A 144,179-nucleotide genomic window follows, 5' to 3' on the forward strand; every position below is an offset into this window, starting at 1 on the left:
CAAAAAGATAAGTTCAAGTCCTAACCCAAGTATCTGTAAATGTGACCTTATTTGGAAATAGAGTCATTGCACATAGAATTCGTTAACAGGACATCATACTGATGTAGTTGGGCACCACTCCAGTAGTACTGGTGTCTTCATAAACAGAGAAGAGACACAGAGAGACACAGGGAAGGTGGCCATGTGAAGACAGGGTAGAGATTGAATTATTCTGCCATGTTCCAAGAAACACTGAGAATTGTCAGCTGTCCTCAAAAGCTAGATGAGAGACATGGAACAGATTCTCCCTCAGAGCCCTTGGAAGGAATCAATACTGCCTACACTCTGATTTCAGACCTCTCATCTCCATAACTGCCAAAGAATAAATTACTGTTGTTTTAAGATGCCCATTTTTGGTACTTTTTATAGCAACCTTAGGAAACTAATGCAAATAGTTTCCCCAAATAGTTAGGAAGTCAGTAGCAGTAAAATCAGAAACCCCAACTCAAACTGGCTTACAGGAAATTTATTATCTTGCATAAAATGAAGGCCAGCAATAGGGCAAGTTTGGAAGCTGACTGACTCTGGTTTATTATTGTCACCAGGGACCTGCGCCATTCTTGTAATAGTTGTTATGCTTCAGCTCATTGTTGCTGCCACTGCGTCAATCCATCTCGTTGAGGGTCTTCCTATTTTCTGCTGACCCCTGACTTTACCAAGCATGATGTCCTTCTCCAGGGACTAATCCCTCCTGACAACATGTCCAAAGTATGTAAGATGCAGTCTCGCCATCCTTGCTTCTAAGGAGCATTCTGGTTGTACTTCTTTCAAGACAGGTTTGTTCGTTCTTTTGGCAGTCCATGGTATATTCAATATTCTTTGCCAACATCACAATTCAAAGGCGTCAATTCTTCTTCCGTCTTCCTATACATTTGCTAAATTCTAGATATTGCATGTAAGAGGGATCGTACAATATTTGTCCTTCTGTATTTGGATTATTTCACTTAGCATAATGTTTTTAAAGTTCATCCATGTTGTTGCATGTATCGCTTTTATTTATGGCTGAATAATATTCCATTATATGTGTATACCATATTCGGTTTATCCATTCAGCTGTTGATGGACATTTAGGTTGTTTCTACCTTTTTGCTACTGTGAATAGTACTGCAATGAACATAACATTGGTGTTCAAGAATCTGTTCATGTTCCTGCTTTCTACTCTTTTGGGCGTATAGTTAGAAGCATAATTGCTAGGTTGTGGAGCCCTGGTGGTGTAGTGGTTAAGAGTTCAGCTGCTAACCAGAAGGCTGACAGCTCATGTCCACCAGCTACTCCTTGGAAAACCTATGGGGCAGTTCTACTCTGTCCTGTAGTGTCACTGTAAGTCTGAACTGACTCAATGGCACCCAACAACAACATGGTAATTCCATGTTTAACTTTTTGAGAAACCACCAAAATGTTTTCCACAGTATCTGTACCGTTCTACAATCCCACCAGCAATGGAGGAGGGTTCCAATTTCTCCACATCCTTGCCAACCCACTTTTTTTCTGGCTGGCTTTTTCATCACTAACCTTCCTGTCTGATAGAGTTTTTTGTGCCTGGCCACTTCATAGATCAGCCTGTGGACCGGCAGCTTTTAGGACCAATGACCTGTGAGGCAGAGGTCAGGAGGTGGTCAGGTGACGTGGGATGGAGCATGATTTCCTAGGAGAGGCTGTGGGTGAGGCTTTTGTTTTCTTTTCAGGAGACAGAGTGAAGCAGATACCATTGCTAACCAGTCTCATACAGCAGAATAAGGGAACCACAGTCTTCGTATAATAGTTTGAGTATTATCTCATGGCAAGACATAGAAGCATTTTCAAGAGTCTCATGTTCCCTGATTTCTGGCATATGGTGTCTCTAGATTTTCCTTTTCCGGTTAAAGGGTAGGAGGTAAAACATGCTAGAGGAAAGTGTGAAGAAGAAAATGGGAAGAAGCAAAATAACCCTGAGATTATAACATTATTTGATTTAGACAATAACAAGTGATTTCAAATAAAACTAGTCCTCAAAGTGATTTCTATGAAAACAGACAACTAAGTTTTATTTGGGTTTCTTTCTTTTTTTTTTTAGAGATTTTAATCTAATCTGGTAGAGTAGGAGAAAATAACTCAATGTTCTGAAAATAAATTTCCCAGAGGAGGCCATCAAGGCAGCCCTTTTGTTTCCTGTCATACCCTGAATCAGTTACAAGGACAAACTCTATTTGTTTGGGTACATTAATTTTGCTCAATGGCCTTTCTATAAAATGAGCATCAAATTGATGGGACTGGACCTCAGCAAAGAAGAAGCTCCAATTTTCTCTGGATGGTTTGTTCTGGACGTGTGGGGGAAAATTATTATTAATAGCACCTCCATGTTTACTATCCAGTGAGCACGAGAGAAAGATGGCGTTTAGAAATTCAGCTGAATCCAACGAAGCCTGAATACCACCGAACAGATTACTAAGGAGTGATGCCCCCACTCCTTGGCTCCTCTGTGGGTAGTTTATTTGGGCCACATTTGGTGTGTTGGACCATAGATTTTTCTCTGGCTGTGCCTGGGTTCAGGAACTCCAGAAAAGCAAGATAAGATTTGTTTGTTTTTAATAATTTTTGTTGTTGTTGAAAATATGCACAGCAGAACATACACCAATTCAACCATTTCTACATGTACAATTCAATGATGTTGATTACATTCTTCAAGTTGTGCAACCATTCTCACCCTCCTTTTCCAAATCGCTCCTCCCTCATTGACATAAACTCACTCCCCACTAAGCTTCCTGTCTAACCTTTTAAGTTGCTCTTTTCAATTTGATCTTATAAAGCTAGGTCTGTAAAAAAGCACAATGCTGAGAAGAAAGCTAAGTTTCTGATAGGTAACACATGGTGCTGATGTCCTAGATGCACACATGTTTATTTCAATCAGCCGACTCCATGGAGAGGAACTGAATAGACATACTCTCTTTTCTCTTGGACCTTATGTTCTAGTAATTAAATCTGATTCCTAGGTTTTCCCGATTCTGGCCTTCAAAGGTCAAAGCAAAATAGAGGCATATGTCCCCTCTCATCTTCCAGGGGCTCAATCAGAACACAGCTAGTCTGCAGTCAGTGGGGTATGGAGAGTTGTCCCAATAGTCATCTCTCCTAAATGTATATGACTTCACCCTTTGCATTCTGTGTGCTAAGCTCATTCCTGAGTCCATTTATCTTTCTATTCTTATCATCTTTCCTAGGTTGCTTCATCTATTTTAACTTTGAAACATTTTGTCTTATGCATATCTATAAATAGCCATCAACTCTGCAAAGTTCATGGCACATTTTCAAAAAATATTTAATCACACAAGTAATACATGTTCAGAGTCCCTGGATGGTGAAAATGGTTAATACCCTCATCTGCTAACGGAAAGATTAGCAATTTGAGTCTATCCAGAGGCACCTTGGGAGAAAGGCCTGGCAATCTACTGGCTGAAAAAAACTCTACAGTGCACAGTTCTACTCTGACACAATGGGGTCGCCATGAATTGCAATTTACTAGATGGCAACTGTTTTTTTTTAATGCAAGCTCATTGAATAAAAAGTTTAAAATAGAGAGATAAAAGTAAAAATTATTTGATGAAGTCTCACCAACCACATCTTTACTGACAATTTGCTATTTTTTTCTATGCACACATACTAACATAATCCAATTGTGTTTTGTACATTCGTAACTCTCTCATAAATAGTTGTTGGTGCGTGTTTCTACCATTGGGAGTTTGCAGAGATAAGGACTATTTCTTATTCAACTCTTTACTCCCCAAACCTTGCACAGTGCATTCAAATGACATTGTATTCAGTAAATATGAATTGAGTACAGGTTGTCCCTGACTTACAACAGCGTTCTGTCCCAACAACTTCCTTGTAAGTCAGCTCTGACTTAAGTTGAATACTCTCCTTTTTTTTTTTTAGTTTTTATTATTATTACCTTTTATTATCAGTATCATTATAAATCCTGCAGTGTTTTGAACAGTAAATCATAAAACTGAACATCTGCATGTGAACTTCTGAGAATGATAAAACCCGTTGCCATCAAGTCGATTCCAACTCATAGTGACCGTATAGAACAGATTAGAACTGCCCCATAGGGTTTCCAGGGAAGGACTGGTGTATTGGAACTGCCTACCTTCTGGTTAGTAGCTGAATTCTTAATCACTAGGCCACCAGGGCTCCGCTGCAACATATCACTAGCAATAAAATACACACACAAAAAAAAAAGGCAGTCATAAGAGCAGCTCATTGCAATTCAAATACCTTATAAGTCAGGGACTACCTGTTTTTTATTGAACCACATGAAGTTGCTTTTTTTTTTTCAAGTTGAAAACGATCAAATAAGAGCGATTTCATGTGGTTAAACCTAATGGATGGATGGATGGACAGACAGACTAACGGATAGATGGTAATGCCTGTGATAGTTAATGTTATGTCTACTTGGCTAGGCTATGATTCTCAGAGGTTTGGCAAACACTGTGTAATCACCTTCCATTTTGTGATCTCATGTAAGCAGCCAATCAGTTGAAAGGGGAGTATCCTTGGGGGCATGGCCTGCCTCCAGTATACAAATGGATATTCTGACAAAGCTGGCTCTCTTTTTCTCTACTCTGCACACTTCTCTTCTCGTTGCCTAACCTCCAGTTCTTGGGACACAGGCTGAAGAAAACTCTGGCCTGCTGTCTGACCTGCATATTTTGGATTCACCAAGCCCAGCAACCCCACGCCCAGCTGAGGCCTCCAGCCTGCCACCTGACCTGCAGATTTTGGATTCTTCAGCCCCTGCAACCCCATGCCATGAGCCAGCAGAGTCTTCAGCCTGCCACCTGACTCATGGATTTGGGGCTTGCCATCCTCTCCAATTGTGTGAGCCATTTCCTTTCTCTATATGTATTTGTATACCATCGACTGGTTTTGTGCCTCTAGAGAACCCAGACTAAGACAATGCCCTTAACGCTTATCAGTTCTGCTACGTATAGCTAATGAGTTAAGCATCAGAATTCTGAATGAATGTACTGTGGGTTTTTGACAATGATGAGGAAAATTCTGACTTCTGCTCTCAGAGTTGTTAAGTCTTCCATTTGTCTATGACTGTCACTTAGCCAATTATAAAATGGCAGTGCCAATCCTTTTCATCCATATGTGCTTTCAGTTTTTTTAGTAAGGCTGCAATCTCCTTGTCATGAATAGATGGATCATTTTCATTTTTCAATTAGTTGAGCTTCAGTTTAGGACTTTGGTTAATGGTTTTGCAAGACATTGATTAGAGAGGATTTTTCTTTCCTGATTAGAAGCATGCAAGTGATCTTCTCTCCAGCCATCTTTTATTTGTATCTAGTAATTGTGGATCTACATATACGACTATGGTGATCTGTCGCATACAATATTATGTGAATTTTTCAGGAAGCAAGATGGTTTGCTTTTCTTTTTAAAAAAAAATTCAGAAGGTTGTCATTAGTCAGACTAAGGATTTTGGAAGTAAATCTTGAACAAAAACAATTTTTTTTCAATAAAACACTGCAATAGCAAATCATTGTTGACAACTTGTATTCAATATTCCCCCTATTGTAATATCTGTATATAATATCTAGAGAGGAGTTGCCATGCAAGTTATCTCTAAGGCTGTTGTCCTTAGGGCTTGATCTTTAAAAGACAGTTGGCAACTCCACAAACAGTGGCAGTTGGTATAGTGAGTAGAAGGGTAAGGCCTGCAGTCCTGCGTTTTCTGTCTTTTCAGCTCTGTCTCTTACAACGTATTTGCCCTTTTGGGGTCTCAGTTACCTCCTCTGTAAAACAGAGATAATGATATTTGGTAGGAGATAAGTCATCTGTTCTTTTATTCAATATGCACTTACGTGTCATGTCTTAATCTAGGCACTATTAGGTGCACAACTCCATGTACAATATATTCACATTGCTTTCTATGTCCTGGGGATGCAGCAAGAAATGAGGCAGACAAAGCTTTTTTGGAGCTTCTGTTCTAGTGACTATTTTTTTTTTTTGTTGTTGTTCTAGTGAAATATTATTGGCAACCCAAAGATGCATCCAATACCAGAATGCTGTAGTTGGAGGAAAGTGTACTTGGGTTCAAGTTTATTATTTAAACTTCAGAAACTTCTGAACTCTTCCTCTCTCAATTCCTTCTTTGGTAAAATGTAAATAATGGTTTCTGCCTCCTTACCCAATGGAATTGTCTAGGCAGTTACTACTATTAGCAGTTCACATACCAGTACCGTTTACAGTTGAGTCAACCCCAACTCATAGTGACCCCATATAGCTGTGCTCCATAGGGTTTCCAATGGCTGATTTTCCAGAAGTAAATCACAAGGCCTTTCTTCCGAGGCACCTCTGGGTGGACTCAAACCACCAACCTTTTGGTTAGCAACTGAGATAACCATTTGCACTACCCAGTGACTCTAGCATTTTACCTATATTATCTTAATTAGATGAGATCATTAAATGAGATATCTCCACCAGTGCCCTTTGTAAACTGTAAATATATACGTGATGATTAAAATTATTACTTTTAAAAATATTTATTTAAACTCAGGTCGGTAGAAATTTACTTAGTTGAAGAGTTAAGCTTTCCTGAGAGCTCTGGAATTCTTTCCTTCCCTTGGCCTAGAGAATGTATGCACAGCATAGCCCTAAGGTATCACTTTCTATCATGCTCGTTAGCATTAACTGGGTAGCATTTAAAGAAATATTCCTGCTTTGGCCTCACTCCAAACACCTGCATTCAAATCTCTATGGGTGGGGCCCTGGCATTGAAATTTCTGCAAACTTTCTGGATGATTCTAAGTGTAGCCAAGGCTAAGAAGCACAACCCCAAGGACAGCTCTTCTAAGCTAACATCTACGGTTGGCCTTAAAAAGCATTCCAAGTGTTCTGGGTGGGTGGACAGTGGTTTGTCCAGCTTCCATTGCCTACCGGAAGTTGCAGCTTCTATAAAACCTGAGCCCTTGGTCAGTTGGATAGACGATTTTCTGCCCTCTGCTATTACAAAGTGGCACTGATAGCATTTAATATGTGCCATCGAGTCGAGTCCGACTCATAGCGACCCTATAGAACAGAGTAGAACTGCCCCATAGTGTTCCAAGGAGCGCCTGGCAGATTTGAACTGCTGACCTCTTGGTTAGCAGCCATAGCACTTAACCGCTACACCACCAGGGTTTCCATGTGTCTTATAGTAGTACTAAAATCACTTTTTTTAAGGTGCTCATATATTACGGTACTTTCAAAAGCATCATCTCAAGGAAGTAAGTTTTTTTTTTCTCAGATAAAAAGAAAAAAGAAACATGCTGATTGTGAAGTCCCTGAGCGATGCAAACAGTTAAGCGCTCAACTACTAGCCAAAGGGTTGACAGTTTGAAGCCACCCGGAGGTACCTGGAAGACAGACCTGGGAATCTGCTTCTGAAAGGTCACAGCCTTGAAAACCCCATGGAGCAGTTCTGCTCTGATCACTTGGGGTGGCTATGAGTTGGAGTCAACTTGATGGCAACTAACGACAACAACATGCTCATCACAGGAGCCTTAGAAAATACAGAAAAGCTGAAAGAAGACAATAACAGAACTCCCAAATCCTGCTACCCAAAGACAACCACTGTTAATATTTTATAAATTTCCTGTCAGTTATTTTCAACAAATTAGTTAAAAATGTTTCATCATAAAATTTTATCTGTTCATTGGAAAAAAAAAATTAAATACAGTTTATAAAGCAAAAAATGAAAGTGCCTGTCCTCCCCCTAACTCCCCACCCCACCCCAGCCCCCACGGCTGCTTCACTAAATCACATTTTTCAAGGATAGACTTTGTTAACCGTGTTTACGTATAAACACTCTCATCTTTTTTCCTTCTAACTGCATCAGTTTTTAAATTTTGTTTTACATGGTTGTGTTCTTAAAGGCTGTGCAATTTCTATTCGGTTTTACCACCGGACATTGTATCATAAGCTTTCTTGAACATAATTTTTAACAGCTGCAAAATATTCTATTGAGTATATGTATTACAATTTGCTTAATTATATGCTGTTGAATAATTAAGTTGTTTCCAGTTTTTCGCTATGATAAATTCTGCAACGACTATCTTTGTACAGTACAGAGCCTTTTCTTTTCTAGTTAGGGAATTCCTGCAGAAAATCCACACTGCAGGAAAGCATTCCTGGGTCACAGTGACGATTCTTCCCACAGCCCTGGAAAGTTGTCTGTGTAGGTACCTGCCCACTTTATAGACACATGGAGACACATTATAGACACGTGGGCTTTGGTGTCAGACAAACTTGTGTTCAAATCCAAGCTTTGCCACTGATTAGCTGTGTGACATCGGGCAAGTAACCTATCTCGGACTCACACTTTGCATCCGTGATGTACAGATAATAATGCCTAGCTAATGATGCTTTTTTTTTTTTTTAATGATGCTTGTTGTGGATTCAACTGTGTCCACCAGTATGGAAGTCTTAACTGCCAGTGCGTGCGAATGTGACTTTATTTGGAAATAGCATCCTCGCAGATGGAATCAGTTTAAGATGTGGTCGTTAGGGTTGACTTTAAGAGCTCTGGTGGTGCAACGGCTAAGTGCTTGGCTGCTAACTGAGAGGTCAGTGGTTTGAACCCAGCACCAGTGTGGTTCAGACCTAGCAATCTGCTCCTGTAAAAACTGCAGTCTAGGAAACCCTATGGGCCAGTTCTACTCTGTCCAACAGGGTCGCAGTGAGTCAGAAGCAACTTGACTGCACACGACAACTAATTAAGTATGACCGTGGCCTTATAAGAGGAAAAGAGACACAGAGACACACAGGGAGAGTGCCATGGGACGACGGGGACAGAGATTGGTGTGATGTGTTTACAAGTCAAGAAACTCTAAGGATTGCTGGCAACACTAGAAGCTAGGAGAGAAGCTAGAGCAGATTCTTCCTAGAGCCTTCAGAGAGAGCATGGCCCTATTGACACCTTGATTTATGGCCTTCAGAGTTATGAAAGCATAAATTCTTACTGTTTTCAGCCACACAGTTTGTGGTAATTTGTTACAGCAGAGACAGGAAATGAATACAGTGTTGTTATAAAGATTATTTTGTAGATCAGTTAGAATTATATCTTCCCTGAATAGGCATCAAATAAAAGATGTCTCTAGTACTTCCATTAAAAAACAAAACAAAAAAAAACAAAAACTTTTTTTGCCTTTGAAAAATTGAGGTATAACGTGTACAGCAAAGTGCACATATTTTAGGTATATCACTCGATGATTTTTTACATACATATTAATCCAAGTAACCACAACTAAGATCAAGATAGACAGCATTTCCATCATCTAGAAGATTCCCTGATGCACCTTCCTCATCAGTAACCACTCGCCTTTCCAGAGGTAACCACTGACTTCTATCAACACGAATTCGTTTTTCCTGCTCTTGAACTTCATTTAACAGGATCAAACAGTATGTCCTCTTGTGTCTATGGCTTCTTTGCTCAATACTGTCTGTGAGATTCACCTATGCTGTTGAGGATATTAATAGCTTGTTCTTTTACATCGCTGTGAATGTTCCAGAGGAGCCCTGATGGTGCAGTGGTTAAGAGCTCTACTGCTAACCAAAAGGTCGACAGTTCAAATCCACCAGGCACTCCTTGGAAACCCTATGGGGCAGTTCTACTCTGACCTCTAGGGTCACTATGAGTCTGAATCGGCTCGACGGCAACAGGTTTGGTTTTTGTTATTTAATTTTTTAAGTGTCTACTATGCACCAAGCACCGTTCTAGGTTCTGCGGTGGCAGGATTCCAGGGTTGATTAACTGAGAGGCTCAAAGATGTCATCAAGGACCGTTTTCCCTTTTCACCACCTTTGGAACGTTTACAGTATTGAACTTCACCCTCAGGTTTGTACCCTCATGACCTCAAGATGGCTACCACAGCTCCTGGTATCCTATCCTTGTAAGACTGCATCCAAAAACAAACGAACAAACAAAAAATGAGGGTAAGGGGATTTTTCTTGTGTTTGTGTGTTTTATATTTTCTTTTTAATCAGGAAGGGAAACTTTTCCCGAAACTCCCAGCAGGCTTTCCCTTGAACCCCACCGGCTACATTGCATCATATGTTCATGCTCTAGTGTTAGACACTGAAGTGTGTTCCCAAAAGCTGTGTTGGAATCCTAACCCCTATAAGCGTGGATGTAATCTTATTTGGAAACAGAGTTTTCTTTGTTATGTTAACGAGGCCATATCTGTGTTGGGGGTGCCCTAAACCCAATCATTTCTGAGTTATTAAAAAAAACCGAAAAACCAAACCCATTGCCATCCAGCCCATTCCAACTCACAAGGACCCTATAAGGACAGAGTTAAACTGACCCATAGGGTTTTCAAGGCTGTAAATCTTTACGGAAGCAGACTGCCACATCTTTTCCCCTTGATAGGCACATTTAACTTGTTGCCATCTAGTTGATGCTGACTCACAGAGACCCTATAGGACACAGTAGAACTGCCCCACATGACTTCCAAAGAGTGGCTGGTGGATTCGAACTGCTGACCTTCTGGTTAACAGCCGAGCTCTTAACTACTGTGCCACCAGGACTCTGATAGGCACATAGTAGGTGCCAAATAAATGGTAATACCCTCCCTTTATACTATTTTTTACTCCCATGACATACAATGTTTATGCAGATTCCATCAAGAATTGTTAAAATGAAAGCTCAGTTGAGAAAATCGAGAAGAAACAGAGAAAAGTATTTCATGTTATGATATGTCTATATAATTCATAAATTATATGGCTAGAGAAATTGTAGTTTATTATTTTAGGATGCAAAAGAGAATATGGAAATTTGAATTAGTAACAGGGAGATGTATTACAGATAACTAAATTTTGTTGCTTCACAAATACATGAAAAAATATGATCATGTGAAGGATATTGGATACCAAATGGGCTTTATTTTTAACTGTTTGTTTTAATAGCTCCTGAAAATATGGTGGTGCTTTTTATGGCTGTAATGAATTTTATATATATGAGACTTCACTGCAACTTTGTGGTACTAAATCTTTTTAGTGGAGACAGAAGTGACTTCGTAGGCTGATATCTCACCTCACGTGCCAAAATTGCTGCTATTTACATTTTCTAAAAAAATTGCATGCTGTGAGTTTGGGCAGAAGGGGTGATAATTTCAGGAGTGCCTAGGAAATTGGTAGTATCCCCCATGAGCTTCATGCTACCTTCCTTAGGTTGATTCTCAATTATTAAACACAAACCTTTCTCCCTTTCTTTTTAGGATATATAATGGCTTCTTTGATATTGCAACGTTAAAAGGCGGAAGAACATGGGAATGTATTAAAGCTCTTTGATTTAAGAAACTCAGTTTAAATGTTTAACCTTTATAAAAAGGGAACTGATTGGCTCACATAACTGAAAATTTTGGACAATACTGAGTTCAGGCATGGCTGAATCCAGGAACTCAAACATCGTCAAAGGGGTTGTTTTGCGTTTCTCATATCTTGTCTCCTTTCCTGTATGGTGACTCTATTCTCAGACTGACTCCTAGTGGTGACAGGATAACTCCCAACATCCTATCTTCTCAGCAAACCCAACAGAAAAAGTACATTCTTTCCCCAATAGTCGTAGGAAAAGGTGTTTACTCTGGAGGGTAAGTACAGGGCTGGTGCTGAGCCAGATAGCACCAGTACAAGTGGAATGACAGTTTATACTTGGCATCTGTACAGATTGGGCAGTACCTATACTGTACCACTTATCAATTATTTTGAAGTAAGGAGAAGTGGCAAGAGAGTTACTCTATCGGTTCTTTTTACAAATTTGATTTCATCTTATTCATTTTCATCTTTATTTTTTCCTTACCTCTTTTTTTGCCTCCTCCAGGGTTTTAAGGAGCCCTAATGCCGCAGTGGTTAAGGGTTTGGCTGCTAACCAGAAGGTTGGCAGTTCAAATCCACCAGCCACTCCTTGGAAAATCTTTTGGGGCAGTTCTACTCTGTCCTATTGAGTCAAAATCGACTCAATGGCAACGGGTTTTTTAGGGTTTTAAGAGGCACGAGGGTGAGATTTGATCCCAGTGAGGGGTGTGTGTGTGTTTGAGCATGCGCTTCCAATCATGTGTTAGGTGCCATCTAGTTGGGTCCAACTCATACCGACCCTATGTACAAAAGAACAAAACACTACCTGGCCCTGCACCATCCTCACAATCATTGCTATGTTTGAGCCCATTGTTGCAGCCACTCTGTCAATCCATCTTGTTGAGGGTCTTCCTCTTTTTCACTGACGCCCCACTTTACCAAGCATGATATCCTTCTCCAGGGACTGGTCCCTCTTGATAACATGTCCAAAGTATGTGAGACAAAGTCTCACCATCCTTGCTTCTGAGGAGCATTCTGGCTGTACTTCTTCTAAGACAGATGTGTTCATTCTTCTGGCAGTCCATGGTATATTTAATATTCTTTGCCAACACCATAATTCAAAGACATCAATTCTCCTTTGTTCTTCCTTATTTATTGTCTGGTTTTCACATGCACATGAGGTGATTAAAAATACCCTGGCTTGGGTCATGCACACCTTAGTCCTCAAAGTGACATTTTTGGTTTTTAACACTTTCAAGAGGTCTTTCACAGCAAATTTGTCCAATGCAATATGTCATCTGATTTCTTGACTGCTGCTTCCATGGACATTGATTGTGGATCCAAGTGAAATGAAATCCTTGACAACTTCAGTCTTTTCTCCATTTATCATGATATTGCTTATTGGTCCAGTTGTGAGGGTTTTTGTTTTATTTATATTGAGGCGTAATCTATACTGAAGGCTATGGTCTTTGATCTTCATCAGTAAGGGCTTCAAATCCTCTTCACTTTCAGAAAGTAAGATTGTGTCATCTGCATAACCCAGGTTGTTAATGAGTCTTCCTCCAATCTTGATGCCATATTCTTCTTCATATAGTCCAGCTTCTCAGATTATTTGATCAGCATACAGATTGAATAAGTATGGTGAAAGAATACAACCCTGATGCACACCTTTCCTGACTTTAAACCATGAGGATCCCCTTGTTCTGTTTGAATGACTGCCTCTTGATCTATGTACAGGTTCCACATGAACAAAGTTAAGTGCTCTGGAATTTTCATTCTTCCCGATTATAATTTTTTATGATCCACACAGTTGAATGCCTTTGCTTAGTCATTAAAGCATAGGTTAACATCTTTCTGGTATTCTCTGCTTTCAGCCAGGATCCATCTGACATCAGCAACGATACCCCTTGTTCCATGTCCTCTTCTGAATCTGGCTTGAATTTCTGGCAGTTCCTTGTTGATATACTGCTACAACCACTTTTGAGTGATCTTCAGCAGAATTTTATTTGCATGTGAAATTAATGATATTATTAGATAATTTCCATGTTAGGTTGGATTACCTTTCTTTGTAGGGGGCCTAAATATGGTAGCACTTTTTATAGCTGTAATGAATTTTTAAAAATTTTTTATTGTGCTTTCCGTGAAAGTTTACAAATTGTCAGTTTCTCATACAAAAACTGAGATACACCTTGCTATATACCCCTAGTTGCTCTCCCTCGAATGAGACAGCACACTCCTTCCCTCCACTGCCTATTTTCGTGTGCATTTAGCCAGCTTCTGACCACCCCCGACCCCCCGTCCTCTCATCTCCTCTCCAGACAGGAGCTGCCCACATAGTCTCATGTGTCCACTTGATCCAAGAAGCTCACTCTTCACCAGTATCATTTTCTATCCCACAGTCCAGTCCAATCCCTGTCTGAAGAGTTGGCTTTGGGAATGGTTCCTGTCTTGGGCTAATGGAAGGTCTGGGGATTATGACCTCTGCGGTCCTCCTAGTCTCAGTCAGACCATTAAGTCTGGTCTTTTTTATTGCTGTAATGAATTTTATAAATACGAGACTTCACTGCAACTTTCTAGTACTAAATCTCTTCAGTGGAGAGATAAGAGACTTGGTATACTGGAGTCTCTCCTCACATAGTGGTAGCCAATTCCTTCTTCTGCTACTATTCACACTTATATTTCTTTTCCAGTCAGTTGGCCAGGTAGCTATCTTCCGAATCTCTTGGCATGGATGAATGAGCACTTACAGAGTTATGTCTGTTTGCTGAAACATCTCAGTTGACATTCCATTAGGGCCTAAAGTCTTATTTTTCACCAATACCTTCAGTTCAGCTTGGACTTCATCCTTCAGTACTATCAGTTCTTGATGAGAAAGATGAAGAATTGATGTCTTTGAATTATGGTGATGGCGAAGAATATTGAATATACCATGGGCTGCCAGAGGAACAAACATATCTGTCTTCGAAGTACAGCCAGAGTGCTGTTAGACGTGAGGATGATGAGACTTTGACTCACACACCTTGGACACATTATCAGGAGGGATTAGTCCCTGGAGAAGGATATCATGCTTGGTAAGGTAGAGGGTTAGGGAAAAAAAAGAAGACCCTCAACGAGATGGATTGACACATTGGCTGCAACAATGGGCTAAAGCATAATAATGGCTGTTGAGGATGATGCAGGATGGAGCAGTGTTTCCTTCTGTTCTGCATAATGTTGCTATGAGTCCAAACTGACTCAAGGTCACCTAACAACAACAATAACAGGCAGAGACTTAGAAACAGTTTGTGCTAATGCCTGAACTTTGCTTAGCATTAAGTGGTCTTTGCCTTTTTTGCTAATGAAACTTTACCTTACTGCACTGAGTCTAAATAAAACATAGCCGTGAGGTGGGGGCGGGGTCGGCTTTTGTGGATTTTGAAACTCATAGCCTTTGAGTGGATTCTGCCTCATAGTGACCCTATAGGGCAGAGTAGAACTGCCTCATAGTGTTTCCAAGGAGTGGCTGGTGGATCTGAACTGCTGTATTTTTGGTTAACATCCGAGCTCTTAACCACCAGGCTACCAGAGGTCTGTCTGGATTTTAGTAGATCCTAATGCATCTATTTGTTGAAAGGGAAAGAAGCCCATGATATATTGGAAAACATTTTTTAAAAGATAAAAAAGTATATTTTTAAATTTTTATTTTGTGTATTAAAAAGCATGCATTCATTTGTATACAGAAAACATTTAGATAGACACACAACCAATGAGTTAAATGTGGTTATCTCTTGGTGGTATGATTGGAGATGGCCCTTATATTTTTTCTATATACTATATCATTGTGCCAGATTTTTGTTTTTTGGGTTTTTTTTTTGCAATGAACACATATTACTTTTATAAACAGAACAAAACAAAACTACTTTTTAAGATATGCCAGCGTGAGAGGACCGGGTAGATACTATCAGTCTAAGTAGCGGACTTTGGAGCCTAGCAGGCCAACGATGACATGCAGAAAAGCATACAACACCAGGGTGATTGCAGGTTACAGTGCTGAGGGTGTGTACTTTCTGCCCTACTTTATGACTCTCGCCAGACCACTGGCAGTCGGGTCTCCTCCTGTGTTTCAGGAAAGTTAAAGGGACGTCAGAAACCACACTGCTTAATGGGAGGATATTCAGAATCTTAAAGTTTGGCATGTTGAAACGTATAAATGTTCCAACCCAAATATTTGCACAGATGACTTTTTTTTTGCCTTCATTCAGAGTACTATTCTTAACAAATCTTCTGTAAGAAAAACCTCATTAAATAAGTGTCTCTATTTATGATTCTGTGTAATTATAGGCCTCCAACATTTCGTTGTATTCCAATACAGAACATAAATTTATTCAATTAAAAATAGGTGCTTCTTGGCTTTGAAAAAAATCATGGAAGATCAACAAGAATCCCTAAACAAATGGAAGTCAAAAGGTCGCAAATTTAAAGGAAAAGGAAAGGGAAATGAAGTAGCCCAGGCTGGGTATGCTAAAGGAAAAGTACAGTTTCAGGACAAAAAACCCAGATTCAATAGTGATGATGAACGTGATGAAAATGGTGCAGCTGGATCAGGGAAAAGAGCAAGAGAAGAAGCAGGCAGAAGAACCTGCATCAAGAAAAACAGAAAGTGTTCAGGAAACCAGTAATTTAGTAAACAATTTTAAAATTCATTTTAAATACGTTTTAGTTCACTTTTGTCTTCGGAGAGCTTTAAGAAGAAAACCAAACTAGGTCCACTTCAATGTCCGCTTGTAAGAAAAGAAATTTTTGTTGCTGTTTAACTTATCCTTTTTTTTTTTTTTTTGGTGGTTATGCTACCCAAAGAGTATTTTTAAAAAAAGTGTTGCAATCCGTTTTAGCAGATTGTAACCAAACACCTTTGGGGTTCTTGTTCTGTCCTATTAGCCAATGGAAATGAGACCAGCACCAACTGCAAGCTTGGAAACAGAAAGCAGCAAATTTATTTTCTGAGCAGGCTAGGAGCAACGTCAGGCCTGGTGGCTGAAAGACTATGCGCTCCCCTCCCCGACCCCAAGGAGATCGGAGACATTATATGTCCTCGAGTGGGAGCTGGGTGGGGATGGGCACCTGAAACCCTACACCCTGAGCCCTCCCTTACCCAAATTTGCAGATCCGGATGATAAATCATGCTGAGTCATTCTTTGTAGGAAGTTCCAGTTGTGGGACTTCTTGCGTTCCAAAGGGGCTCTGGTGGAACTGTGGGCTGGAAAACAGCTTCCCTTCCGTGATGCTCGGTCCTGGGTCAGGTGAGGACACGATTCCCTTGGTATGTGCACGCGCCAAGATCTTGGTTCTTGCATGCACAAAGCTCTACAGAGCGAACAAACCATGGTTAGCAGGAATGGCAGAGCGGGGTTTCAAAATGATTCAAATATCAAAAGGAAGGTACTTCCATTAAATTACCTTCTTAATATGAACTGTTTTAGTATAAACTGAAAAAATATATATTATATAAAAAGAGCAAAAACTTAGTTTATTTTTTTTCTTTTTTGTGCCCAAAACATTCAAGAAAGTATTTGTTATCTTAATTAAGCCAAATTTTTGGCTGTTTGAGTATGAGTCCATTTTACAGTTAATTATCATATTTCCTAGTCTGGCGTTCTTTATTTACCCAGAAAACCTGAAACTGAAGAAATAGCTACTTATTGAAAAGCTTTTCATGCTGAATGTAGTTAAGTCAGAATCAAGAGACTTACTGATTTCTTTTTATGAACTTTGTATAATGCTGGCAGGTCATAGTTCTGCAAAACGAAAGAGGGTTTACAGAGCAAATTACTTTCTCTTTAAGCAATTAATACACATACTGGTTTGTAACACTGATTGCCACCTCTGCAACATGACAACACACTCCCCTTCTCGACCTTGGGTTCCCCATTACCGGCTTTCCTGCCCCCTCCTGCCTTCTTGTCCTTGCCCCATTTAGCCTCGTTTTGTTTTATGGGCCTGTCTAATCTTTGGCTGAAGGGTGAACCCCAGGACTGACTTCAGTACTGAGTTAAAAGGAAGTCTGGGAGCCATACTCTCAGGGCCTCAAAGGGTTTTAACAAACATATATGCCCATTTGAAGTCCCTGGGTGTATAAACAATTGATGTGCTTGGCTGCTGATGGAAAGATTGGAAGTTCAAGTCTGCCCAGAGGTACCTCAGAAGAAAGGCCTGGTGATTTACTTTCCAAAAATCAGCTGCTGAAAACCCTATGAAGCACAGTTTTACTCTGACACACATGGGGTCACCATGAGTCAGAACTGACTAGACAGCAAGTGGGTACTGGTATACTACCATTTAACCTATATACTAAAGAATTGAAGGCTTTGAATTATGGCGTTGGCAGAGAATATTGAATATACCATGGACTACCAGAAGAACGAACAAATCTGTCTTAGAAGATGTACAGCCAGAATGCTCCTTAGAAGCAAGGATGGAAAGTCTTCGTCTCACATACTTTAGACATGTTATCAGGTAGACATCATGCTGGAGAAGGATATCATACTTGGTAAAGCGGAGGGCCAGCGAAAAGGAAGAAGACCCTCAATGAGCTGGACTGACACAGTGGCTGCAACAATGGGCTTAAGCTTAACAAAGATTGTGAGGATGATGCAGGACCGGGCAGTATTTTGTTCTTTGTTCATAGGGTTATAATGAGTCAGAACCGACTTGAGGGCATCTAACAACACCAACAACCTATCTCCAGATAATGTATGGAATATTTCCACTATTCATTCATGCATTCTCTCATTTCTCCTTCCAGTTAATTCTACTCCCATAGGCAACCTATGTTCTTATTTCTATTGCTGTGGCTTTGTGTTGCCTGTTTTTAAACTTTATGTAAATGGATTTGTGTCGTATGAACTCTTGAATTTTTCTCAACATTATGAGATTCGTCATGTTGTTGCATATATCAGTTCTTTTTTTTTTTTTTAATTTTCGAGTGGTATAACATTCTATGGTTTGGGTACCATTCTATGAATCTATCACAATTTATTTATGTATTTTTCTATTGATGGATATTTTATTGTTTTCAGTTTTTTGCTATTATGAAAAAATATGCTATAAATATTCTTATACAAGTCTCTTTTTGTGGACATTTGCTTTCAATTTTTCTTGGATAAATATCTAGGAGTAGAACAACTGGATGGAAATTTAAATGTAACTTTATAAGAAACTACCAACGAGTTTTCCAGAGTTGGCCTACCATTTTACACTCCCATCAAAAATGTATGAAAGTTACCCACTTCACATTCCACTAACATCTGTGTTGTCAGTCTTTTTACTTTTAGATGTTTTAGTGGGTGTGAAGTGGTATTTCATTATGATTTTAATTTGTATTTCTCTGATGACTTCTACGGTTGAGCACCCTGTCCTGAGCTTTTGGCCATTTGCATATCTTCTTTTATAAAGTATTCAAGTCTTTTGTTCATATTTTTTATTGAGTTGTTAGTAATTTTTTTTATTGATTATAGTTTTTTTTTTTTTTTAGTATTCTGAATGCCAGCCTTTGGTCAGAGATATGTATGGCAAATACATTTTTCCAATCTGTAGCTTCTCTTTTCATTTTCTTAATGGTGCCTTTCAAAGAGAAGAGTATAATACTGATGAAGTTAAAGGCATCAGAAATTTTCTTTTATGGTTAGTGCTTTCTGTGTCTTATCTTAAAAAAAAATCATTTTCTTTGAAGTATTATTTGATGAACAGAAGCTTTTAATTTCGATAAGATCTCAAAGGATTCATTTTCTTTTTGTTTAAAGTTGGTGCTTTTTGTGTTCTTCTAAGAAATCTTTGCCTACCTCGAGGTTACAAAGATATTGTCCCCTGTTATTTTCTACAAGCTTTATAGTTTTAACTTTTATGGTTATGTCTATAATCCATCAGAAATTACTGTTTATGTGTAATGTAAAGTATGAATTGGAGCGGTTTATTATTTCTTTTTCTACATTAGGAGACTTATTTAACCTCTCTGCGTCTCATTTTCCTCATCTGCAAAATGAATATAATACCAGCTACCTCAGAAAGTTGGTGTTGAATTAAATAAGTTATTAACATTTAGCACTTAGTTAAATGGTTAAATGCTCCACTACTGGCAAGGTTGGCAGTTTGAACCCATCCAGGGGTACCTCAGTAGACAGGCTTGTTGATCTGCTTCTGAAAAGTCACAGCATTGAGAACTCTAGGGAGCAGTTCTAGTCTGCACACATGGGCTCCCCTTGAGTGCAAGGTGACTCAGTGGCAACTAACAGCAACAACAACAACCGGTGTTGAACAAACATAGTTTAATAAAACTCATCTTAGATTTTTGTTGGGCCCCTGAGTGCTCCACAAATAGTCTCCCTTCCCATTTTTTCACATTCCTTTTAATTTGTATGACCCTGAATTTATGTTAACACAAGTGATCATAACAATCTTTGAATACCACTGTGAGTCTGGCACTTTATATACATTTCTCCAACTCTTTGAGGAATTCTGCTCTTCATTTTGAAGGTAATAGAGCAGGCTAAGAGAACAGGAGTAGCTTACCAAAGAATAGCTAGCAAGTGGTGGAGCCAGGGTTCAAATTAAGCCTGAGTTGGAAGCTCACGTCCCACTGCATGACTTTGTCTTCTCAACTGGACCTGACTTTAGTGTTTAGCATGGTCTTTCTGGGTCATTTGAACACATTGTGAATAGCATTTAACACTAAAGCTCATTTGTAGCCTGATTTCAATGTTGCTTTCCTATGGTATTCTCTGCCACCACCTGATGGTCTCTCAGCGGTCCAGGAATGAGCCTCATATCCTTCTTCACACCTTCATCTCCTCCATTTGGTTCACCCACCAAGATTCCTCTTCGCCATTCACCAGTGGCTCACTACCCAGGAAAGTACAACCGTCTAAGTAGTACATTTGGAAATGTGTGTGTGGGGGAGGGGGGTGGTTTGGACCTACTGACACTTAGTGGGCAGAGATTAGGGATGCTAAACAGCATGTAGAGCATGGGATACAACCCATGCAATGAATCCTCCTGCCCAAAATGTCAATGGTACTGCCCTGTCTTAGTTTTCTGGTCTCCGGGTGGTGTAAACAGTTTGTGCTTGACTACTAGCCTAAAGATTGGCCATTTGAACCCACCCAGTGGTGCCACGGAAGAAAGGCCTGCCAATCTGCTTATGTAAAGATCACAGCCAAGAAAATTCTATGGAGCTGTCCTACTCTGTACGACATGGGGCTACCGTAAGTCAGAATCCACCCAATGGCAGGAGGTTATGGGTCTTCATTTCCTTGTGCTGTTGTAACAGAAATATCACAAGTGAGTGGCTTTGAAGAACAGAAATTTATTTTCTCACAGTTCTGGGGACTAGAAATCCAAATCAGGGTCTCAGCCTTGTTGGCAAATCCAGGTGTTTCTTGGCTTTTAGAGGGCCCTCACATGCCCTGCCCCTCCTCTGTAGTTGGTGCTTGTTTGGGTCTATACTGCTCTTATTGTTGTTGTTGTTGTTAGGTGCCATTGAGTTGGTTCCAATTCATAGCGACCCTATGCACAACAGAAGGAAACACTGCCCGGTCCTGAGCCATCCTTACAATCGTTGTTATGCTTGAGTTCGTTGTTGCAGCCCCTGTGTCAATCCACTTCATTGAGGTTCTTCCTCTTTTCCGCTGACCCTGTACTCTGCCAAGCATGATGTCCTTCTCCAGGGATTCATCCCTCCTGACAACACGTCCAAAGTATGTAAGACACAGTCTCGCCATCCTTGCTTCTAAGGAGCATTCTGGTTGTACTTCTTCCAAGACAGATTTGTTCGTTCTTTTGGCAGTCTGTGGTATATTCAATATTCTTCTCCAACACCACAATTCAAAGGCATCAATTCTTTGGTCTTCCTTATCCAGCTTTCACATGCATATGATGTGATTGAAAATACCATGGCTTGGGTCAGGCGCACCTTAGTCTTCAAGGTGGCATCTTTGCTCTTCAACACTTTGAAGAGGTCTTTGCAGTAGATTTACCCAATGCAGCATGTCTTTTGATTTCTTGACTGCTGCTTCCATGGCTGTTGATTGTGGATCCAGGTAAAATGAAATCCTTGACAACTTTAATCTTTTCTCCATTTATCATGACGTTGCTCATTGGTCCAGTTGTGAGGATTTTTGTTTTCTTTATGCTGAGGTGCAATCCATACTGAAGGCTGTGGCCTTTGATCTTCATTAGTAAGTGCTTCAAGTCCTCTTCACTTTCAGCAAGCAAGGCTGTGTCATCTGCATAGCACAGGTTGTTAATGAGTCTTTCTCCAATCCTGATGCCCCATTCTTCTTCATATAGTCCAGTTTCTCGGATTATTTGCTCAGCATACAGATTAAATAGGTATGGTGAAAAGATACAACCCTGACTCACACCTTTCCTGCCTTGAAACCAATCAGTATCCCCTTGTTCTGTCTGAACAGCCACCTCTTGATCTATGTAAAGGTTCCTCATGAGCACAATTAAGTGTCCTGGCATTCCCATTCTTTGCAACATTATCGGTAGTTTGTTATGATCCACGCAGTTGAATGCTTTTGCATAGTCAATAAAACACAGGTAAACATCCTTCTGGTATTCCCTGCTTTCAGCCAAGATCCATCTGACATCAGCAATGATATCTCTGCTGCTCTTATTACAACCCCAAAATTAGTACATTCAGGATCCACCCTGTAGTGGTATTACCCCGACTGGTTAATTGATTCTACTACATTAGATAGCATTCTGGAAGGTAATCTGCTCTACCCAAGGCCAACTGATTTAATCTCATGATTAAATCACAGACAAACTATGGCCAGGATTTCAATACATATTTGAGGAAACCCTGGTGGCGTAGTGGTTAAGTGTTACGGCTACCTACCAAAAGGTCAGCAGTTCCTTGGAAACTCTATGGGGCAGTTCTACTCTGTCCTAAAAAAAAAAAAGACAGTTCTACTCTGTCCTACAGGGTCACTATGAGTTGGAATTGACTCGACAGCAGTGGGTTTTGGTTTTTCACTTGAGGGGGGAGGGGCACGATTAACCCATAACATCCTCCCATAACTTTGACTAAATCCTATCTTTTGAGGCCAAGTTCTGTGAGGCTTTCTCTGACCAACGCTACCCCAAGTCATCTCCCTCTGTTGAATGACTGCCTACTGCTCACACTACCTCTGCTGACCCTCCAGCTTCCAGTCCTAGGTGCTCTTGTTTTCTTATCTTCTTTCTGGAAAACCTGCCTGTCCAAGCACGTTGGAGATCCCTCAGTCTCAAGAAGTAAGTTCACTATTCACGCGTACCCAGCACTGCATGAACACAGTGCTTTGCTTGCTCATCAGTCAGTAAAATGATTTAAAAAGGCTTCAATCAGGAGTGCTATAGGAATTTCTGGAAACCTTGGTGGTGTAGTGGTTAAGTGCTATGGCTGCTAAAGAAAAGGTCGGCAGTTCAAATCCCTGGTCGCTCCTTGGAAACAGTGTAGGGCAGTTCTACTCTGTCCTATAGGGCCGCAACCATTACTTAATGGGTTTTACAGGAGTCTCTTTACGGATTGTACCTAGACAGACACAAACAGGATGGCTTTGCACAGAATGAGTAGAAATAAGTATTAAAAAAAAAAAAAGTATAGTCTATACATATCCATGGAAACCCTGGTGGCTTAGTGGTTTAGAGCTAAGTCCACTATAAGTCAGACTCAACTCCACGGCAACAGGTTTGATTTTTTTTTTTTTTTTTAAATAGATATCCATGAGAAACCCCGGGGGGCGGGTATCAGAGGGAGGGTAAGAGGGATTTCAATCGCGATTGACCTTTGCCTGGAGCTCAAGGCGGCCTCAGACACAACTCTTCCATAAACCTTCTGTCAGCACTTAACTCTGCACTGATAGCAGGGGCTTAGTGAGGGTAACAAGCTTAGGGACAGTCTCTAAATCGTGCCTCCCCTCCCCAATTTCAAGATGAATAGTTGTTAATAGCTGGGACAAGTCAGCAGAAACACCTTCTTTCTCCTTCCGCCTCTTGTCCTGCTGCCTCAGTCAGGAACCTTTCATATTTGTGGTGCCTAAAATTATAATTCTGCACCTCCTCTGGCGCCCCCTTGGACTTGGCAAGTGCCTCCCTCTGTCCCCTCCCGCGCTATGCCTCTGAGTCGGATAGTCACTGTGATTCATGCCCCAGGTCATTAATCCAGTAAGAAGCTGCTAAATGGGCAGACGAACAAAAACAGAAGGCCCTTCTGAGAGCCGTAAATTCTCTCCCCGAACAGCTTTATATACTTGAAAGTGAAGGGTATTCCAGGAGCCCCGTGGAAAGTGCTTGGAACCTCGGCTTCTAATAGAAAACTGGGAAATTTGGTTCAGCTACTAACAAATGGAGGACTTATTTTGTATAAGTGGCTGGGTCGGCACTGAGATGAATATAAAGACAGTACTTATTCTTTCAGAAGCTCAAAACCTAGTGAGAGTCATCCTCAAATCCTACTTTTCCCTTCCTGGCCCCATATCTAGTCCTAAGAACTACCTTCTTAATCCCTTCTCCAGACATTCTCCTCCTGCTCTTCACCCCTATTGCCACTGCCAGGCTTTCATAACATCTGCAGGGCGGCAACGACCTCTTACCTGGTTTCTCTAACTACTTCTGTCCTATTCTGAGCCAACATTTATATATACACCAGCTCGTGAATATTTCCATGTATCAATCGATCATATCACTGATTTAGAAAATAATATTGGAATCATTATTCCCTGTCCTTGAGCATAGGGAATGTGACCCAGCTAGAGCTGGGCTCACAAGGACATGTCAACCGGGCCCTGAGGTAGAAAGACTATAGCTAGGATAATCTTGGAAAATATCTTTTAGGGAACCTTTTACATAAACCAGTCTAACAGAACACAAAAGACTTTCTACGCTTATATTTTGTATTAGCATTTAGTGAACAGAAAATTTGTTGGACCAATGAAGACCCGCCTGACTGAAACCTGTACCAACGATTGTTAAGAAAGACAATTCAAAATATCGGATCACAATTTCTAGCCAATCTGTGAAAAAGTGAAGCTTTCTGTGGTTTGTCCATTTGTAACGTTAGTATATACTGATGATTCTGTAATGTTCCTTGAACTTGGGCAGACATGGCTCTGGCAACATGCTTGTCCGATTTCCTACTTTTGCCTCTTTGGATATATGCCGAATGAAATTTTCTTTTTGCTTTACCAAACTTTATGATGTTTTTTCTCTACCACATCACTTGATAACTGATGAAATACCCTGTAATGGCTCTCCATTGTCTTATGGGTAAATTTGGACCCTTTATCAAGGCCCCTCTTGATCATGATCCTGTTTGCCTCTCCATCCTTTTTTGTAACATAATTCTTCAAACCAGACATGCTGACCCTCTGGTGATTTCCCAGATTCTATCCTCTCATCTTCTGTTCCCTCCCAGAACGTGTCCCAGCCCCCAGCCCAGCTAACCAAGCCTCCAAGAGTCAGCCCAGGTGCCATCTCTTCCTTCTCCTGCCGCCTTGGTTAGGGGTGCCTCCTATTTGTGCTCCCACCACCCCTGGTGCTTTCCCACCCATCACAGTTTCTGTTATGGATTTAGTTGTATCCCCCCAAAATATGCATTGAATTCCTGGCCCTCGTACCTGTGGAAGGGTCCCTGGGTGGTGAGAATAGTTTGCGTTCAAGTACTAACCTAAAGGTTGGCTGTTAGAACTCACTCAGCAGTACCATGCAAGAAAGGCCTGGCAATCTGCTTCCATAAGATTACATCCAAGAAGACTCTATGGAGCAGTTCTACCCTGAAACACATGGGGGTTGTCATGACTCAGACATGACAATAGCAATGGGTTGGTTGGTTTTGGTTTTGGTACCTCTGATGTGATCTTGTTTAGAAATAGAATTTTCTTTTGTTACGTTAATTAGGCCATACCAGTATAGGGTGAGTTCTGAACCTAATCACTTCTGAATTATAAAAAGACCAGAATAGACACAGGGATGCACAAGAGGGAAGACAGACGCCATGTCAGGGTCATCTATAAGTCAAGGAATGCCAAGGAACCAAGAAAGTCCCGGGCTACTGACAGGGAAGGAATCAACATGACTAAGACCCTGTTTGGGCTTTTAGTCTCTTGAACTGTAAGAAAATAAATTTCTGTTCTTTGAAGCCATCTACTTGTGTTTATATTACAGCAGCATTAGAAAACTAAGCTAGATACCATATCTGACTCCTTGTTTGTCTACCTCAGTAAACATTAATCTTCTTGACCAAACCACAGGAGCTATATCTGATTTGTCTTTGACTCCTCAGCACAAGAAGCACAACCTGTGCTAGGTGCACAATAAGCATTTGCTGAGTGCATTTGCATGGGTGCTCATGCAAAGTCATAGCAAATTAGACAAGAATGGCTTATTCAGAGATGACTGTAACAGGCATTTATCTCTATGTGGTTTCCGCTTTGTTTCTAATACTGCACCAGCAATTCTTTCACTCAGAAAAGTTGTCGTGGACAAATGAATGCTTCATTGTTCCAGCATGATGTATGGGAGTCGTATGATCTTAGAAAAGAGACAAGGTTTGTTATCTTTGGGGGAATCAAAATAGAAGACTTCAATAGTACTCCTTCTCAGAGATGATATGAACATTCCTGGTTTAAATGACATAAGCATAGATCTATAGTTTAGTAGGTTGGACATTTTAGTTAAGAAAGTACTTGATTTTGAAACTTCCTCATTTTATTAAACAATCTGCCTTGCTTTTGACTCAGCTGTATTTATTTGAACTGTGCGTTAGTTTCATAGGGCTGCCATGACAAATTACCACAAACCTGGAGGCTTCAAACAACACAGATGTATTCTCTCATAGTCCTGGAGGCCAGAACTCCAAAATTAAGGCACTAATAGCCTTTTACCCATCAGCATTAATCTTGTTGCCAGGCTGCGGTCCCTCTGGTGGTACTAGGGGATGATCCTTCTTGCCTCTTACAGCTACTGATGGCCCCAGGTGTTCCTTGGCTTGTGGCTGCATAACTCCAGTCTCTGCTTCTGTCTTCACATGGCCTTCTCTTCTCCGTGTCTTCTCTTCTGTTACTTATGAAGACAATTATCACTGGAGTTAGGTCCGTCTGGAAAATCCGGGATGATGTTATGTCACAATTCATAATTTTATTATATCTACAAAGACTCTTATTCTAAATAAGGTCACATTCATAAGTTCCAGGAATTTGAGTGTGCAGATATCCTTATGGGGGCCCTCCATTCAATCCGCTACCCATTGCTGTTGAGTGGATTCCAACTCACAGTGACCCTATAGGACAGGGTAGAACTGCCCCATAGGGTTTCCCAGGCTGTAATCTTTATGGAAGGTGACTGCCACATCTTTTTCTTGTGGAGTAGCTGATGGGTTTGAGCCACCGACCTTTTGGTCAGCAGCTGAGTACTTAACCACTGTGGCACTATAGGCTGTAAACTCTAATTTTGAATACATTTATAAAAGCCATTGTGATGAAATTCCAGGAGGTTGCATGATTAAAACAAAACAAAAGAGAACATTGCCATCCAGTTGATTCCAGCTCATAGTGATCCTATAGAACAGAGTAGAACTGCCCCATAGGATTTCCAAGGCTGTAAATCTTTTCGGAAGAAGACTGCCATACCCTTCTCCTGCAGAGTGGCTCATGGGTTCTAATGGCTGACTTTCTGTTAGCAGCCAAGCGCTTAAACCAGTGAGCCACCAGGGCTCCTGCATAATGATTTTACCTTAATTATGAACAACTGTTTTGAAATGCTAGAAAAGGGTCTTATTTCCTCAAGTCGGAAGGGGCTGCTCACCGGGTGAGCATTCAGAATTAATATTAAATGGTGATGCCATCTACTGGTTGCTAAGATTCACAACTGGCAGAGCTCAGGTAATAATACTGAATGCAGAGAAACAAGTGGCAGCACAGGCAAGGAACCTCATTATATGGTACCTGTCAGCACATTTGAAAATGTAAAATGGCTATTCAAATGCATTGGGCATGTTGAGTCTAGTAAGAATACTTGGCAAATTAATTTTTCTCTTGGAGTTTGAATACATGAGCTCCATGAGGTAGGCATAAATCAAAAAACCAAACCCATTGCCATTCAGTCGATTCTGACTCATAGTGTACAGGACAGAGTAGAACTGCCCCATAGGGTTTCTAAGGAGCAACTGGTAGATTCGAACTTCTGACCTTTAGGTTAGCAGCAGAATGTTTAACCACTGTGCCAAGGGATAAGTATAGGAGTCATTTTCCTCTTAGACCTGGTGATATTCCATATTCTTTAAGGAAGAAGGAAGGAGAGACAGATGACCTCTCTTGGAGTTGTTGATGGAAACCCTGGTGGTGTAGTTGTTAAGTGCAACAGCTGCTAACAAAGAGGTCAGCAGTTCAAATCCACCAGGTGCTCCTTGGAGACTGTATGAGGCAGTTCTACTTTGTCCTATAGGATCACCATGAGTCGCAATTGACTCGACGGCAATGGGTTTGGCTTTTGGAGGTTTGGAATTGTTGATCCTACAATCAAAAAGGATGGGAGACACTTACATGAAATATCTAGAACAGGCAAGTGTAGAGAGACCACATTTTATTCCAGGAATTACCAGGGACGGGGGAGAGTGAGGTAAAAGAGGAGTCATTGCTTAGGGGACACTGATCTTTATGGAAGCAAACTGTCACATCTTTCTCCTACAGAATAGTTGGTGGGTTCAAACCACTGACCTTTGGGTTAGCAGCTGAGCACTTTAACCACTGCAACACCAGGGCTTCTTAGTTAACAACTAGTAGGGTTTTATTGGTTAAATGAGTTTTTCATTTCTGCTCTCATATTTTTAATTCTTAAAGGCTCTTGTTTTCTGATTGTTCTCTTAAAAATAGTATTCAAATCTTATCTGTGTGTGTGTGTGTCCAGAATGAATAAAGAAGACTGAAGAATTGATGCCTTTGAATTATGGTATTGGTAAAGAATTTTGAATATACCATGGACTGTCAAAAGAACAAACAAATCTGTCTTGGAAAAGGTACAGCCAGCATGCTCCTTAGAAGAGAGAATGGTGAGACTCCCTCTCACATACTTTGGACATGTTATCAGGAGGGATCAGTCCCTGGAGAAAGACATCATGATTTGTAAAGTAGAGGGTTATCGAAAAAGAGGAAGACCCTCAATGAGATAGATTGACACAGTGGCTAAAACAATGAGAGTTTTAGTTGCTTCACAGTGTTACGGATTGAATTGTGTCTCCCAAAAATGTGTGTCAACCTGGCTAAGACATGGTTCCCAGTTTTATGTGGTTGTCCACCATTTTGTGACCTGCTGTGATTTTCCTATGTGTTGTAAATCCTACCTCTCTGATGTTAATGAGGCAGGATTAGAGGCAGTTATGTTAGTAAGTCTTGGAAGAAGTACAGCCAGAATGCCCCTTAGAAGCAAGGATGGCCAGACTCCGTCTTACATATTTTGGACACGTTGTCAGGAAGGATCAGTCCCTGGAGAAGGACATCATGCTTGGCAAAGTACAGGGTCAGCAGAAAAGAGGAAGACCCTCAACGAGGTGGATTGACACAGTGGCTGCAAAAATGGGCTCAGGCATAATAACAATTGTAAGGATGGCGCAGGACCGGGCAGTGTTTCGTTCTGTTGTGCATAGGGTTGCTATAAGTAGGAACTGACTCAATGGCACTTAACAACAACAATGTTAATAAGGCAGGACTCAATCTGTAAGATTTGGTTGTATTTTAAATCAATCTCTTTGGAGGTATAAAAGAGAGAAGCAAGCGGGGGGCGGGGGGACCTCACACCACCTAGAAAGTAGTGCCAGGAACAGAGCATGTCCTTTGACCCTGGGTCCCTGCACTGAGAAAGTCCTAGACTAGAGAAGATTGATGACAAGGACCTTCCTCCAGAGCTAACACAGAGAGAAAGACTTCCCCTGGAGCTGTGCCCTGAATTTGGACTTCTAGCCTATTAGACTGTGAGAGAATAAACTTCTGTTTGTTGAAGTCATCCACTTGTGGTATTTCTATTAAAGCAGCACTAGATAACTAAGACAACAACTAATATTCAAATTTACGTACTAACCACTAATGCCAAAAATAAAGAAGTTGAAAATTTTTACCAACTTCTGCAGTCTGAAATCAATCATACATGCAATCAAGATGCATTGATAATTGCTGGTAATTGAAAAGCAAAAGTTGGAAACAAAGAAGGGTAAATAGTTGAAAATGTGACCTTAGTGATAGAAATGATGTCAGAGATTGAATGATAGAATTTTGCAAAACCAATAATCTATTCATCGGAAATACCTTTTTTCAATAATACAAACAGAGACTATACGCATGGACCTTGTCATACACAGGAATAAAATCGACTACGTCTGTGGAAAGAGGAGATGCAGAAGCTTGATATCTTCAGTCAGAATGAGGCCAGGGACCAGCTATAGAAAGAACATCAGTTGCTCATATACAAGTTCAAGTTGAAGCTGCAGAAAATTAAAACAAATTGACAAGAGCCAAAGTATAAACTTGAGTATATTCCACCTGGATTTAGAGACCATTTCAAGAATAGACTTGAAGCATTGAACACTAACAACTGAAGACCAAACAACTGGTGGAATCAAGGACATTGTACATGAAGAAAATAAAATGTTATTAAAAATACAGGGAAGAAAGAAAAGACCAAAATGGATGTCAGAAAAGTCTCTGAAACTTGCTCTTGAACACAGAGTAGCTAAAGTGACTGGAAGAAATGATGAAGTAAAAAGCAGAACAGAAGATTTGAAGTGTGGCTCCAGAAGACGAAGTAAAGTATTATAAAGAAATGTGCGAAGACTCAGTGACATCATTAGAGCTGGTGTCACCCAGTGTGGTAACTCATGGTGCCACCCTCCCCATGCAAATTACCACAACAGTGTATTTAAATACCAGAAAATTTGACAAAATTAGCGACTATAAAAACACAGGCAGCAAAAAAAACAACAGCATGTGATTGTAATACATGCAGAGGAAACCAGGTGATTGGAAGTGTCATTGCAATTGGGTAATAATGACAGCTGTGACCAGAGTGCATGAGAAGGTTCAAAAAGTAAACTAGCAAAGAGTTTTAGCCTTGTTGGTCTATTGATACCTGTAAGGTGAACTTATAAAAAATGTTTTGTTGTAATGTTTTGTGTTTTGAACACCGGTTCTCTTCCTGTCCTATTAGCCGATCGAAATAAGATATATACCACACCACCAGGTGCAAGGGAAACAGACAGTGGCAATTTATTGTTTGTGCAAACAAGGAGCTACATGGGACCTAGCAGCCGAAAGACCACATGCTCCCCTCCTGAGTTGGTTAGGGAGCTTTTTATTTCCTGTGCCATCTGGGGGTTGGGATTGGTACCTGGAACACTCTGCCCTTAGCCATCCCATGTCCACGTTTGGAGTTTCGGATGCTGAATCATGTCAGTGACACTTAGGTCCAAGGACAGAGTGAGGACACAACTCTTCAGGTCGTGCACATGCACCAAACTCCTGGTTCACGCATGCATGGGCTGCTGGCGCCAAATTCAAACTGTGGTTAGGGCTGTGGCATGGTTGGGCCAAAGTGCAGTTAGAAGCCATGGTTTGTTGAGCTGCAAGGGATGGGGGGAGGGGAAGGAGGAACTGCGGTGGAGCAGGGAAAGCCTCAGTGGAGGCTTCAGTTATAACTAACTACAGGAATGTTTCTATAAAAAAATGATAAATTTCTGCTAAATACTGCACAAAAATTTTATAGACAATCATTTTGGTGTCACTCCCTCTGACAGTGTCACCCAGTGCTAGCTGTACCCCCACACCCCTTATTGATGCCACTGTGAAGGCCTGGAGTTAGAAAACCAAATGGTGAGAACATGCTTAGCATTTCTCAGACTGAAAGAAATAAAGAAAAAATTCAATCCTCGAATTGCAGTATTGAAGGATTCTATGGGCAAAGTATAGAATGACACAGGAAGCATCAAAAGAAGATGGAAGGAATACACAGAGTCACTATACAAAAAAGAATTGTTCTGCATTCATTCATTTCAGGAGATAGTTTATGATCAAGAACCAATGGTATTGAGGGAAGAAGTCCAAGCTGCACTGAAGGCATTGCTGAAAAATAAGGCTCTAGGAATTGATGGGATACAAATTGAGATGTTTCAACAAACAGATGCAGGCCGGAAGTACCCGTTTATGCCAAGAAATTTGGAAGACAGCTACTGGCCAGCTGACTGGAAGAGATCCATATTTGTGCCCATCCCAAAGAAAGGTGATGCAAAAGAATGTGGAAATCATGTAACAATATCATTAATATCACACTCAAGTAAAATTTTGCTGAAGATAATTCAAAAACGGTTGCAGCTGTATGTTGACAGGGAACTTCCAGAAATTCAAGCGGGATTCAGAAGTGGACGTGGAACAAGGGATATCATTGCTGATGTCAGATGGATCTTGGATGAAAGCAGAGAATACCAGAAAGATGTTTACTTGTGTTTTATTAACTATACAAAGGCATTCAATTGTGTGGATCATAGCAAATTATGGATAACATTGCCAAGAATGGGAATTCCAGAACACTTAATTGTATTCATGAGGAAACTGTACATAGACCAAGAGGCAGTTGTTTGAGCAGAACTAGGGAATACTGCCTGGTGTAAAATCGGGTAAGGTGTGTAACATGATTGTATCCTTTCATCATACTTATTTAACCTGTATAAAACAGACAAACAAAAAAACCCAAACCCATTGCTGTCGAGTCAATTCCAACTCATGGCAACCCTGTAGTATAGAGTAGAACTGCTTCAGTCAATTCAAACTTGTAATTTAATCTGTATGCTGAACAAATAATCCGAGAAACTGGACTATGTGAAGAAGAACACAGCAATAGGATTGGAAGATATGCAGATGACACAACCTTGCTTGCTGAAAGTGAAGAGGCCTTGAAGCACTTACTGATGAAGATCAAAGACTATAGCCTTCAGTATGGACTGCACCTCAACATAAAGAAAACAAAAATTCTCACAACTGAACCCATAAGCAATTTCATGATGAACAGAAAAAAAATATTGAAGTCAAGAATTTCATTTTACTTAGATCCACAATCAACGCTCATGGAAGTGGCAGTCAAGAAATCAAATGATGTGTTGCTTTGGGCAAATCTGCTGCAAACAGACCTCTTTAAAGTGTTAAAAAGCAAAGATGTCACTTTAAGGACTAAGGTATGCCAGGCCCAACCCATGGTGTTTTCAATCTCCTCATATGCATGCAAAAGCTGGACAATTACAGATAATAATTCCTGTTTTATAGGATTGTTGTTAGGATCACATGGGAAGAATCAAATAAAGGGCCTGATGCAGTAGTTAATTGCTATTATTATTATTATTAACCTTAAACTATATTTGATCCAAATGCCTAATTTGAATGGCCTGCCTTGGGACTTGTCCTTATTTGTTGAAGAGCTCCAGCTTTTTTTGAATACTCGTTGGTTGTTACTCTCTGTTGTTCCTCCTGGCCTACAGAAGTCCCACCACCATCTCCCCTACTAATTGGGTTAACTCTTTAGATCTGAATGAATTATTGTTGTTGTTAGCTGACGTTGAGTTGGCCCCTGAATCATGGCGACCTCATACGTTACAAAGTAGAACTGCTCCATAGGGTTTTCTTAGCTGTAATCTTTATGGAAGCAGATCACCAGGCCTTTTCTTCCATGGAGCCACTGGGTCAGTTTGAACTGCCAACCTTTAGGTTAGCAGCTTATCTCAAACCTCTTGTGCCACCTGGGATCCTTGAAGGAATTATTAGGTACTATGAATTTCAAGGAAACTTCAAGGAAACCCTGGTGGCATAGTGGTTAAAAGTTTGGCTGCTAACCCAAAGGTCAGCAGTTCTAATCCACCAGGTGCTCCTTGGAAACACTATGGAGCAGTTCTACTCTGTCCTACAGGGTCACTACGAGTTGGAATTGACTTGACCGCAATGGGTTTTCGTTTATGAATTTCAAAGCATAAAGAAGGAAGGTCCTAGAGTTAGCCTTTTCTTCCCCCTTCTATGCCGTTCTGGATTCCTCTTGGTTAGTACATTCTAGTGAGATCTATCTTCTTTCAACATAAACTATTGAATATCTTTTGTATATTAAATAATGCACTGCGTGTTGGGTATATATAAACAATGAGCTATGGTCCTTGTCCTTGAAAAGCCAAGAATATTCCAAACTCGAATTCTAAAAATGGATCAGGCCAGCCTGGTCTCCAGGAATGTAAGAAGAAAGGTGCTCTTTAACTAATAAATGTTTGAGCCAGTGTTTGGCAAAATATAGGTCTCATAATTTTTATAAATTTAAATGCAACACACCGTTTTACACAAGCATCGAATTTTCCTTGATGACTTAACCGTCTGCTAACCAGCTTCCTGCCTCCATTTGTGTTCACATTTACTTTATCTGGACATCTCCTAACATCCTGAAGAGGAAATGTTTCAAAGCTCTAAAGAACTTGGAATGTATTTTTCAGAAGGATGTTTTTTCAACATTCAAGGAATTTCAAGAAATGTACCACTTGCCTCAGGGCAGATGATTTGAAATATTTCTCTCTTGACAGCTTCAAATAAGTTAGTGATTGGAAACTGATGCATGAATACAAGGCATTATTATTCCACAGTGATGTTTCAGAGGAGGAAGCTAGTTAGGGGAATATTTTCCTCCCTAACATTTTATCCCCGCTGAAATAAGTCAAAACACCCAACGTTCTTTGTATTCAAAGGTGACACTGATGCCAGCACGACTGTCAACTGCTGTCAATCCCCAGCTTTTGGAAGCAATGTCGTGGTGCTTTAGCTTGCTTTTCAGTTTGCTCAGCATGTCTTTGGAGCCTTGCCTCTAGTCATCTCCTCCACAGCTCACCGTTCAGCCAAATTGCACGATTGCAGCAGGAAATCAGTTCGGTACCTTTAAAAAAGCCAGTGGGCCAGCCTCCTGCCTTGGTGAGAATTTAAGCCTGTTTTTCTAAGTGTGACCCTGAGACAGGTGGTATCAACATCCCCTGGAATGCTTGTTGCATTATAGATTCCCGGTCCTCATCCTCTGACCAATGGATTCAGATACTGTGGGAATGGGAGATCAGGTAATCTGCGTATAAACAACTGCCTTTGGTGATTCCTGTGCACTGTTGGATAAGCCCTCTGAGTTGAGGGCCTTTGTAGTCCCCAGCTAGCTTTTGGTTGAGCCACATAGCTTCCTTTACACACAGGGACATCAGCAATCTGAATCTGTAGAAATCCATTCCAGATACACACCTGAACATCTTCACAAAGTGCAGGTCTACTCCTGCCCTGGTGGAGCAATGGTTAAGCACTCAGCTTAACACAAAGGTTGGTGGTTCCAGCCCAGTGGCTCCACGGGGAAAAGACCCTGCGATCTGCCTCTGTAAATATTACAGCCCAGAAAACCCCATGGGGCAGTTGTACTCCGTCAAAAAGGGTCACTATGAGTTGAAAATTGACTGGACAGCACCTAACAACAAAAACAGCAACAACACTCCTAGTTTTCAAATACTTCCACAAATCTCTCTGGTCCTTAAATGTATTATAGCTTATATTTGGAAAATGTCCCACCTACAATCAAGTATATCTTTTTAATGGCAGAGTGGTTAAGCACTCGGCTGCTAACCAAAAGCTCAGCAGTTCAAATCCACCAGCCAGTCCTTGGAAACCCTTTGGGGGCAGTGCCACTCTGTCCTGTAGGCTCGCTATAAGTTGAAATTGACCCCACAGCAGCAGGTGTTTTGATTTCGAGGTAGCTCCTGAACAAACAGAAAACAAATCAAATTCTCAATATTAGCATACTTTGAAAGAAAAGGAGCTTGAACAGTGGGAGTAGAATTATAGCCTTGCACCATTGCCATTGAGTTGATTCCGACTCATAGTGACAGGGTAGAACTGCCGCATATAGTTTCCTAGGCTATAAATTTAAAGGCAACACAGTGTTACACAGGCACAGAATTTTCCTTGATGACTTAACCATCTGTTAACCAGCTTCCTGCCTCCATTTGTGGGAGCAGACTGCCACGTCTTTCTCCCACATCTTACTCCCCCAGAGTGGCTGGCGGGAAGGTTCGAACCACCAAACTCTGGGTTCAGCAGCCAAGCTCTTATCCACTGTGCCTCCAGAGGTCCTAAGCCTTCCATGGAAATGGAAAAAAGCCCTCAGCTTGGCAGATATACAGGCAAGAACTCTTTCAGCTATATTTTAAGAAAATAATAAAAAAAAAAAGTGACGACAAACACCTCGGGGCTCCCTTCCCAGACAGGTACACTCCCAGCCCTGCTCAGGGCAAGCTGGGCCCCAGTGGTTCAGAGTTCCACTTCCATCTGCATCGTTTCCACAACCACGGGCAGCAGCTCTGCACAATTTCTTTTTAAAACTTTTTATTTTGAAATAATTATAAATAAACAGAAAATTGCCAAAAAAAAAAAAAAAGTACAGGGAGGTCCCATGTACTCTGCACCCGGTTTCCCCAGTGGCAACATCTTGCACAACTAGAATTTTTGTTGTTGTCATCGGTTGCCATCAATTCTAAGAACAGCTTTGCAGGACTTTCGAGGCTGTGATCTTGAAGCAAATCACCAGGCCTGTCTTCAGAGGCACCTCTGGGTGGGTCTGAACCACCAACCTTTCAGCTAGTAGTCAAGTACCTAACCACTGCGTCACCCAGGGACAACTGGAATGCGATATCAAAACCAGGAAAGTGACATTGGTACAAGCCACAGAACTCTTCAGATTTTATCAGTGTTACATGCATTCTTCCGCACGTGTGTATTGTATGTGTTGTTGTTAGTAGCTGTTGAGTTGGCTCCGACTCATGGTGACCTTACATATAATAGAACAAAATATTGCCCAATCCTGTGCCATCTTCATGATCGTTCTTATGCTTGAGCCCATCGTTGCAGCTGTTGTGTCAATCCATCGCATTGAGGGTTTCCCTAGTTTTCTGACTCTCTACCAAATGTGATGTCTATTTCTAACGATCGGTCTCTCCTAATGACTTGTCTAAAGTAAGCAAGACAAATTCTCGCCATTCTGGCTTCTCGGGAACATCCTGGCTGTGTTTCTTCTAAGACTGATTTCTTCATTTTTCTGGAAGTCCACAGTATATTCAATGTTCTTCACCAACACCACAATTGAAATACATTGATTGTCTTCTATCCCCATATCAGATTGTTGTACTGTGGTGGCTTGCATGTTGTTAGGATGCTCAATGACTACAACTAGGTGGAACAACAGTGATAGTGATTCATCATGTTTCGTGAGTGTTCCCTTTGTGCCGCATGCTCTGCTGAGCGCTTCACATTGGTCATCCCCTTCCCCTCAGGACTATTATCCCCTTTTACAGAAGAGCAAGCTGGAGCCTGGAGAGATTGGGTCATTTGCTGGAGAAACACAGTCCCTGGGTAGTGCAAACAGTTAGCACATTCGGCTGCTAACTGAAAGGTTGAAGGCTCAAGTCCACCCAAAGGCACCTTGAAAGATAGGCCTGGCAATATACTTTCAAAATATCAGCCTTTGAAAACCTGATGGAGCACTGTTCTACTCTGACACACTTCGGGTTGTCACGAGTCAGAGTCGGCTTGATGGCAAGTGGTTATACTGAAGAAAGAAGAGGAGTCAGGCTTCCAACTCCATCTGCCTGATCCCGAGACTGCACTCCGCATCACGACTTTACCACCTAAATATGAACCTTCTTCATCCCTGCTCCACCACCCACCATCATTCTAAGCCAAAGGCCAACTGAAATCCTCCCTTATGCTCTTTCAACTCTCAGCGAGCCCCAGGCTCTGGACCTGTTCACAGACTCCTGACAAGTCTCCTGCTGTGTTTCTCTCGCTCCTGCTTTTATGGAGGATTTTAACTATCTCAGCAGCTTTAGTGCTCGTAGGAAGCTTTCTCAACCTGCCTCTCCTCCCTCTGGAGAGGGAATTGCTTTACACATCCCAGGGAAGGTATTAAATTACCTTCTGCTACATCCACATCGGCTTTTATTTAATCTCTCACCACTTAGGGACAGAGAGGATGAAGGCGTGACCATGCTTTCTGAATTCTCTTAGTCTCGGAAAAATGTAATTACTACCTTTTTGTTTTCTTTTTCTAATCACAGGAGACTTCTCTGAGCAACCTAGTTACTGATGCTACTGCTTTCTCACTCTCACGTTCCAACTGCTCTTTGAAGCTTGGCTTTGGCGTGGAAGTTATTTTGCTTCAAACTGCTTAAGAGGCCTCCTTACTGAGGTTGGCGACAGCCAGATCCTGTCAGGCCTCTTAAAAGACTTGTCATTTCCCCTTCTTCAAACATTTGAAAACACACGTGAGTGGAATGGTAAAGTATTGCTATCATTATTTGTCTATTTGCATCTGCCGTTAAAGCAGTCTTTTCCTCAGTTTAAAATACCCTGACAGTGTGAGGTGTCACCTACTTTATTCCTGGTCCCTACTCTCTCCTCTCTGCATATCTAGGTTCATTCAGCAACCACCTTGGTGATAAACAATCCTTGGGACGTGTCTTAGTTATCTAGTGCTGCTATAACAGAAATACCACAAGTGGGTGGCTTTGACACAGAGAAATTAATTTTCTTACAGTTTTGGAAGCTAGAAGTCCAAATTCAGGGTGCTGGCTCTAGGTGAATCCTTTTTCTTTCTGTCGGCTCTGGGGGAAGGTCCCTGTTCCCTGGTTCCTTGGTGATCTCCATGTGGTGTGGTTATCTATCTTCCCCAGCTCTGCTTGCTTGCTGCTTGCCTTATCTGTTCTTTTATATCTCAAAAGAGATACATAACAAGGAAAACCCATTCCTAAATGGGATTAAAGCCATTATAGGGGTCAGGATTTACAATACACAATTCAATCCATAACAGGCCACAATTCTTTTTGTTGTTGTTGAAAATATAGACAGCAAAACATATACACCAATTGGACAATTTCTACATGTACAGTTGGCTGGCATTGATTACATTCTTCAAGTTGTGCAACCATCCTCACTTTCCTTTTCCAACTGTTCTTCCCTCATTGACATAACCTCACTGCCCCCAAGCTTCCTATCTAACCTCTCGAGCTGCTGTTGTCAATATGATCCTATATAGATGGTTTTTTAAAAAAGCACAATGCTTAAGGCAGACATCCTTTATTAATTAATCTAAACTCTGGTTTGGGGAGTCCTGGCGGTATAGTAGTTAAAGTGCTCAGATACTAACTGAAAGGTTAGCAATTAAAACCCACCAGCTACTCTATGCAAGAAAGATGTGGCAGTCTGCTTCTGTAAAGATTTACAGCCTTGGAAACCCTATGGGGCAGTTCTATGCCCTATAGAGTTGCTATGAGTCAAAATCAGCTCAACAGCAAAGGGTTTTTATAGTTTGATTTAAAGAAGACATCAAGGGATGTTTTTGGCTAAAGGTTTCAAGTTTAAAGATTATTTTAGGGCAATAGTTTTGGGAGTTCATTCAGTCTCAATGGCTCCAGAAAGTCTGGATTCCATAAGAATTTGAAATAATGTTCTGCATTTTCCCCCTTTTGATCAGAATTCTTTTATAAAATCTTTGATCAAAATGTTTAGTAATGGTAGCCAGCCACCACCACGTTCTTCTGATCTAACAGAGGCAATTAGCCACACATTCCATTACCTCCTCCTATTCTTGACTTTCGTTCTTTTGTTGTTACTTCAGGTGAATACAGATGAATTGTTGTACCTTGGATGGCTGCTTGTAAGCTTTTAATGCACAGGCATTACTCAATGAACTAGGAGGTAGAATTGAAACACTAAGCACAACATTAGATCAATTAACTGGAATGTTATGGGCTCATTTTTTTTACCATTTATTCATTTAGCGAATGCCTACTGTCTTAGTCATCTAGTGCTGCTATAACAGAAACACCACAAGTGGGTGCCTTCAACAAACAGAAGTTTATTCTCTCACAGTCTAGTAGGCTAGAAATCTAAATTCAGGGCATCGGCTTCAGGGGAAGGTCCTTGTCATCAGTCTTGCCTTGGACTAGGAGCTTTTCTGTGCAGGAACCTCAGGTCCAAAGGACACGCTCTGTTCCTGTCGCTGCTTTCTTCATGGTATGAGGTTCCCACATCTCTCTGCTCACGTCTGTCTTTTATATCTCAAAAGACATTGATTTAAGACACAACCTAATCTCGTAGATTGAGTCTTGCCTCATTAACATAACTGTCTCTAATCATGCCTCATTAGTATCATAAAGATAGGACTTACAACACATAGGAAAATCACATCAGATGACAAAATGGTGGACAGTCACACAATACTGGGAATCATGGCCTAGTCAAATTGACAGGTATTTTTGGGGAACACAATCCATGACAGCTACTGTGTACCAGACATTGTGCTAAGCACTGGGAAGAGTAGATGAATGAATAGGGTCCCTATCTTCCAGAAACTTCCAATTCAGGCATTAAACAAGTAATAACCTCTTAAAGGTATTTAAAGTGAATATACATGGCATTTACATAAAGCTAGGTTCCTACTGAGTTAAGGGGGTCAGGGAAGGCTTCTCTGAGGAGGTGACATTTATAATGAAGGAAAAATAGGAGCCAGCCACACGAAATGAGGAGAACAGTTAAGCAGCAGGCACAGCACGTGGGAAGGTCCTGAGGTGAGAAAAGAAAAACGTGGTAGGCAAGAAGGCCAACAGGGTGGGAGCCCAACAGTTAGAAAGAGATGGTACTTGATATCAGCAGGGTTCAGACCTTGCAGAGCTTTATCCGTGACAGTAAGGAGGGGGACCGTGGCAGAATTCTCACTTTCCGTGTAGAAGAGCTGGGTTCAAAACCTGGTCAATGCACCCCATATGCAGCCACCACCTCTCTATCAGTGAGGCTTGTGTGTTGCTATGATGCTGAGCAAATTTCAGCAGTTTCCAGACAAGGCAGATTAGGAAGAAAGGCCTGGCAATCTACTTCTGAAAACCAGCCAGTGAAAACCCTATGAATCACAATGGTCTGATCTGCTGCCAATCATTGGGATGGTGCAGGACTAAGCAGCATTTTGTTCTCTTGTGCATAGGGACGCCAAGTGTCGGGGCGGCCAACTTGATGGTAGTTAACAAGAACAGGAGTCTGGATTGTATGCTCAGTGTGATGAGAAGACTTCATTGAAGGATTCTAAGCAGAGGAGGTTTGTGATGTGATGTATACTTAGAAGATAATTCTCACTGCTGATTGGGGACTAGACTGGGATAAGGGGGTGATGAGCAAAAGTGGAGGCAGGTGTCTAGCAGGAGATGGCAGAGACCTGACCAGGCGGCTGCAGGGGAGGTGGAGAGAAGGAGGTGGGAGGGAAGCAGGACAAGACTTGCTGATGGATGAGATGTGAGTGGGGGTAGAGCAGAGTATTCTATGATGCCTTCTGTTTTTTAAAGATGCTTTTGGGGCTCAGCATCAAGGAATCGTGTCACCAGTGTGGTTGGGGGCTTTTCTGCTCATGGGAGAGTTAATGGGCTTTATGACTTAATCATATGCCTCTTGGCAATCTGTCCTCTCTTCCCTTCTGGCTATATTCCTGTTATCCCATCTGCATTCCAGTGGATAGAGCCCTACTATCTCCTTCCCTGAGGCTACCTATTTACCAGCCTAAATAAAGTCTAGACCATGAAATATCACCTGGCTCTGACAGTATGGGACAGTGGTTAAGAGCACAGTCTCTAGAGCCAATAGCCTGGTCCAAAGCCTGGCTATTGCCCTTGACTTTGATCTTACCAGGTATGATCTTACTTGACTTTTCTGTGGTTTAGCTACTTCAGTTGCAAAACGGATGAAGATAATTCCTACCTCCTGGGGTTCCTGGGAGGATTTGATAAGCTTCTATAGGTAAAGGGTTTTGAGCAGTACCTAACACACAGAATAGTGTTCACTCTTAGTAATGTCAATCCGAGGGGGACCAGGCACTTTTAAGCTCCCTTTTAACTCACTAGGCACCTACCCCTACAGCAGAATTTAGTGCTTCGAGGCATCCTCAAAATGAATCCAATTTCAAAGTAGAGTAACAGGAAAGGGCTATTTTACTAAGTATTCCATGGGGAAGCCAAGGATGGGAGCTTCCTCTGGAGTGTAAGCATTTCAGAATCCCTGTTGACAATCTGACCAGCTTTCTCCATCTCTGGCACTTGTTGCTGTGTTTACTTCCTCCCACACTTCCCCTTTGCAGTCTTCCTGACCCCTAAGACGATCCCCTTCTTCCCACCTCAGTCTTTTCACAGAAACCACTTTTGGCTTTTTTTTGATCCTGTCTCTGTTTTCTCCTTCCCTAATTTTGAGTCTTTATTATTTCTTTGATGTCCCTGGGTAGTGCATACAGTTAAGTGCTTGGCTACTAACTCAAAGGTTGGCAGTTCGAATCTGCCAAGAGGCCTGGCAATCTACTTCTGAAAGGCCACAGCCATTAAAAACCTTGTGAAGCAAAGTTCTATTCTGACACACAGTCAACAGCAGAGGGTTTGGTTTTTAGTTTATATTCTGGGCACTGTTCTCGGGGTTTGGAGATATTGTAGAAAAACCAAGGCCCTTCCTTTAGGGAGTTTGCATTCCTATGGGGAGGAGGTGTAAATAAACAAATGTCTTGGATAAAAAGTCTGTAGTGTAAAGGGGTAAAGGAGCGGAGCATTGGTATCTTATATGGGGTTGTCAGAGAATAACAAAGGCTGGAATGTGTGAAGAGAAGGATGAATGGTTCTGGAATCTGACAAACACGGCCTGAGATAGGCTGGAGCTCTGCGCAGACCTCAGGCCTCCAGCAGGATTGAAACACCAAAACCAAAACCAAACCCACTGCCGTGGAGTCGATTAGAGGAGCTAAATAAATATTCTTTCTTCAAAGTAGCCCATGCACTTGAGCCAAAGTCCTTCCAGTAAGGCCGCGTCAGGAACACAGGTGTTTAATTTGGCCAATCAGACGCAGGAGGCGGGGCTAGTTTTCAGTACCGCCCTTTGCTCCCGCCGGAGACTAGCGGAAAGCGTTGACTTTACCACGCATGCTCAAATCCTCCTGCCACCCCAGCGGGTTCTGCTCGCGTCCGTGCGAGAGCGAGACGTTGGTTCGTGTCCCGACGCTGTGCGGTACCGTCCAGGCGGCGAGTTGCATCCTGGTTCCGTCGGCCTCGCGGGGCGTGCAGACTGTTCTGCGGACCCGCCCCCGCCGCCGCCATGAACCGCGAGAGCTTCGCCGCGGGCGAGCGGCTGGTGTCGCCGGCTTACGTGCGGCAGGGTCGTGAGGCCCGCAGCTCGCATGAGCACCTCATACGGCTGCTTCTGGAGAAGGTACCGAGGTGTCGGTCCCCTCCCCGCCGCCGCGCCCCCCGGCCTCTGCTTCCGCCCAGAGCTCCCGCGTGTGCTGGGTCCCCATTTCTCCTCTTTGCTCGTTGAGACCTGTCTGCAGAGTTGTTTGCAGCCCGGCTCGTACGCCACTGACTAGCAGCGCTTAGCTCCTGTTCGCCCTCGCCAAGGGCGGCGGAACCCAGGGGTGTTATTTGGGGGCATTTAGGATCAAAGTCTTGAGCTCCCCGTTTTCTAACTTCGGGATGCGGAAATGAGGAAACGTCCCAGTCATTTTCTTCTTTTGTTTGCGGAAGGGGCAGAGTTCGCTCCTTCCATGTTGCGCCGCTCCCAGCGACTCGGGGAACACGTTGCGTTTCTAAATAAACCACCGTGTACTAAATCCGACTAAGTGGAGCAGCAGCGTTTCACAGGTCGCACTCCTGCCAGTAGCCCTGAATTTTAATCCCACTGGCTTGACGCCCCATAGTTGTAGCATCCTGGCTTGAAGAGCTTTCGTTAAGGATACAGAATCAACCGAGCACCAGTAAATGTTTTCAGTTACTTTAATTTACGGAAACCTTGAAATCTGAGTAAACCACGTCACATGAGTTTATCATCACGTCTTTGAATCTGTACATAATTGTAATCAAAAGTAACACAAACTTTTTTTGCAATTGAGGTCTCCACAGTGCTGAACTTATTTATGTGTTAATGTTAGAAAGCAAGGGTCTTGGCAAAATACACATTAAAGCTTAAAATTCATTGAAGTAGGGTCCTAGGGAACTTACAAGCTTTTTTTTTTTTTTTAAAGGGCAAGTGTCCAGAGGATGGCTGGGACGAAAGTACACTTGAACTCTTTCTACATGAACTTGCAATCATGGATAGCAACAATTTCTTGGGCAATTGTGGTGTGGGAGAAAGGGAAGGCAGAGTGGCGTCTGCATTAGTTGCCCGTCGCCATTACAGGTGTGTTTTTTATGTAGTATGTGAAAACATTCTTTTTTCCTGTTTTTCGTTAAAAACAGTGGTGGCAGTACCCATTTCTCCTGTATTCACAAGCTTCTCCGGGGAGATGGAAACGATTTATCTCACTGGAGTTTTTCAGAGATAATAGGTTAAAAGTTCTAATCCGTGCAGATGACCCTCTTACGTTCTAGAATCAAGTCGTTAACATGCTGTTTATATGTTCTGTTAAGAATGTTTAATCAACTTATTTGGTTGTAAGAGTATAAAGTGTTTTATGAGTTCCGTTATGTTAAGGTTGTTCATAGTTTCCATATTTCCTTTCTAACATGCAGTGCTTTTGTAGAATGATTTAATAGGTAGAGCTTTAAAATGCTCCTCTGTATCTAAACTGAATCCCCTCTTATAGACGTCTTGCTTTGTTGCACTACCTGTGAAAAACCCGTTGCCACCGAGCCTATTCTGACTCATAGTGACCCTATAGGGCAGGGTAGAACTGACCCATAGAGTTTCCAAGGAGCGCCTAGTGGATTCGAACCACCAACCTTTTGGTTAGCAGCTGTAGCTCTTAACCACTATGCCACCAGGGTTTCTGTTGTTGCACCAGATATAGGAAAAGCCGTGTTTAGTTTTAGATTGCTGAATCGCTTTTTTTCTTAGCATTACTTTAGAAGGCTTCTCATCAGTTGTAATAATCACTTGTTTCTTTCTCTGTCCTCCAACCTTTTTGTGAAATATACATAAAGACTTTTAGAAGTTCTGTCTTCCATGATTTTAAATCAAGATAGAATTTTATTTCAATCAAAACCACTGCAGTCAAACTAGTAATATAGAACTTGGATGAAATTTCATGGTCAAGAATGGGCTGATGACATGGTCGATAATACCTGTGAAAAGATGCTTTGTACAAGGGAGGTTTTTTTTTTTTTGTGGTAATGAAGTACAATACTAGTGTTCTGTGATAATCCGAGTGTACAGAATTTCTCATCTGACTAAATTACAAACATCTATTCAAATTACAAAGAGACTTTTTTTTTATTTATTAACTTTTATTAAGCTTCAAGTGAACGTTTACAAATCCAATCAGTCTGTCACATATAACTTTACATACATCTTACTCCGTACTCCCACTTGCGCTCCCCCTATTGAGTCAGCCCTTTCAGTCTCTCCTTTCGTGACAATTTTGCCAGCTTCCCTTTCTCTCTATCCTCCCATCCCCCCTCCAGACAAGAGTTGCCAAGACACTCTCAAGTGTCCACCTGATATAATTAGCTCACTCTTCATCAGCATCTCTCTCCCACCCGCTGACCAGTCCCTTTCATGTCTGATGAGTTGTCTTCGGGAATGTCTCCTGTCCTGTGCCAACAGAAGGTCTGGGGAGCATGGCCGCCGGGATTCCTCTAGTCTCAGTCAGACCATTAAGTATGGTCTTTTTATGAGAATTTGGGGTCTGCATCCCACTGATCTCCTGTTCCCTCAGGAGTTCTCTGTTGTGCTCCCTGTCAGGGCAGTCATCGATTGTGGCCGGGCACCAACTAGTTCTTCTGGTCTCAGGATGATGTAGGTCTCTGGTTCATGTGGCCCTTTCTGTCACAAAGAGACATTTTATTTTGAGGAGTGTTCAGAGGTATCTTTACTGTATACCCGTTGCCATTGAGTCAATTCTGACTCATACCAACCCTACAGGACAGCATAGAACTGCCCCATAGGGTTTCCAAGGAGCAGCTGGTAGATTCGAACTGCCAGACTTTTTGGTTAGCAGCTGAGCTCTTAAGCACTGCACCACCAGGGCTCCTTCTTTAGTGTATAGATCATCTAGTTTAAAACGAGTGGATTTACACACATTTTCAAGGAGCTTATAGTTCTTTTAATATTAATAAAATATTTGAAACATTTTAGCCCACTGCTCTGGTTAGGGCAAAAGGAAAGAAAAGAATTTAATGTTAACGTATGTTCTGGTTTTCCATTGCTGCATACAAACCACCCCAAAACTTAGTGGCTTAAAATAACCACTTATTATGTCTCTTAGTTCTGTGTGTTGACCAGGCTCCGCAGTGTGATTCTTGCTTTGGCTCTCTCATGTTGTTGCAGCCTGCTATTGGCTGAGAGTTTAGTCATCTGAAGGTTCAGTTGGGCCATTTATCCAAGATGACTCATTCACACGGCTCACAGTTCTTATGGCCTGTCCATGTGGCTTGGGCTTCTCCCAGCATGGCAGTTGGCTTCTCTGAGGAAGTGACCCAAGAGCAAGACCTTCAAGAGGCCAGGTGAAAGCTATAAGGATTTTTATGACCTAAATTCAGAAGTACTAGACCATCATTTCTGCTAGATTCCACCTGGCCAAGTGGGTCTCTAAGGCCAGCCTAGATTCAAGTGGAAGGGAATTAGACTCCCATCTCTGTGTGGGAGCAGCATGTGGACTTGTAGAGGAAAGGAATTGATGGAGACTATAACAGCTGTCTTAATCATGTAGTGCTTCTATAACAGAAATACCACAATTGAATGGCTTTAACAAAGAGAAATTTAACCTCTCATGGCCAGTAGGCCTGAAGTCTGAATTCAGGGTGCTAGCTCCAGGGGAAGGCTTTCTCTCTGTCAACTCTGGAGGAAGATCCTTGTCATCAGTCTTCCCTCTGTCTAGAAGCTTCTCAGTGCAGGCACCTTGAGTCTGAAGGATGCGCTCTGCTTCGGGTGCTATTTTTTTGGTGGTTATGAGGTCCCCCTGTCTCTGCTCGCTTCTCTTTTATATCTCAAAAGAGATTGGCTTAATCTTGTAGATTGAATCCTGCCTCATTAACATGACTGCTACTAATCCCATCTCATTAACATCATAGAGATAGGATTTATAACACATAGGAAAATCAGATAACAAAATGGTGGACAGTCACACAATACTGGGAATCCTGGCCTAACCAAGTTGACTCATATTTTGGGAGGACACAGTTCAATCCATGACAACAGCATATACCTTCTTCTCACTTATTGACTCTCTCGTTATCAACATTTTACACTTAGAACAATAGTGAAAAATCTAGTATCTGACTATTTTGTGCAGTAACAGCGTACGTCTGGCAGTAACGAATGCTGAGGTGCAAGGCGAGAGTAATACTGCCTGTGATGGTTAAGATTATGTATCAGCTTGGCTGGGGCATGATTCTCAGTGATTTGGCAGTTACGTAGTGATACAGTCATTCTCCATTTTGTGATCTGATGTGGTCATCCTCCATTTTAGCATAATGCCGATATCATATAATGACGTGGTCTTTGGAACCTAACCGTGTTGATAAGTCAGGAGAAGGTGTAATTTATGAGGTTGTTTTGATTTTAGTAGGATATTTTTATATTATTAATGTTGTTGTGTGCGTCAAGTTAAGTCCAACTCAGAGCCACCCCATAGGATAGAGTAGAACTGCCTCTTAGGGTTTCCTAGGCTGTAATCTTTATAGGAGCAGATCACCAAGTCATCTGTCCAGCAGAGTGGCTGGTGAGTTTGAACTGCCAACTTTATGGTTAGCGGCTGAGTGCTTAACCATTGCCCCACCAGGGTGTCTTATATTATTAAGAGCTTATGAAATATATCTGTAAAAGCCAGGTATTGCTTCTCATGTTGTTCGGTTATTTAATTTGTATACTTGCAGGGGTTTACTTAGAACAGTGACTGTGTTTGTCCAGTTATTGGCCCATTTTTTGCTTAGGTTCATTCATGGAATTGGACGATCGGGTGATATTGCTGCTGTGCAACCAAAAGCTGCAGGTTCTAGCCTTTTGAACAAAATTACCAATTCTTTAGTCCTGGACGTCATAAAGTTGGCTGGTATGTACCATATTAATCATAATACTTATGGCTGACTAGCTGTACACATCTTTGCCTAATTTCTTTTATTAATGTCTCTTTCTAAAAAGGATACTAGTGGTTTTTGAAAAGACACATATAAAAAGGTTTTTAGGGTAAGATAGAAATCAGCTGTAAACCCAGAGGATGAGTTTGTCAGTGAGCTTCCTAAGAGCCAGCACAGAAAAGGAATCACAGGGGCTGTAATCCTTATTATTTGATAGAAGAATTGTATCATTTCTTTAATAATGATATTAGCTTTTCATTGGAATAACGAATTTGTTCTATTTTTCATTCATAGGTGTCCATACAGTGGCCAACTGCTTTGTAGTTCCAGTGGCAACTGGTATGAGTCTAACCCTGTGTTTCTTAACATTACGGCACAGGAGACCAAAGGCGAAGTATATTATATGGCCACGGATAGACCAGAAGTCCTGCTTTAAGTCCATGATCACTGCAGGTAAAAGAAGAAAAGTATTATATATAGTATTTTAAATATCACCATTAGAAATTTCAAACTTATTATGTAAAAATAGGTAAATGAAAAAGTACTAAGCCTGGTTTCTGTTCTTTAAAATGGGGAGATTTTCACTTGCCTCAGAAGATTGTTTTGAGGATTAAGTGGGATGAGATATGAAAAGGCGTGACGGCAGTCCCTGGAACATCAAAGGTGCATCAGTAATGTTTGCTGTAACATATGTAAGCGGAGCACACATAACTCATTATTAGCGTTAATGAAAGTGCAAGGGTGCAGGCACTTCAGGTAAACCAAACCTGTCGCAATCGAGTCAGTTCCGACTCGTAGTGACCCAGTAGGACAGAGCAGAACTGCCCTATGGAGTTTCCAAGGAGCAGCTGGTGGATTTGAACTGCTGATCTTTTGATTAGCAGCCCAGGCTCTTACTACTGTGCCACCAGGACTGCACTTCAAGTATAAATGAGACAAAAACTTTAAATTGGTATTTTAGTATGTTGGCTTGCTTAAGTCAAGCTTAGGTTATAAATTTGAGAATTTAAAGTTATTTTTGAGTGACCTCAGTCTGTTGTAAGAAATAAAAAGTATTGGGCTATAAATTAAATTATATAAATAATCATAAACTCATGTAAAGAGATTCATGAGAGGGCATATACTACAAATTGGATGGCTTTAAAAATATATATAATTTTAAGTGGCATAAAGTTGTCAAGTCTGTTAATTCACAACTTGTTAACCAAAGAACTGATAACCAAACTTATGGAAAACTTTGCCATTTTGAAAAACTGGAAACTTTTTTCCAGAAGATTTTATGATTTGGACTGTAATTTAGAGTTTATTTTTATTTGTTTAGGATAGCCTATGTTGATAGGAGGCAAGTTAGTTGTTTTCCTAAAAAACAAAACAAAACTTGCATTTTAGTTGTTTGAAACAAAATTAGAGTTAGGCCTGCGGAATTTGAGAAATAATAGAAAATTATCCTTAGGAGTTTAAATAGTTTGTTGTAATAGCTGTGAAGGTATAGGTGTAAAACCTGGATATCTCTAAACCAATGTATTTGGAAAGGTAGCCTGCAGTTGATGATTTCACGGTGGCTGAGGTTTTACATTTTTGTAGATAGAATTCAGACAACTGGGTGTGAGATCTAAAACACGGAAGAAAACTAGTTGCCCTTTATTTTGTTTTAAGTTGCTGTGTGACTTCGAGGAAGCCCTTATGTCTAAAATGAGTTGTGCTAAATGTTTCTAAGTCCCTTTTTTTTTTACAGTTCTTAAATTCATGAACCTAACCTGTTGTTTTGGTATTTGGGAAGGCTAAAGGTGTGATTACCTAAAAACTTAATGAGTAAAGAAGACTTCAGGGACTAGATTTGGTTTGAGGTTTAAGGTTTAAAGGTTATCTCAGGGCAGTAGTTTTGGAGTATATCCAGCCTCACTGGCTTTAGAAAGTCTGGATTTCATTAAAAATTTGAAATTCTGTTTTGCATTTTCCTCCCTTTTGATCAGGACTCTTCTGTAGAATCTTTGATCAAAACATTCAGTAATCGTAGGTGGGCACCATCCAGTTCTTGTTGGTCTCATGGCCAAATTGACAACAGCAGCATGAAAGGTTAGATGAGAAGCTTGGGGCAGTACATTTATGTTAATGGTGGTGGAATACTTTGAAAAGGATAGAGAGAATGGTTGTATGACTTGAAGAATATAATCAATGTCACCGAATGGTACATGTGGAAATTGTTGAAATAGTGTATCTTTTTACCCCCCAAAAAATAGAATAAAAAAATCCAAACTTTGTGCACAGTATGTACCAAGTTTATTTTCTAATTCCTGAGACTTAAACACTAAGATTTTACTTCCATGTATTCATATCACAAAGTACTTAGTTGCTTAACTATTTTGTACATTATTTAGTGTATACAAATTTTAAGCCTATAGATACCTAAATATTTATCATAAAAGGGTAAGTAATTGTTATTTGAGGGGACCTTTGACTGTATGCTAGTTAAGTGAATTATTTCAGTGGAAAATAGTTTTCTTATTTAAATCACAGAAGACCCTTGTAAGCTATGAATTGGGTCAGTGATCCTCAGGCTACTGAAATTCAGTACGTTAGAGGTGAAATATGAAGTTGATGATTACGATTTGTTTCAATTTTTTGATTATATGATTATTTATGTCCATCTCTAAAGTGAACTTTAAAATAAAACTGAACCGTAGCCAGAAAATTAGCAGATTTTCTTTTCTGGATGAAAATTGGACTCTGATCCTTTTTGTCATCAACGTGTATGTTATTACTTACAGAGATATTAGTTAACATTTCTTTTCCAGAATCATTCTTTCTTATATCAAAGTGTTGACTTGATATGTGGTCCTAGTTGTGGTCTGGTTGTCCTCTACATTACTTTTACTAGCCTTTGAGCATTTCTAGTAGTGAGCCAGGTCTATATTACTAGAAGAGGGTTCACCGACCATAATAAGTATTTAGAGTTCTTGTGTAAAATAGCCTTACTTCTAGAGCTCCGGGATCTTCCCGTATTTTAGTTTGCACTAACCTTTGCAATTTGGTTGGCTTGGTTAGGTTTTGAGCCCGTGGTGATAGAGAACGTTTTAGAAGGTGATGAACTACGTACAGACCTGAAAGCAGTGGAGGCTAAAGTCCAGGAACTCGGGCCTGATCACATTCTGTGTATTCATTCTACTACATCCTGTTTTGCTCCAAGAGTGCCTGATAGGTAAATGATTTGTGAATATCATCTTTTACGTGTTCATCAATCTTTTAAGTAAAATGTAGATACAGGCAGTACCTGGATTACGAACGAGTCCCATTCCTATGTCTGTTTAAAGTCGAATTTGTATCTAAGTCAGAGCAGCTAGGTATGGTTCTTATCTAACACCAGTTAGTCAGATGATTGTCATAGTATATAGTATACCTTTCTACACATCAAAAACATTAAAGAGATACACTAAAACATCTTTAACGTAACAGTACAGTAAATAATAATAATATTTTGACACATGTTGTAAAATAGCGCCTGTTATTATGAACCATTGCATGTACCTTGATTTTTTAATGTAATAGGTTTTACAGGGGTTGGTACCTAACTGTGGGTTGTTAACGGTCAGACGTTTGTAACCCAGGGGCTGCCTGTATACTAATTCCCAAATATACTTAAGTAACATTTGGTAGGAAATAGGTGAATGGATCATCTTAGAAGAATAGATTAACCTTGTGGAAAGTAGTACAATGGCTTGGGAAAATAAAAATTTGATAGAGAAGAAGGAAAAAAAAACTGTTGGTGGGTGGAGGTCGTTTTACTCCTGCATAGATACAGAACACCTCTCTTTTCTTGCTTTTTATCCTGCTTCTGATCTCTCAGTTCTTTTTTTCCCCTCATTATTTAAAAGAAGTTTGTTTCCTAAGCTAAATATTGGACTTACTTGTATTCACTGTTAATCTCTCCTTCTGTGATCCTACAGTTTTCATATGTAGGAACTATCAATATTAACAGATTTAAATTTAAAATTTGGGGGATTATTAACTTCCCTTTACATTTTTTTGATTGAAAGATTAACTTAGATGTACACAGTGATTGTCTTTGCATTTTGAAGACAAAAGCAAAATATTTAAAAAAAAATCAAAAAAAAAAAAAGAGCTATTTATTTTGCTAAGTAACAGCAGCCACAACTTTTATTCTGAAAACGTACTAGACTTAGATCCAGTAATACAGATTTCTAGTTTTGACAGCCAACCTTTTTGTTTTTTTCATTTGAACGTTTTGAAGGAAAGTGTTAATAGTACGTAAGGATTACATCGTTGTAGCATAAAGTTGTACTTCGGTATTAATTCATGAAATCATATAATTTGGCAGTAATGAATGCATGCTAACTTTTATTATCTTATAGGCAGATTTTAAGAGACAGTTTTAAAACCATGCTCTTGAAAATTACCTTGCTGTATTCAAGATGATGGATTCTATTTAAGATTAGATTGCTTTAGTGATTTATTCATTACTGACCAGTCGGATTTTAAAATTTGTATTAGAACATTTCATAAATATCTCCATTCTTTCTTTATTGATGATTTGGATAGCTAGAAAAATTTTAATGTGGTAGAAATACGTCATCTTCCCAAAAACAGCATATGGATATCCTTGATAATAGTTTTGTTTTTATCTCATTTTGAGTAATGGTTTTTGAATGTTTATAGTATGCCTGGCGCAGTGTTAAGTGTGTTATATGTATTATCTCCCTTGAAAAAAATCATAAACATCTTTATGTCAGCAGAATTCTCATTTTGTCAGTTTTTTGTGGTGTTGCCTAATGAATGTTTATGATAAGAGTAAAATTTAGGAAAATTGCAATGCACTGTTATTGTTGATATTCTTAAATTTCTAATTTTATTAAGTTAAAAAATACATATTGATTTCTTTACATCAGACTTAATTCATTTATAGTCTTAATTTGATTGGGGGTAGTATATATTTTGTCTTTATGAGGTAATTAATTGTACAGAAATATTGGTGAAAGTCAGTCAAAGAAAAAAGGGATCATTTCTTCTAATACACACTAAGTTGGCCTGTCAGAATACGATTTGATTTGCGTGGAATTTTTTTTCTGCTTCTCTTTGCCTTTCATTTAAAATTTTTTATATACAGTAAGTATTAGCAGATTCAACCAATTTAGAATTTTTTAAATTACAAGATTTAAAAAAAATTTTCCTTTTAAAATAGGACTTTATGTTCTGATGCCTTTTTTTCAAGGAAGTTATTTATTAAGGAATGCTTTCAACATGAAAGCACCTGTTATTTTTTGAAGAGAATACTTGGGTGTATCCCAGATGTTTTATTTTGTTGAAAACAGCATGTAATTAGTTTTAGTAATAAGAGAGATTTCTGTTTCAATTTATGAGGTTTATGAAAATGAATAATAAAATGAATTTTTAATTCATAAAACTTGAAGGAAGCAAATTGGAAACTCCTTGCAGTTGAACATAATGATGTCATTCCTGTTAATGCACGACACCAGGAAAAGACGCTGTATTACACGTGGCTAGGTGGTAAAACTATGTCATTACACACGGCTAGGTGGTAAAACTATATCATTACACACGACTAGGTGGTAAAACTATATCGTGTATGTTTGGAATAGATCCTTGTGGAAAGAACCTTGAATGTATAAAAATGCTTTGCTTCCAAATCCTTTATGTTGCTGGAAAAAACATTTAAAAATTCATTTTATGAAACCATAAGATTTAGTTTTAGTTTCATAGCATGAAGACATTTCTGTTACAGATGCCTTCAGTCACAGGTAGGGTTTGGTTTTGTGAAGGGCATTTATTTATTATGCTGTAACTGAACTACGTTACTTTGCATAAAGTTAGACTGTCAAATTCTCTGAATATGAAGGTATCAAATGAAAACTTAAGAGTGGATTCAAAACCAGCAGCTATTTAAAAGGTTTCCTTTAGTATCTGCGTTGTTGAAAAATATAAAAGCGTTACTGTGGTGCTGAAACATGTTAATGTTATGTAACTTTTAACGCATTAAAGTGTATTGGAAGTGTATTTTTTATTTTATGTGATAATGTTTAATGTGTGATTTCTTAAGGTTTCTGGTTATGCTAATTATTTTGCAAAAATTAGTTGTAGTATGATAAACAACCCAAACTATTTAAAAATGAACTTACCACCTTCGAGGAGGGGTCACTATAAATCTGCTTCTTGCTTTTTATGTAGGAAATTTTAAAATTATTTAAAAGTTACTATCTGTATGCATTTTTATAAATATGTGCTTTTACGTTAATTGGTAACATTAATTTTAATGCATTTTTAGGTTTATCCTGAAGTTCCCGCTATGTAATTCCAAACTGCTGAATTATATGCTAAAACACTGCAGTAGAAATTTCAGTGTTGGGCATCATTTTCCCTGGTGTACCATTAAATTAAAAGAAACAGTTTCCACATTGTGATTTATGAAGCACAGTGTGAGTGTGTCTTTCTATTGAATATTTATGTTTATAGATTAGAAGAGCTGGCTGTGATTTGTGCTAATTACGGCATTCCACATATAGTCAACAATGCATATGGAGTACAGTCTTCAAAATGTATGCACCTCATTCAGCAGGTAAGAGAGTTTACTGTCAAGAAAAAGTGGGTTTTAACATATTACAAGGTTATGACTTTATTTTACTTACATAAAAATAATTATCTAGCAGCCTTAAGGGAGCATTAGAAAATGCGCGTCTAATACTCTCTCAGTAGAAGTCATTACTCTGTAGTAGTATCCTGGTAGTTTGACTAATAGCCTAGGTTGTCCACAATCAACATAGGAATACTTCAGTAGCCTAGTTTTTAACTTTCTGAGAATGTTTCATTACCAGGATCCTCATTTTTCTAATATACTTGATTATAGTATTTTAAAAACTGTTATTGATGGTTTTAGCCTATATTTAATATTTAAGGAATCACTTTACCTTATTATCCTAGACCACAAATGACTTTATAAGTATTCAGTTTTGTTATATGTGTAATTTGTGTTATGTGGACATAAGTTATTCATAGATTACGTGTGCCCTTCTCCAGTGTGGTGAGTGTTCCTTAGCCCAGTAGATCCTATCTAGTAAAATGTTTTGAGTGTACTGGTATCATCTTAAGGAGCCCTGGTAGCACAGTAGTTAAGCACTCATCTGCTTACTGAAAGATTGGAGGTTCAAACCTACCAGCCGCTTCTCTGGAGAAGGATGTGGCAGCCTGCTTCTTAAAGATTACAGCTTTGGAAACCCCATGGGGCAGTTCTTCTCTGTCCTATAGGGCAACTATGAGTTGGAATACACTTGACAGCAATGGGGGAGTATTGTCTTTGATATATGCATGATTTATAGGAAAAAGTAGCTGATTGGCTTAATTTCCTTAACTCAAAGTTTCTATCAGTTAGGATGTAATTGGCTGCAAGTAACAGAAACCCAGCTGAAATTGGCTTAACCAGTAAGGAAATAGATTATGGAGTGGGTTATATGCCTGGTATGTCAGGGTTTCTTAAAAAGCTATAGAGTAACAATGCACCAACACCAGAAGAGGAATAGATAGCTGGGAGCTCCTAAAAATCAAACATCTATGCTCATCCAAAGACTTCACCACTGGGAAAAAGTTTTTAGCTATGACATTTTCAATCAGTGTCTGATCTCTGAAATCAACATGATACTGCAAAAACTGAACAAAAAGACAAATAACCTAATTAAAAAAATGGGCAAAGGATATAAACAGGCACTTGACTAAAGAAAACGTTCACGTAGCTAACAGATATACGAGGGCATGCTCATGATCATTAGTCATTAGAGAAATGCAAATCAAAACTATAGTGAGATTCCATCTCACTCCAACAAGGCTGGCATTAATCCAAAAAACGCAAATAATAAATGTTGGAGAGGTTGTGGAGAGACTAGAACACTTGCACACTGCTGGTGGGAGTGTAAAATGGTATAACCACTTTGGAAATCGATTTGGCTGTTCCTTAAAAAACCAGAAATAGAACTACCATACGATCTAGCAATCCCACTCCTTGGAATATATCCTAGAGAAAAACAGATATACGCACACCCATGTTCATTGCAGTTTACAGAAGCAAAAAGGTGGAAGTAACCAAGGTGCCCGTCAATGGATGAATGGATAAATAAATTATGGTATGTTCACACAATGGAATACTACACATTGATAAAGAACCATCATGGATCTGTGAAACATTTCATAACTTGGAGGAATCTGGAAGGCATTATTCTGAGTGAAATTAGTTGCAAAAGGACAAATACTGTATGAGACCTATTTTATAAGAACTCAAGAAATAGTTTAAACAGAAGAAAATATTCTTTGATGGTTATAAGAGTGGGGAGGGAGGGAGGGAGAGAGATATTCACTAATGAGTAGACAACTAATTTAGGTGAAGGGAAAGACAACAGACAATACAGGAGAGGTCAACACAACTGGACTAAACCAAAAGCAAAGAAGTTTCCTGAATAAACTGAATACTTCAAAGGCCGGAGTAGCAGGGGTGGGGGTTTGGGAACCACGGTTTCAGGGGACATCTAGATGAACTGACATAATAAAATCTATTCAGACATTCTGCATCCCACTTTGGAGAGTGGCAGCTGGGGTCTTAAACGTTAGCAAGCGGCCATCTAAGATGCATGTATCGGTCTCAACCCACCTGGAGCAAAGGAGAATGAAGAACACCAAACACACAAGGTAATTATGAGCCCAAGAGACAGAAAGGGCCACATAAATCAGAGACTACATCAGCTTGAGACCAGAAGAACTAGATGGTGCTCAGCTACAACCGATGACTTCCCAGACAGGGAACACAACAGAGAACCCCTGAGGGAGCAGGGCAGCAGTGGGATGCAGACCCCAAATTCCCATAAAAAAACCAGACTTAATGGTCTGACTGAGATTAGAAGGACCTTGGAGGTCATGGTTCCCAGACCTTCTGTTAGCCCAAGACAGGAGCCATTTCCAAAGCCAACTCTTCAGACAGGGATTGGACTGGACTATAGCATAGAAAATGATCCTGGTGAGGAGTGAGCTTGGTTGGATCAAGTAGACACATGAGAGACTATGTGGGCAGCTCCCATCTGGAGGGGAGATGGGAAGGCAGAGGGGAACAGAAGCTGGCTGAATGGACATGAAAACAGAGAGTGGAGAGAAGGAGTGTGCTGTCTCATTAGGGGAAGAGCAACTAGGAGTATATAGCAAGGTGTATATAAATTTTTGTATGAGAGACTGACTTGATTTGTAAGCTTTCACTTAAAGCACAATAAAAACTAAAAAAACAAAAAACTCTAGAGAAATACTGTTAACCTTTCCGTAGTATCCTTTCCCATCATTCCGTAAGTCTCTAAGGCCTCATCTCAGTTCTAGACTGTATTGTTATCTAATTTGAATGGTAGCAGAGGGAGGTTGTGCAGTCCGTACCCTGGAAATCTTGAAAAAACAGTTTACTTAAGTGATTGGCTTTTACTCCTTCCCTCTCCCCCTCCTCTAAAATTTTTAGCAGCCTTTAAAAGTCGAATATATGAGCATTACTAAAAGTTCAGAAAAATATGGAAGGAGTAGAATATCATTCATAACCCTACTACCCTAACAAGTATCCTTAATAATTTATGTATTTGCTTTTTTCTGTTTTTATATGCATTTATTGGTTTTTAAATAGTTGAAGTCGTTATATACATTTAGTGTTAATTTTTTTAAACTTAGTGTTATGTCTCTATGCTCTCCACATTCCTGTAAAGTCTTGAGATTAGTTTAATAATTCTTTAACATTTACTCATATATTATTTACTTAACCCAGAAGTGGTCAGTGTTTTGGGGTTCATGATATATTTTTAAATAGTAGAAAATTTGCTAGCAGGTTTAAAGAGATTAAGACTAAAAGAAAATGAGCTTTAGGGTATGAGACGAAAGGTACCCTAGTACTTGTATATTGTAAATATCCTTTGTTATCATTTCTGCATTTGTGAGGTAGTTTTACTAAAATATTAGCCAGAAAAATAGAACTGTAAGAATTAATATTTCTATTAATTAATTTTTTAGGATGTAGCTAGCTATTATTATTGCAAATACTTTATCTTCTAAAATTGACATTAAAAAATAAAAAAGCAGTACATAAACAGTTTTTTCCCCCAAAATTGGCCGTCATGAAAACCAAATAAATACTTGGGTGTTACTTGGGTGTTATTGAGTGCTAGTTGCTGTTTCATGACATTTTCTAAAATATTAAAGTTCGCTTTACTGGTTGCTATCGGTTTGGACTTGTGGTGACCCTATGTGTTATAGAGTAGAACTGCTCCACAGGATTTTCTCGGCTGTAATCTTTATGGAAGCAGATTGCCAGATTTTTTTTCTGTGGCGCCAGTGAGTGGTTTCAGACTCCCAGCGCTTAGGTTAGTAGTTGAGCTCAGACCATTTACACCAACCCAGGGACTTCTGAAATCAGCTCTAATTCATCTCAATAGTTCTTACTAGTAAAATGTACACTGTTTAATAAGTACTCACCATATGTCAGGCATCTGGCTAGATTTTTAATGTTTACTAATTTAATCCTAGCAATTTAAGGTGTACTTCTTATTGTCTGCATTCTAACATGAAGAAACAGAAACTGGTGGGGTTAGGTGACTTGCTCAAGGCCCCATAACTACAAAATGGTCCGTCTTGTTCAGTGCAACTCCAAACCCCATATTTTCCTTTTAAAAAATAAAGCACTAAAACCTTAAGTCCTTTCACGAGAAAATTGTATTGCCGTACTCCAGCAGTCAGTGACGGAAGAGCTGTAACTAAAATGTTTCAGAATTCTTTTTTTAAGGGAGATGCCCCAAATTGACTTAATGCCAAGTATATAGAATACTCTGGTGCACACTATATAGTCCCCAGGAAAGCTAGCTTTGAAGGACCCATACTTCTGTTTATATACAACAATGACTAATTTAGGATACTCATGGAAAATGGATGCTAGGACAGATTAATGGGGAGGGATGGAGTAGAGTTGCAAAAATATATACGATTAATTATTTTAGAGTCAGTAGATTGTAAAGACTCAAAAATGTGGAAGCAGCAGCTACACTTTTTAGGAATTTGAGAGAAGTAGGTGTTACTGCTATTATTCACAGACCTAATTGCCAGTTCCTTCAAAAGATATCTACTGGGTTTCCACATAATGTACCAGGCGCCAGGGTAGGCATTGGGGATGTAGTAGTGAATGAAAGAGAATCCTGACCGTCATGGAGCATAATGTTTTTTGTGGGGAAGCAGACAGTAAACAAGTACGCCAGATCTTGATAAATGCTGTGGAATTGGGCGGGGGGGGGGGGGGGCGGTGCGGGGATCAGACTACATAGTGATCTGGGAAGGCCTCTTTCTCTAACATTTGAGCAGAGCCCTGAATGGTGTGAACGAGTGAGCCATGCAGCTGTCTGGAGAGAGAGTTCAGACAGGAGGGAACAGCAAGTGCCCATACTCTGAGAGGTGTGCTTAGCATGTGAGGAATAGCAAGGAGACCAGTATGGCTGGACTAGAGTGAACGAGTTGAACAGTGGTAGAAGTGTATTAAGGATTTGGGGTTTGATTCTTGGTATGACCATCAGCCACTGGAGGGCTTTAAGTAGGAAAGTGACGTGGGATTTACATTTTTAAACCATCATTCTAGCTGCTTTGTAGGGAATAGTAGCGAGGCCGGAGTAGAAGGCTGTTGTAGCAACCCAGGTGCAGCAGATGGTGGTTTGGGCCAGGGAGGCAGCCGTGAAGGTGGTGAGAAATGGTTGGGTTCACGTGTATTTTGGGAGTGGAGTTTACAGGGCATGCTTGTGGATCAGATGGGAGGTATGAAAAAATGAGGATTCAGGGACTCCAAGGCCTAAGTAGCTGGATGGTATAAATGGCTAGTGCACTTGGCTGCTAAGTGAAAAGTTGGAGGTTCCAGTCTACCCAGAGGTGCCTCAGAAGAAAGACCTGCTGATCTACTGAAAAAAATCAACCATTGAAAACTATGGAGCACCGTTCTGCTCTGACACAGACAGAGCTGCCGTGAGTTGGAGTTGACTTGGTGGCAATTTTTTTTTTAAAGCTAGAAGAACGGAAGTGCTGTAGGAGCAATATTTTAGTTCTTAGACTTGGGCTCTTCTTCCAGATTACGTAGATTCTAATCCTTGTCATTAATTGCCTAGGTGACCCAGCTATGCTGTTAACTACCTGTTTGATCTTGGGCAGGTTCTTTTCATTGTGCCTTACTTTTCTAATTTGTAAAATAGGTATTATAGTAGCATCTACCTCCATTTGTTGTTGTTGGAGTTAAATAAGTTACAAATGTAAAGTGCTTGTAACAGTGCCTGACACATACGAAACCCAAACAAAACCCGTTGCCGTCAAGTCGATTCCGACTCATAGCAACTCTACAGGACAGAGTAGAATTGCCCTGTAGAGTTTCCAAAGAGGACCTGGTAGATTCGAACTGTCAACCTTTTGGTTAGCAGCCATATTAACCACTACACCACCAGGATTTCCATCTGACGCATAGCACTTAATAAATTCTGGTAGTAATTATTACCTGAACAATTAATGACCTGTTTTGTTCACTGCTGCTATCCTCAGAGCCCGGAATAATGTTTGGCAGCTTACAGGTGCTCCAATATTTGTCCTGTGAACAAATGGGCAAATGAATGAACTGACAAACGGCAACTCTTTACCACTCTGTGTAAGCTCTTCCGTCTTTGTAGTGGGGTTTTTTATTTTTTTTTGGCGGTGGTTTTTCTCCTCATTGAGTAGCCTCTGACTTTAGTGTGTGGAATGAGGTCTATATACCATTCCTGAGGTTGGATCCGACCTGTTTGTTTCCTCCCTACAGGGTGTGCTACCCTTTGAATGCTTTCTGTATTTTAGTGATGAAGGAGTTCTGGCAATGCCTGTCGTACTGTGTTTTCTATTAGCGCTCCTCTTCCCAGTTTAGGCTCGTGTTTCTCTCAGGAAGCTGTGAAAAGTTTTAAATGGCAATAAAAATCAGCTCTGACTGTTCTATTTTATTTTGAAGTGCTACTACTTTGCATGTTTGCAGTTATTTCATTAGTCTTACATGTGTCTCTGTGTTTTGGGTGCGATATGATGGGATTTTCTCTGATAATACTTGATTAGGAAATTAGGAAGAGTAAGAGGGGAAGGTTAAGATTGGAACAATCATGTGATCGCCTCCCAAGAAGTCTGCTCCCCTTGCCTGTTTCTGCTGCTTCTGCCTGCTGCCAGGATCTGGTCTCTTAGATTAGACCAGCTATCTGCTCCTTCTGTTCTTCCTGAGATACGGATGTGGAGAGAAGGTGTGACGATGAAGGTCAAATGCGGTTATAATATTAAGAGAAATGTAGATAGTGAATACAGATTGAAACTGTGTGGCTACAGATAAGGGGAAAAAAAAAACTATCTTAGTTGAAATTTAGATAGCATCTTTATTTTTAAGAGGAGAAAATTGAAGCACATTAGAAAGAAGGTCATACACTGTGTTGGGTGGGGACCAGAATTTAGTTTTACATTTCTAGTAGGTAAGTATTCAGTTTTCACCAGAATAGTAGATTTTCATTTGAAGCTCATTTGCAGTGGAATGAGATCATCCAAGATTATAACATCAGGAAGCATGAGTTATGCAAAAACATTGCTTTTGAATATGCGAAGAGTATACAAATAAAATTTGCATCAGTTGATGTTAAGAATAAAATTTAGTTTTTTGTTACCTGAGTGTTGGTAGGAGCTGCATTTGTTGCTTTAAGTGGTCATGCAGGTAACATTGTCCAGGCACCAAAGAAAGGTACTTAAATGTATAACTAACTGATTGGCAGCTTGGGTAGCTGGAGTCCATTAGATTATGGGTAGCCACCCTTGAACGTGGGGTCACCATGAGTTGGAATCAAGTCGACAGCCATGGGTCTGGTGTCTTGGGTTTACTCTTGAACTCACTGACAGTTTTTCTTCAGACTAGTTAATAGTTACAGGATCTGCCGTTAAGAATGAGTGTCAAATAGAAGATCACAGATGGGAGGCACACAAGAAATCCTCTCTTTCTTACCTCATTTTAATGTGTAAAGCTCTGTCTCAATACAGTTCCCGCCTGAGCTGATACTGAAATCCTGCCTCACAGGGCTATTGTGAGGATTACATGGTTTATGTATGAAAGCAGGTCGTAAACTACTAAGTGCTGTTCCAAATATAAGGAGTGCCATTTAAAAACTGAGTTAAATATTTAAAAGCATTTTATTGGCACTGTTACAGAGAAAATAATCTTCTGTTTTTGGTTTCTATGAATTGTGCTAAGAGAATTTATTTGCTAATAGAAATGGCTTGTCTGATGTTCTTCTAACAACTGATATGTCCTACTGCATGTTCCTTGATTCTAGGGAGCTCGAGTTGGTAGAATAGATGCTTTTGTTCAGAGCTTGGACAAAAATTTTATGGTTCCAGTAGGTGGTGCTATAATTGCTGGTTTTAATGATTCCTTCATCCAAGAAATCAGCAAGATGTATCCAGGTAAATAAATCACTTACTTTTCAGAGAATAAACTAACAAACGAAAACTCATTTGTACATAGGCTACTATAATAAATCTTAATTTCCAAAACTTTTTTCCCCTTTCAATGTGATTTGTTCATCCTTATTTCAGGAAGAGCTTCAGCTTCACCTTCTTTAGACGTCCTTATGACTTTATTATCACTTGGATCAAATGGCTATAAGAAGCTATTAAAAGAAAGAAAGGTAAGCTTTCTTTTTAGGCATAAAACAATAATACTATTGACTAGAATGGTGCTCCAAAACATCGATGTTTTTTGCCTTTTGGTTTATCACACTGGGAGTGTAGCTATTTGGTATTATCCCAGGGGGTTTACTTAGATATGGGACCACCCTAGGTGGTTTTTGATTAGTCATTGTCATCCTTGTCTATCCAGATTCTGAGGAATCTTAGGTGATTTTGCTTTTGTTTTTTGAGAAACTCCCACTTCCGAGATTCTCATTAGTTCAGTAAAATTCAGTTCACTTATCACTTAAAGATCGAGGCTTTTGAAAGACAAATGGAAAATTAAATTCTTTTCCTTTTAGTTTTTGGAAACAAAAAAACTTGTTTATGTGTGTACAAGAGGAAGAACCTGGTCAGGAATTGGCCAGCTTCTCATTCTAAAATGATAAACCTATCCCTTGCCTTTCCTGGAATGCTAAACTCATTTGTCCTGTTGGCTATGAAAAGAAAATGACCTTTTATGCTTGAAAACTCAGCTTTGTTTCCAGCACTGAAAACTAGCTTCATTCAGGACAACTCAAGAATTGTAGACAGAGACAGCATTGGTAGGGCAGGGCAGACTCAGATGCTTTATTCCTCTCCTATCTGGGAGGTCCCAGGAAATTTTGTATCTAACTTTCCAGTAGTTAGTAGCAGCAGTAGTTCTTTGGAGTTGTAATAGTATTTCACATATTTAAGAACAATTATCATATCTGTTATCTCATACATCCTCACAACAGCCTGAGAATGGATACTTAACAGTTTGAAAATTTTTATGCCCTATTTTACCCCAGCTTCCCTTCCCTCTTCAATTTATTTATTTTATTTTTACTGTGCTTTAAGTGAAGGTTTGCAGAGCAAACTGGTCTCCCATTCAATAATTTATACACAAATTGTTCTGTGACATTGGTTGCAGTCCCTGTGATGTGTCAGCACTCTCCCCATTATCACCCTGAGTTCCGTGTTTCCATTTTCCTGGTTTTCCCGCTGCTTCCTGCTTTCTCATCTTTGCTTTTGGGCCAGTGTTGCTCTTTCGGTCTCATATAGTCGATTGTCCTAAGGAGCACTTTCTTCACGTGCGTTACTATTTATTTTATAGTCCTGTCTATTTTTGGGCTGAAAGGTGATCTCTGGAAGTGACTTCAGTTTCAAGTTAAAAGAGTGTCTAAGGGCCACCGTCTCGGCTTCCCCCAGTCTCTGTATTAGACCAGTACGTTTGGTCTTTTTTATGAATTTGAATTTTGTTCTATATTTTTTTCCCACTCTGACTGGGAACTTCTATAGTGATCCTGGTCAGAGCGGTCGGTAGTGGTAGCCTGACATCATCTAGTTCTTCTGGTCTGAGACTAGTAGAGGCTGTGGTTCTTGTGATCTATTAGTCCTTTGGGCCAGTTGCTTCCTTGCGTCTTTTATTTTCTTCACTCTTCTTTGTTTTGGATGAAAAGAGACCAATAGTTGTATCTTCAGTGGCCGCTTGCAAACCTTTAAGACCCCAGTCACTACTCATCTAAGTAGGATGTGCAACATTGTCTTTATCAATTATGTTATGCCAGTTGACCTGGATGCCTCCTGAAACTATGGTCCCCAGCCTTCAAAGCCAGTAATTTAGTCCTGTGAGGTGTTTGGTTATGTCTAGGAAGTTTCCTATGGCTGTGTCCCCTGTGTGCTCTACCGTATGTACGAATATACATGCAGCACATACAAATGTTGTCGTTGTTGGGTGCCGTAGAGTCGGTTCCGACTCGTAGCGACCCTGTGCACAACAGAACGAAACGCTGCCTGGACCTGCACCATCCTTACAGCAGTTGTTATGCTTGAGCTCACTGTTGGAGCCACTGTGTCAGTCCACTTTGTTGAGGGTCTTCCTCTTTTTGGCTGACCCTGTACTTTGACAAATATGTATGTAGAAATATCCACAGTCAGACCTGTATATACATGTGGGTGTACGCCCATACACTGTCCCCCCCCGTTCTGCATACGTATTTATGTATCTACTCATAAGTTGTTATTACTGTTGTTGCAGGATTGTGTATGTTATAGTATTTACTGTCGTTGCCTTTTAATCTTGTGTACCCTCAGTGTCTTCCCTTGCTTTGGTCATGTTGGCTGACTTCCCTCCTCCCCACTAATTTAGTTCATGGAAAAATAATTGTATAGTTTTTATTGTCAGACTATTTCTTATGATTTATGTGATATATGAAAAGATGGTCAACATCATTAGTCATTGGTGAAATGCAAATGCATACCACAGTGGGATATCACTACATAGATATTAGAATTACTAATATTAAAAAAAAAAAAACTTGACAGTACTAAATGTTGGCAGAGATCTCAAACAACTAGAACTCTCAGTCATTGGTGTTGGGGATGAAAATTGTACAGCAACTCTGCTGGCAGTTTCTTACAGAGTTAAACGTATACTTACCTCATAAACCAGCAGTCTCACTCTGGAGTATTTACTCCAGAGAAATGAAAACTTATGTTTGCAGAAAAACCTACACTCTAATATTTATAGTAGTTGTGTTGATAATTGCCATAATCTGGACAGAACCCAAATGTCCGTCAACTGGTGAAGGTATAAACTGGCATACCCATACTCAGCAATAAATGGAATGAACTATTGATATATACAGAAATATAGATGAATCTTCAATGCATTATTTTAAATGAAAGAAAGCCAATGAAAAAGGCTAAATAATCTATGGTTTCATTTATATGTCATCCTGGAAAAGTCAGCAAATATAGGGACAGAGTAGGGATGGGGTGATGGAATGTTCTGTGTCTTGATTGTGGGAGTGGGTACATGGGTATATCTATCTATTTATCTATGTCTCTGTCTCTTGAGTTGCAATAGTAAAGGATTCTGTGGGGAAAATATTAAACAACGCAGGAAGCATCAAAAGAAGATGGAAGGAATACACAGGGTCATTATACCAAAAAGCATTAGTGTTCAACCATTTCAAGACGTAGCGTATGATCAGGAACTGGTGGTACTAAGGAAGAAGTCCAAGCTGCCCTGAAGGCATTGGTGAAAAACAAGGCTCCAGGAATTGCCGGAATATCGATTGAGATGTTTCAACAAATGCCTGCAGCACTGGAGGTGCTCACTCCTGTATGCCAAGAAATATGGAAGACAGCTTCCTGGCCAACTGACTGGAAGAGATCCCTATTTATGCCTATTCCCAAGAAACGTGATCCAACCGAATGCGGAATTATAGAACAATGTCATTAATATCACATGCAAGCAAAATTTTGCTGAAGATCATTCAAAAACGGCTGCAGCAGTATATCGACAGGGAACTGCCAAAAATTCAGGCTGGTTTCAGAAGATGACGAGGAACTGAGGATATCATTGCTGATGTCAGATGGATCCTGGCTGAAAGCAGGTGTTTACCTGTGTTTTATTGACTATTTAGAGGAATTCAACTGTGTGGATCATAACGAATTATGGATAACGTTGCAAAGAATGGGAATTCCAGAACACTTAATTGTGCTCATGAGGAACCTTTACATAGATCAAGAGGCAGTTGTTCGGACAGAACAGGGGGATACTGATTGGTTTCAAGTCAGGAACGCTGTGCACCAGGGTTGTATTCTTTCACCATACCTATTCAATCTGTACGCCGAGCAAATAATCCGAGAAGCTGGACTATATGAAGAAGAACGGGGCATCAGGATTGGAGGAACACTCATTAACAACCTGCGTTATGCAGATGACACAACCTTGCTTGCTGAAAGTGAAGAGGACTTGAAGCACTTACTAATGAAGATCAAAGACCACAGCCTTCAGCATGGATTGCACCTCAACATAAAGAAAACGAAAATCCTCACAACTGGACCAATGAGCAACATCGTGATAAATGGAGATAAGATTGAAGTTGTCAAGGATTTCATTTTACTTGGATCCACAATCAATAGCCATGGAAGCAGCAGCCAAGAAGTCAAATGACCAATTGCGTTGGGTAAATCTGCTGCAAAAGACCTCTTTAAAGTGTTGAAAAGCGAAGATGTCACCTTGAAGACTAAGGTGCACCTGACCCAAGCCATAGTATTTTCAGTCTCATCATATGCACGTGAAAGCTGGACAGTGAATAAGGAAGACCGAAGAAGAATTGACACCTTTGAATTGTGTTGGTGAAGAATATTGAATATACCATGGCCTGCCAAAAGAAGGAACAAATCTGTCTTGGAAGAAGTACAACCAGGATGGTCCTTAGAAGCAAGGATGGCAAGACTGGGTCTTACACACTTTGGACATGTTGTCAGGAGGGATCAGTCCCTGAAGAAGGACATCATGCTTGGCAAACTACAGGGTCAGTGGAAAAGAGGAAGACCCTCAACAGAGTGGATTGACACAGCAGCTGCAACGATGAACTGAAGCATAACAGCGATTGTAAGGATGGTGCAGGACCGGGCAGTGTTTCCTTCTGTTGTGCATAGGGTCGCTCTGAGTCGGAACCGGCTCGATGGCACCTAAGAACAACAACATATCTATCTCTCTGTCTCTCTACACATATGTGTGTTTTATATGCTTGTCAGAATTCATAGAAGTGGATACCTGAAATGTGGACACCTGACTTTTTATCATAGATAAATTATGTCTCAATAAACCTACTTTAAAAATTCACATAACAGGAATAAAACTCGAGCTTGATAAACTCTGTGAAGTAACTATTGTGGTTTTAGGCAAGAGTACCAAAAAAAAAAAAAAAAAAAAAGCAGTTGCCATGAGTCTTTTCTGACTCATGGCGACCCCGTGTGTGACACCGTGCATGTCAGAGTATAACTGTGCTGCACAGGGTTTTCAAAGGCTGATTTTTTGGAAGTAGATTGCCAGGCCTTTCTTCTGAAATGTCTGTGGGTGGGCTTGAACCTCCAGCCGTTCATTTAGCAGCCAAGTGCATTAACCATTTGTGTTACCCAGGAACTCTGTAGCCAGGAGAAGGCCTCAGCAGATCATTCAGGGAACGATCTCTGTATGACAGATGAAGACATTGTTTATACCTGAGGAAAACCCATCATCTGTTCACATGAGAGTCAGTTGTATCAGATGCCACTGGGCCTTAGCTTTCTTCTGATTATTTGTTTGATCCTAGAAAAGCTACTTGGAACTCTCCTATTTTATTTCCTCATTGTGAAAGAAATAATTAAATTGATATCTTAGACCATTTCTGCTTCTAAAGGACTACAGAATATCCCTTAAAACAGCTGCTTCCTGGGCTTGGGCATTATAATTACGGGAATTGGTCTGTGATTTAGTAATCTAGTGTGAGATATGTTGGTAATTTACTAATCAGACATTTTACAAGCTTGAAATTTTTCTTAAGACTGTGCTGTGGTAGTTAATGTTATGTGTCAGCTTGGCTAGGCCATGATTCTCAGTGGTATGTTATTCTCCTCCATTTTGTGATCTAAGGTAAAGGTACTTTCTTTGGGGGTGTGGCCTGCATCCAGTATATATGGGCGTTGGCAAATTTGCTCACTCTCGATCCTATATGCGACGCGTCATCCTCTGATCTTTGGTTCTTGGGCTGTAAGCCAGCAGCCTTCTGCCTGACTTGCTGATTTTGGGTTCATCAGCCCCGGCAACCACATGAGTCAGGAGAAGCCTCCAGCCTGACGCCTGACCCCTGGATTTGGGATTTGCCAGCCTCCACAGCTTTGTGAGCCATTTCCTTGAAATAAATCTCTCTCTCTATGTTGACATACGTACACTTCACTGGCTTTGTTCCTCTAGAGAATTCAGCCTAAGAATATGGCCTCTTAAGTTTCATGTCACCTCATAACATTTCCACCTCTGTTAGGCTTTCTTGGTCACCCCTCAGAACAAAGACAAACCAGAAAAACCAAACCCGTTGCCGTTGAGTCGATTCCGACTCATAGCGACCCTGTAGGACAGAGTAGAACTGCCCAAAAGGATTTCCAGGGAGCGGCTGGTAGATTTGAACTGCCAGCGTTTTGGTTAGCAGCCATAACTCACTGTAGCTCTTAACCACTGTGTCACCAGGGCTCCGAACGATGACAAGGACAGTTAAAATAGCACAGTCTAAAGTATAGACCCTTGTTTCAAAGTAGGTAAAGTTGAGTATGGGATAAGTTTAATTCAATTCAGTTCAATTTACTAAATATTTATTGAACATCTCTGATGTATCAGACACTGTTTCGGGAACTTGGGATATACCAATCAAATTAAACAAAGATATCTGCTCTGTAGGAGCTTCCATTGCATATGGGGAAGAACAGCAATAGGCTATAAACATAATAAACATGATAAAGTTTCTTGAAGGTGAAAAGTGTTATGAAAAAAAAGAATAAGGGGAGTTGGAGATGTCGTATTGTTGCACATTGCTTTTTTCTGTAAATGCAGTGGTCAGGGTAGGCCTCGTTGAGAAGCTGACATTTGCGTGGACTTGAAGTTTGAGGGAGTGTGTACATAAGATGGGAAAGGATGTTTCAGGCAGAAAGAAAGTCAGTACAAAGACTCTAAGGTAGAAGCTTAGGGGGTGTTTGAGGATCAACAAAGAAGCCACTGTGACTGGAGCAAGGTCAGTAAGGAGTAGAGGTGTAGGGGTGAGGTCAGGGTGCCTACCCAGGCAGCCCAGCTCTGCTTTTCATTGGGACTTTGTTCTTTATTGACCATTGGGTAAGCACTTTATGGGAGAAATTTTATGTCCCAGTGGTATTCATGAATTGAATGTCAAGAGATAACTCTCTTTGTAGCATTCAGAATTTTGTTCCTTTCCTTTGATCTAGATATAGAGAGTAAACAGACATAGGGCAGGACAAGAGCAGGATTATAGCTGTAGTGTTTTAGCATGTGTCTTTAGGAGTCCTGCTACCTAACGTTAGTTATAAGGACAAAGCAGGTGGGTAGGGAGATAACATTTTTATGAGTGTCTGTTGTAATACAGGAACTGTGCTGTTGTTGTTGTAGTGTGCTGTCGAGTCGATTCTGACTCAGCAACCCTATAAGGCAGTAGTAGAACTGCCCCATAGCGTTTTCAAGGAGTGGCTGGTAGATTCGAACTGCCTGACCTTTTGGTTAGCAGCCTGAGCTCTTAACCACTTCGTCACCAGGGCTGTGCTCAGTTCTTTATATTCATTCCTTCACATAATACTCAGAGCAGATTTATGATGTGTAGGTATTATCTCCATTTTATAGGTGAAATTGAGGCTCAGAGAAGTTACGTACCTGCCCGAGGCCCACATATAAGTGACAAAACTGCTGTTGAGACCTAGGGCTATATGAAGCTAAAGCCTCTGAGCTTTCTGTCTTACCATTTTCTTCTCACTGCTCCAGACACTCGTCTGTCACCGATGGGGGGATCACCTGCTCTGTGCTTGGCATTTGAGCCAGGAAATGCTTGTCTCATGCCCACCATTCTGTCTTCTGGAGGGGTGTAAAACCCCAAAGGCTTTATTATATGAATTGATTTTATTTAAAATTCTCTCCATAGAATTTACTTAGACTAGGAAATGTCCATAGTAGTAATTATGAAAATGCTTACTTGAGAACTCTGTGTTGTAAGTTGAATAAAAGTTTGGTCTTTAACAACTTCATTCAACAGGCAAGTGTTTTTGATGAAAAATGTGGATGTTTTCCATAAGCCATAATTGTATATGCATAGCATAAATACTGTTTTTTATTAGATTCGTTGTAGAAGTAAGGGCCTCTTTTGTTTAAATGGACTTACTTTTGAGCTGTGAAAATTGAATTGTGATAGTTTATTGGTTTAGCTCTGGAGAGGCTGAGGCAAAGCTATTATGCCCTAGCCAGGGCTATTTATACACCATCACTGACAGCTCCTTTTTATATTATTGGTGTGACTGCGTACTATAAAAGGAGTGTTAGAAGAAAACTTAGATTTTTTTTTTTTTTTTTTAATTCTGTGCCCTTATTCACCACAATGATATTTTTAGGGGTTATTGCATCTGGGTATACTCTTCAGAAAAGGCTTTATCTCTTGCACAGTAGAGGCAGACAAGAACTCAGCTTGAAGCCATTCCTTCTCAAGCCTTCTTTTTAGAAGGGTGAAAGGCTCTGAGAGAGTGGAACTCTGTGTGTGAATTGAGCCTCTTTGCCCTTTGCCCCTTCCTGATCAACACATCTGCTTCATCGGGGGGACAAACGGTCATGAATTTAACCCGAGGCCTTTAAGAAAGGAAGTTAAAATATAAGAAGCCATTCTTTGAGTTTCTCTATGCAAAAACGATCAGTCTGAGAGGTTTATCCTTACTTCTGTTTTATGTCCAGGGAAGACCATTATTCTGCTTAGCTTTACTTTCAGAAGAGTGTTCTGCTGAACGGGGCAGAGAGGCAGTCATTTATTGTTGCAAATATCTGCTGAATTGGACAACTGCAGAAAATGAATGACGGCAGAGTGGTTGCTCCAGTGACTAGAATTTATGAGCCGAAGCTTGGAGGACAAACTGAGTTCTAAAGAACATCAGACACATCACTTCAGACAGTATCCTGTGACAGAGCTAAGTTTGGAAACGCCGTAGATTTTGCAGTCCTGAAAGTGAAGTAGATGAATCTGAACAAAAGCTTCAGTTCAGGCAGGGCATGGGGCCTCGCCAGTAGATGAGCTTGCAGGCCAGGCAAAGCTTTAGCCTGTGATGCAGGGACTGCCGAGTGTGCGTGGATCCTTTCAGCTGTCCACAGTCATAGATGGCAGCGATTGTATTTAGTACAGATACCCACAGATACGGCCATCTGTGTGTTTCAAGGTGTACCTGCAGTCTGTTGTCTATCCATCCAGCCATGTTACCATCGAAATATTGGACTACTTGTTAAAACCCATTGCCGTTGAGTTGATTCTGATTCATAAAGACCCTGTAAAACTGAGTAGAACTGCCCCACAGAATTTCCAAAGAGCGGCCAGTGGATTCGAACTGCCGACGTTTTGGTTAGCAGCTGTAGTTCTCAAACACTGTGCCACCAGGGTTTCCAACTGCTTGGTAATGTTTCACTTGTGGTTTACTACCTGCCTTAGGAGACATACCCTAACAGTATGTGAAGCTCCAGTTCCAGCTTATCCTGTAATGTGAAACAGTTATGTTTCAAAAGACATGATTAAATAAGACCTTTTTGTTTAAAATTTAGTGAATGTGCATCTCCGGGGTGTTCGGGGGAGGGATACGCTAGATGTTGGGCTTCATGACTACAAATCAGTTTGCAAAAGGCCATGAAGAAGACAATGCTTAATATAATTCAACTTCTCTTCCGTTAACATCTTGAACTATGGTATAAAGTTTTGTATTTTTATTCTAGAAATACAGCTGACATTAGCATTCAAGTATACAGTTCAGCTTATCTCTAGCGAAAAGTCTTTTAAAATCAAGTTAAATACAGCACAAAGGACATAGAAAATCAATAGTATTTCATTCCTTCTAAGTAAGATCTCTCTATATACATTTGCTTGGGGTGCTTATAAATTTCTCCCTTTACAGAAGTATTTTATAATAAATGTCAGTTATAGATTTAGCCGTAACAAAAAATAGTGCAGGTTCTGTAGTACCTTTAATATATCAGGTAAGAAACTGCTTAGCTAAGTATTTGTGTAGGAAATAATGGTCTAGTCTACTAACCAATATTTTTTAGAAATGTAGTGATACTAATGGGAGAACTTTTAGGACCTTAATACATAGAATATTATAGAATTCAGTAAGCGTATTGCATTTAAGATTTTTAAAGCTTCCTTGGTTATTAGATTACTTATCATAACCACTTCACCAGAGTAGAGATAACTGTATTTGCCTGTGGGTATGAACTTGACTCACAAATGTTTTTCCTTTTGCAAGATTACTCTCATATTAGTGATATAGGAGATTTAGTTGCCTTAGTATTATCTTTACAGCCTAAAGATTTTTATCCTGATATTAGATATAGTTAAAACTGAATTTTAGTGGCATTAGCAAGTGATTGATGGAAGTGGTTAAAAGTAATTCATTAAAGTATTAGAAATTAAACATTTGACAAATCTCAGTTTTCTGATAGCCGAGTATACATCAGTAAGTTTAAAAGCACCTTCTAGGGGTGTTACTAAGGAAATATTTCCTCTTTTATAGGAATAGCTAAGTCAAGTACAAATTAACTACTTGTCAGGTTTTTTCAGGTTTCTCAGATTCTGCAAGTGTGCCCACATTGGTGAATTATTGTGGCAGCCAAAGTAGATAGAATAATATTTTAAATTGGTCCCTGCCACTTAAATGTATAAAGTGAAGAAAGCTTTGCTTCGTTCATATATGCTGAAAGATAGATGAAGGGTGGATGTAGTTTTTGTTGTCATTAAAGAAACAATGTAGGGGTCTACAAAAAGCATTTTCTGACTATCAGATTTATTTCTGCTTACGAAAGGCTGGTGAATTTGAGAATAAGAGAGAATTGGACAGTTGCAGGCTGACTTTGGGAATAATATAGATGAAGAAAAATCAGCAATTAATATGTAAAGGAAAATATGTGACTGCTTTTTAAAAATGATAGAGTATTTAAATCACTGACCTAGTTACTTCATAAGGAGATGAAAATGTACAAATGAAACCTAGACATTCTACTGCTCATTAACAGTGCCGTGGTATTAAAAGATTTTGTTCTAGTTGCAGGAAAAGCTGTTGATTTCTTGTTCCATTTAATTATTCTTTAACCTTCTGAAGTGAGGGTAGGAATATTAGTTTAAGAAGGCAGGGCCAGGGAATCTCCATAGGTCTTAGAAAAGATACCTACAACAAATTGTGTTTCCGTATTTGCAATTGGTGTTGACTTTTGCCTCCTTAAGTATTTCTCTACACTCTTCAGTGACAAAAGAAAAAGCTCGTCGTATGTAATACTTATATTTATTGATAGCTTTTTTCTTTAGATACGACAGACGTGGATGTGTTACCTTTTTTCAAATATAAAAAGAATTTGTTTTAGGCAGGGCCAAGATGGCAGAGTAGCCAGATGTTTCTGGTGATCCCTCTTACAACAAAGACCCGAAAAAACAAGTGAAATGATTATATTTATGACAAGCTAGGAGCCCTGAACATCAAAGGCAAAGTTAGAAAACAGACCGAGCAGCAGGGGGATGGAGAGGTGGTTCAGAAACGGAGAGGAGTTGCTGGACCTGAATCACCGGGATCCCTCAGGCACCATTCCTAGGAGTGGCCGTGGCGAGCTGGTGGTAGCACTCGGCCGCAGTTACCTCAGGGAGAAACAGTCAGCTGCACAGCCTGCTCACACCTCCGGAACCAGAGAAGAACGGCATTTTTGGCAAAACCTAAGTTCCTTAGAATATTTTACTGCGTCCTCCGCCCCCAAGCCGCCTTCAGTGGCTGTTGATTTCTCTTGACCTGAGATAGGCCCTGCTGAGTGACCTGAGCCATTCTGGCCTTGGAGAAGTAATAAATTCACAAGTAGGGGAAAAGATAATTTGCCAGCTCTGCTAACCTGGGGAGCTCAGGGCAGAAGTGACTCCTATCCAGGCATAAATGGTCCATGGACTTTGAATAACTTTCCCCCTTGCATGGACCTGTGTGCGTGGATTCCAGGAGAATAGGCCCTTGTTGGCAGACTGCAACTGTTTTAGCTGTGTGGTGGAGAGGTGGGTAATGTTTGGTACCACTTTGCTTATTAAACAGGGTCCTCACCTACCTACATCAGAGGCCTAAGGACTGGTGGCTCCACTCAGGTCACCCAGCCACCCACGACAGGGGTCTGAGGATAACTGGTACCTCACAGTGCTTATAACCAAAAGCATTGGGTGCTGATGGTCTGGCTGTAGAACTTAACCACTTGTGTGTTCTAGGGAACAGGGACATGCTTTCCTCACAGATAGTCGGGACGGTTGTCAGCCCCCTGACTTGTTCAGAGCATGACCCCCTGCTGCAACCAGATACCGGTACCTACACCAATCACCTTTGACCCTCTAAGATTGTAGGACAGAGCCTGTACCGCACACTTGATGACCAGCTAACTGGACACCTGAGCTGAATCTGTACAAGAAAAGTGAATGAACTCCTAGGCTGATATACCTGGTAACAGCTCTAGCCGTCTGGGAACAGGATGTCAGAGCTTCAAAGGCAAAAATAATCAAGGTAACTCACTCAGGCAACGCAATTGGGCATATCAAAGCAAAACAAAGCAAGAATCTAGGGTACAGTAAGCAAACATAAAATAAACTAATACAGTGACTTATAGTTGGCTCAGAGACAACATCAGTATCAAACCACATAAAGAAGTAGACCATGATCACTTCAACCAGCTCTCAAAACAAAGAATCAAGGGATCTTCTGGATGTAGTTGCCTTGAATTACTGGATGCAGAATACAAAAGATTAATATACAGAAGACTTAAGGACATCAGGAACGAGGTCAGGCAGGAGATCAGGCAGTATACAGAACAAGCCAAGGAACACACTGATAAAGCAGTTGAAGAAATTAAAATATGGTTATTCAAGGACGTAATGAAAAATTTAATAAGCTACAAGAATCTGTAGAGAGACAGCAGTCAGAAATTCAGAAGATTAACAATAAAATTACAGAAATAGAAACTCAGTAGAAAATCAGAGGAGCAGAATTGAGCAAGTGGAAGGCAGAATTGGTGAGATTGAAGATAAAGCACTTGGCACCAATATATTTGAAGAAAAATCAGATAAAAGAATTAAAAAAATGAAGAAACCCTAAGAATCATGTGGGACTCCATCAAGAGAAATAACCTACGAGTGATTGGAGTACCAGAACAGAGAGGGACAACAGAAAATAGAGAGAGAATTATTAAAGATCTGTTGGCAGAAAACTTCCCTGATTTCATGAAAGATGAGAAGATAACAATCCAAGATGCTTGTCGAACTCCACAAAAAGTAGATCTTGAAAGAAAGTCACCAAGACATATTATAATCAAGCTTGGCAAATCCAAAGATAAAGAGAGAATTTTAAGAGCATCCAGGGATAAATGAAAAGCCACCTACAAAGGCCAGTCAGTATGAATAAACTCGGACTACTCGGCAGAAACCATGCAGGCAGGAAGGCAATGGGGTGACTTATGTAAAGCATTGAAGGAAAAAAAATGCCAGTCAAGAATCATATATCCAGCAAAACTCTCTCAAATATGAAGGTAAAATTGGGACATTTCCAGATAAACAGAAGTTTAGGGATTTCATAAAAACCAAACCAGAAGTATGAGAAATACTAAAGGGAGTCCTTTGGTTAGAAAATCAATAATATCAGGTATCAACCCAAGACTAGAACACTGGACAGAGCAATCGGATGTCAACCCAGACAGGGAAATCACAAAAATCAAGATAAAAAAACGCTCAAAACAGGGAAACGGCGATGTTATTATGTAAAAGAAGACAAGATTAACACAATAAAGAGGGACTGAGAAATGTAGTTATAGGTCTTTCATATGGAGAGGAAGACAAGGCGATATAAAGAAATAAAAGTTAGGTTTAAACATAGAAAAATAGGGGTAGGTACTAAGGTAACCACAAAGGAGACTGAGAATCCTACTCATCAAAATACAAGAAAAAAATAGAGACTCAGCAGAAACAAAATCAACAATGAATAAGAGGAAAAGACAATATGTAATCTACCCAGCACAAAAAATTAAGTGGGAAAAAGAAATTGTCAACAACACACAAAAAAGGACATCAGAATGACAGCACTAAACTCATACTTATCCATAATTATGCTGAATGTAAATGGACTAAATGCACTCACTGATAAAGAGAGAGTGGCAGAAAGGATTAAAAACACAATCTGTCTATATGCCACCTACAAGAGACACACCTTAGACTTCGAGACACAAACAAAAACTCAAAGGATGGAAAAAGATATATTAGGCAAACAAGAATGAAAAAGCCAGAGTGACAATATTAATTTTTGACAAAATAGACTTTGAAGTTAAATCTACTACAAGGGATAAGGAAGGACACTATATAATGATTAAGGGGACAATATATCAGGAGGATATAACCATATTAAATATTTATGCACCCAACGACAGGATGGCAAGATACATAAAGCAAACTCTAACAGCATTGAAAAGTGAGATAGACAGCTCCACAATTATAGTAGGAGACTTCAACACACCACTTTCAGTGAAGGACAGAACATCCAGAAGGAAACTCAGTAAAGGCGCAGAAGATCTAAATGCCACAGTCAACCAACTTGACCTCATATGCTTATACAGAACACTCCATCCAACAGCAGCCAAGTATACTTTCTTTTCTAGTGCATGTGGACCGTTCTCCAGAATAGACCACATATTAGGTCATAAAGCAAGCCTTAGCAGAATCCAAAACATCAAAATATTACAAAGCATCTTCTCTGACCATAAGGCCATAAAAGTGGAAATCAATAACAGAAAAAGCAGGGCAAAGAAATCAAACACTTGGAAACTGAATAATACCCTGGGTTATAGAAGACATGAAGGATGGAATAAAGAAATTCATAGACTCCAATGAGAGGAAATCACCAAATCAATACCGTTTACAATAGCACCCCAAAAGATAAAATACTTAGGAATAGATCTTACCAGACGTAAAAGATCTATGCAAAGAAAACTATAAGACACTACTGCAAGAAACCAAAAGAGACCTGCATAAGTGGAAAAACATACCTTGCTCATGGGTAGGAAGACTTAACATTATAAAAATGTCTGTTCTACCAAAAGCGATCAATAGATAAAATGCAATTCCAACCCAAATTCCAACGACATTTTTTTAGTGAGATGGAGAAACAAATCACCAACTTCATATGGAAGGGAAAGAGGGCATGGATAAGTAAAGCATTACTGAAAAAGAAGAACAAAGTGGGAGGCCTCACTCTACCTGATTTTAGAATCTGTTATACCTCCACAATAGTTAGAACAGCCTGGTACTGATACAGCAACAGATATGTAAACCAATGGAACAGAATTGAGAATCTAGACATAAACCCATCCACATATGAGCAGCTGATACTTGACAAAGGCCCAAAGTCTGTTAAATGGGGAAAGGAGGGTCTTTTTAACAAATGGTGCTGGCATAACTGCATATCCATCTGCAGAAAAAATGAAACAAGACCCGTATCTCACACCATGCACAAAAACGAACTCAAAATGGATCGAAGACCTAAGTATAAAGTCTAAAATGATACAGATCATGGAAGAAAAAATAGAGATAATTTAGGAGCCCTAATTTTTTTTTAATACATGGCTTAAACACTATACAAAACATTACTAACAATGCAGAAGAGAAACTAGACAACTGGGAGCTCCTTAAAATCAAATATCTGTGGTCATCCAAAGACTTCACCAAAAGAGTAAAAAGATTACCTACAGACTGGGAAAAAGTTTTTAGCTATGACATTTCTGATCAGTGCCTGATCCCTAAAACCTAAATGATACCGTAAAATCTCAACTACAAAAAACAAATAACCCAATTAAAAAATAGACGAAGGATGTGAACAGCACTTTACTAAAGAAGACATTGAGGTTCAAACCAAAAAACCAAACCCACTGCCCTCGAGTTGATTCCAACTCATAGCGACCCTATAGGACAGAGTAGAACTGCCCCATAGAGTTTCCAAGGAGCTCCTGGTGGATTTGAACTGCCAGCCTCTTGGTTAGCAGCCATAGCACTTAACCATTATGCCACCAGGGTTTCTAAATGATACTGTAAAATCTCAACTACAAAAAACAACCCAATTAAAAGACAGACAAAATATATGAACAGTACCTCACTAAAAAAGACATTCAGGTAGCTAATAGATACATGAGGAAATGCTCAGGATCATTAGCCATTAACCCGTTGCCATCAGAGAAATGCAAATCAAAACTACAATAAGATTCCATGTCACTCCAACAAGGCTGGCATTCATCAAAAAAACACAAAATAATAAATGTTGGAGAGGTTGTGAGAGACTGGAACACTTCGACACAACTGGTGGGAATATAAAATGGTACAACCACTTTGGAAATCGATTTGGCGCTTCCTTAAAAAGCTAGAAATAGAACTACCATAAGATCTAGAAGTCCCACTCCTTGGCATAAGAACCTTTACAGTAACAGATAATATGTACACCCATGTTCATTGCAGCACTGTTTACAATAGCAAAAAAAAATGGAAGGAACCAAGGTGCCCATCAGTGGATGAAGGGATGAATTATGGTATATTCACACAGTGGAGTACTACACATCAATAAAGAACGATGATGAATCTATGAAACATTTCATAACATGAAGGAATCTGGAAGGCATTATGCTGAGTAAAATTAGTCAGTTGCAAAAGGACAAATATCATATGAGATCACTATTATAAGAACTCAGTTTAAACAGAGAAGAAAATATTCTTTGATGGTTAAGGGGGGGAGGGAGGGAGGGAGGAAGAGGGGTCTTCACTAATTAGATAGTAGATAAGAACTATTTTAGGTGAAGGGAAAGACAACACACAATACAGGTGAGTTAAGCACAACTGGACTAAACCAAAAGCAAAGAAGTTTCCTGAATAAACTGAATGCTTTGAAGGCCAGTGTAACGGGCGGGGGTTTGGGGACCACGGTTTAAGGGGACATCTAAATCAAATGGCATAATAAAATCTATTAAGAAAACATCGTGCATCCAACTTTGGAGAGTGGAATCTGGGGTCTTAAAACGCTAGCCAGCAGCCGTCTAAGATGCATCAACTGGTCTCATCCCACCTGGAGCAAAGGAGGATGATAAACACCAAAGACACAAGGTAATTAGGAGCCCAAGAGACAGAACCAAAAACCAACCAAACCCAGTGCCGTTGAGTCGATTCTGACTCATAGCAACCCTATAGGACAGAGTAGAACTGCCCCATAGGATTTCCAAGGAGCGCCTGGTGGATTCAAACTGCCGACCCTTTGGTTAGCAGCTGTAGCAAAGAGACAAAGGGCCACGTAAACCAGAGTCTACGTCAGCCTGAGACCAGAAGAATTAGATGGTGCCTGGCCACAACCGATTACTGCCCTGACAGGGAACACAACAGAGAATCCCTGAGGGAGCAGGAGAGCAGTGGGATGCAGGCCTCAAATTCTCATAAAAAGACCAGACTCAGTGGTCTGAGACTAGAAGGATCGTGGAGGTCATGGTCCCTAGACCTTCTGTTAGCCCAAGATAAGAACCATTCCCACAGCCTGCTCTTTAGACAGGAATTGGACTGGACCATGGGATAGAAAATGATACTGGTGAGGAGTGAGCTTCTTGGATCAAGTAGACAGATAAGACTATGTGGGCAGCTCTTGTCTGGAGGGTAGATGAGAGGACAGTGGGGGTCAGAAGCTGGCTGAATGGACATGGAAAGAGAGAGTAGATGGAGTATGCTGTCTCTTTAGAGGGAGAGCAAGTAGGAGTATATAGCAAGGTATATATAGATTTTTGTATGAGAGACTAACTTGATTTGTAAACTTTGATTTAAAGCACAATAAAAATAAAAATTATTTTAGTGCTCTGGGATTTCATAATTCTGATCCCTGAGAATTAATTTTATAAAATATTCTAAAAATTTTAATTGGCTATCATTTTTAAAAATTTTTTTAAGTTCAGAATATGAAAAATACTGTGTGGACATGGGTAAGAAAAGTTTGTGGTAGATTCATTAATAACTCATAAACCTGGCAAAAATTTTCCTCTTAATCTTTACCTAAGAAAAGATGGGATTAGTCATCTACATGCTTTAGACTCAAGACCGCTACTCTGGAATCTCGTGTGGGATCAGAGTATCTAATCTTTATGTTGAAGAAAGCTCTGAAGTAGCTTTTGTGGCCCTTGAAGTTAGAGAAATGTTATTACTTCCTGCTGTCTCCACTTGTATACTCTATTCTTATTGTTGTTTAACTGCGGTCAGCTCATGGTGACCTCATGTACAACAGATCGGTCCATTGTGTGCATAGGGTTTTCATTGGCTGGTTTTTGGAAGTACATCACCAGGCCTTTCTCCCTAGCCCGTCCTAGTCTGGAAGTTCTGCTGAAACCTGTTAAGCATCACAGCAACATGCAAGGCTCCACTGACAGTTGAATGGTAGCTGTACTTGAGGTGCATTGGCCAGGAATCGAGCCTGGGTCTCCTGCAGAGAAGGCAAGAATTCTACCAGTGGACCACCACTGCCCTCCAGATACTCTGCTAGCCCTTGGCTATTTGGTGTATCTTTAGAGTTTATATGTTTTCATATGGCTAGGGGAGGCCATCTACGGCCATAGCACTCTGAATGTGCTTGATCTCGTGTGATCTTAGAAGCTAAGCAGGGTCGGGCCTGGATAGTGCTTGGATGGAAGACCACCTGGGAATACCGGATGCTGTTGGCTTTTATGGAAACCCTGGTGGCGTAGTGGTTAAGTGCTATGGCTGCTAACCAAAAGGTCGGCAGTTTGAATCCACCAGGAGTTCCTTGGAAACTATGGAGCAGTTCTGCTCTGTCCTATAGAGTTGCCATGAGTTGGAATCGACTCCATGGCAACGGGTTTTTAGAGGAGGTCAGTGCAAATTAGCTTATTCAGTTGCAGATTTTCATTTCATCACTTTTTAAAGGGTTTAGGAGAAGAAAATATAATTTCAGGTCAAATAATGGCTACGTAATAAAAAAAATTTTTTTTTAATATTTAATTGTAACTTTATTAAACTGCCACTTAAATACATATGGACGTGAACTTTTATATTGTAAAATATTATATTTTTTTATCATTGGGTATAATTTTTCAGAGTGAGATCAAGCATACAATTTTTAGTTTTTGGTTGCTATATTGTTTTAATCAAGTCAAAGGATTGGTGTATTTAACCTCCCCCCCTCCCCCACCACCCACAAACCTGTTGCTGTTGAGTCAATCCTGACTCATAGCGACCCTGTAGGGATAGAGTAGAACTGCCCCAAAGGGTTTCCAAGGAGCTGCTGGTGGATTCAAACTGCTGACCTTTTGGTTAGCAGCCATAATCCCTAGCCACCACACAACCAGGGGTCCTTGTGTGTTTAAAGGACAACTATTTTTAAACTTTTCCTAAGTTTGTTATTACCTGCTGTCAAGTTGGCCCCGACTGAGGGTGACCCCATGCACCGCAGAAGGAGCGCTGCCCAGTACTGTGCCATCCCCATGATTGGTTGCATTGTGATCCATAGGGTTTTCATCGGCTAATTTTCTAAGTAACTTGCATATTAAAAGCCTGGCACATTTTTCTTGGTGATAGAGAAACAGTGGTGAAGAAAAACTGCATCAAGGAGTTTTCCATTTTAATGGGTGATGGTAGATAATATTCATCTAAGCAGATAAATATTTCAGATTGTGATAAGTATAGTGAAGGAACCAGTGATAAGTAGGTGATGGTTTTGGAGGGAGTGGGCAGAGTGGGAGAGCTGCTTTGATAGGGAAGTGATGAAGGAAGGTCTCCTCAGAATATGACAAGAGGCCAATCAGGGAACGATCTGGGAGAAGAACTTACCGGTTACAAAAAAGTAGACGCGAAGATTCTGACATGTTCGTTCAGGGGATGGAAGGAAGGCTGGAGTGGCAGGCACACAGTGAGTGAGGGAATGGCAGTTGAGTTGAATGTATAGGCTGGGCCAGACCATGTGGGGCCTTATAGATGAGGACTTTGGAGAAAGTCATTGGGGTTGTAAGTGAGGGAGGGACATGATCTAATTTATGCTCTTGAAAGACCCGCCCCCACCCCGGCCTCGATGTAGAACAGATTGTAGGGGGCGAGAGGGTAGGCAGAGAAATCATAAAGTCTTTTGCTGTTGTCCAGGGGAGAGGTTGATGGCTACTGGGACTAGAGTGGTGTCACTGGAACTTACGGGGAGAGGATGGATCATGAGAGGTGCATAATAGTGGAAATGTGTTGGTTCTTTGCTTTCTTTGTCTAAATCCTGTGGTTTCTGTGATTGTGTCAGCTTTGAATCTCACTAGAGTGGGGGCAAAGGAGAGACTTGCTCCCAGGGGACATGAATGAGTTAATTTACAGCATAAACTTCTACCAGTCAGACTTCGTCTTACTAAATATTTCAAGTTACATTATTGGTTTGTTCTAAATGTGACATTTTGTTGTTGCAGGAAATGTTTGCATATTTGTCCAGTGAACTAAAGAAGCTGTCAGAAGCCTACAGTGAAAGACTGTTGCATACACCTCACAATCCCCTATCTTTAGGTAATTTATTTTCCTTTAAAAAAACAATCAATATTTTGAACCAGTCCCGGAAGGAAACTAGTATATTTAGAAAGAATGAACTCTTTCTTGGTTACAACGATATTTCTGAATTCACTAATTATAGTACTAATTTGTAAATTGAGAAAGCTTAGTTAGCCTTGAGAAGTGTTTTAATGTATTTCTAAGATGTAGCCTATGCACCGAAAGAATCAGAATCGGTATTAAGTATTATAATGAATATACAGAAAATAATACTTTAAGCCTCGCTTCTAACGAAAATAACTTGTTCTCGAGAACTCTATATAAGTAATTAAAAATTCTGCCAGCTAACAAAGCACGGAAAGGTCAGAAGTTAGAGATTTTCTTGTATCGTGTTTTTAATGCTATTGCTTATTATCTTGAGCTTCTGCATATCAGAGAAACCTGTATTTATGATAATCTCGTTTGTTTGTATACGTATTTTTATCATGTACAAGGGCTACTAAAAAGGATGATATGAATATTGACGTTTATACTCTTAAGTAACTTTTAAGCTTCATAATTATCCCTTGTAATATGGGAATATGTGTGGTATAATGTCTTTCGTATTTTACGTTTACCTAAGTAAGGAAAGTGAATCATTTGTAACTGAAACATTTTTCAGGAATGAGCTTCCAAAGAAAACCATTTCAGCACCAGCATGTATTAAAAACCATCCCAATCAGTCCTTTCCTGTAATCTATATAGATACTGTTGTAGAAGATGGCATGATGTAGTTCCTGTTCCAGTTCTGCCACCTGCTAGCCTCTACCCTCCTTGCCCCTGTCTGTAAAATAGAAATTATGATCCCTTACATGCAAAGCAGTTAAAAGACTGATCACAGTTATGCTTGTAAAGTGTCTGGCATGATAAGTGAGTTAGCCTTCAGTAAATGGTAGCTAGTAATGGTGATAGGAAATGGTGATACCCTGGTGATGTAGTGGTTAGGAGCTACGGCTGCCAACCAAATGGTCAGCAGTTCAAATCCACGAACTGCTCCTTGGAAACCCTATGGGACAGTTCTTCTCTGTCCTGTAGGGTTGCTGTGAGCAGGAATCAACTGGACGGCAACAGGTTTGGTTTTCTGAGTCTTTGAATGGTGATAGTAATCATATGCCTACAGAGCCTCAGAAAGATAATTTCCATGTGGTCAAGTCATTAATAATACATGCCACATTCTCATTTTGCAAGTTCTTAAAATTTGGTTGAATTTGAATAAACAGCCATACTGGTCATGCCATCGTATCGTCTATTTAATTGGAAATGCGCTGTCTGCAGTGGTGATGTAGAAGTGCTATTTCAGATTCTGAGCATGCCCATTTCTATTAAAATATTCTTCTCTGATATGTAAATCAATCCCTGCTGTAATTTAAGTGCATTAAAGTGAAATTCTGCCACTTGACAATGACCAAAAAGTAATGTGTCCATCACTGAGTTTGTTTTTTTTAGTGAATTTTGTGCTGGTAAACCAGGCTTCTTTGGATGCTTTCTTCTTTTTCAGCTGTGACACTTAAGACACTGGATGAACACCGTGACAAAGCTGTCACTCAGCTCGGCTCAATGCTTTTTACCAGACAAGTTTCTGGAGCCAGGTACGTATGTTTAAAAGAGGCCTGGTTTTATTTGGCCTTCCAGGTTAACTCTGAGAAAGTACCTGCCCTATACAGTAAGTAGTCCCCCGAGTGTATGCCGAACTCTACGTGAGAATTCATCCTGGGGTGAAAGGATAAGGAAACCGAGAATCTGTAAGGCTGTCAAAGGCCCACCTGTCTACTGCCTACACTTGAAATAGTCACAGAAAGAAATGACTCTTGTTTGTTTTAATAGGCATATAGAAACAAAGTTTCAGTAGTTCTCTGCACAAATTATTTTGTTAGATGATCTTCTGTGGTGTCATTGTGGTCCTAGAAATAAGGCATGACTATGAAATTCAAGTAAAAATTGTTGTTAAGGAAAAGTCTCTTTCCTCAACTGAAAAGGTTATGCAATTTTTGCCTAAGTTCTGCCTTCGAAAAAATGTATTTTTTCCTCCTGCATGTACATGGCTTGAAAATGCATTTCATTTTTCATTTTATATTTGATAAGGCCAGAGAAAAATGACTTGAAATATCTTGCTCTAAATATCTAATTACTTCTCTTTACATGCTTGTAATAAAGAATTTCTGAGTACCAGAGGTTAGGGATTTCACATCAAAGGACCACTTTATTAAAAGAAAAATCTTAGATTAATTCAGCTTTTACCTTGATGAACTGTATCTGTGTACAGCATAGTTTTGACGCTTCCAAAAGGGTTTTCTTGACCCTGCTTTTAGTGTTGTCCTATTTGTTTTTGTGTTTAGGTTGATCATCTTAACTACTACTTTTTTTTTTTTCCAAATGTGCCATTAGAAATCTGCTTGTATCTAACCATGCCAATGAACTCAAGCTTAAAAAAATGCATGTGCCGGAAATCAAGCTTAAAAGATGCATGTGCTGAATATCACTGTTTGCTGACCACTAGGCTGCTGTAAGCAATGACATAATTCTCCTGGATCCTTGTTTAATACCCTTCATTGCATAGCACTGATCAAATAACTGGAGTTTTACTCACTATCAGTAGTTGATTATTTGTGGTGACACAAGGTAATTCATCAAAGTGGTTTGACTTACACATTTCAGTATCCCAGTGAACTGTGAATATATGAAGTCAGATTCCAGACTTGGCACAAAAACAGAAATAATTTCTTTTGATTTTTTTGAAGATGTAAAGGTGTTTGATTCCTAGAGTTTGTAGGTAGCTCCTTGTAGAAGAGAAGTAAGTGGCAGTCACCAGGCGCTGGACTTTCCTAGGTACAATGGCAGTTTTTTGTATAATTTTATTGTAAGACTGAGTCAGACTATTTGCATAGGCCATGATTGACAATTTCTTAATAAGTAGATATACACTTTAGTAACAGAGATACCTTTTGTTTGTGGATGAGATTGTCTTAACATCACCAGACACATTACATTGGTAAATATTTTCCATTTCAGGGTTGTGCCTCTTGGATCTGTGCAAACCGTGAGTGGCTATACTTTCAGAGGCTTTATGTCACATGCGAATAATTACCCTTGTGCTTATCTCAATGCTGCGGCAGCCATTGGAATGAAGATGCAGGATGTGGACTTGTTTATCAAGAGACTTGACAAGTGTTTAAAGATAGTAAGAAAAGAACAAAATAAAGAGAGTGATGTATCTCGAGTTGACAATTATGACAAAACTGAAGATGTGGATATCGGAGAACTGGCTTCAAAACTTGATAATGTACTTTTTGACACATACCAGGATGCCTCTTCATGAAATGAGAAGTATTTCTCTTTGATAATTTGAAAGAAATGATGCAGCTGCAGTACAAGCAAGCAGTTTAAAGACTTAAGATTTTTGAATTGAAAATTCATGGGGAATATTTAAAGAATAGACCAGTGCGAGCTAGCCACTGGTGATTATTACGTTTTTAATTCTTAGACTGCTTCAATCCTTATGGCACTTAACAGATTAAAATAGACAGCATTTTTCTAATTTTTAGAATATTTGTCAATTAAGCACTGTGATTCAGGTAATTCTTGCTAAAATAATGACAGTAAAATTACCTCTTAACTCCCTTTGAAATGTGAAGACTGCGTTCTCTTAACCGTTTTCCATCCTTCACGAATTACTTGTTTCTGATCACATGGAATTTAGAAAGACTTCTGATGCTACTAATTGCCAGATGTTTGTTGAGGTGTACACGTCAACAGGATGCCTGTGAAGTCGACATGCCCCAAGAAGGCTGAGTCAAGGTGTCAGCTTTAATTTTCACTCTAAAGCAATGATTCTTAACTGGAAGTGATTTTGCTTGTATCCAAGCAATGTCTGGGACATTTTTGGTTGTCACAAATACTGGCGTGGTGGTTAAGAGCTACAGCGGCTAACCAGAAGGTCGGCAGTTCGAATCAAACAGGTGCTCTTTGGAAACTGTATGGGGCAGTTCTACTCTGTCCTATAGGGTCGCTATGAGTTGGAATTGACGGTAACAGGTTTGGTTTTGGCTTTTTTTTAAATTGGCATCTAGAGGGTAGAGGCCAGGGGTGCTGCTAAATATCTTACAGTGCACAGGACCACAAGACAGCCTCTCACGACAAAGAATTATCCAGCCCCAAATGTCAGTTTTTCATTGTCGAGCTTTCACATGCATGTAGACACTGAAAAAGGAAGACCAAATAAGAGTTGACACATTTGAATTGTGGTGTTCGCGAAGAATATTGAATATACCATGGACTGCCAGAAGAACGAACTAATCTGTTTTGGAAAAAGTACAGCCAGCGTGTTCCTTAGAAGTGAGGATGGTGAGACTTTTTCTCACGTACTTTGGACATGTTATCAGGAGGGACCAGTCCCTGGAGAAGGACATCATGCTTAGTAAAATACAGGTCAGCGAAAAAGAGGAAGACCCTCAACAAAATGGATGACACAGTGGCTGCAGCAGTGGGCTCAAACATAGCAACGATCGTGAGGATGGCGCAGGGCCAGGCACTGTTTTGTTCTGCTCTACATAGGGTCATTATAGTCAGAACTGACTTGATGGCCCCTAACAGCAACAAACGTTAGTAGTTCTGAACTTGAGAAGCACTGCTGTAAAGTAAATGATCTCAAAGAGAAATTTTCTGTAGCAATTTAGTAGTACTTCAAGGAAGACAGCTTCATAAATGTTACCAGACTATACTGCATTTAGAATCTTAACAGATAACCGGGGTCACCAGTTCTAAACATGAAATTATAAATTTCTTTATATAGCACTTGTGCATTTTTTTTATCTGGGCAAGTGAGAACTTTATTCCACTTACTGTCTTTGCTTTAAGCAGCCTTTTTATGTTAGTTTGTTCAGGTCTCATGCACAGTCATCATCAAGATTGGTTTAACCTGAGTATTTTCTAATTTAATTTTGCTAGGGAGGTAAAAATGATGTAGTGTTATAAACAGGTGTATTTCCGCCAACCCCCACGCCCATCTTCTGGGTCTGAAATTCCAGACTTAAAAATTAGCTGTAGTTATTTTTGTTGTTAATTTTAAGCACTAGACTGGTATGTCATATCCTAAGGAGTTAGTGCAGGTTGTGAATATATCACAGCACCCGCATCAGTTTCACAGTACCTGCTCTGTGGAGAATTATTCCCGAAAGATGCTCTTGGGGCAAAGAAGGTTCTAGAGACAAAAAATTTTGGAAAAAACCTTTGCAAACATGCCTATTGGCATATTAAAGGCTCTAAGAATTCTTTCGGTAAAGAAACCAGTTCGAATGCATCCTTACCCAAAGATAGAGCCCGTTTTAAAATTCAATACCTCCTAACATCCCATCGAACACACTTGAGAGCGCTGTGGTGGAGAGCACTGTGGTGGAGAGCACTGTGGTGGAGAGCACTGTGGTGGAGAGCACTGTGGTGGAGAGCACTGTGGTGGAGAGCACTGTGGTGGAGAGCACTGTGGTGGAGAGCACTGTGCTGATTCCTGGGTTGTAATTTTCTGTATTGATTTGGCAGTGTCAGCTGTGGACGAGAAAGGGGTTTTCTGGTGTTTTGGTGACAACTGTACTGTCTCCCAGCTGGTTTGTAAGCTGCACTGAGACACACACCACTCCCATTAATGTGTAAGTTAGAGTACTTCGGACTGGACATCCTGGAAGTCAAGACCATGTTGGGATAAAGTACTTAATTATAAATATTGTAAAGGTTTTTTTTTTCTTTCCCAAATTTATTATATTTTTGAGGTTTAAACCTTCTAAATTTTTTGTTGTTGTTTTTAAGGTACAGTAACTCATTTCAAAGGCGTAAATCTTGGATTAAAAAGTTGTGCCATGTTTTTTATGTAAATTTGCAACCGATTTGAAGACCCAGTAAAGCTGAAGAGTTAAAACAGAGCCTCTGGAGCCCGAGAAAGGGAATGAAGTGATGTTGCAAATGTAGATGCTGGCAGTGCAGCTTACTCTCCACAGAGGCCAAAAGTCTTTTATAGCGTAAGTGGTCTGTATTGTGTGCTCATCATTTAGCTTAAGAAAGGCCAGAGCCGGGAGACTAGCAAATGTTTCTCATCTGCAGAGTATCAGCAGTTCTTGGGCTTCAGCTGCTGAGTAAATAATAATGCTAATTGAAGATAAATTACATGCACCCACATGCGAATGATAGATATGTTGTAACATTTTGTTCCTGATGCCTAGATCAGCTGCCGCCTTTATTCTTAACCCTTTTTCAGGGCTTTTGGAGTTCCAGCTCTTTTTCTGCTGACTTAAAATTTGACCTCGAGGTCACAGCATCCACAAGGAACCCTTTGAAGGGATGTTGTAGGCTCTGCACACTCAGGCATTCCTCTGCCCCCTCCCTAGGCTTTTCTTGCCCTCTCTCACATTTCACCATGTGAGAATAAAGAAGTATGTGCATAAAATTATTTATTTAAAATTGCTAGTCCTGATTGCTAAGCCTCGTAGCTGGCCTTAGCTAATCTTTGCACTGTGGCAGAGGGACAACGGATGATACATTTTCCAGTCATTGATTCAAGATGAACTTTTCTGTCTTCATAATCCAACAGCCATTATTAAGGCTATGAGGTTGAATTTAGAATTTTTTTTTCTTTTAAGTCATTGAGCTGTAGTAGTTTACCTTGGGGAAAAAAAAAAAAGGAATAACAAAATCGTCTTTCGGTTACTGCACATTGTGTTACATGCATAGCTGTGAAACCAAAACAACCAAACCTGCTGCTGTCAAGTCGCTTCCGATTCATGGTGACCCTGTAAGACAGAGTAGAACTGCCTCATAGAGTTTCCAAGGAGCACCTGGTGGATTTGAACTGCCGACCTTTTGGTTAGCAGCTGTAGCACTTAACCACTACACCATCAGGATTTCACGCATAGCAGTGGAAAAAAAAAAAAAAATTTTTTTTTTTTTTTTTTTTTTGAAGGCACTTTAAATCCAAGTCTCAATTTGGCTGCTGATGAATTCTCACTCTTTTGGGAAATGATATGTGATACTGGCCTTAGGAACTCAGTGTTCAACTCTAAATTTTTCTCTGTAGCTTTTTTTTGTATGAGTTGGATGAAGTTAAAGAATGTGAATTATTGAATACAATTCTGTTCAACCAGTAGGCACTTGAATGGTAAACTGAAGTATAAACTAAATTTTCTCTACTGTTTTGACCTACTCACCTAACTCTGCTATGGTTCTGCTGCTTTAACGATCCTACTCTAAGGACTGTCATTGAGGCCTAAGAAACAAAGGTTTTTGTGTTCACTAATGTTGCTTTACTATTGAGTTGGTAGCTCATCGTGAGAGTTAAAGTTCTGGTGTCCTTTCATAGAAGAAAATAACCAACAAAGACAAAAAAAAAAAAAAAACCCTGACAGGTCTCATTCATGTTACACTCAGAGAAATCTTTTGGAATACGTGTAAATTTGGTGCATATAAAAGTTGGGTTTTCTTTTTCCACTTAGAGGTACTGATTTCTGCCAAACCCTTAAATGGTTTTGCATTCTTGAGGCTGACCTTGTTTTGCAACTGAAAAAGAATCCAGTTCCGAGTCCATAAAAGTTTGGCGATTTCAGAAGTTTCATAACCTCTGAATAACTTGATAAAAGAACCATTGAATATGCTATTAACGGTTAAAAATAAAAAAAGTTCCTGTAAACATCGTGTTCGTTATCTGTCTCTTAGGCTCCTCTTAGTATGCAGGCCGAAGTCACACCCACTGCGTCTTTTTGTGCCTTTTTACTTCCATGCTCCTTTCAGCCATTTTGGTACGTACACGTGGAAGATGACGAGTTCAAGGCTAATGAATATATTTTTGTAATTTCCCACATACTATTCTTCAGTAGTTCGGGCTAAGGTTGTAGACAAAATCTGGAAATGCTTATGCTGGCTTTTTTTTTTTTTTTTAAATCAAGTGGTATCAACTTGAACTTTTAGAGAAATGTGATAAAAGGCTATGTTTAACTGAAACTAAAGAAGCCCTGGTGGCGAAATGGTTAAAGTGTTAACTGCTAACCGAAAGGTCCGTGGTTCGAACCCACTGGTGGCTCCGAGGGAGAAAATCTCTGCTTCCATAGAGATTTACAGCCTGAGAAACTCTATGAGGTCACTATGTGTTGGAACTGACTGGACGGCAGTGGGTTTGGTGTGGGTTTCGGTAACTGAACCTGAGGGATTTTCACCAGTAGAATGTGAAGTTGATGTCAGGCTGCTAGCCCGTATGCTTTACCAAAAGAAAAAGATGTTTCCAAAAAACTTTAGGTGTATACCGTTTAAAAAGAAATAAATTGTATAATTTATTACATCAAATAAATTTATAATGATAGTGTGTTATCATTGGTATAGGTAAAATCTGAAAATACAGATAACTCATACTAACTAGTTCAGTCATCAGTATAAACTTGCCTAGAAATCATCAAGAAAAATCATACCTATGATGAAAAAAATCAGGAGCCCTAGTGGCACGGTGGTTAAGAGCTTGGCTTTTAACCAAGAGGTCAGCAGTTTGAATCTACCAGCCACTCCTCAGAAGCCCTGTGGGGCAGTTCCACTCTCCTATAGGGTTGCTATGAGTCAGAATCAACGGCAGCGGGTTAGGTGTTTTTTTTTTTTTCTTAGACTCATAAGCAGCTGCATAATCCACATCTCCTCATAGATGCCTAATAGGTCTCTCATCTGCATGCCCAAAGGAGGGTCTCTGATCTTGCCCACAAGATCCTGTTGCACCCACAGCCATCCCTGCCTTGGCGGACCACGTCTGTTTTTGTAGTTAATCAGGCTCAAACCTTGGAGTTGGTTTTGATTCTTCTTTCTCACATCCCATATCTAATCCAGCAACAAATCTTGTTGGATTTACCTTAAAAATCTTGTTTTGGAGGCCCATTCAACTTGTTCTACCCAAAGCAGGATTTAACGAGGCAGGTGTATTTTGTTTTTTCTTTCTAACTACAAATAAAATACCACTTGATTTAAAAAAAAAAAAAGTTACCCAGGATTAAACCACTTCTCACCTCCTCATTTGCCACCAGCCGGGTCTGAACTACCAATGTGTCTTGCCTGGATTGCTACAGTGTTGTTGTTAGGAGCTGTTGAGTTGATTTGGATTCATGGCAACACCATGTAACAGAGTACATCTGCCCCATAGGGTTTTCTGGACAGTAATCTTCACTAATACCTGCGCCCCCGCCCCACCGCCCCCGTCTCCCTGCTTTCTCTCCATGCCCCTTTATAGTTTAACAGCCAGGACTATCCTGCTCAAACCTTCAGTGGCTCCCGTATCACTGAGTATAAGTCAAAATCCTTTCTGTGGCCCCAAAGGCCCTACAAAATCCAGTCATCCCACGCGCCCCTTTACCTCTCTGACTTTTCCTAGTCTTCACTCTTGCCCCCTCTGCTCCAGCCAAACCGGCTCTGTTGCTGTTCCTCAAATGCCCCAGGTAAAGTCTTGCCTCAGAGCCTTAGTCCTTGCTATTCCCTCTGCCTGGGGACATCTCTTCACTCAGATGCTAGGCTAACTCCTTCACCTCTGTCATATTTTTAATTGAAGGTTTGCTTCTCAATGAGGTTTACCCTGACCACCCTTTTTAATCCTGCAACTGGCCTCTACACCTTAACATTGTCTAAAAGTTGCCTTAAAATTGGGGTTTGGACCTCAGTTTTAGTGTGCCTGAGTATCCCTTGGGGATCTTGTTAAAACGTAGATTCTCTCAGTAGGCCTGGGGTGGGGCTGTAGATTCTGTATCTCTAACAGACCCCCAGCTGATCCTGATGTTGGTCCGTGGATCACATTTTGAGGAGTAAGGGTCCAACACACTGTGATTTACGTATTTACTATGTCACACTGTGTGTCTGCCTCCCTCAGGCTAGAACATAAGCTCCACCAGAGCGGGAATCTTTGTTCACTCCTGTATCCCAAGCATCTAAGTAGCACCTGGCACATGGCGGATGCTTCGTCTCATGTACTTTGGAGGAACCAGTCCCTCAAGAAGGACATCATGCTTGGTAGAGGGTCAGTGAAAAAGAGGAAGACCCTTAATGAGATGGATTGACACAGTGGCTGCAACAATGGGCTTAAGCATAGCAACAATTGTGAGGATGGCACAGGACTGGGTAGTGTTTTGTTCTGGTGTACATAGGGTCTCCATGAGTCAGAACTGACTTGACGGCACCTAACAACAAAGTAACACATAACAGATACTCAAGTATTTGTTGTATGAGTGATTCAATAGGTATTATTGAATATTTTATATAACTATAAAATGCTAGACGGACTAGGAAAAAAGGCCTGATGATCCACTTTCAAAAATTATCCAGTGAAAACCTTACGGATAACGACAGAATATTGTCTGATATCATGCTGGAAGGTGAGGCCCTTAGGGTAGAAGGCACTTGAAGGGCTCAAAATACAGTGGCCACAACAATAGACTCGAGCATACCAATGATTGTGAAGATGGCACAGAACCAGGCATGAGGTAGACATGAGGTAGCCATGAGCCAGAGCCTCTCGATGGCAACTAACAACAACCAACAGCTCTCTAACAAACCTTTTGTACCCAACCCAGGCAATCCAACATATGACACTTGTGGCTACAAGGTGACCTACGAGTCCCCTGCCCACCTTCATGATCTCATTCATCTCCCACCTGAGTCTCTCCTTCTGTTAACCAACCTGCCAAACTCCAGATTGCATCCACACAAGCTTGCCACTGTTATTTAAATACCAATCCATATTGGCGTCCAGTATATAATACCAGTTCATAGTGTAGCTCTGCATTAGTCCACTCTTTGATTTGTTGGCCTTCCCAGACTTAACCTTGTTTTAAACTGGCGTCATGATTTAGCTATTTCATAATTTAAAATACTAATTACTGCTATTAAATATGGGCCAAAAGAATAGTGCACATTTGGTAATTGGTCTATGTTCTGTGAGAGAAGTAAATCATCCAATGACTAACCTTCAGAAAGAGTTTCCTTGAAGGCACTTGTAATAATTAAGATGCCAGGCTTCAGCCCTGGCTCACTACTTAGTGGCCCTGTGACTTTGTACAAGTTACTTGTGGCTTATCTATAACATGGGGCTGATAAAATCTCACAGAGTTGTAATAAAGATCAAATGAAATGTATAAAGTACCTACCATAGAGTCATATATAGCATATGCTCAGATGGTTGTTGCTGCCATTGAGTTGACTCCGACTCACGGTGACCTTATGTATAGCAGAGTGAAACATCGCTCAGTCCTGCGTCATCTTCCTAATCATTGGTATGTTTGAGTCCGTTGCTGTGGCTGTTGTGTCAATCCCTCTCACTGAGGGTTTCTTGCATTTTGGCTGACTCTTTCCTTTACCAACATGATGTCCTTTTCTAGAGATTGATCTTTCCTGATGACATGTCCAAAGGAGGCAAACCAGAGTCTCACTATCCTCTCTTCTGAGGAACATTCTGGTTGCATTTCTTCTAAGATTGATTTGCTCGTTCTTTTGGCAGTCCACAGCATATTCAATATTGTTCACCAGCACCACAGTTCGAATGCATGAATTCTTCTGTCTTCCTGTTTCATTGTCAGGCTTTCACATGCGTATGAGGTGACTAAAGATACCATGGCTTGGATCAGGTGAACCGTAGTCATCAAAGTGACAACTTTGCTTTTTAGAATTTTGAAGAGGCTTTTTTTTTTTTGGCAGCAGATTTGTCCAGTGAAATATGTCTTCTGATTTCTTGACTGCTGCTTTCTGTGGACATTGACTTTCAATCCAAGTAGAATGAAATTGTTGACAACTTCAGTATCTTCTTAATTTATCATGAATTGTTTATCAATCCAGTTGTGAGGATTGTCTTTTCTTTATTTTTCACATTCAAGTGTAATCCATACTTAAGGCTGTAGTCTTTGATCTTCATCAATAAGTGCTTCAGGCTGTCTTCATTTTTAGCAAGCAAGGTTGTGTCTTCCTCCAGTTTTGATGCCACATTCTTCAAATAGTCTGCTTCCTGGATAGTAGCCATTACTAAATGGTGGTTAACAAAAAATGGAAAAGATTTTCAATGAAATAGCACTAGAAATGGTCTTTATTGTATGTAGCTGTGTTTGTTGGGCTGATCTTTATTAAATTCTGGTGGCATAGTGGTTAAGTGCTATGGCTGCTAACCAAGAGGTCAGCAGTTTGAATCTACCAGGCGCTCCTCGGAAACTCTATGGGGCAGCTCTACTCTGTCCTATAGGGTCGCTATGAGTCAAAATCGACTCAACGGCAGTGGGTTTGGTTTGGTCTTAGGTGTTTGTTGGCCTGATTTTTATTAAATTCTATTAGGTCAGATAAAGGAAGAAAATTGAGACTAGAACTGTGTTCAGAGTTTAAGTGGCCTTTCCATGGTGGTCCAAAGGCTTTATGCTTTTCGTTGTTCCCTCCTTTTCCCCCTCCCACTGCTTTGCTCCTGCCTCACATGCCACCTGTCTTAGTCATCTAGTACAGCTACAACAGAAATACCACAAGTGGATAGCTTTAACAAACAGAAATTTATTTTCTCACAGTCTAGTAGGCTAGAAGTCCAAATTCAGGGCATCAGCTCCAGAGGAAGGCTTTCTTTCTCTGTCAGCTCTGGAGAAAGTCCTCATCAATCTTCCCCTGGACTAGGAGCTTCTCTGCGCAGGAACCCCAGGTCCAAAGGACACACTCTGCTCCCAGCATTGCTTTCTTGGTGGTGTGAGGTCCCCAACTCTCTGCTTGCTTCTCTTTCCTTTTCACTCTTGTAAGATAAAAGGTGATGCTGGCCACACCCCAGGGAAACTCCCTTTACATTGGATCAGGGATGAGACCTTAGTAAGGGTGTTAAAATCCAACCCTAATCCTCTTTAACGTAAAATTACAATCACAAAATGGAGGACAACTACACAATACCAGGAATCATGGCCTAACCAAGTTAACATGTATTTTGGGGGGACACAATTCAATCTATGACACTGCCCTTGGATTCTTTTTGTTTTTTTGTCTTAAATATATATATTTTTTTCTTGTTAAAATGCAGATGTCTCAGGAAAGAGATAACTGCTGTTTGTCCTGATCAGCTGGTGACATCTTAGTTTGGATGAGTTTATCATCTGTTTCCCTGAGAGTGGGCTTAAAAAAAAAAAAACAACTTTTTGTTGTAGAAAATTTCAAACATAGACAAAAATAGAATCATATGATGAAGCCCAGCACCCATCACTCAGCGTTGACTTAGCTACACAATTCCAATTTGGTTTCATCTACACTACCAGCCATTCCCCTTCCACTCTTAAAGCAAATCCCAGACATCATTTCAGTGCGTAGCTCACGTATTTCAATATTTATCTGCAAAGATGCTGTTGAGTCAGCCCCTAACTCGTGGTGATTCCATACACAATGGATTAAAATGCTGTCTGGGCCTAGGCCATCTCCGTGACCAGTTGCGGGTTGGACCATTGTGATACGTAAGGTTTTCATTGGCTGATTTTTGGAAGTAGATCACCGAGCATTTCTTCCTAGTCTGTTTGGAAGCTCTGGAAACACCTGTTCAGCCTCACAGCAACATGCAAGCCTCCACTGACAGATGGGTGATGGCTACCCACCACTGGCCAGGAATCAAACCTGTGTCTCTCACATGGGAGGTGATAATTCTACCACTGAACCACTACTGTCCCCATCTCCAAAATAAACCAAGCCAGACTTGTCGCCATTAAGTTGATTCTGACTCATGGCAACCCCATGTGTGCAGAATAGAAGTGTTGCATAGAGTTTTCAAGGTTGTGACCTTTTGGAAGTAGATCGTCAGGCTTTTCTTCTGAGGTGCCTCTGGATGGGTTCAAACGCCAACCTTTTGGTTAGTAATCAAGTGCTTAACTGTTTGTACTATCAAGGACTCCCCTCCAAAGTAAAGGACTCTTAAAAACAACAACAAAAAACTGTCACAATGTAATACCAATATCATACCTAAAAGAATTTAACCATCATGTCTTGGTATCATCAAATATACTGTCAGTGTCCATTCTATAATTATTTTTTTTTTCCTTTCCTTCTTCCTTTTTGTTTTATGTTTGAGTCAGGATCAAGGAAGACCCTGGAAGGGTAGATTTTAGGGAAAAACCAAGTTGGGGAGGAATAGGCCGCATGAGGGAGCAGTGAAAATTACAGTGTGGAGAAAAGAGATTCAGTTTTCTGGATGGAAATGGTGTTTCTCTAACAACTTTAATAGTACTGAATTTATGAGTTAATAGTACTGGATTTATGAGGAATGTCCATACCCCATATGGGCTCCTAAAGATCTTCCAGGATGCTGGAGGAATACCAATGTGACCTTCTCCAAATTTTGCTGAGGAGAAACGACACTGGAGTCCATACTCATGTAAAGGAACTCAATTCAATCTCAGCTTTCTTAATATAGGGCTGGGAGTTAGAACCCCAAAGTAGTATTCAAAATACTGGACACATAGCTTCCAGCATGGTATAAACATGCAAGCCACAACAATACGGACACTGACAGACAGGTGGAAGGGGTTAGGACTATAAGGTGGGGGTGGCAGTCATTCCAGCTAGAGGTAACCCTTTCTCTAAGTAAATGTATTGAAGGCAAATGGAGTTATGTTGGGCTCCAGCCAGCCAGGCTTAATAAGCAGTGGAGGAAAGGCAGAGTGCCATCTCAAAACCAATTTTCAGAGGAAAAGGAGGCAGGAAGGCACCCCCCTGGGATAGATCCAAGGAGCTGAGTCCTGGTGCTCCTGCTGCAAAGAGTCTGCCTGATGTTCCTCCTGGATCACATTAGAGAGACAACAGAGCTTTTAGGAAGTCCTTGGATCTTCTGATAGGTGAAAAGCTGAGGAGGTGTTGGTCCATGCTCCTACCTCCAAAACAGTTTTGGTCATGGGCAGTAAGTGGATCCTTTACTCCATGAGACCCTGTATGGTGGTTATGTGTCAAGTTGCCTAGAACATGACTCTGAGTCGTTTGACAGGTATTATGTAATCATCCTCCATTTTGTGATCTGATGTGAGCAACCAATCAGTTAAAAGGGGAGTTTCCTTGGGAGTGTGGCCTGCATCTAATATACAGTCCTGCTTCGCATAACATCCCTTCAGGCAAAATCCAATTGAATATATGTCTGTGATCCCCATAAGGTTTTTTTTTTTTAATTTTATTTTTAAAGGAAAGCAGCTCTCCTTTTGTTTATTATTTCTTCCTAATGGTTTAAAGGAAACCCTGGTGGCGTAGTGGTTAAAAGCTACAGCTGCTAACCAAAAGGCCGGAAGTTCGAATCCACCAGGTGCTCCTTGGAAACCCCATGGGGTAGTTCTACTCTGTCCTATGTAGGGTAGCAATGTGTCAGAATTAACTTGACGGCAATGGGTTTTTTAATGGTTATAATGACACCAAGCCCCCAGAGTGCATGAGCAGTGGGGCTCCAGGGTGCATCCCAGTCCCCACAGTACCTCCTTCTTTCCCTCCTCCTGGCTTCATTCACCTGTCCAGCTGCTATACAACCTTTCACTTCTGGTGCAGGGCAGCACCTCTGGCAGCTCCTCTGCTCCTGCAGAGGGCGCTAGTGGGCACACTGTCTGGGAGCAGGGCGCTTGCCTCTGCCGCTGCCAGCTGCACTCCCCACAGCCACTTCTCTGCACCCCCGTGCACCGCCCCCACCCCTACCCCCAGATATGTGCAAAGTCCCTATCTCCTGCCCATGTAGCCCCTGCCCAGCCCAGCCACACACCAGGCAAAGCTAGCCTCCTATATCCAGTGGCTTCAGCTCTCGGATTTTGTCTGACTGGTTCCCATAAGGTTTTAATATAATAGGCTTTATAAGGATTTAACTACAGATCATATGAGGATTGCCTGTATATAATATGGTGTTCACACAATGTCCAAATCATATAACGTCCTATTTCACAGAATGTATCATGGATGTTAAGCAACACATACTTGCATTTGGATGTTCTGGCAAAGCTCGCTCTCTTGATCGTGCATCTGACTCATCATCCTCTGACATGCGGTTCTTGGGATGTGAGCTAGTAGCCTGCCTCCTGGCCTGTAGATTTTGGGATTCACCGGCCCCTGAAGCCCGGTGAACGAGCAGCCTACCGACTGACCTGACGATTTGGAATCATCAGCCCCTTCAACCATGTGAGTCAGGAGGAATCTCCGGCCTGATGTCAGACCCACAGATTTCGGACTTGCCAGCCTCCACAAATGCATGAGCGATTTCCTTGAAATAAATCTCTCTCTATATATTTATATGTATAAGCTTCACTGTTTTTCTCCTCTAGAGAGCCTGGCTTAAGACACCCTGGGTGGTTCAAATGGTTAACACACTCAGTTGCTAACTGAAAGACTGACAGTTTGAGTCTACCCAGAAGCACCTTGGAAGAAAGGCCTGGTGATCTACTTCCAAAAGGTTACAGGCATTAAACACCCTATGGATCCCAGTTCTACTCTGACACACGGGATCACCATGAGTCAGAGTGGACTCCATGGCAACTGGTTTGTCCTTGAGTGGCTCAAACACTTAATGCTTATTTAACGTTAACCAGAAGGTTGGAGGTTTGAGTTCAGCCACAGGCACCTCAAAAGAAAGGCCCAGTGATCTACTTCCAAAAAAATCAGCACTGAACACCCTGTGGAGAGAAGTTAACCTAGAAATGTGAGACTCGGGGGTTCCTAGGAATACATGGGTCCAATGAACCTGCATGTCAGTCCGTTGTACTTGGGCGACTTACATATTGCTAGGATGTGGAGGCTATGTCACTGGTATTTCAAATACCAGCAGGATCACCCATGGTGGACAGGTTTTCAACAAAGCTCCCCAGCTAAGATAGACCAGGGAGGAAGCTTTGGTGACCTACTTCCAAGAAGTCAACGGAAACCCTGTGCATCACAGAATGTTTTTTGAGACCGAGACTTGCTTACTTTGGATGCATCACCAGGAGGGACTAACCACTGGAGAAGGACGTGTTTGGTAAAGTGCAGGATCAGCAAACGTGAGGGGAACCCTCAGTGAGATGGACTCACACGATGGCCACAACGATGGACTGAAGCACAGCAATGATCATGAAGATGGCATAGGACTGGGCAGTGTTTTATTCTTCTGTACGTGGAGTCACCATGAGTCGGATCCAGCTGAACAGGAGCTAACAACAACAGTGAAACTCCTCACCGTAAACTTTCCCAGGTAAGAAAACAGATTCCATGCCGGCTGGAGCAGGGGAGAATGAGGAAGACCAAACACACAAGGGGAAAATTAGTCCAAAGGACTAATGGCCCACAACTACCACAACCGCTGCCAGACTGAGCTCAGAACAACCAGCTCGTTTCCCACCGACTGCTCTGGCAGGGATCACAATGGAGGGTCCTGGCCAGAGCAGGAGAAAAATGTAGAACAAAATTCAAATTCACGCTCACACACACACAAAAAAAGACCAGGCTTGCTGGTCTGATGGAAACTGGAGAAACCCTAGAGCATGGCCCCCGACACCCTTTTAACTCAGTACTGAAGTCACTCCTGAGATTCACCCTTCAGCCAAAGATTAGACAGGTCTATAGGGCCAACAATAACACACAGAAGGGACATGCTTCATAGTTCAGTCGTGTATATGAGACTAATGGGCATGCCAGCCCAAAAGCAAAGATGAGAAGGCAGGAAGAGAAAGGAAAATGAGACGAATGGAACAGGGAACCCGGGCTGGAGAAGGTGAGAGTGTTGACACATCGCGGCGTTGGCAACCAGTGTCACAAAACAATTTGTGTATTAGCGCACACGCACACACACACACACACACACACACACACACACACACACACACACAGAGACAGAAAACAGGCTCCAAGAATGACAACCCAGTGTCACATCAGGGCCAGTACTGAGGTGGGTCTCAGAAGAGGCTGGATCCACACCACAGTAGGCTGTGCAGGGAAAGGGGCAGGTCTAAAGGAAGTGAACAAACCCTTCAGAAGAGAAAACGTTCAGAAAATGTTTTTGCGGCTTTTGGATAGATTTTTTTTGCTTGTTTCCCTGTAAAATGCATTGAACTCTCTTTGTCCCTTCTACTTCCTGTGCCTGCCATCCCTCATGCAATTTACTCTCTGTTTGCCATTGCCAGAGACTCCAACCTTCCTGGGAGGGTGGGCAGGCGGTGGGGTGGGCAGAGGAGAGAGCAGGGCCCTCGCGCGCAGTGACCCCCCTAACTTCTCCTGAGCGCCAGTAAAAATACTCTTCAGTTTTTATCAACAAATTATAAGCCAATGGGCCTTTTAACGAGAGGAAATTCAGCACTTTTTTTTTGCATTTATGATCATTGTCTATTTTCTATTTATTCCTTTTTATTTGTGATAAGTGTATTTTGGGGCCAACCTGGTTTGTGCTGTTTCCCAGGAAAATAAAAAAAATAACCCCAACCAAGCAAACAGGTCCTCTAGCCATCCCCACAGAGCCCGGAGCTTCCTAGGCATGAAATTGACTGATGCGCATAAAGGCAGCAGGTGTGGGGCCACATGCCACTTGCCGCCTTGTTTTTTTAGTGTGTGTTTATAATCAGTAAATGGCTGTGGAATGTTTAAACGGCTCCCTAATACTGATGGGGAGCGGATGCCATTATAACGTGAACTCACATTGCCACGCAGATGGTGGAAATAAACATCCAATTCCGCACACATTTTTGTTTCTCACTTTTAGAAGATCAGCTGAGTGTCAGGCAACCACGGAGCCAGCAGGGGGGCTCGGCGGGTACACAGAAGAGCTGGGCTGCTGTGGGCCTCCAGATTGGCTTCGGTGCTGAGAGCTGAGGACCGCAAGTTTCCCTGTAAGTGGGAGGGGGGTTCATGGGAGACTCAGACCCCACCCTGGAGTTTCCAGGCAGTAGCTTCAAATATCCGTTCACAGCATCATCAAAGTGTGCTGCCACCGAACTTAGCTCTCAGGTTCTGCTGCCTCCCAAAAAACCAAACAAATCCATTGTGATTGAGTTGGTCCTGCCTCATGGTGACCCCATGTGTCACCGAACTGCTCCATAGGGTTTTTTTGGCTGTAAACTTTATGCGAGCAGATTGCCAGGCCTTTCTTCTGCAGCACCAATGGGTGGGTTTGACTGGCCAACCTTTAGGTTAGCAGTTGAGTGCAAACTGTTTGTGCCACACAGGGATCTTACTGCTGCCTGTAGCCCTTCCCTATTATAAGATGATCCCAACCCTAATCCATGTTCTGTACCTTTCCAACTTGCACTTTCTTTGTTGTTGTTATTGTTGTCAGCTGCTGTTGAGTTGGCCCCCTGACTCATGGCAACCGCATGCACAACAGGCTGGAACTGTTGCGATTCATAGGCTTTTCATTGGCTGACTCTTCAGAAGTAGATTGCCAGGCTGTCTTAGTCTAGGAGCTCTGCTGAAACCTGTTCAGCATCAGAGCAACACACAAACCTCCACTGACCGATGGGAGGTGGCTGAGCTTGAGGTGCATTAGCTCGGAATCAAACACAGTTCTTTCGAATGGAAAGTGAGAATGGGGTTGGTTCAGCACCGTGGTGACTATACCAGCTTTGACTTCGTCCTCTCAGCCTCCACTGCCAGTCCCTCAGATTGCCTTCTTTCTGGGGGCTCACTGTGCTCCTACTTTTTCCTCTCTTTCTTTGGTATATCGTAGGCCCTTAGTAAATATTCATTGAACAAATGATCAACTAACTTGTTCAAGGTATGTAAATAACTGAGTTTAATGTTAGCCTATTCTGGAAATAAGGACTCTGGGTGGCGCAAACGGTTTGTACTTGTCTGCTAACCTAAAGCTTGTCATTTTGGACACACCCAGCAGCAACACAGAAGAGAGTCCTGGTGATCTGCTTCCATAAAGATCACAGCCAAGAAGACCCTATGGAGCAGTTCTACTCTGTAATACATGGGGTCGCCACGAGTTGGAATCAACTCAACTGCAGTGTTTTTTTTTTTCTATTCTGGAAATGATGAGGCATTGGCGGTTCAGTAGTAGAAGTCTTGCCTTCCCTGCGGGAGACCTGAGTTCTATTGTCGACCAGTACCCTTCATGTGCAGCCACCACCTGTCTCTCCGTGGTGGACTGTGTGTTGCTATGATGCTGAACAGGCTTCAGTGGAACTTCCAAACTAAGACAGACTAGGAAGAAAGGCCTGGTGCTCTACTTCCAAAATCAGCCAGTGAAAACCCTGTGGAGCACCACGATTCGATCCGCAATCAGTCATGGGAATGATGCAGCACCGGCCAGATTCTTTGTTCCGTTGTGCATCGGGGCCGACTTGACGGCAGCTAACGACAACAAATTCAGAGATACGTGTTTTAACAGGTTTGGATAAAGATAGAAATGAATTTCTGTGAAATTTTGCCAGTCAGTGAGCTGAAAGAGCAGGGTGTATTTGGGGGTAGGGAATTCTTCCTGGTACCTTCAGGTTACCTGGGGGAGGAAGTCTGCTCCTTGGGAAGAAGGCCAAGCTTGGGAACGCCCTACGAGCCATGTCTTGAATTGGGGTTCACATTCGAGTGCTTAAGAGAAGATTCCATTCTTTAAGGCCAGAGAAACTGCTACATGAGTAAAAGGCATGGCATTTATGACAAAGGCCATTCCTAGCTGGCTTGGTATTTTTTTTTTTTAATGAATTATGCAAAAGCAAGGCAGGAGGCCCCTCTCCCCACATTGGCTTATTTCCCTTATACCAACCTCCTTTCTCTGAATCAAGTAATACAGAAAACTCTCACATTTTTATAGAGTGCTTCCCGGATTACAAAGTCTTTTCCCATACATTATCTTGTTTTGTCTTCTTTGGAGCTGGGCAGGGAGTGATGATTATCCTTGTCTTGTAGTTAAGCCCCAGAGAGAGGCTTGGTGACGGAGGTGTCTGCCGTCATTCGAGAGTTAGAATTCGAAACACTGGCTCTTAGGGCTTTGACACCATACAGCCTGGGAGCTCTCGTGGAGCTATTGGAACAGGGGTTAAGGTTAGGCTTTAGAGTAGAGATTGGCAAATTTTTTCAGTAAAGAGCCAGGAAGTAAATATTTTAGGCTTTGCTGTTGCCGCTACTCAAGTCTATGATTGTAGCACAAGCACACCCATAGACAATACATAAACAGATGATCGTGGCTGTGTTCTCACAAAACTTCATTTATAGACACTGAAATTTGAATTTCATACAATTATTATGAATCACAAAATATTCATTTTTCAATTTTTTTTTGAAATCATTAAAAAATGTAAAAACCATTCTTAGCTCATAGGCCTTACAGAAACAGACCTCTGGCTGGACTTTACCTATGGGCCATGTTTGTCAATCCTACTTTAAAGCCCAGTGTGACTTGTGAAGTATGAAATCTTGGACAGGTCACCTAGATAAGCCTCAGTGTCCTCAACTACAAGGTGGGGAGAGTAATGATACCTTAAGGGTCTGGAGGATGAAATGCAATGATTCTAAAGAGTTTAGCATAATATTTGCTATCTGTTTTTAGCTGCCGTCGAGTCTACTTTGACTCATGGCAACCCCATGGATAACAGAACAAAATATTGCCTAGTCCTGGGCCATCTTCATGACTGTTGGTATGCTCGAGTCCATTGTTGTGGTCACTGGGTATTTTGAGTGCCTTCCAATCTAGGTGGCTCATCTTCTAGCACTATATCAGACAATATTTTGTTGTGATCCATAGGGTTTTCATTTGATAGTTTTTGGAAGTAGATCACCAGGCCTTTCTTCCTAGTCTGTCTTAGTCTGGAAGCTCCACTGAAGCCTGTCCACCGTGGATGACCCTCCTGATATTTGAAATACTTGTGGCATAGCTTCCAGCATCACAGCAACATGAAAGCCACCACAGTACAACAGACTGAGAGATGGGTGGTGAATTTGGTGTGTAGTTAGCCCTCTGTAGACGGGAGGTGTCATTACTGCATGATGCGAAGTCCCACGGAGCTGTTGTTCTCCCAGGATACACAGTGTATGAGGTACATTGGCTGGGAATCGAGCCCAGATCTCACACATGGAAGGTGAAAATTCTACCACCGAACAACCAATCCCAAATACACACCTTTTATCCCTGAAGACTTAAGAGACCCTGAACTGTGGAAACTCTTCACTGCTAGCACCCAGAGGTTCCAGCCTCAGGCCAGGGGCCATAGTCTGTGGCCCTCTGGCAGTCACCTAGAGGAGGCTGGAACGGAGGGAGGAGGAAGGTGTCTGTGAGCACAGAAAGCTGATGAGGAGGTGAATCCGGGTACAAGTCTGATTCTGCCCACTCAGCCTGTGTGAACTCAGCCTAGATTTGCCCAAATCAGCCTCCTGCTCCTCTCCCCACTCAGAAGCAGAAGCGTGTGACTTGGCACGTGTTTCTGGAACCCACCGCAGCCCAACCTTCTCAGAAGATTCCACAGCCATGGGCCGGGGAATGTGCAGGCCCAGTGGTGAGAGCAGGGCTCTTGGGAGCCAAGAGCCCGAGCTGAGCATGGTGCCTAGATTCTCTGGCTTATAGTTCCCCGTCGTCAGCTGGGACATTCCCACCTGCCGGAGAACTGATACTCCACCAACCCGACCCAGGCCAAGGTGACATCTTGTATGTTGTGATGGTGGAATGATGAGAAGACGTTGAAGTCCTGGGGTGAGGGAAAATAAGCAAGTCAGGCTAGTCCTTGGCCACCCCACTCCATCTCAGGCTCCTTGTCATTAAAAAAAAAAACCCCTTATTGGGCCCAGGGGTTGCTAGGGTAGATCTGCTTGGGCCACGATTTGGGGTCCTTGTTTATGGGAAGGAGGGTGTCTGTTGAGGACAGAGAGGGGCTTCTTCTGCCTCACCCCCAACCTGTTTCCTGGGTCAGCCTCCTCTCTTTATAATTTTAATAGTCTTTTCAAATAATGATGGATATTCTTTATTACTACACCAGATCTTGACAAGTGATAGTCTCCTAAAGATAGTTGCAATGTGGATCTGAAAACAAATTAATAAACTTAATTTTTTTACATATGCATCGAGGTATGATTGACATACAATAAATCATACATATTTGAAGTATACAATCTAATGAATTTGACATATGTTTACATCCATGAAGCCATTGCTGCAATCAAGATAATATTTCCTTTACCCTCCCAAAGTTTTCTTTGGCCTCTTTGTAATACGTCCCTCTTTCCTGCTCCTACCTTGTTTCTGGGCAATCACTGATTTATTTTATGTCCCAAACGCTGTGGAATTGCATGAGGTTTGGGGAGTATGGACCAGTACAGGAGAAGCTTACAGCTTGGTTCCAGCAGTCTCCCAAGCTCTCCTGTCCCCATCACCTCTACCTTCCACATCACCTAGGAAACAGTAGGCCTCTGCCAGGGACAGACTATCCAATAGGAGTATTAAGGTGTACCTGACCCCAGCCATGGGTGTGTTCAATCACCTCATATACATGTGAAAGCTGGACAATGAATAAGGAAATCCAAAGTAGAATTGATGCCTTTGAATTGTGGTGTTGGCGAAGAATATTGAGTATACCATGGACTGCCAGAAGAACAAACAAGTCTGCCTTGGAAGAAGTACAGCCAGAGTGTTCCTTGGAAGCAAGGATGGTGAGATTTCATGTCACATATTTTGGACATGTTATCAGGAGGGACAGTCCCTGGTGAAGGGCATCATGTTTGATAAGGTGGAGGGTCAGGGAGAAAGAGGAAGACCTTTAATGAGATGGATTGACACAGTGGCTGCAACGACGGGCTCAAACATAGCAATGATTTTGAGGATGGCACAGGACTGGGCAGTGCTTTGTTCTGTTGTAAACAGGGTCACTATGACTTGGAACTAACTCAGTGGCACCTAACAACAACAAAGGTAAGCACGGTGCTTACTGTGCTTACCAGACCATCTATAGTGAAATTGTTCAGTATGGATTAGTAAGTAAGCACAAGTAAGCCCATGCTTACCTTGCTTACTGGGTCATCTGCCGCTGTCAGGGATTATAATTTGGAAAGAGGCTTTGATTCTATAGGAAGGCGATGTGCGGTTGGGAGAGAGACAGATCCCAGCCATACCTAAAAGCAAATCTTTGACGTGGTGAAAAAATGTGAAATTGTTCACTAGAGATGATCTGGTAAGCCAGGTAAGCACCCTGCTTAACTCATCTATTGGATAACCTGTTCCCAGCCACTGCCCCAGGAAGTATCAGTGATGCTTCATGGAACAACAGATGATACCAGATGCCACTGAGTCAGCTCTGATTCATGGTGCCCCCACGTATGTCAGAGCAGAGCTGTGCTCCATAGCGGTTTCAATGGCTGATTTTTCAGAAGCAGATCACCAGGCCTTTCTTCTGAGGCACGTCTGGGTGGACTCGAACCTCCAACCTTTTGGTTAGCAGCTGAGTGTGTTAATTGTGCCATCCAGGGACTCTAAGCCTAAGAATAAAAAAAAAAAAATTTTAAAAGAATAGTTGCTATTTATTAGGGGCCTAGGCTTTTCATGTATTGTCATATGTTATCTGCAAGATGAGATCAGCTGCTGATCAAAAGGTAAGCAGTTTGAATCCATCAGCTGCTCCTTGGAAACTCTATGGGGCAGTCCTACTGTGTCCTATACGGTTGCTATGAGTCGGTATTGACTTGACAGTAATGCGTTTGTTTTTACAGAGGGGGAGGCTGAAATTCAGAAGGATATAAGTCCAGTGCCCAAGGCCACATGGCAAGTGCCAAGAGTAGGATCGAAAGGCAGGCCTGCCTGGCTTTGAATCTTCTTTTTCTTCCTCTGCCCCATCCTAACCCTCACCCCTTAGGAGATGGAGGGAATTGGGCTTAGACAAGCTTTAGGATCCTAGAGTGGTGGCAGAAATGCCTCTGTAGCTGCCTCAAGTCATTTAAAAGTTAACCCAGTCAGGTTGAAGGAAAAACCCTATAGAAAAGGAGTGTTTCAGGGCTTCTTGCTGGTCCTGGGAGTCAGCTTGGGGTCCCCTGAGTATTCTACCCAGACTCTGCCCAGGCCATCTGTAGTGTGGACAGCTAAGCTCTGGCAGCTGGGAAGATGACTGTTGAACTATCTCACAGAAAAAGAAAAACATGGGGAGATAGGAACTCTTATGCGCTACTAGTGGGAATGCAAAATGATTCAACCATTTTGGAAAATAATGTGGCGCTTCCTTAGGAAGCTAGAAATAGAAATACCATATGATCCAGCAATCCCACTCCTAGGACTATATCCTAGAGAAATAAGACCCGTCACACGAATAGACATATGCACACCCCTATTCATTGCAGCATTGTTCACAATAGCAAAAAGATGGAAACAACCTAGATGCCCATCAACAGACAAATGGACAAACTATGGTACATACACACAATGGATTACTATGCAAAGATAAAGAAAAATGATAAATTTGCGAAGCATCTCACAACGTGGATGTATCTGGAGGGCATTACAATGAATGAAATAAGTCAAACACAACAGGACAAATATATGAGACCACTACTATAAAAACTCATGGAAAGATTTACGCACAAAAATGATCTTTGGTGGTTACAAGGGAGGAGGGGGTGGGGATGAAAAAACACTAAATAGATAATAGATAAGTGGTAACTTTGGTGAAGGGTAAGACAATACACAATACTGGGGAAGCCAGCACAACTTGTAGAAGGCAAGGCCATGGAAGCTCCATAGACACATCCAAACTCCCTGAGGGACCATATTACTGGGCTGAGTGCTGTGGGGACCATGGTCTCAGGGAACATCTAGCTCAACTGGTATAACACAGTTTATAAAGACAATGTTCTACATTCTACTTTGGTGAGAAGCATCTGGGGCCTTAAAAGCCTGTGAGTGGCCATATAAGATATTCTACTCGTCTCACCCCATTGGGAACACGGGAGAATGAAGAAAACTAAAGGTGCAAGGGGAACATTAGTCCTACAGACTAATGGACCACAACTACCACAGATCCATCAGACTGAGTCCAGTACAACTAGATGATGCCCGGGCACCACCACCAACTGCTCTGACAGGGATCACAATAGAGGGTCCTGGCAGAGCTGGGGTAAAATGTAGAACAAAATTCTTACTCACAAAAAAAGATCAGACTTACTGGCCTGACAGAGACTGGAGAAAACCTGAGAGTATGGCCCCTGGACACCCTTTTAGCTCAGTAATGAAGTCACTCCTGAGATTTACCTTTCAGCCAAAGATGATACAGGCCCATAAAACAAAATGAGACTAAAGGGGCACACCAGCCCAGGGGCATGGACTAGAAGGCAGGAGGGTACAGGAAAGCTGGTAATAGGGAACCCGAGGTAGAGAAAGGAGAGTGTTGACATGTTGTGAGTTTGGTAACCAATGTCACAGAACAATATGTGTATGAACTGTTTAATGAAAAGGAAAAAAAAAAAAAAAGGAGAAAACAAAATGTGGTTTATTGGGGGGAGAAGGTGGGAAAGAGTCTAGAACAAAAGGGAGAACATGTTTTTCAATAATAAACCTTCTCTCCCTGCCTCTCATTCTTTAGCATGCTTTGATTAAAAAACAAAGCATTAGCTTTTTATACACTGGACAGATGTAACACTGCCCGGTCCTGCGCCATCCTCACAATTCTGTTATACTTGAGCCCATTGTTGCAGCTGCTGTGTCAATCCACCTTGTTGAGGGTCTTCCTCTTCACTGACCCTCTACTTTACCAAGCATGATGTCCTTCTCCAGGGACTGATCCCTCCTGATAACAAGTCTATGGATGTACCATATTAAAACCAATTTCAACTCATGGCAACCCCCTGTGTGTCAGAGTAGAACTGTGCTCAACAGGGCATTCAATGTCTGATTCTTCAGCAGTAGATTGCCAGGCCTTTCTTCCAAGGCATCTCTGGGTAGACTCAAGCTTCCAACCTTTCATTCAGTAGAAGAACGCATTCTTAAAATTCAAAACATTCTGCATATGGAAGCACATACCAAGAGTATCAGATAAGGATTGTGGACTTATATAAAAAAATTGGTTGAGCATTATTCTTCTCATCATTTTTTCATTCTTTCTTTGTCTTCTTTCTTATCTTTTTATCTCCCACTTCATTTATAAAACATCCTGCTTCTTTTCTTTCCCTTCCTAGTTTTTCATCTTCTTTGGCTCTTTTTCTTCCTATGCACCCATCCATCCATGCATACATTCAACCATTTATCCATCAGTACACCCACCCACCCACCGACCAATCCATCCACCCATCCACCCATCCACCCAACCACCCAACCACCCAACCACCCAACCACCCATCCACCCATCCACCCATCCACCCATCCACCCAACCACCCAACCACCCAACCATCCAACCATCATCACATGTAGGTTGATATGTAATAGTAGCAAAAGAATGTTGAGTAATGATCAGTTTGAGAAGAAGATTTTAAGATCTGAGTCCTGGGCCCAAACATCTCTCTTGCTGTCCTTTATAAGTAAATACCATCTTCTCCCAGCACCAGAGCTATTATTCTCTGTTTTGTTTTGCCTCAGAATATAGTTTTAAAGTTTTTTTGTTTGTTTGTTTCTGATAAACACTTTATAGTAATCTGAAAAGGATAGAATCAAAGGTTTCTGGCAGGCTCTTTTACAGAAAAGGAACATTAAATGAGCAATTAGAATTTTCTGCACTGCAAATATAAGCTGTTTGTAGGCACAGAAAGCTTTTCCATGTCCTTATAAAAGTCTACTCCCTTCAATGTATATGGAGACAGGTTACCCTAGTGTTCAATCTCTGGTTGTAAATAATTCTTTTAAGTCAGTTGAGCTTGATGGTGGCAAACAAAACAAAAAAATTAGAAATCTAAAATTTTAATCACCATATAAGAATGAAATGCTCCAACTTTCTTCAAATTTGGAGTTCATTCTGACTTCTCTGTTTGAAGGGGAATAAAACTACAGGGCTAATAAAAGTTCCACTCTTATTTCTGGTTGTCAAAACAATCACTCATTCACACCCACCCACCCACCCACACAAATTCAATATGTAGCTGTGTTAGTACAAAGTGGTTAATATGGAAACTACAGTGTGAGAGATACAAAAAATATAAGGCGAGGCCATTTCCTCAAGGAACAAAATCCTTTATAGGGAAGTGCCAGAGAAAACAGGTTTGATATCATTGTGCATGATTTTAATAAACAGACTTGTAACGAAAACACATTTGGCTGGTGTATTAGTCCAAAAGCACCAGACTAAGAAGACACAACTATTTTGGGGGTAACAATACCTTCCGAAGAAAGCATTTCCCAGACCTCAACAATGATTGTTCCAAGAACTCTAGCAGCAGTTTGGAATAACTAAAAGCCAAAACCAAAACACAACTGGGACAGGAGTTGCCAGGCCTACAGTCTGACATTCTCTCTCTTCTGCTGCTGAATTATCCTTTTTTTTTGTACTTTAGATGAAGGTTTACAGAACAAACTAGCATCTCATTAAATAACAAGTGCACGTATTGTTTTGTGACCTTGGTTGCCGACCCCACAACATGTCAACAATCTCCCCTTCTCAACCTTGGGTTCCCGGTTACCAGCTTTCCTGTCCCCTCCTGCCTTCTGGTCCTTTAGTTTTGTTTTTCTTAATTGAACTTTAGATGAAGGTTTACAGAACAAACTAGTTTCTTATCAAACAGTACACACATTGTTGTATGACGTTGGTTAACAACCCCACGACGTGTCAACACTCTCCCTTCTCAGCCCTGGGTTCCCTATTACCAGCTTCCCTGTTCCCTCCTGCCTTCCAGTCCCTGCCCCAGGGCTGGTGTGCCCCTTTAGTCTTGTTTTGTTCCATGGGCCTGTTCAATCTTTGGCTGAAGGGTGAACCTCAGGAGTGACCTCATTACTGAGCTAAAAGGATGTCCGGGGGCCATACTCTCAGGGTTTCTCCAGTCTCAGTCAGGCCAGCAAGTCTGGTCTTTCTTTTTGAGTTAGAATTTTGTTCTACATTTTTCTCCAGCTCTGTCTGGGTGGTCCTTTAGTTTTAAAGTTTTTTGTTTGTGTGTTTGTTTGTAGAAGCACATTACAGTATTAACAGCAGTGTAGTAGGATAGTTTTGTATATTTGCTTTAAAAAAAAAAAATTGCCCACTATGGCCAAATGTTTCCTGGAAATTCCAACAGCTCAGTCATCGTTTCAGATTTCATTTAATACTGAAGTCCCCTGGTGATGAAAAAGAACACTAGCTGCCCAGCAAGCCTTCTCTTCTGCTCTTGTAAAAATTTTTGCTTAATCCCAACTATGTGCCAGGCACTGTGCTCGACACAAGAGAATCACAGGATCATGAAGTCAGAAGGAACCTGGAGATTTTTTGAGGACAAGTGCAAAAGGCATTTTCCTGGTAGCATAGGAGCTGCAGAAGCGTGTCGAGGAAAGCCCTTGCTTATGCAGCCAAGCTTTCTTACCCTTTGTGCTGGGGTTTTACTTTTGAAATAAAAGCTCATCTCGTGGGAGAGGCCATAAAGGCAAAACTGCAGTTCAGGCATTTTTTTGTTTTGTTTTAAGAGCAAGGAAGAATGTTCAGAAGACAACTCCTGAATGATCACGTCTGGCCAACCTCCAGAAAACAAAACTAAACGAAACCTCCCACACAACTAGAAAAACAAACAGCCCCGATGTGGAGTGCTGGTTTATACACGCTGTCAGAGCCGGCCCCTTTCCTGGCCCTGGCTGTGGCATGTGTGTGGGGGGACCAGCTGCATACAATGCACCCTGCATATCACAGGGAAATTTGTGTTGGTAAGTGGAGTGGAACAGAATATGGATCATAGTTGTGACAAGCCAGGAGCCAGCATCCCCCAGAGTTTCTCGCCGCAGCTGCTGTCTGTTGCTTCATAGTACTATAAAGTGTGTTTTAAAAAAATGACAGGCCAAATAAAGAAGAGAAAGGAACATTCTACTCTTCTGTTGTTATTGTTAGTTGCTGTTGAGTCCATTATGGTGACCCCATTTGACTAGAGCAGAACTGCTCCACAGGGTTTTCAAGGCTGTGACCTTTTGGAAGCTGATCACAAAGTCTTTCTTCCAAGGTGCCTCTGGTTGGGTTTGAACTGCCAGCCTTCCAGCTAGTAACTAGTAGTTGACAGCTGAAACATTTACGCCACGCAGGGAATCCTTCTACTCTTCTAGGCTAGCCCATTCCCCACTCCTCATGTCTATCCTCACTGTCAGATCACAGTTCTATCACTCAGGGGCTGCCTGTAACGAACAGGAATCGTAGAGGTCATCCAAATGGATTTAGGTGTTTATTGCAACTGAAGGTCGCCCTGAGCTGCCAGAGATTTGGGAGGTCAGTGTCACAGGATTTTGTTCAAGTGGCTGAAATCATTTTTCAAAAATAGGAACTTGACCGTGTCCCACAGTTCTTGTCCCAGGTGGCCCGTTAGAAGAACCTTGGTAGCTTTGTAAAAATACAGGGCTCAAGCTACACCCTAGACCTCGTGTGACCTAAATCTCTAGGGGTTGATATGGATTTCTATAATGTCTTAAAAGCTTTCCAGGTGATTCTAAACCACTGAGGCAGCAAGGGGAATTCATTGGGTGGTGCAAACAGGTAGGTGCTCAGCTACTGAACAAAAGGTTGGCCATTTGAATCCACTGAGAGTTTCTTCAGAAGAAAGGCCTGGCAAGCTACTTCAAAAAGATCACAGCCATTGAAAACCCTATGGAGCATGGTTCTACTCTAACACACATGTGGTCGCCATGATTTGGAATTGGCTTAATGGCAACTGGATTTCTTTTTTTTTTTTTTTTTGAGGTGGCAAGTGTTTGGGGTTCAATGCTAGAGAGACATAAGTTCAAAACTTGACTTCAGTGATTGATCTTGGCTCACATTCTGTCTCACAGTGGTCCCTTACACGTACTATGGGCTGTGTTTGAAGTTACCAGGACCCATATTCTCTCCCTTTCTCTTCTCTCCACAATAGCATTTTGGCTTGAGTCTCAGACTTGATGAGAACATTAGCTCCACTTCTATCAACTCCCATGTTTATGGTGGGAGTAGAAGAGTGAAAAATCCAGCAACAAGCTCACAGTGTATAATTGGCTCCAGTGGTGTCATCTGCTCATTCTTGAAGAACCACTATAACAACAGGAATGTGAAGCTCTGACTGGCTTAGGATGGGTTACATGGTTCATTTCAGAGCCATTGGCAAAGTGCAAACTGAAGAGTATTGGCTTGAAACTGGGAAGGAAGTGGTTCCCTAGAGGGAAATCAAGTTGGAGTTTAATAGTGGGGGAAACATAGTAGATACCAGCCTCCCACAACTGTCTTGTTGTTGTTAGGTGCTTTGGAGTTGGTTCCAACTCGTAGTGACTCTATGTAGAATAGAACAAAACACTGCCTGGTCCTGCTTCATCCTCACAATCATTGCTATATTTGAGTCCATTTGTTGCAGCCAGTCTGTCAATTCATCTCTTTGAGGTTCCTTTTCTTTTTCACTGACTGTCTACTTTATCTTTTTTTTTTTTTTTGTCTACTTTATCAAGCATGATGTCCTCACCAGGGACTGATCCCTCCTGATGATATGTCCAAAGTATGTGAGATGTAGTCTTGCCATCTTAGCTTCTAAGGTGCATTCTGGCTATACTTCTTCCAAGACAGATTTGTTTGTTCTTCTGGTAGTCTATGGTATATTCAGTATTCTTCACGAACACCATAATTCAAAGGTACCAATTCTCCTTTGGTCTTCGTTATTAATCATCCAGTCAATTGAAAATACCATGGCTTGGGTCAGGGGCATCTTAGTCCTCAAAGTGATATCTTTGCTATTAACACTTCAAAGAAGTCTTTTGTGGTAGATTTGCCCGATGTAATAGGTCGTTTGATTTCTTGATTGCTGCTTCCATGGGCATCAGTTGTGGATTCAAGAAATGAAATGCTTGACAATGTCAATATTTTCTCCATTTATCATGATACTGCTTTTTGGTCCAGTTGTAAGGATTTTTTTTTCTCTTTATGTTGAGGTGTAATCCATACTGAAGGCTGTGGTCTTTGATCTTCGTCAGTAAGTGCTTCAAGTCCTCTTCACTGTCAGCAAGCAGTTGTGTCATCTGCATATGACAAGTTGTTAATGAGTTTTCCTCCAATCCTGATGTCATGTTCTTCTTCATATAGTCCAGCTTCTCAGATTATTTGCTCAGCATTAAAAACAAAACATTACTGTCAAGTCAATTCTGGCTCATAACAATCCTATAGGACAAAGTAGAACTGCCCCATAGGGTTTCCAAAGAGTGGCTGGTAGATTTGAACTGCCAGTCTTGTGGTTTTCAGCTGTAGTTCGCCATAGCTTTTAACCACTGTGCCACCAGGGCTCCTTGCTCAGCGTACAGATTGAATAAGTATGATGAAAGGATACAACCCTGATGCATACCTTTCCTGATATTAAACCACCCAGTATCCCCTTGTTCTGTTCAAATGACTACCTCTTGGTCTATTTATAGTTTTCTCATGAGCATAGTTAAAGTGTTCTGGAATTCTCATTAGTCGCAATGTTATGCATAATATATTATGATCCACACAGTCTAATGCTTTGCATAGTCAAAAAACACAGATAAACATCTTTCTGGTATTCTCTGCTTTCAGCCAAGATCCATCTGACATAATCAATGATATCACTTGTTCCACATCCTCTTCTGAACCTGGCTTGAATTTCTGGCAATTACGTGTCAATGTACTGGTAGAACCACTTTCGCATGATCTCCAGCAAAATTTTACTTGTGTGTGATATCAATGTATTGTTGGATAATTTCCACGTTCTGTTGGATCCCGTTTCTTTGGAATGGGCACAAATATGAATCTCTTCAGTTGGCCAGGTAGTTGTCATCCAAATTTCTTGACATAAATGAGTGAGCACTTCCAGCATTGCATCCCTTTGTTGAAACATCTCAATTTGTATTCCATCAATTCCTGGAGGCTTGTTTTTTGGTAATGCCTTCAGTGCAGCTTGGACTTCTTCCTTCAATACCATCGGTTCTTGATCATATGCTATCTCCAGAAATGGTTGAACACTGATCAATTCTTTTTGGTATGGTGACTTCGTGTATTCCTTCCATTTTCTTTTGATGCTTCCTGTGTCATTCAATATTTTGCCCACAGAATCCTTCAATATTGCAACTTGAGGCTTGAATTTTTGCTTCAGTTATTCCACCTTGAGAAATGCTGAATGTGTTCTTCCCTTTTGGTTTTCTAACTCCAGGTCTTTGCGCATTTCATTATAATTCTTTACATTGTCTTCCTGAGCCGCCTTTTGAAATCTTTTGTTCAGCTTTTTGACTTCATCATTTCTTCTGTTCGCTTTAGCTACTAAACATTCAAGAGTAAGTTTCAGAGTCTCTTCTGACACTTGTTTTAGTTTTTTCTTTTTCTTGTCTTTTTAATGCCCTTTTGCTTTTCTCATATACGATGTCCTTGATGTCATCCCACAACTCCTCTGATCTTCGTTCATTATTGCTCAATGAGTCAAATCTAATCTAGAGATCATCTCTAAATTCAGGTGGGATATACTCAAGTTCATACTTTGGGTCTCATCGAGTTGTTCTAATGTTCTTCAGTTTCAACTTGAACGTGCATATGAGAAACTGATGGACTGTTCCACAGTCAGCCCCTGGCCTTGTTCCGACTGATGATATTGAGCTCCTCCATCATCTCTTTCCATAGATGTGGTCGATTTGATTCCTTTGTATTCCATCTGGCAAGGTCCATGTGTAGCATCACCACTTATGTTGTTGAAGAAAGGTATTTCCAATGAACATGTCATTGATCTTGCAAAATTCTATCATGTGATCTCCGGTGGTGTTTCTATCTCCAAGGCCATCTTTTCCAACTACTGGTCCTTGCTTATTGTTTCCAACTTTCACATTCTAATCACCAGTAATGATCAATGCATCTTGATTGTATGTTTGATCGATTTCAGACTGCAGAAGTTGGTAAAAATCTTCATCTTTGGCATTAGTGTTTTGTGTGTAAATTTAAATAATAACCATATTAACTGATCTTCCTTGTAGGTCTATAGATATTATTCTATCACTGACAAACTTGTACTTCAGGATAGATCTTGAAATGTTCTTTTTAACAATGAATGTGATGCCATTCCTCTTTAATTTGTCATTCTTGGCATAATACACGAAAGGATTGTGCAATTCAAAATGGCCAATACCAGTCCAATTCAGCTCACTAATGCCTAGGATATCAATCTTCAATCATTCCATTTCATTTTTGACAACTTCTCATTTTCCTAGATTAGTACTTCTTACATTCCACTTATTAATGCATGTTTGCAGCTGTTTCTTCTTATTTTGAGTCATGCTGCATCAGCAGATGAAGGTTCCAAAACCTTTACTCCATCCATGTCATTAAGGTTCACTCTACTTTGAAAAGGCAGCTCTTCCCCAGTTGTATTTTGAGTGCCATCCTACCTAAGGGGCTCATCTTCTGGCATGATATCAGACAATGTTCTACTGATATTTATAAGGTTTTTACTGGCCAATGTTTTCTGAAGTATATTGGCAAGTCCTTCTTCCCAGTCTGTTTTAGTCTGGAAGCTCCAATGAAACCTCTTCACCATGGGTGACCTGCTGCTATTTGAAATACCAGTGGCAAAGCTTCCAGTACTACAGCAACATGCAAGCCACCACAGTAGGACAAACTAACAGATGAGTGATGGACAACCTGTCTTATGTATAGTTAACTGTAACTGTACAAATAAATAAGATCACAGTGAACAGAAAGGTGGAATGAGACAAGAAAGTACACTTTCAAAACCCTGCATTATAGCTGGGGTTGAGATCTAGCTGGTGTGCACCAATAGAGTGCAATGGACAGTATCTACTCTGTTGGTCGCCATATTGCTTGTTTAATACTTTCAATATTTCTCCTGACCACAGTTAGAATGAACCCCCAGCTATTCCTTGCATAGATTCTAACTTCTCTCTCTGTCTTTGCTCATACTCTTCCATCTACCTGGTATCATGCTCCTCCCCTTGGGTGTACCTATCCAAATCCTATCCAGTCTTCATGATCCTAGCTCAAATCCTCCTCCAGCATGAGTCTCTTGCTGTCCTATCTCCCCATGGTCAAAGGAAATGAATTCAAATTTCTAGCATTGTATTCTGTGTCTCTCTTATGGCACACCTCACTTCTAGTCTTCTACTATTACTTAGTACATACCATTACTTTCCCTACTACTCTGTGACCTTCTTGAGTGCTGGCTTTATTCAGATCTGTGCCCTCATTACCTGGCACAGTGCCTGGCAAAAAGTAGAAGCTCGGTAAATGTTAGTGAATATGTGAATGAATGAATCTGCATGGCCAATGGATGTTATTCATCTAAGGGAAACACCATCTTTTTGACTGCATCTAATGGGATTATGCGTGTAAACACTCTTTGTAAAGGATCAAGCATTACACAAATGTTTGTGGTTATAATTTTTACTTCTCCCACCACCTTTACCACTACCACTGTGGCCACTGGTTCTAGGACTCACATCAATGGTCGGCCTTAAATTTGACTTGAGTGCTTGCCCTCATGGACCACCAGATGCCTCATTTTGAATAACTATCTTCACCCTCTTTCCCTAACTGCTTGCACTTAGTTGATCAACTGGCATTTAATTTCTAGCCCCCCTCCCACATCTGGGCCACTTTGTTTGAAGCTGTGCCTCAATTTAATGGATGAAAGTCATAGAAAGAGGGTCATTCACTGTCATCTTTTTTTTTTTTTTTCAATGAGCGACTCATGCAGGCATAGAGAAGCTGAATGACATTAGCAGATAGAGAGGGATCTTTTTTACCAGTATGTCTATTGGTAGGAGAAAGCCAGTTCCTCGAACTCATGATGTTGCCAACACATGCTACTATCTCCACTGAGAGGCCTTTGCTGAATGAGGACAGTTTCTGAAACCAGTGATAGTCCCTGAATGAGAAATTGTTTGATTTATCACAGGTCCAAACAGCTTGGCTCAGATGAGGGGCCTGGCACCACATTGAAGAACAGCTGTGAGATCAATTTGGGTATGGTTTTATTAACCATACATCGGGTTTGGAAGGATGTCTTTGGGGAGCAGGGGTCTTGGGTAGGGGACCCAAGCTACTGTGAGTAATCCTGACAGCCACATGTATTGTTGAGGACAATTTAACTGCCTCAGCTGTGCCTCGTCAGTCAGCCAGCTCAACAAAGCCTCAGCAGATAAGAAACAACAACCCAGGCCTTGGGTCAGGCAGCCAGATCCCAGCAAAGCGTTCAGCATGAATAGGTTTTCAATGTTTTCTGATGGCAGCCCCAGCTTCTTAGAGTTGAAAGAGACCTAGGAAGGACCTGGATTCCAGCAGTTGTTGGTCTGGGGAAGACCCATGATGCTTTCTGGGGTGAGAATGTTTCCCCTAAGGATGCACCAGGAGGACAGCAGCTACAGTAAATGCTCCAAGGGTATTGGATACCTATGAGGTACCAGAATACTCCTTAGAAGCCATGGGTAAGATTTCGTCTCACATACTCTGGACATGTTACCAGGACGGATCAGTCCCTGGAGAAGGACATCATGCTTGGTAAAGTAAAGGGCCAGCGAAAAAGAGGAAGACCCTCAATGAGGTGGATTGACACAGTGGCTGCAACAATAGACTCAAGCATAACAACAATCGCGAGGATGGCACAGGACCAGGCAGTGTTTTGTTCTGTTGTACATAGGGTCATTATGAGTCGGAACCGACCCAATGGCACCTAACAACTCCCACATGATATGTCAGCCCCAGTGTCTAACTTCCATGAGTTCAAATCCTCATGGGGGCAAATAGTCACAGAAGGTGATGTGAGGGAGTGCCAGGTCTTCTGTGAAGTGTGTTTTGCTTTCCCAGGAAGTTAGTTTTTTGTTGGACTTTGATATTATTTTCCCTTTTTCTATCCTTATATTCATTTGTTCACTCTTTCATTTATTCTGTGTAAAAAAAAAAAAAGCCAGTATACTGTTTACATGCTCTTGTAGAAATTTTTTTTTTATTATTTAAATTTTTTTTTCTTGTAAAATTTTAACAATATGGGAAGGTAGGAAGAAGAATTTAAAGCTCTCTATCAACAAAGATAAACCACTTGAACATTTGAACAGTTTTCAACATCTTTCTCTACCTACTCATTGTAGACATTTGTATGTAATTCCATGTCATGAGAATTTTTCTGTTCTCCAAATTACATTTTTTTTTTTATTCAACAATATTGTAGAGAGTTCTGCATCAACATTTTAAATGACTGCATGGTGTTGTGCTACGTGGCTCTGTCAAAATGTATTTACTCAGTCTTCCATGAATGGACATTTAGGTGGCTGCCAGCTTTTTGCTCTTCTAAACCCCACTGAGGTCCCTGGGTGGTGCAAATGGTCATCTGCTGACCAAAAGGTTGGTGGTTCAAACCCACCCAGGAGCACTGCAGAAGAAGGGTCTGGTGATCTGCTTCCATAAAGATTACAGCCAAGAAAACCCCATAAAGCAGTTCTATTCTGTAATACATGGGGTCTCTAATGGGCTGGAATCAACTCAAAGGCAACATTTTTTGGGGGGTGGGGTGGGACAGTGAGCTTCTTTGAACCTATCCACACTCTGACATTCTCCTGCCCATTTGATTTACACTCTGGGCCCAGTTCCTAGCACTGTGTATAGTAAGTTCTCAGTAAATGTTTACTGTGTGTGTGGGGCGGGGGGGGGGGATGGTGAGGATAGCCTAGATGAACAGCGTTATGTCCTTGTTTGATTATCTCCTTAGGGAAAGTTCCTAGAGCTGGAATATTAGGATCAAAGGAATACACATTTTGATTTAGTCACATATCGCCAAATTGCTGTCCAGAACAGTCCTACCAATTTTCACTCCTGCGTACGTGGTCGAATAAGTGCAGCCATAATGCTCCTAGGAAGCGAGGATGGTGAGACTTCGTCTCACATATTTTGGACATATTATTAGGAGGGACCAGTCCCTGGAGAAGGACATCATGCTTGGTAAAGTAGAGGGTCAGTGAAAGAGAGGACGACCTTCAATGAGACGGATTGACACAGCTGCTGCAATGATAGGCTCAAACATAGCAACGATTGTGAGGGTGGTGCAGGGCCAGACAGTGTTTCTTTCATAGGGTTGCTATGAGTTGGAACGGACTTGATGGCACCTAACAACAACACATCGTCAGAGCTTCTCCTCACCTTCACCAAAGATGGGTCTTTTCCTTGTTTTCCATCTGTGCCGGTCTAACAGGATCTATGCTTTATACTTTCCTCTTAGTGCTGTTTATCAATTTGGGTTATTATTATTTTCTGCCTTCTTTCTTCCCCTCACTAGCAGCTAGCCCAGGGTCTGGACCAAGGCTGTGGTTGTTAGCTGCTGCCGAGTCGGCTCTGACTCATGGAGGCCTTAAGTATAACATAGCAAAATGTTGTCTGGTCCTGTGTCACCTTCATGAGTGTTGGTATGTTTTAGCCCATTTTTGTGGCCATTGTGTCAATTCGCCTCATTTTCACTAACCCTTTATTTTACCAAACAGGATGTCCTTTTCTAGGGATTTGGCTTTCCTGATGACGTGTCCAACCAAAGTAGTGAGCTGAAGTCTCACCATCCTTGCTTCTAAGCAAGGTTATGTTTCTTCTAAGACTCATTTATTTGTTCTTCTGGCAGGCCACAGCATAGTCACTACTCTTCACCAACACCGCCATTCTTTCACCTTCCTTTTTCTTTGTCCAGTTTTCTCATGCATGTAAAGTGATTGCCAAGACCATGGCTTTTCTTACTTGAAGCAAGTTAAGTACTTAATATGTAATGCAGTTGTTCAAGGATATTAATAAAGCCTGTCACCATGCTAGGCACCCTAGGACAGAAAGAGGAACACATCATCAATTCTGCCTCTGCTCACCCACCTTTGCAGAGAAACAAGCAACGTTGTGTGAGGAGGGTGAGGGAGAATGAAGGGTGACCAAGGGACAGTCAGAGCAGGTTCTCAGAGGATGCATCCTGTGAGCGGGGCCTTATAGCTGTCCATGAGATCTAGGGATGGAAAGGAGAGAAGCCTCAAGTGGAGCGACCTACCTGAAAGAAGGGGAAACTTGCCCTCCGAAATTGGCATCCTTGCCACAGGCCTCAGGGGGAGATTCAAGGAAGGAAGGAAACACAGCATACAGGCCATATTTCTTAAACTATGGCCAAGAACCATCTACAACAGAACACCATATGGTTTTTTAAACACCCGTTTTCCTGGGTTTGCTTCAAAGTAATGGAGTCAGAATCTCTGGGGGTTGGACGTGTCTCAGCACACCCCTCTGGACATTTCTTTATACACCGAAACCTGAGAGAGAGCCCCCCCTCTGGGCAACACCCACCTAATAGGTGTTCGAGTGAGATATTCAGTCAGAGAAATAGGATTTAGGGTTTACATAAAAGCAAATAACCAGCTTGTCTGGCCCCTCTCTGAACCTGCATACCCTCACATTAGCCGCTTTGTTCTGGTGTCAAGACGACACGCAACGGTTGAGGAAATCTCTCCCTCTTGCTGGCTCTTGCGTAACCTCGCTGTGGGCGAACATTCTTTCGACTGAGGGATTTAGGGTGCTGATGTGTCTTTCTCCAACCACATTCACCATGATGCCCATGGGAGCCTACGTATGGCTAAGTTGTCAAGAAAATGGGAAATTCTCTGGGATTTCTCAGGATACTCAAGTGAGGGGCCTCCATACACCTCTTCAGTAGCCAGTGAAAAAGAGCACCCTCTTGCCTACCTATATTAATACTAAGGTCCCTGGTTGGCACAGTTTGTTCTCTACTACCAGCCTAAAGCTTGGTGGTTTGAACCCACCCAGTGGTGTCACAGAAGAAAGACCAGGTGATCTGCTTCCATAAAGATTACAGCCAAGAAAACACTACAGAGTCATTGTACTCTGTAACGCACGGGGTTATCATGAGTCAGAACTGCTTCCACAGCCACGAGTTTGGTTTTCTTGGTTTTTGTCTCCCAGGGCTGCCAAAATAAAAGAACAGACATTTACTGTATGGTGGTTTGGAGGCTGGGAGCCCATACCAGGCTGTTGACCATGTTGATTCCTTCTGAGGGCTCCTAGGGAGAAACTGTTCCAGGCCTCTCCCGTCTTCTGCTGGCTCTAGGCGATCCTTGGCTTGCAGCTGCTGCGTCTCATAATGTCCTTCCTCTGTCTCTGTTCCTTTCTTCTCTTTTATAAGGATATTAGTCATTTACTACAGTATATGGGGGCAATGGTAGTTTAGTGGTAGAATTCTTGCCTTCCAAGCTGGAGACCTGGGTTCCATTCCTGACCAGGGCACCTCATGTGCAGCCATCACCTGTCTGTCAGCGGAGGCTTGCATGTTGCTATGATACTGAACAGGTGTTATGGATTGTATTGTATCCCCCTCAAAATGTGTGTCAACTTGGCTAGGCCATGATTCCACCATTGTGTGATTGTCCACCATTTTATCGTCTGATGTGATTATCCTGTGTGTTGTAAATCCTGCCTCTACGTGTTAATGAGGCAGGATTAGAGGCAGTTATGTTAATGAAGCAGGACTCAATCTACAAGATTAGGTTGTGTTTTAAATTAATCTCTTTTGAGATATAAAAGAGAGAAGTGAGCAAAGAGATGGAGGGACCTCATACCAGCAAGAAAATAGTGCCAGGAGCAGGGTGTGTCCTTCGGACCTGGATCCCTGTACTGAGAAGCTCCTAGACCAGAGGAAGATTGATGACAAGGACCTTCCTCTGGAGCCAACAGAGAGAGAAAACCTTCCTCTGGAGCTGACACACTGAATTTGGACTTCCAGCCTACTAGACTGTGAGAGAATACAGTTCTCTTTATTAAAGCCATCCACTTGTGGTATTTCTGTTATAGAAGCACCAGATAACTAAGACAACAGGCTTCAGTGGAACTTCTAGACTAAGATATGCTAGGAAGAAAGATCTGGCGATCTACTTCCAAAAATCAGACAGTGAAAACCCTATAGATCACAATGGTCTGATCTGCCACTGGTCATGGAGGTGGTGCCGGCCTGGGCAACACATTGTTCTGCTGTGCATGGGGCCGCCATGAGTCGGGGGCCAACTTGACGACAGCTAACAAACTACGTCATATTATGCTACCTTAACTGATAACATCTTCAAAAACCTTATTTCCAAACACAGTCAGAATCACAGGTACAGAAATTAGGACTTCTAAGAATCTTTTGGGGGACACAATCCACAACAGTACCTGTCCCCAGAGTGGCATTTCCCCTGACTGGGTGGAGATAAATTCCCCCAGGGGAGTTGGTCAGGGTAGAGCATGGGGGTCAGTAACAGCCTGCTGGAACCTTTCCACGTAACTGCCTATCGAATTGAGGAATGAGCCTCCCAAATTAGCATACTGTGGAAAATCCAATTTCTGTTTGTTGCCTCCTATAGCCTTCAAGTGGCTGGCAGCAGGGGTAAAGCCGGGAAGAGGTAGAACAATGTCAGGAAGCAACTGATGAAGCCGAATCACGGAGGTGTCCATACATCCTGATCTTCCTTTACTGACAGTCTTGGCTCAGGCCTGTCTCCTGATGGAGCACGGGGTGGGGGGTGCCAGGGGAGCTGTGATTCCAAAGTAGCAGCCAGATGGTTGGGAGAGGCCCAGGGCACACATGTCAACGCCAACTGACAACATCGGAAATTATGCAGATGGAGAAGAAGTCCTTTAGCTACAGTGGATGGCGTTGGTGCAATTCATGGAATACCTGTGTGGGAAGTAATGCACCTTGATAACTGACCGTAAACTCTTACGACAGGTCTGATATGCCGAGACGGGAACGCCTTTTCCAGCAGAAATGACGGCCGGTACAGTCAGCAAATCAGAATAATGCTCAGTGGAAGTGTCTTTCCCTGGAACCAAATAAAGCGGTTGCACTTTCAAGTTTGCTGACTTAAGCCAGATGAGTGAGGAAGAGAAAAGGGCAAACAGCTTTGCCCCTGGTGCCTTCGTGCCCAGAATTGGGACCTCCTACCCCTCGTTTTTCTCCACCAGTTCCCACCAAGACAACATTCTTCCCTTCCCTTAAATAACCATTCAACTCACACCCCCGCCTTCAAGAAGCTTTCTCGGATTCACCAGGTGGTGCAGTGGTTAAGAGCTCGGCTGCTAATCAAAAGTTTGGTAGTTCGAATCCACCATCCACTCCCTGGAAAACATATGGGGCAGTTCTACTCTGTCCTGTCGGGTGACTCTGAGTCATAATCAACTTGACAGCAGTGTGTTTATGTGCCAATCAAGGAGTCCCTGGGTGGTGTAAACTGTTTCGCATCCGGCTATTAAATGAAAGGTTGGTGGTTTGAGTCCATACAGAGGTGCCTCAGAAGAAAGTCCTGGCCATCTACTTCCAAAAGGTCGTAGCCACTGAAAACTCCTATGGGTGGCAGTTCTATTCTGAAACACATGGGTTCACCATGAGATGGCAACTGATTTGTTTGTTGCTTTTTTGTTTGTTTGTATGTGCTAAGCATGGTGCTAAACACTGGACATGGGGTAAGAGGTAGGAAGAATAAATATAAAACAAAATAAAATATTTCCCATTTCTGCCAATGTGTAACAACAAACACACAGAAGGGGAGTCAGATGCATGTACAACTCCCTATAGCATAAAGCTGAGCAAATGCTTCCTAAGTAGAGAGGGCAGGGGATGAAGTTCAGGGCAAGGTCCGAGGCAGGAAAGGCAGGTCTTCTGGGGTCGTCCTGACTGCTGGAGATGAGTGGGAGGTCTCTCTGGGGAATGTGACTATGCGTCAGACCCTGAGCGTAAGGGGGGCGGGTCCGGAGAGAGCTGGTAGAGTCGGCACTCCAGGCTGAGAGAAGAGAGTGAGGGAGGGAATGAGGCATTCATCTATCCAGAGAGTATTACGTGAGAGCCCACTGTGTGTCAGGTACTTTGCTAGCCCTGGGAACAGAGCAGTGGCCAACACGACAGCTAACTGAGTTAGGTTGCTCTTACTGCGTGCTGTCAAGTTGAATCTGACTCATAGCAACCCCATGTGACAGAGCAGAAATGCCCCATAGGGTTTCATTGGCTGCAATCTTTATGGGATGGAGCCCTGGTAGCGCAGTGATTAAACACTCAGCTGCTAACTGAGGGGTTTGAACCCACCCAGTGGTTCTGTGGGAGAAAGACCTGACGGTCTGTTTCTATGAAGATTACAGCTCAGGAAACCCTATGGGGCACTTCTACTCTGTCCCATAGAGTTGCCATGAGTTGAAAATCGACTCAACAGCACCTAGCAACAACAACAACTATAATCTTTATGGGAGCAGATTGCCAGGTTGTTTTCCCACAGAGTTACTGGGTGGGTTTGAACCACCACACTTTCAGTTAACAGCCAATTGCTTAACTGTTGTGCCACCAGGGCTCCTTGAGTTTGGAAGTGGAAGTATATGATAATAGGAAAATATAATAGAAGATGTGGGAATTCTTCCATCCTTCTGACCCCAAGGGATTATGGGAGAAAAATGGCACTAGAAGGAGATCAAAAAGTCATGCATTGTGATTTTTGTTTTTCTGTTCCTTGCAGGCCCATGATGGAGTGGGTGGCTTTAGGAATATTCAGATAGGGATGGGTGAGCTTGGGACTTTTTACCGGGGTGTTCATGCTTTAGGGGAGGCTTCAGGCCTCCAGGAGAACCCAAACCTCAGCTCAGGTCCATGAATGACATGGCTGTGGAGTGGTGGTAGACAGGCAGGGCATGAAGCAGGTAACTAGACAAGCCTGATGTGGTGTCCTTCGGCTTCCTGGGCTGGGATCCTCTCGCCCTCTTCAGTAAGATAGCAGTTTCACAAAGCCAGGCACTGTTGAGAAATAAGACATTTTTATAAATTCCTTTATTTCCTTATTTAACATAAACCAGTTGCCATCGATTTGATTCTGACTCATGGCGGCCCCATGTGAGTCAGAGTAGAATTGTGCTCCACTAGGTTTTCAAAGGCCGATTTTTCAAAAGTAGATCTTCAGGCCTTTCTTCCAAGGCACCTCTAGGTGGACTTGAACTGCCCAACTTTTCTGTTGGCAGCAAGCATTTTAACTGCTTGCACCACCCAGGGACTCCTCCATCTCATACAGGCAGGCCAGAAAGCAGGTGGTAGCAGGCAGAGTGGGAGAGGCAGGGCAGGCCTTCTCTTGGACTTTGGGTTTTGTAAAGGTCTGAGGCTTTAGAAGGTCCAAACTCCTGCAGCAGTGACTGAGGCCACATGGCCAGGACATACATGGAGAGACTGAGTTTAGAGGGAGAGATGGGTCTTCCTAACTGTCTAGATAGAGAGCCTTCGGCCAGCGATATGGAAGCCAAGGCCAGTGGAGAGCCCCAGGAAACCAGAGAGCGTTAGCTCCAGCTTGCCTAGCTGTCTGCATACTTAGCAGTGGGAGGTCAGGGTTTGTTTCTCAGTCTTCCTTTCCTGTGTTGCATGGGTGGGACTCTGAGGTTCCAGTGAGCTCTCGATAAGGAGACTTGGAAGGGAGCTTAGTTGAATGCCGGTGGATCTACCACGAAGCATGGGGGACAGTCGAGGGCAGGGGCTAGAGAGAGGACTATATTCTTTGCAGAATTTCCCACACCTGCTGACTCTCCCCCATGATAGAACCAAAACCAAACTCATTGCTGTCAAACCAATTCCAACTCACAGTGATCCTACAGAACAGAGTAGAACGGCCCTCTAGGGTTTCCAAGGCTATAATCTCAATGGAAGCAGACTGCCACATCTTTCTCCTTCAGAACAATTGGTGGGTTCGAACCACAGACCTTTTGGTTAGCAGCTGAGTGCTTTAAGCACTGCACCATCAGGGGCCCTCATGAGAGAGCAGAGCTTCAGATTTTTTTTTCAGGTACTAGGGGGAGCTCCAGGGGTGAAATCATGACTAACCTCAGCCTATGACTGCAATCCCATCTTCCTTTGCTGGATATTAAATTTACTAGCCTCCCTTGCAGCTAGAGGTGACCATTGTCCTAGTTTAAGTCAGTAAGATGTAAGGGAAAGTTTATTGGGGCTACCTTAAGAATTTTCTTCTCTGATTAAAACTGAGAGATGGGGAGCAACAGACGAGGAATTTCTTTCTTACTACCCTGGTTGTCTTGTTTTCTGACTTTGGATGTGGCCATAACATCTGGAGCTGCAGGAACCATCTTGATACCATGAAGTGACGAGTATGAGGATAAAAAGACAACTCCTCACAGATGGCAGAATAAGTAGAATGTGTATCCTTTGTGACAGTGTTGAGAAACTAAGCCAGCCCTCAGGCTGTCAACCTCTACGCCTTTTCTTCAGTAAACCATAAATGTTCTGTGGTTTAATACAACAATAGTTGGGCTTCTGAAATTGCAGCAGAGCACATTTTAGCTGATACACTAAATATATTAGTCAGAGTTTAGACAGGAAAACAGAAACTGCACCTGTTATTTTAACAGACATAATTTGATACAGGGAATTAGTTGGAGAGAGTATTGAAAAGGCAAAAAAGGAACAAAGAGGTAATAACTAAACTAAGCCTCTACGACCCCTAGGCCTGGGGGATCGGAAAAGGAGGTTGAGGTTATTAGGACTTAGAGGTGCGGAGGAGGAGCCCTGCAGAGCTGGCACGGAGGCTGGATCTGGAGGGTGGAAAACACTGGAACCAGCTGCTGCTGCCAGGCCGAAGGCTGTTGCAGAGATTATGCAGACAGGACCAGGAGGAAAACAGGAAGGAACAAGCCTCTTCTCCCTCTCTCTCGTTTTCCAGTCTCCCTCAGCCAATGGAATACGGCAGAAATGATAATAGGTGTGTACCGGAGCCTGGGCCTCAGAAGCCTTGCCGCCTCCCTCCTCACCCTCTTGGGATATTGCCCTGAGACTGTTGTGCCAAGAAGAAGCCTGCAATGAAAGACCAAATGGAGAGAGAGGGCCAGCCAGCCCAGCTGCCCCAGCCCCCAACCCACCTGCCAACTGAACGTAGCTGTACCTGTGAGCCCACGTAAATCCAGCAGAAGAATCACCCAGCCAATCCTCAGAATCCTGAGAACTAAGTTTTGGGCAGCAGTAGAAAGTTATTATGCAGCAGTAGAAAACAGAAGCAATGTACAAGGAAGAAAATAGTCAACTAAGATGGGGTACCCAGCAACAGGACTTGATGGTCCAGGGGCAGCTAGGAGAGGTGCCAGGGGAGGAGTGGGGCAGGGAAGGGGTGATAGGAGGGGCCTGAGTTTCTGCTCTGACCTCACTGAGAAGTGAATCTCATTGTGATCACAGCTGGTAGCCAGTTTATTTGGGTAATAAATAAGTCCACACTTTCTATATTTACTCTTTACCTTCTCACTTACCTCCCTTGGCAATTTGGCTCTAAGGTATATGCTGGCCGCTGTTCCTACAATGGAGTCCCTGGGTGGCACAAACCATTAGGCACTTGATTACTAGCTGAAAGGTTGGCAATTCAAAACCACCCAGAGAAGCCTCAGAATAAAGGCCTGGTGATCTGCTCCCAAAAGGTCACAGCCTGGAAAACCTTATGGGGCAGTTCTACTCTGCACACATGGGGTTACCGTGAGTTGGAACTGACTTGATGGCAACTAACAACAACAACTTCCTGGAAAGCTCCTCCCTGGCTCCTCATCTATGGTTCTTCCTTCTCAGCTTCTATTGTGGTATCAGAGCAGTCCTTCCTGACCCTCCAGTCTAAATCAGGACGCTTGTCTTGCTCTCTTCAGGTACACTGAGTTTTCCTACATAACACTCATCTAAATTTGTAATTATATATTTATTTTTGTGTTTCAAGGGTCTAGGGCCCAGCAAATTCAAACGAGCTTATGTGCTGAGACTCTACAATTATTATGGCAGGAGACATGAGGGGTAATAGCAGAACCTCCCAGCTTCTTACCCTCCGTATAGGTTTTTCTGGAGCCCTGGTGGCACAGTGGTTAACAGCTTGGCTGCTAACCAAAAGGTCGCAGTTGGAATCCACCAGCTGTCGGCTTGGAAACCCTATGGGGTAGTTCTACTCTATCCCATATGGTTGGTATGAGTTAGAATTGACTCGATGGCAATGGGTTTGGTTTATGGATAGAGGTTTCTCTAGACCATTGGGTCTCAAAGTATGGTCCCTGGATCAATGTCATTGACATCGTCTGGGAACTAGTTAAAAGTGCAAATTCTTGGACTTAATCCTAGCCCTACTAAATCCAAAACTCAGGAGTAGGGCTTATCACTTTGGGGGTTAAAAGCTGTCCTGGTGATTTTGACATACACTATAGTTTTTTTTTTTTTATAGTTTGAGACCACCATCTGTCTGTCAGTTTGTTATATTGTGGTGGCTTGCATGTAGCTGTGATGCTGGAAGCTATGCCACCAGTATTTCAAATACCAGCAGGGTCACCCATGGAGGACAGGTTTCAGCAGAACGTCCAGACTAAGACAGGCTAGGAAGAAAGGGCTGGTGATCTACGTCTGAAAATTAGCCAATGAAATCTTTATAGATCACAATAAGACACTGTCCAACTTGCTTTGGACACATCATTAGGAGGAATCAATTGCTGGAGGAGGACATTGTGTTTGGTGAAGTAGAGGGACAGCGAGGGTGAGAGAGACCCTCAATGAGATGGGTTGGCACAGTAACCACAGCAACAGACTTGAACGTGCCAGCAATCAAGAGGTGATATAGAACTGGGCAATATTTTGTTCTGTTGTATATAAAGTTCCCATGAGATAGAGTCAAATCAGTGGCAGCTATCTGTTTAGAGTCTGAGAACCACTGGTCTAGACAATATGGAGAAAGGTGAGTTGAGGGGAAGCAAGGAATGCAAAGTTGGGAGTCTGAAAAAAGACAGCCCTATGCCAGCTATACTTGGTTTGGTCAAGTCAGGGGGTGGTATTGTCAGAACTGACAGATAGGTTTGGAGGGGAACCATCTGAGTGTCTACTTTTCTGGGTAGAGTCAGAAAACAATGAGGAGGCAGGACTGCATGCTTGATTCAGTTGTCCTGGGGCAGCCTCACAAAACTGTCTCCTATCCCAGTGGCCATAAGGCTCTGGGACCTGTTGGGAGGACTAGTCCTTTCCTCCTGAGGACCGTTCAGATTACAAAGATGGCTGTGCGTGTCTCACTTGACATTTACATCCAGCCCCCCCAAATTTCTGCCCTTGATCTTCTTTTACCTGTTATTTCTAACAAAACTAGATTCTGGAGGGAAAAAAATCCCAGCAGTGTTTTTCATGGTCAAACTTGGGGCATTCTGGGGAAGGCTGTATGAATTTCGAAGACCTGTGCTGTAGGGCAAAACCCTGGTGGTGTAGTAAAGTGCTATGGCTGCTAACCAAAGGGTCGGCAGTTTGAATCCGCCAGGCGCTCCTTAGAAACTCTATGGGGCAGTTCTACTCTGTCCTATAAGGTCACTATGAGTCAGAATCGACTCGACGGCACTGGTTTTGGTTTTTGGTTTTTATGCTCTAGGGAAGGAGCCTGGGTGGTGCAAGTGGTTTGCGTTCGGCTGCTAACCTAAAGGTTGGCTGTTTGAACCTACTCAGTGGCTCTGTGGAAGAAAGGCCTGGCAAACTGCTTCCATAAAGATTACATTCAAGAAAATCCTGTGGAGCAGTTCTAGTCTATAACACACAGGGTCCCAGTGAATGGCATGTAGGGGTGGGGGCAACTCAATGGCGCCAATAACAGCATGTTCTAGGAGGTCAACTGACATCCACTGACACTCTGGATTAATCTTCCAGTTTCTTGGGCACAACAATAGCGTTGTTGTTAGTTGCCATCAAGTTGGCGCTAACTCATGGTGACCCCATGTACAACAGAATGAAGTGTGGCCCAGTCCTGCATCATCTTCATGAACGTTGGTGTGCTCAAGTCATTGTTGTGGCCCTGTGTATTTTGAATGCCTCTCAATGTAGAGAGCTCATTTTCCAGCACTATATTGGACACTATTCTGTTGTGATCCACAGGGTTTTCATTGGCTAATTTTCAGAAGGACATCACCAGTCCTTTCTTCCTAGTGTGTCTTAGTCTGGAAGCTGCCCTGCAACCTGTTCACCATAGATGACCCTGTTGATATTTGAAATACTGGTAGCATAGCTTCCAGCATCATAGCAACACACAAGCCACCACAGTACAACAAAGTGACAGATGGGTGGCGAACAACAATAATATCTACCATTATGTTGGTCTCTGAGGCACTTTTCCTGCATTTTATCATTTAAAAAGAGGAAGACGCTCAATGAGATGGATTGACATGCTGGCTGCAACAATGGACTCAAACATGACGATGATTGTGAGGATGATGTAGGACCAGGCAGCATTTGGTTCTGTTGATCATAGGGTTGCTGTGAGTTGGAACCTAACAAAACAACAACATTTAATCATCACTACATCCCCATAAAGGAGCCCTGGTGGTGCAAAGGTTAAGCACTCAGTGGCTAACTGAAAGGTTGGCGGTTCAAATCTATCCAGCCACTCTGTGGGAGAAAGACCTGCAATCTGTTCCCATAAATTTACAGCCTAGAAAACCCTATGGAGCAGTTCTACTCTGTCACATAGGCACAGAACCAGACAACATTTTGTTCTGTTATACAGAAAATTGACCCTGGAGCACCCAACAACAACAAGAACACCTGAATAAGGGAGAGACTACCATCCCCCATTTAACAGATGAGGAAACTGAGCTTCAGCAGGATAAGGGAATTTCCCCAGACCCGCCCAGCTAGGACAAGGCAGGAGGCAGGACTTGACTCCAGTGTCCCCAGGGCCTGCACTTTCAGCCAGCCTGCCCCTGCTCCACTGCCAGCCCCATCATTATTTGGAAATGCATTTCACACGTTTTCTTAAAGCAGCAGCAAAATGAGCATCTCCGGGAGAAACGCACAGCACGCAGTGTTGGCTCTGAAGGTGCACTGGGTGTCAGAAGCTTCCCCGCCAGCTGGCCGGCTGGGCTGTGGACCCAGACAATATTGCCCTGTGTCTCTCTCTGAGTCCTTTGCTCCAAGTGCTCAGAGTGAGGCCGGGGGGATAAACAGCAGCTGGCAATGCATCTCCCTGAGTTTATTTACTAAAACAATGTTTTTTATTGCCAGGACATGTTCATGGCACAAATACGACAGCCTACATTTTATGTTGCCATTGATCTTTAATCCGAGCCTGCCTCGAGGTTTCCTATAAAGTCAGGGCTTTCTGGCCCCACATGGGATGCCCGTGCCGCAATGACTGACGGCCTGGGCTGCTCTTTTCTCATCTGAAAAGGCTGAAATTGCTTTGTGTAAATGGGTGGAAAATGCTGATATTCGGATTCTATAAATAGCTTGCCTCCCTAGCCAGCAATGCTGGGCTTCATCTGTGCTGTCTCCTTGGAGCGTTTTGGGCCTTATCACTTTTATCCAGGGTGCAGCATACCAATGAACCCTGACACCATGCACCCAGCAGTGCAGATCGGGGACATTTGGGTGCATCCGTGGTTAATGAGGGAAGATGCTGTTGGAGGAAGCAAGACACGGCCTGTGAAAGCAGCCTGGGGCTGGGATTGGGTACAGACCTCCCTTTAGGGGAGAGAACAGCCGCACAGCCCCGACTCCCCACTTCCATTTGCAGCCTGTGCCTGCTGCGTGGGCGAAGGTTCTATCTATAGCACGCTATTTTTAGCTGCATCATCTGAAGAACCTGACAGCCAGTTAATGACTGGGACCCATCGTCACTTGTCTGCCTAGCAGTGGAATTCGCACACTGGGACCAGATGTGCTGAGGCACCAGGTTATTGCACCTGAAAATGCCCTTGGTTCCTAGGAGGCCGGACTGTTTGACGAAGGGCTATCGGGGGCATTGCCCTGACTTTCTGAGAACTGTCATGTGGCAGCCAGGGAGCATCTCGTTCATTTCTGACTCATTAATGACATCTTCCTAGCCTAGGACTTTCTTCCTAGGCACTGTTAGCACAGTCCAGAGAGGTGGAGGGGGCCAGGGAAGGCTGGGGTGGCCGCTGTGCCAGCTGGGAAAGAAATTTCAATTCACGTTGGGGAGGCCAGGAACCTGGGAAGGAGACAAGAGTGCAGCCACCCTGGTTAAGAAGCTGCGATTTCCCCCCAAGGATGCAAAATTACTGGGTTTCAGAGACTTACTGCCCTTCAGTGGATGTACTCTGTTTTTTATCAACAGGTGCCCTAAGCTCAGAGAGGCTCAGTGATTTGCACAAGGCCACACAGCAGGCTCTCCTGCCTCCACACCCACTACAGCCTGCTGCACCCAGCACCAAGGCACAAGTCAAAGGGCCTGGTTATACGTGGTGAACAAACACAGTGTCTGTCTGTTCATTCATTCATTCATTCTCTCTCTCAGCCTACTTGCAGGTGTCAGGGTGGGCTGGCTGGCTCAGACACAGAGTTCAAGCAGAAGGGTGGCATGGAAACACCAGAGTCAAAGCCCCAGTGGGGAGACTGAGGGCAGTCCCAGGGTGGGGGCTAAAGGGTTAACATGGTGTGTTAACATGGAAGCTTTCAGGCTGAAGGCTGTGACCACCTGTCAGGCCTCCTGGATACCACTGACAGCTAGCATGTGTGGCACATGCCTAATGTACCAGGGCAGTGTCTGGGCACTTTGCTACTATCAGCCCAGAGTCCTCACTGCAACCTCAGGGGACAGTGCACTGTTATCACCACCATTTTACAGGTGAAGAAAGAGGGGCACAGAGAGGTTAAGTAACTTGTCTAAGGTCACCCAGCTACTAAGTGCGGGATCTGGGAACAAACCGAGGGCATCTGGCCCCATGGTGCACGCCTTTAATCATTAGTCTGTACTGCCTCCAAGTCAGGCCATCTGACTTGCCTCACTCAGCTGGGCCAGGTTTAAGGGGCCTTGAATAGGCTTCCCACAGTTAGATTCCTCTAGAACAGCACTAACAGTCGTAGAAGAAATAAAACCAGAATGCTCCTTAGAGGCGAGGATGGCCAGAGTTTATCTAGCTTACTTTGGACACATTAGGAAATATCAGTCTCTAGAAAAGGACATCATGTTTGGTAAAGCAGGGGGTCAGTGAAAACGAGGGAAACCCTCAATGAGATGGATTGACACAGTAGCCGCAACAATGGGCTCAGACATATCAAAGACCATGAAAATGGTGCAGGACTGGACAACATTTTGTTCTGTTACACAGAAGGTCGCCGTGTGTCAGAGCGGACTCAAGGGGAACTAACAGCAATGAAGAACAGAGCTGACCAATCACAGGGACTGTCTGCGTGTCCCACGCTGTAGCTGCGAGCTGTGTATGACGACTAAGTATTCGAAATGTGGCCAGTGTGACTGAGAAACTAAACTCTTCATTTTATTTACCTGAATTAATTTCCATTTAAATAGCCACATGTGGCTGGCGGCTACAGTATCAGACAAGCAGCTCTGGAAGACTGGCTGTACATTTTAATCCATTGGGAAGCTTTTAAAGATAACAATGGCAGAGCCTATTCCCAGAGGTTCTGATTCGATTGGTCTCAGGGAGGGCCTGGCATTGCGATTTAAAAGATTCCCTGGTGATTCTAGTGTGCAGCCAAGTATTGAGAACACCGGGCTCCATGATATCCTAAATCCCTCTCGTTTCTGCTAGCGGTCCCCTGTTCCTGTTGTGCCAGGGGATCTGTGACTCATTCAACATCATTCCCAAGCCTTTTTTTCCCTTGCCTAACCGGAAGTATAACGGTTAAGCACTCGGCTGTTTAATCGAAAGGCTGTTGGTTCAAATCCACCCAGTGGCTCCTTAGGAGAAAGACCTAGCAATCTGCTCCCATAGAGATGACAGCCTAGAAAACCCTATGGGGCAGTTCTACCCTGTCGTGTGGGGTCACTAACATTATTGCACATAACAACCCCTAGTATAAACCATTGCCACCAAGTCAATTCCGACTGATAGCGACCCTATAGGACACAGTAGAACTGCTCCATAGGGTTTCCAAGGAGCATTTGGTGAATTCGAACTGCCAACTAGCAGCCAGGGTTAAACCCCAAAACCAAATGCCATCGAGTTGATTCCAACTCAGCAACCCTATACGACAGAGTAGAACTGCCCCATAGGATTCCAAGGACTAGCTGGTGGTTTCAAAATGCTGACCTTTTGGTTAGCAGCCAATCTTTTAACCACTGTGCCACCAGGGCTAGAAAGGGAAATACTTGATTTTTCTAATGTCCTTGCATTAGAAACAAGTCATGTGACACAGTTTTGGCCAAAGAAATATAACCAGGACTCTGCTGATAGTGTCCCTTTCTTTTTCTTTTTCTACCTGCCTAGAATGCAGCTAGATGTCCGGAGCTGTGGCAGCCATCTTGCAAACATTAGGGAAGATCAGGGGAGTTGTAGATGACCGCCTTGACATTGCATTACTGAATCCAACCCAGCAGCTACCTAGCTCTGGACATCTTGTTTTGGGAGAAAAACAAACCCTTATGTTCACTCTAATTATGTGTTCTGTCTCTTACAGCTAAAAGCTTTCTCAATAAGGCTATCTTTTATTTCATATCACCTTGAGATTTCTCTAAAGACTAAACATGTTAATGTAAGTGAAAGCATTTACAAACTGGAAAGTATTCAGCAAATGGACAGTGTTTGCAATCAGCTTGGAAACATTGCCAACCTTGGCTTCAGGCAAGAAATTCAAATTCAAGGGCTTAAAATTCATGCTATTGCAGAGCAAGTTGGAGAGGGTTCTCAACTGGGCCCTGGGAGGTCAGAGTCCTGGGAATAGGGTGACCAACTTGTCCTGGTTTGCCCAGGACTTTCCCGGTTTTAGCACTGACAATCCCATGTCCTGAGAAACCCTCAGCCCTGGGCAAACCAGGATGGTTGTCACCCTACCTGGGAGCAGGGAGTCCAGAGCTCTCTTCCATCTGCTTCTGGAGCAGGTTGCGACCTGACCCCCAAGGGCACTGGCCACTCCTCACTGGAAAATCGAGCAGTTGATACACTCTGACTCAGAAAAGACTTGGCTCAGCATTTCAGTTATGGTTGCTGATAACGAATAAGTGGCTTTTGAAAATGCTTGCACACTTCCCTCCAAGCCTCCACTTCTTTAAGGAGGAGGGAGTGGATGGGAATCTGTCACTCCAGTGGAGGTGGGCTGGCCTGTGTCTAAGTGTCCAGTGCCTCGCACAGTGTCTGGCCCAGAGTGGGCACTGAGAAAACACGCATTGCCCAAATGAAGTATGTGAGGCAGGTTTCTGGCTCCAGCCTTTTTACCCCACCCAGAATTGCTCTGACCACATTCTGGTCAATCTGCTCCTGCCTCACCTTAATCGCATTCCAGGTATACTGCTCCCTGCTAGTAAGTATCCTCATCCCTTTCTTGTGAATGGAGCTTTGGGGGTTACAAAGGAATTTCATGCATGTTATCTCTTGATTCTTCCAAGAGTCTTGGGAAGTGGTTATTATTCATCTCCTCTCCATTTTATGGAAACCCTGGTGGTGTAGTGGCTAAGTGCTATGGCTGCTACCCACGAGGTCGGCAGTTTGAATCCGCCAGGTGCTCCTTGGAAACTCTATGGGACAGTCCTACTCTGTCCTGTAGGGTCGCTATGAGTCAGAGTCAACTCGATGACAGTGGGTTTTTTTTTTGGTTTTTCTCCATTTTATAGATGAGAAAACTGTAGGTCTAAAGAACTACAGATCAGAGCCATAGATCAGAAAATAGAGTAACTTACTTTTTTTTACTAGGGTCCCTCCGATTTCTGTCTATTCTTGCTAAAGTGTTAGGAGTGGTTCTGGACAAGGCTTTGGGCTTTGATTCTGACTCTTCTTCTGTCCTGCTGTGTCACTTTAGGCACTTAGTCCCCCTGAGGCTCACCTCTGGATTGTTGAGAGAAGTAGATCAGATAACCCATAAAACAAAAACAAGCCATTGCCATTGAGCCGATTCCAACTAATAGCGACCCTACACAGCAGAGAACTGCCCCATAGAGTTTCCAAGGAGCACCTGGTAGATTCAAACTGCCGACCTTTTGGTTAGCAGCCATAAGCACTTAACCACTATGCCACCAGGGTTTCCAGATCAGATAGAAAAGGGGACTGAAATTCCCAAGGCAGTGAGTGATCACTGTCTTCTCCCTTTCACCTTTTCCCACTCACCATCTTCTCCCCCATCTCATGTTTAAATTTTAACAAGCTTCTTAAGGACTGTGTTGTTGTTGGTGTTGGGTGCCGTCGAGTCTATTTTCGACTCATAGTGACCCCATGTGACAGAGTAAAATTGCGTCATAGGGTTTTCTTGGCTGTAATCTTTACAGAAGCAGAATACCAGGCCTTTCTCCTGTGGAGCTGCTGAATGGGTTTGCACCGTCACACTTTACAAAGGACATCATGTTTGGTAAAGTAGAGAGTCAAAAAAATGAGGGAAACCCTGAATGAGGTGGCTGGACACAGTAGCCACAATAATGAACTCAAACATGCCAATGAGCATGAAGATGATATAGGACTGGGCAGTGTTTTATTCTGCTGTATGTAAGGTCAACGTGAGTTGGCACAAACTTGACTGCAACAACAGGATTGTAAAGATTAAAGTGGATGATATATGTTTGGGTGCTTTGTAAAGTTCTATGAACAAGTAAGGTCCCCGGGTGGTGCAAATGGTTAAGTGCTCAACTTCTAATCAAAAGGTTGGTGGTTCAAACCCACCCAGAGGCACCTCAGAGGAAAGGCCTAGCTGGAGATCTGCTTTGGAAAAGTCATAGCCTTGAATTGAAAACCCTATGGAGCAGTTCTATTCTGCACACATGGGGTCTCCATGAACTGGAATTGACTTTAGGGTAATTGATTTAGCTTGGTTTTTGGTATGAACATGTAACTTGTTATTCAATAAAATGGTGCAGGAGGAGAAAGACTGTGAGGTCCTGTCCCTCCACGGCATTGAAAGAGATAAGAATAGATGAGAAAATATCAGGAAGTTAAATGCTGAGACAAAAATAAAACAAAGCAAGGCGTATTGGAAGAGGCACTAGGTTTGCCAAGAATGCACACTCTGACTCTTCTTTACCTGAGCTATCTCTCAGGGTTATGTTTGCAGTAGGCAATTGGTCTCCCTCAGACAAAGAACAGGTTTGCTTACCACTCACTATAAAAGTGATAAATTCTCCAGGTGTGCCATTCCTTGGCTGTGATGCAAATCCACTGAATGTTAGCCTCCAGCTGGGTCTCTCGGTGTCACCCCACAGGATTTGGGAAGCATGGAGAACCAAAGCCACCATTGTGCTCTGCTACTTGCTGTGCTGTAATAAATCTCTTTGTCTCTGATCCAGGAATCTCACGTCTTCTTCCAGCATCCATGAAACCGTGGCAGGCTAACTTATTAGCTTGCAAGTAGGGTAAAATCCCAGGCCCTTCGTAGACTCTGGTGTGTGTGTGTGTGTGTGTGTGTGTGTGTATGTTTGTGAGAGAAGGGATGGTGGCTTGAGGTGATCTTATCTTGATCTCAAGAGGCAGGGAAATACCACCTGACATAGAGGTTAAACATTGAAGATTTGTGACAAAAAAAAAGAGCAGCAACGTGACTAACTCAGTGACTTAGGAAGTTTCATATGTGGCTGTGGGACAGGTGGGGAGAATTGTTAAAAATGTTGAATGTAGAATTTTCAACACAAGAAGAACGTGAAGGTGATGGCAATGCATTATGTTTTCTATAATTGAAAATATTTTAATAGAGACAATGAATATGTAAGTGCGTGCTGGTTAGTTTTATTGTTGCTGTTGTTGTTAAGTGCCGTCGAGTCGGTTCCGACTTATAGCGACCCTATGCACAACAGAATGAAACACTGCCCAGTCCTGAGCCATCCTTACAATCGTTGTTATGCTTGAGCTCATTGCTGCAGCCGCTGTGTCAGTCCATCTCGTTGAAGGTCTTCCTCTTTTCCACTGACCCTGTACTCTGCCAAGCACGATGTCCTTCTCCAGGGACTGATCCCTCCTGACAACATGTCCAAAGTATGTAAGACGCAGTCTCACCATCCTTGCCTCTAAGGAGCATTCTGGCTGCACTTCCTCCAAGACAGATTTGTTCGTTCTTTTGGCAGTCCATGGTATATTCAATATTCTTCGCCAACACCACAATTCAAAGGCATCAACTCTTCTTTCGTCTTCCTTATTCATTGTCCAGCTTTCACATGCATATGATGTGATTGAAAATACCATGGCTTGGGTCAGGCACACCTTAGTCTTCCAGGTGACGTCTTTGCTCTTCAACACTTTGAAGAGGTCCTTTGCAGCAGATTTGCCCAATGCAATGCGTCTTTTGATTTCTTGATTGCTGCTTCCATGGCTGTTGATTGTGGATCCAAGTAAAATGAAATCCTTGACAACTTCAATCTTTTCTCCGTTTATCATGATGTTGCTTATTGGTCCAGCTGTGAGGATTTTTGTTTTCTTTATGTTGAGGTGTAATCCATACTGAAGGCTGTGGTCTTTGATCTTCATTAGTAAGTGCTTCAAGTCCTCGTTTACTTTCAGCAAGCAAGGTTGTGTCATCTGCATAACACAGGTTGTTAATGAGTCTTCCTCCAATCCTGATGCCCTGTTCTTCTTCATGTAGTCCAGCTTCTCGTATTATTTGTTCAGCATACAATTTAAATAGGTATGGTGAAAGAATACAACCCTGACACACACCTTTCCTGACTTTAAACCAATCAGTATCCCCTTGTTCTGTCCGAACAACTGCCTCTTGATCTATATAAATGTTCCTCATGAGCACAATTAAGTGTTCTGGAATCCCCATTCTTCGCTGTGTTATCCATAGTTTGTTATAATCCACACAGTGGAATGCCTTTGCATAGTCAATAAAACACAGGTAAACATCTTTCTGGTATTCTCTGCTTTCAGCCAGGATCCATCTGACATCAGCAATGATATCCCTGGTTCCAAGTCCTCTTCTGAAACCAGGCTGAATTTCTGGCAGTTCCCTGTCAATATACCGCTGCAGCCATTTTTGAATGATCTTCAGCAAAATTTTGCTTGCGTGTGATGATGTTAATGATATTGTTCTATAATTTCCACATTTGGTTGGATCACCTTTCTTGGGAACAGGCATAAATATGGATCTTTTCCAGTCAGTTGGCCAGGAATCTGTCTTCCATATTTCTTGGCATAGACAAGTGAGCACCTCCAGCACTGCATCTGTTTGTTGAAACATCTCAATTGATATTCCATCAATTCCTGGAGCCTTGTTTTTCGCCAATGCGTTCAGAGCAGCTTGGACTTCTTCCTTCAGTACCATCAGTTCCTGATCACATGCCACCTCTTGAAATGGTTGAACATCGACTAATTTTCTTCGGTATAGTGACTCTGTGTATTCCTTCCATCTTCTTTTGATGCTTCCTGCGTCGTTTAATATTTTCCCCATAGGATCCTTCACTATTGCAACTCAAGGCTTGAACTTTTTCTTCAGTTCTTTCAGCTTGAGAAACGCCGAGCATGTTCTTCCCTTTTGGTTTTCCATCTCCAGCTCTTTGCACATGTCATTAGAATACTTTACTTTGTCTTCTCAAGAGGCCCTTTGAAATCTTCTGTTCAGTTCTTTTACTTCATCATTTCTTCCTTTTGCTTTAGCTGCTCGATGCTCAAGAGCAAGTTTCAGAGTCTCCTCTGACATCCATCTTGGTCTTTTCTTTCTTTCCTGTCTTTTCAGTGACCTCTTGTTTTCTTTGTGGATGATGTCCTTGATGTCATTCCACAACTCGTCTGGTCTTCGGTCACTAGTGTTCAATGTGTCAAATCTATTCTTGAGATGGTCTCTAAATTCAGGTGGGATGTACTCAAGGTCATATTTTGGCTCTCGTGGACTTGCTGTGATTTTCTTCAGTTTCAGCTTGAACTTGCATATGAGCAATTGATGGTCTGTTCCACAGTTGGCCCCTGGCCTTGTTCTGACTGATGATATCGAGCTTTTCCATTGTCTCTTTCCATAGACGTAGTCAGTTTGATTTCTGTGTGTTCCATCTGGTGAGGCCCATGTGTACAGTCGCCATTTATGTTGGTGAAAGAAGGTATTTGCAATGAAGAAATCGTTGGTCTTGCAAAATTCTATCATTCGATCTCTGGCATTGTTTCTATCACCAAGGTCATATTTTCCAACTACTGATCCTTCTTCTTTGTTTCCAACTTTCACATTCCAATCGCCAGTAATTATCAATGCATCTTGATTGCATGTTTGATCAATTTCAGACTGCAGCAGCTGATACTGATAAAAATCTTCTATTTCTTCATCTTTGGCCCTAGTGGTTAGTGCATAAATTTGAATGACAGTCGTATTACCTGGTCTTCCTTGTAGGCGTATGGATATTATCCTATCATTGATAGCATTGTACTTCAGGATAGATCTTTAAACGTTCTTTTCGACGATGAATGCAACACCATTCCTCTTCGAGTTGTCACTCCCAGCATAGTAGACTATATGATTGTCCAATTCAAAATGGCCAATACCAGTCCATTTCAGCTCACTAATGCCTAGGATAACGATGTTTATGCGTTCCATTTCATTTTTGATGATTTCCAATTTTCCTAGATTCATACTTTGTACATTCCAGGTTCTGATTATTAATGGATGTTTGTAGCTGTTTCTTCTCATTTTGAGTCGTGCCACATCAGCAAATGAAGGTCCCGAAAGCTTTTTACTCCATCCACGTCATTAAGGTCGACTCCACTTTGAGGAGGCAGCTCTTCCCCAGTCATCTTTTGAGTGCCTTCCAACCTGGGGGGCTCATCTTCCAGCACTATATCAGACAATGTTCCGCTGCTATTCATAAGGTTTTCACTGGCTAATGGTTTTCAGAAGTAGACTGCCGGGTCCTTCTTCCTAGTCTGTCTTAGTCTGGAAGCTCAGCTGAAACCTGTCCTCCATGGGTGACCCTGCTGGTATCTGAATACCGTTGGCGTAGCTTTCAGCATCACAGCAACACATGAGCCCCCACAGTATGACAAACTGACAGACACGTGGGGGGTTAGTTTTATTATACACTCTAAACACATTTGACATTTTAAATGTCCTAATCAGAATACAGAGGAGCCCTGGAATGCACAGTGGTTAAGTGCTCAACTACTAACCGAAAGGTCAGCAGTTTGAACCTACTGGCCGCTCCATGGGAGAAAGATGAGGCTGTGTGCTTCTGTAAAGATTTACAGCCTGGAAAAGCTGTGGGGCAGTTCTACTCTATTGTATAGGTCGTTATGAGTTGAAATCAGCTTGATGGCAATGGGTTTGGTCTTGATTTTTGGTAATCAGAATACACATTCTGGAGTGGTTAGTTAGTATTTGGAAGTTAAATCAGAAGTCCCAGAAATCTGCTCTCTAGCAGTAGCTACCACAAGTTTTCACTATCTTTACCTCAGATCAACGTCAGAGGCTTTGTTAACTCACATAATGGATGTTGAAAATTATTTTTCATTGGTGAAATAAGTAGTAGTTAAGATGTGCCTTAGTGGAGCAGAATTTAAGAATCCAGGAAGTCTAATAACCCATGGGTTCTCAAACTTGGCTGCACATGTGTAAAAATGACATGAGGGCAGTGTGACCTTCACTAACTTTACAAAGTGGAAAGAAAATCAAGATCAAGAGTGCAAGGCTAATTCCCATGAGGCAGAGACCAGACGAGCCTCCTCCCTCTGCCATCTTTACCAGTTCTGACACCAATCATTCCTTTCATAGCACTGTCTACTAGGTTCAGTAGTTCACTGCAAGGGCCACACAGAGTACATAGACCATAGTTATGATTATGAGGTTTATTAGGAAAGTAACAGTTACACTTCGGACTCAGGAACACGCAGGATACAGTTCTTCCATCAGGATAGCCTCTTCCCAGCTGTGCTCATAGGCACTCCTCTTCCTGGCCTTCCACCTCTGCTCAAAGACATTCAGCTTTCTCTCCCTATGGGCTAGGAAGCCCACTGCGCTGTCTCCTGCTGCCAGGTCTCTGCTGCCACTACTTCTCACCATCTTCAGAGTTACAGCTTGTTTTCTCTCTCTCTCAGTCTCCTGCTTCCAGGAGCTTCTCAATACAGGAATCCTGGGTCTGAAAGGCACACTGGCTCTTCTTCCTTGGTGGTGGTGGGATCATCTCTTTTCCACCTCTGGGGTGGCTCATTGTATGCCCAGCGGGATGGCAAAACTGACCAATCTCTTTGGTGGGCTACAATTACCATGTCTGCACGGCTCCGCCCAATCACTTGGATGGGAGTTACAAGACCATGGCTAGAAAAGCCACACAAAAGCAATTTATGGCACCGTGACATGACAATCATCTGGTGGGAAGCTTGAAAAAATATCAAGGTTTGTGTTCCACCTCCAGAGGTTGCTTTAATTGGTGTACTTGCTGAGGCACAGCCTGAGTATTCAGGTTTTAAAGCTCCTAGGTGGTTCTAATGTGGGGCACAGTTTGAGGAGCGCTGCAATAGCTGACACTTGGTTCTGTGTGACCTTGAGCAAGTTACTTAACCTCTCCGAGTCCCATTTTTCCCAGCTGCAAGATGGGTATAATAACATTTGTACCTCATCTGGTGGCTGTGAGGACTTAATGAGTTAACCCATGTTGAACACTTAGAATAGTGCCTGGCAGATAGGAAGGTCTCAATTAAGTGTTAACAAAGGAACCCTAGTGGTGCAATGGTTAAATGCTCTGCTGCTAACTGAAAGGTTGTCGGTTTGAACACACCCAGTGGCTCTACGGGAGAATGACTTGGTGATGTGCTTCTGTAAAGATTACAGCCAAGAAAACCCTATGGGGCAGCTCTACTCTGTCACATGGGATCACTACAAGTTGGAATTGAATCAATGGCACCCAACAGCAATATTATTATAATATTCTTCTTTGAACTACTTTTATTATGGCCTATGGAAAAGTTCCCAGGGCATGATTATGGCATCC

At 41.8% G+C, this 144,179-nt stretch overlaps 1 protein-coding gene and 1 pseudogene across 2 annotated transcripts; both read left to right on the forward strand.

Moving 5' to 3' along the window:
* Nucleotides 1-42,356: 42,356 nt before the first annotated feature.
* Nucleotides 42,357-88,463, forward strand: SEPSECS (Sep (O-phosphoserine) tRNA:Sec (selenocysteine) tRNA synthase). Of its 2 annotated transcripts, XM_049886426.1 has the most exons (11): nucleotides 42,357-42,674; nucleotides 43,483-43,637; nucleotides 47,330-47,448; nucleotides 47,768-47,926; nucleotides 50,519-50,672; nucleotides 53,960-54,062; nucleotides 61,858-61,987; nucleotides 62,120-62,211; nucleotides 82,254-82,347; nucleotides 83,867-83,957; nucleotides 85,378-88,463. In XM_049886426.1, exons 1-11 carry the CDS (start codon nucleotides 42,561-42,563, stop codon nucleotides 85,682-85,684), a joined length of 1,518 nt encoding a protein of 505 aa, XP_049742383.1. In that variant the 5' UTR covers nucleotides 42,357-42,560; the 3' UTR covers nucleotides 85,685-88,463. The 2 variants fall into 2 exon arrangements, with proteins under 2 accessions (XP_049742383.1, XP_049742384.1); XM_049886427.1 differs by lacking the exon at nucleotides 47,330-47,448 and having other exon boundaries at nucleotides 47,853-47,926.
* On the forward strand, nucleotides 80,398-80,516 carry LOC126077598 (uncharacterized; annotated as a pseudogene).
* Nucleotides 88,464-144,179: the final 55,716 nt, after the last annotated feature.

This window comes from Elephas maximus, chromosome 5 (assembly GCF_024166365.1).
Source record: "Elephas maximus indicus isolate mEleMax1 chromosome 5, mEleMax1 primary haplotype, whole genome shotgun sequence".
NCBI classification, from domain to species: Eukaryota; Metazoa; Chordata; class Mammalia; order Proboscidea; family Elephantidae; genus Elephas; species Elephas maximus.

What these genes read in the sequence shown, in the direction of transcription:
- SEPSECS (XM_049886426.1), top strand. Translation starts at nt 42,561, where the DNA reads ATGAACCGCGAGAGCTTCGCCGCGGGCGAGCGGCTGGTGTCGCCGGCT. An exon ending in TACGGCTGCTTCTGGAGAAG is followed by an intron (nt 42,675 to 43,482) that starts GTACCGAGGTGT and finishes TTTTTTTTAAAG; the next exon opens with GGCAAGTGTCCAGAGGATGG. An exon ending in GCTCCAAGAGTGCCTGATAG is followed by an intron (nt 50,673 to 53,959) that starts GTAAATGATTTG and finishes TTATGTTTATAG; the next exon opens with ATTAGAAGAGCTGGCTGTGA.